Source organism: Vipera ursinii (genome assembly GCF_947247035.1).
Source record: "Vipera ursinii genome assembly, chromosome: 7".
Lineage (NCBI taxonomy): Eukaryota > Metazoa > Chordata > Lepidosauria > Squamata > Viperidae > Vipera > Vipera ursinii.
Window position 1 is genome coordinate 40,819,798 of NC_139521.1, and position 144,179 is coordinate 40,963,976.

At 38.6% G+C, this 144,179-nt stretch overlaps 1 protein-coding gene across 4 annotated transcripts; it reads right to left on the reverse strand.

The window, feature by feature from the left end:
- Window positions 1–36,225: 36,225 nt before the first annotated feature.
- Window positions 36,226–93,253, reverse strand: ANKRD50 (ankyrin repeat domain containing 50). 4 transcript variants are annotated; one of them, XM_083367040.1, is made up of 6 exons: window positions 92,561–93,253; window positions 90,897–91,126; window positions 89,169–90,357; window positions 66,317–66,546; window positions 41,270–44,820; window positions 36,226–40,623 (listed from the first exon to the last, which is right to left on the reverse strand). In XM_083367040.1, exons 3-5 carry the CDS (start codon window positions 89,645–89,647, stop codon window positions 41,273–41,275), a joined length of 4,257 nt encoding a protein of 1,418 aa, XP_083223166.1. In that variant the 5' UTR covers window positions 89,648–90,357; window positions 90,897–91,126; window positions 92,561–93,253; the 3' UTR covers window positions 36,226–40,623; window positions 41,270–41,272. The 4 variants fall into 4 exon arrangements, with proteins under 4 accessions (XP_083223166.1, XP_083223165.1, XP_083223167.1 ...); XM_083367039.1 differs by lacking the exon at window positions 90,897–91,126; XM_083367041.1 differs by lacking the exon at window positions 92,561–93,253 and having other exon boundaries at window positions 90,897–91,149.
- Window positions 93,254–144,179: the final 50,926 nt, after the last annotated feature.

Here is a 144,179-nt window from a genome sequence, read left to right on the forward strand (position 1 = left end):
ACTTTCCATCTCTTTTGTGGAACTTTTTTTTAAAGAATGGACTATATATTTTTGTCCTATTACTCAGTTGAAGTAGTCCATAAAATACATAAATTTCATAAATCATAGAATTGCAAAGCAATTGTGCACTCAAAACTAGCCACAACAGTTTAACTGTGCTGAAATTCTATAGACTCTTTGTTATTTATTACTGAAGAGTTTCTAGTCTTGAGAAGACATGCAATGATTTCTCCATCAAAGAATTTGTTTTGTTCCACATTAACAGATAAGAGCATAGAAAATCTGTTGTGAGTAGTAGCATTAATTTTATTGCCAGAAGAAAATGGAAGACATACTAAAAAGAACTAATGGTCAGTTGTTACAGTACAAAACAGATTCTGACAGGAAAATAGGAATAATTGGAAGGGAAAGTGAGAACTTGACTGGTAGAGTCAAGATAAGTATTAAGACAATGGTTCCACCCATCACTGGAATGTGGTTCCTTTAAAAGGCTTTCTATGAGGAAGTGCAGCTGTTAGGTTAAAAACAGTTTTCCATTCCTTTTCATTGTTTATATGTCCATTCAGTGAATGAACACAGGAAAGGAGATTGTATCTAGTGATTTTCATATGTCTAGGTTTACACATACTGCTAAGCCATGGTTTAATTGCAGTATCTTACTTAAGACATCAATCCTATAAACCATGGCTTACAGTGCAGAATGACTGGTTCACACAAACAAACAATAAAGGTAAGGTAAAGGTAAAGGTTCCCCTGCCCATGTGTGCTAGTCGTTTCCAACTCTAGGGGCCAGTGCTCATCTCTGTTTCAAAGCCGAAGAGCCAGCGCTTGTCCGAGGACGTCTCCGTGGTCATGTGGCCGGCATGACTAGACGCCAAAGGTGCACGGAACACTGTTAGCTTCCCACCGTATTGGTCCCTATTTTTCTACTTGCATTTTTACATTCTTTCGAACTGCTAGGTTGGCAGAAGCTGGGACGAGTAACAGGCGCTCACTCTGTTACGTGGCACTCGGGATTCGACCCACCAAATTGATGACCTTCTGATTGACAAGCTCAGCATCCTAACCCACTGAGCCATGTGTTAACTCAATACCATGCGTTAACTCAAAGGAGGGACCCAACAATCGAATGAATAGAATACTGAATTGTAAGTATAGCAAAATGCCTTATCTCTCATCTAGTCATTAAAAACTGATCAATGTGCCTGATATACCTTTGCAACCCACAGTTATTTTTAATGTATCAACGTGGTCATATCACCTCTACAAACTTTGCAGGTCTGGTTTAGATTTTACAAGGGAAAATAATGACTTTAAAAGAGAACTTGATACAGAAACTTGTTACAAGCTAAAAGATATGAAGCAGGCTTTATTGATGGTTGAGCATATCCAAGATGCCTGAACAGCCAGGTAGCTATGATTAAATGTGAACGTAGCTGAACAAAGTTTAAAAAAGAAGGCAAAGCATAATAACAGGAACTACCATACTTTATAGAGAACAGATTGGAAGAATGGGCTGAATTAAGAATAAAGGTAAAGGTAAAGGTAAAGGTTCCCCCGCACATGCGTGCTAGTCGTTCCGACTCTAGGGGCCGGTGCTCATCTCCGTTTCAAAGCCGAAGAGCCAGCGCTTGTCCGAGGACATCTCCGTGGTCATGTGGCCAGCATGACTAGACACCAAAGGCGCACGGAACGCTGTTACCTTCCCACCGTAGTGGTCCCTATTTTTCTACTTGCATTTTTACGTGCTTTCGAACTGCTAGGTTGGCAGAAGCTGGGACGAGTAACAGGCGCTCACTCTGTTATGCGGCACTCCGGATTCGACCTGCCAAACTGCCGACCTTCTGATCGACAAGATCAGCGTCCTAACCCACTGAGCCACCGCGTCCCAATTAAGAATATTGCATCATAAATGTTTAAAGGGACAGACAATTGGCTTTATCAGACAAATCATCTGTCCTGATTCCTGCTTTTCTTATAGCATCCCTCCCCATTTCATCCTGCCCCAGAAAGCCATATGAAGTACAACAAATTGTGAGAACATCAGAATGCAGAAAGACACTTCCTGTTAGAAAGATCTTTAGAACATTTTCCCGTGATATGCTTCCATTGTGCTCACAGTAAAAAAAAATGAGAATAAAGATTATCTATCTATCTATCTATCTATCTATCTATCTATCTATCTATCTATCTATCTATCTATCTATCTATCTATCATCTTTCCCTTTCCTTTAGATTAGGTTATCAATCATGGCAATTATTTACCAGCTAGATATCAAATTTTATAATCATTTATGCTTTAAGTAAAAACAATAGCAATAACCCATTAAAAAGCTAAACATATTTTGATTCTTAAACCCCTTCTATTGCTTGTTTGAAGGACTACTGTGTGTGTGAATCAACTGTGTGGCATGCTCATGCTAAGATGAAATGCAATGGATGAATGGATTAGCTATGCTAATTTAAATGTTATTAAATTAAATTAAATTAAATTAAATTAAATCTTGGACCCAAATTTATAGGAATAATATCTCAGTCATTATTTTAGACAAATTAGGGTATCATAAGTTCACATTTTCAGAAAACATTTCCACTGTGTTTGGGGACCAGCGTTTGGTTAAAATATCATTGATCTTCCTTGGATTTATTCTTGTAGAAAGATGCCTTAACAGTAGCTGACTTAAGAGCTCAGACTTAAACATGGGATATCCAGAGGGGGATTCCTGTGAATAAGGTGGGCAATTCTCAACATAGGACTCACAAAACATTGTGTGAATGAATGCATCCCTAAATCCAATAGTAAGGATTAAATAATTTGAAATTGGAAAGCAACTTCATTTTAGCACTTAAGCCATGTATTCCACCTCTTTCAGATCTTAGGCAAATATGGGACTTTCTCAAGTAAAAGGAGTTTAAATTAACTCAAATGTTCAAAAACAGCCATTAGGAACTAAAGAGTATGTCATTTATCTGATAATGTAGTAGGAGAATGCAGTCTTCTTTTTAATCCTATATTGTTCAGTTCAATATGCTATGGGAAAAGAGATAAAAAATATATTCAGAAAAAGATACAAGATATTATTCACATATTCTCCACTTTTGGTAGAGCTACCCAAATTAAACCATCGCTATCGAAAATATTTCATTCCAATTTCATAGTTGATTAGCTTGCCATTTCTCTCTTGGTATCAAATTCTGGCATTATGTTTGCATAGCTGATTAAAGGCATAATGGAACAAATGCAGTTCCTTTAAGCAGCATGAGTATGCAAGAAAATTCAATGGTCAAAGTCAAAAGCATTTTGTTTGGATCATCTTGTACTCTGAAATTACTATAAATCAATGCCATTTCTATTTTGCTCTTTTATAAGAGAAAACTCAGTAGGTATGTATGTATGTTGCTTCTGATAGGTCATTATTTCTAACACTTAAACATACAAAGGAGAGTCACCTCAGATTAAAATATGCTTCTATATAAAGATGAGCACTTATAGCTATCTGAGTTTGCATTTAGACTGCAATTTGTCAGCTTCATCTGTATCCCTAGCTACAATGAGTCATTTCACTTGGCTTAGATTTATATCCAGAGTGCTAGAGATTGTCTTATTTATTTATTTATCTAATTTCTGCATTGTCCATCTCATCTAAGTGACTCATATATTGAAGCAAGAGGATAATTACTAATATATATGGTCAAGTTTTAGAGCAAGATGAAAGAAAGGCAAGATTGTTTTATGGCATGGCACTTTATACTGTAAAAGCAGAAGGCAGACACAATGCTATTTGATGCAAACTATATTTATAATTCAGCTTCATCAGTTAGAAAGGATCAAAAATAAATGGCTGGAAAACATAAAATTATCAATGTTTTCAGTTGTGCATGAAGTAAACATAGAAAAGAACAATGTTTAAATATTTGAAATGGAATCCAAAATACTTTTAACTGCCAAGTATATTTTTTTATAAAACACTTTGTACAGAGTTTGCATATTTTTTACAGGGGACAATAATAATTAATTAATTATTAAATAATAATAATAATAATAATAATAATAATAATAATAATAATAATAATAATAATAATAATAATAATAATAATAATAATAATAAGAAGAAGAAGAAGAAGAAGAAGAAGAAGAAGTAGTAGTTGGAAGGGACCTTGGAGGTCATCTAGTCCAACCCCCTGCTCAGGCAGGAAACCCTATACCACTTCAGACAAGTGGCTGGCCAGTCTCTTCTTAAAAATTTCCATTGTTGGAGCATTCACCACTTCTGGAACCAGGTTGTTCCACTGGTTAATTGTTCTAACTGTCAGGAGGTTTCTCCTCAGTTCTAGGTTGCTTCTCTCCTTGACTAGTTTCCATCCATTGCTTCTTGTCCTGCTTTCAGGTGCTTTGGAGAATAGCTTGACTCCCTCTTCTTTGTGGCAACCCCTGAGATATTGGAACACTGCTATCATGTCACCCCTCACCCTTCTCTTCGTTAAACTACACATACCCAATTCCAGCAACCGTTCCCTATATGTTTTAGCCTCCAGTCCCCCAATCATCTTTGTTGCTCTTCTCTGTACTCTTTCTAGAGTCTCAACATCTTTTTTACATCGTGGTGACCAAAACTGGATGCATTATTCCAGGTGTGGCCTTAGCAAGGCACTGTAAAGTGGTATTAGTACTTCACGTGATCTTGATTCTATCCCTCTGTTAATGCAGCCTAGCACTGTGTTGGCTTTTTTGGCAGCTGCAGCACACTGCTAGCTCATATTTAAGTGATTGTCCACTAGGACTCCAAGATCTCTCTCACAGTTGCTACTATTGAACAAGGTACCACCTATACTATACCTGTGCATTTGATTTTTCCTGCCTAAATGTAGAACCTTACTTTTTTCACAATTGAATTTCATTTTGTTAGATAGTGCCCAGTGTTCGAGTCTGTCCAGATCCTCCTATATCTTAAGCCTATCATCTGGAGTATTGGCTATTCCTGCCAGCTTGGTGTCGTCTGCAGATTTGATGAGTTCCCCATCTATCCCCTCATCCAAATCGTTGATGAAGATGTTGAAGAGCACTGGGCCCAGAACAGAGCCCTGGGGCACCCCGCTACACACTTCCTTCCATGTAGATGCAGTTCCATTGAGGACCACACACTGAGTACGTTCTGTCAGCCAGCTACGAATCCATCTGGTGGTGATGCTATCTAACACACATTTTTCTATCTTATCAAGTAATAGGTTGTGATCTACTTTATCAAATGCCAAGTCCAAGTAAATTATATCTACAGCATTCCTCTGGTCCACTAGTTTTGTCACTTGGTCAAAGAATGCAATAAGATTTGTCTTTGATATATGCCCACATCCTATAAACTGATTTCCTCAGTGTGATTCCTGATGTTTTTGATTGCAAGGGCATTAACCTAAATTTCTGGTTGGGATTACCAGCATGAAGTTTTCTTCTTTTAGGTTGCTTTAAGATATCCATAAACTATTTACAAAATAAGCAAGGGAGTATATGCCACTGAAGCAAATCCAGGTATTTTAATATACTTGCATATTTATTTATTTAGTTGTTAAATTTCTTTGCTGCCAATCTCGCTATGGGGCTACTCTAGGTGGCTTACAACAATAAAAAGGAAGAAAGGAAAAGAGTGTAAATTGAACAGAAGTAAAACAATAGAACAATAAAATAAACAATAAAAAAGAAAATAAGAATTACATAAATGTGATAGCAAAAGGATGGATGGGTGGAGAGCAAAGAGCCGAATGGGGGAGGTGGAGTCTGCCATCAGCTGTAAGATACTTACTAAAGAAATCATAGATTGTTCCTAAACATGGATCTATACTAACTTGTGATGTCTTTACAATGTAAAACTTTAAATATTCTTGACAAGGCTTCAGATAAACAGTCATTTTTTTGGGGGGGGGGAAGAAAAGACTTCAAAAATTAAAGGATCCTGCGCCTTTGAAATGTTGGGGAGGAAGCTAATAGTGACAAGAGAAAATTCAATAGAAGACCTCTATGAGTAGTCAAAAAATCTGGCAGAGAAAGTGATGGGATTAGTCAATGCATCACAAAGAGGTCTTCAAAAATATGTTTTTTCTAAAGACTAAAGAGTTTGGCAGCTAGAGAAAATAAATGGGAAATTATGAATAGGCATGGGTTGCCTAGTTGGTCTCTAACAGTGAGTTAGTAGTGATTTTGGAAATTATAATTGTGCAATTATTGTAGCACTCTTGGAAATTAGCATAGTTGTAAAGTACTAATAACCTGTGCTTATTATATATTATTATTCAAAGTTTGCTATTTGCGCCAAAGATAGCTGAAGTGTAACAGAAAAGCTTTTAGGACTGCTTGGGCCACAGTAGTATTCCTAGCTAATATGCAGTCCATCAGCTTGGAATAACATGTCTAAAGAAATACATTGCGATAACAGCAAAATCAGCTTTGATGGATTTTTTTTCCTTGGGAAACTTTGTAGAAAGAAAATCCCAATAAATAAAAAACGAAGGTACAGCAGGGTATGCATTTTGTGATGACAAATTATTTTCCAACCAAGATACAATTTTTACCAATTTACTTTCCAATCATAATGCTCTGAGGAAGGAGACTGAGGTTACATTTCATATTTATACAAATTGTAAAACATGTATTGTATGCTGCATCAGATGCTGATAATTCCAATTAAAAACAATCTACAGAAACTGGATTCAGACAATTCTGATAAATTAAATGTTAAAAGAAATGACTAAGCAGTCATTTCTAACCCAAATATGTTATTTTCACATAATTCATTTCTTAGTTTTTCACACGGTTGCACAGAGACTCTGATGCCAACATAAGGAAAAGATATAAAAAATTCCCTTGGTCCTCAAGTTACAACAGTTTTTTTAGTGACTGTTCAAAGTTAAACATCACTGAAAAAAGTGACTTATGATTGTTTTTCACACTTATGATTGTTGCAGCACCCCACAGTCACATGATCAAAATTCAGACGCTTGGCAACTGACTCATAGTTATGACAGTTCAGTGTCCCAGGGTCATGTAACCACCTTTTGTGACCTTCTGACAAGCAAAGTCAATGGAGAAGCCAGATTCACTTAACAATCATGTTACTCAGTTAACAGCTACACAGATTCACCTAATAACTGTGGCAAGTTAGGTTGTAAAATGGGCCAAAACTCACTTAACAAATGTCTCACTTAGCAACAGAGATTTTGGACTCAATTGTCATTACGTCGAGGACTACCTGTATTTTTAGATCTATATAATATGTTCATTGCAGCTTAGCAGAATTATAAGTACCTAGCTATAAAACAGATTTGGTACAAACAGCTATATGCATACATAAGTATCTGCAAAGAGAAAAAATGTTATTAAGTTTTTCATAAAAATTAAAATACAAGTGAATTAGTATTCAGTCTTTCCATGATGTGAATGTACTATGTTGATAAAGTCTTTCTAATTTTACAATTATTCTTGTGTGCAAAATTGGTGGGATTCTCAAGTCTCCGATGTGCCTGAACTTCAGACATATGCTCAGTCATCAGGAATTATGGGAACTGTAACCTAACAATGTCTGAGCTTGCCATGATTGTCACCACTGATATATAATTTTAAACGCATCAAAAGAATAGCAATACACACATTTAAAACATCTGTTATTCTCTGAAAATATTAAGTGCAATTTCTGCCCACCAAATGCTGTCAGTCCTAATCTGAAAAGTTGAGCATTGAATGATAAATAGCAAAGATAAAAGAAAATAGCAGTAGATCAAGATAGATGTTTTCAAGAACAGAACAGTAAAAGACAGCCTGCATTTGCTTGATAACAGACTAGGAGCTGGTAGCTATAAGAGCTTTTGAAGGTTAAAGAATTAAGATTTTACCAGGCATTGGGGTAACTGTTTTTTTCTGAAGGGTGTTTTGTTGGTTATTTTTTCTACATGGAGAATTATGTAGAATAGCCACATGACAACTCAGCATGAAATGAAACAGTAAAACTATTTCGATGCTAAATTGCATTTTAGGGTGTAAAATGGGTGCGATTTTTTCAGTTAATCAAAACAATAATAATACATCAAATCTATATTGTTTTTATTATATTTAGCAAGGAAATAAACTATATGACTTTTTTTAGAAAGGACAAACTTCAAAAAAAATCAATTCAATTACAAGTAACAATTTATTATATGATTTCACATGTTTCTGAACATATACAAAATTTGAATAGTTACATTTGCCTGGAAAAAAATTCTGAGATTGGAGAAAACATGCTGGCAATATAATTTTTCTTGTAATTTTGCAAACCAAAGGAAATTGATTACAAAAAACCATGATGAGACAGAAGAATTCCTGATACAATGTATGGACTTTCTGTGCAGCCCATGAGTATGTAAAGGTCAAGTTATATTAATGACCTTAAACTGGAATTTAGCAAATATAAATGTGAGGCTTATGAAGGAACTTCTAGTTTTGTTCCTGAAAATAGACAGCTGCCATACTTGGTCCATAATATTGAATATTTTCATTTCCTATCTTACAGAAAGGTCAGATATTGGGACATGTTTTTAAATAAAATAAACATGTTTAAATTATCGTTATGCAGTAGTAATACTACAGGTAGTCCATGACTTACAACAGTTCATTTAGTGACTGTTCAAAGTTACAACAAAACTGAAAAAGTGACAATTTTTCACCCTTGCAACTGTTGTGGCATCCCTATGATCATGTGATCAAAATTTGGATGTTTGGCAACTAATTTATATTTATGATAGTTGCAGTGTACTGCATATGATTAGTTTTTGTGATCTTCTGATAAGAAAAGTGGTGGGAAAAGATCCACTTAATAACTGTGTTACTGTGTTACTAAATAGCAGCAATGATTGACTTAATTACTGTGGCAAGAAAGGTTGTAAAAAACCCACTTAGCAAATGTCTCAGCAACATTTTGTGCTCAATTGTGGTCATAAGTCGAGGTCTACCTGTACTTGGAAATTTTAATGCAAGGTTAGAGACTATTAAGTTAATTCTGGCAGCTCTGTGAATGGATGAAGAGGAATGTTTTCTATAGACAATCCAGAAGTTACAAGACATGCATATTAATACAAAACTAGAACATGAATGTACTGCTACACAAAACAAATTATTGCATGCTGAATGGGAAATGGCCTGGAGCTATTGATAAGAATGTTGTGTAAGTTTCAGGAAAAGGTGTAGTAGAATTGGAACAAAACATCTAGGAATTGTGGATTATGTTTGGATCCCCACATCCTCCTAGGAAATGGTTCAAGATTTTCAGATATCTCCTACAGAGTTAGTAGTCAGAATCAGATCTATAAGTGAGGGTGGAAAGAGCCAGGATTGGGTAGCCATATCCTCTCTCTGCTTTTTGCGTTCTGTGCTAAATAGTTGAACAAGGTTAATGCTACACCTTTTTGAGAAAGTACACTATAGACATGGAAAATTAGGCAGAATTTGTAACACTTTTCAACTAACAAATTTTATTAAAAAGGCAAAAGCTTTCACATTCATCAGATCATATATATCTATGTGAGCTGTAATTCACAAAAGCTTTTGCATTTAAATAAAATTTGTTAGTTGAAATTAGATGCTACCAGATTTCTTCTGATTTTTGCCTCAATAGATTAACACAGCTCCTTGTAAAATGTCTAGACATGTTGGTGTCTTTTTTCATGTTGCTGTGTTTTGGCAAATTTTGGTTGGAACAGCTAGCAGAGAGGAAAAGAAAAGAGTTTCAAAGGCTGCAAGCAGTGTTGTGACCTCAGGCTATTCACCCTTCGGTAGATGGTGTCATGGTTCCAATAAATGAGACAGTTTAAACAAAATGCAAGCATTGTTTACCTAAAAAGTCTTAATAATGAAATGAAACATTGGCACTCATGGAGGGATGCCAGAATCTGAAATCTCCTCCCCCCCAAACCCATCACAACACACACACAATCCCCGCCCTTATCTACACGTCATAAATCACATTATCCAATTAGTTTTACATATGAAGTTTCACTTCCCATTCTGTACGTGGGCTTTTCTAATCTTCTCACAACATCCAGGTAGATTTCCTCCCCTCCAAATGAAGCAATTAAAGTAACAGGCTGTCTCTTATATTGTCAGTGCAAAAACATGTCAATGTTTGCAGCATTGATAGATGGTTTGTTCAATTTTAACTTTAAAACTAAGCATTCAATGCCACAATGTGAAATAATACATTCAAAGAGTAAATTACCATTTATTTCTAATGTCAGTTATAAATTAACCTGCATCACAGAACTAGATATAGATAATAATCTTGAATAACCTATGTAAAGTATAGATATTGCCATATCTACATTCAAGCTCAAATTCAGAGGGCAAATTAAGTTAACAAGTAAAATTACTGTAGGGTACATACTCTTTCTAGTGTTTGTCAAGGTCTAAATATTCCATTATTTTTACTTTTGTTTTAAAAAGTTAGGAATATGCATTATATACATCCTAAACCCGAACTATAGATTTTTTAAAACCTGAGGTTTTACAAGCATGGCATATTTGTATATCAAATCAGGTAACTGCAATTTTTGGCAACTTCACTGTATTGTGTCATGTGCTAAGTCTTTCTATCAGTACCTGGCATGTCTAGTAAATTGCAGATCTTCAAGCCTGAAAGTGTATTGCATGTATTTACTTGCAGATCAGCAATGAACACAAAGTCACCTTGAATAATTTGGAAGTCTGCAAGATGATGGATGTGCAACCCATTTTTTGTGGTCTTGGCTTTTCATCAGTTTCAAATAAAGGAGCAATGTAAGCAAGCAATGTTCACTAAGCACTGCATTAATTCTCACACATTTGTTTATTTTATATATAAATACATTTGGATACTATCTAACCTGCTAGAGATTTAATCATCACCATCACCATCATCATCATCATCATCATCATCATCTCCCAGTGAGGCACTGCCTTGATGTGGTTATGGGGCTTGTGTACTCTGAGGAAGATGAGAGCTATGTCAGAGGTCCAACCATACTGGACAGGTCTCATCAGAGGAGACAGACAAAGAGTGTCTCTCCCATAAAAAATATGGTGAGACTTAAATTTCAGAATGCCATACCGGCTAATTGTCGCCCAGGTTAACAAGGTCAGCACTAGATATTGGAGTTCCTGGATATCTGGTGAAAAATGGGTTACAGGACTCAGGACTGTTGGCTGAGCAATCAGGGTCACCAGCTGCAGAACTACTGGAAGAAAAGGTGTTTACCCATTGCAGATATACAGTGATTGAAAACAAAGAAATAATGATCTGTTATTGCAAATCAAGTCCAAAAAGAAGAGGATATCTAAAATGAATGCACCAGTTCTGGAAAGAACAACATTCAGAATCAGAAATAACAGAACAGAGACTAGCAGATCAATGCCGATTTATAATATGAAATAAAGTATTCACAGAAACAGAATTGGACGAACTGCAAAGGTTTACCCAGGGCAAAGAAATCAAAGCCTTGCCAGAAGTAATTCAGAATGTAGAGGCAAGCCAGGGGGAGTTGGCAGTGAAGGAATCCAGCAGAGATATACAACTGTTCTCATTTGGTAACCAGTCACCTCTTCCTCAGGAAGAACAAAGCCCTCTAACTAAAGAAATAAAAGAATTGAAACAAAGAATAACTGAGCATCTAGAACAGCACAAAAACAACATAATAAGACTGCCTGCATTGAAGCTTGTTCCAAAGAAACAGCTAGCACAAGCATTAAAAGATGCAAATACTGCAATATCAAGTATAAGCACCAATTCACTGCAAGAAACAAACCAAGTAATGTACAGCACAGCTGTACTAAATACCTGGGATGCAAAATCAACAAAGAAGAAAAACAAACAAACAGTGCACCACAAAAATGGAAGGTTAGACTAGAAAATAAGATCAGCAAGTTAAGATCACATGCAAGCAAGCTAGAACAGATGAAAGAAAAGAAGCTGAAGAACAAGAAGACCAAAGAATACCGAATCAAGAAATACCACTTAGAAACAAGGAAGATCAAGGAAGCACTGGAAATAATAAAGCAGCAAATAACAGCTATAGCCAGGAAAATCAGTAGATACAAAGCTCAAATTGCAAATTATAGGCAGAACCTCCAATTTCAATCCAATCAGAAACGTTTCTACCAATCCATCAATGGAGAAACTGCAATGATTCAGTCAGTACCTGACAAGGAAGAAACAGTACAATTCTGGAAGCAGATATGGGATAACCCAAAGAAACACAACAAGGATGCGGCTTGGTTAAAAGAGGTGGATGCAAATAAAACAGAAGAACTTCTTCTTAAAGACTTCCAATGTTGGAGCATTCACAGCTGTCAGGAAATTTCTCCTTAGTTCTAAGGTTGCTTCTCTCTTTGGCTAGTTTCCATCTGTTGCTTCTTGTGCTGCTTTCAGGTGCTTTGAAGAATTGCTGGATTCTATCTTATCTGTGGCAGCCCCTGAGATATTGGAAGAGTGTTATCATGTCACTCCTCATCCTTCTCTTCATTAAACTAGACATACCCAATTCCAGCAACTGTTCCTTATATATTTTAGCCTCCAATCTCCTAATCATCATTGTTGCGCTTCTCTGTACTCTTTCTAGATTCTCAACATCTTCCCACTGAAATGATACCTATTTATCTACCCACATTTGCAACCTTTGAACTGTTAGGTGGGCAGGAGCTGGGGCAAGTAACAGGAGGTCACCCCATCACAAAATATATGAGTCTCAAACCTGGGCAATCAGTTTTTCAGCTGTCAAGCTCAGTGTCTCTAACTGCTGAGCCATTGCTCAGTATTACAGGGCTAATACTTTCTTTTTAAAAAAGAGCAGGCAAAGCAGATAAAAATAAGACCTGGCAATAGCTAAGAGCACAATAATTGAAGAAAGAAATAGGGGCTAATTCTGGCTGCATAAAATCAAGTCTTAAGAACAAAAGCATACAAAGCCAGAACTGAGAAGACAGCAAGAGACAGAAAATGCCATCTCTGCAAAGAAGCTGAAGCCTACCTGGTTAGCTGCTGCAAGAAGATTGCCCAACTGACTACAAACCATGGCATAAAGTAGCAACAAACTGACTACAAACCATAAAGTAGCAACAATGGTTCATTGGAATATCAGCAGGAAATACCTTTTTCCTGGAAGCAGGAACTGCTAGGACCACAAAATAGACAAAAAAATGAAGAAACTAAAATTGATTGATTGAAAAAGCTAAAGTGCTCTTGAACCTGAGAATTTAGACAAGCACCTGCCACCTAACACACCATGGATAGTATTAGAAAGAATGTTTAAATAGAAATAATTAAAAATCAAGTCTAATGAGAAGAGGATATCTGAAACAAATATACCAGTTCTGGAAAGAACAACATCCAGAATTAGAAATAATAGAACAGAAGCTAGAAAATCAATGTTGATTTATAAAACAAAACAAAACAAAACATTCACAGAAGTAGAACTGTAAGAACTTCAAAGTCTACATACACAAAGAAACCAAAACCTTGCTATAAATAGCTCAGACAATAGAGACAATACGGGGAGCTGGTAGTAGACTCATCAGTCATTTGCCAAAGGCAGCCTACTTGGAGCAGCTTAGAACTTGTGACAATACTTTTAATATTATTAAACAAAAACATCTACTTAGTTCAGGTCCTTGGGAAGGTCTCAATAAGTAAACAAAATATCTGGCTGACTGGGCAACCACAATCCATAATAATAATAGAATCTGCTATCTTTTGAGATAAAGTATTAAATGTTACTTTTTAAAAGAAAGAGTCATAATGCTGTCCAATGAGTTATAGAGTCAATAAATAAAATGAAAAATAATAAGATTATCTTTTGTTTTAAAACTGCACATGCTAATTAAAAGCTAAATAACCTATGTATCAGATATTCTGAATTTGAGTTCAAAACAGTAACATAACTACCGTATTAGAAGATTGTTAAGTGACTTGTATCTTCAGGAAAATATTATACACTTGGAACTTGGTAATTTTGCCACCAATCACAAATCTAGTTGATTAAGTCAAGTTGACCATTCAGCTGGGAATAAAATTGATTCTTTATTGTTCTGACCTTTCTGCTTCTCAAATGTGCTTTGTTGACCTATTTAGAGTTTGAGAGGCTTCACCAAAAGGCATGCATTGACATTTTGACACTATAAGTACAAGCATTCTTTTCTCAATATACATCATTTATTACACAAGCCAATTACTGGTAACTTCTATAGTTTGTAGAATCAAGGAGAGTCAAGTTATATTTAAAACTTTAGCACTGGATATTAGTTGTGTTTTCATTCTTTATAAGATTTGTCACAATTTTCCAGGTCGTGCATCTGTACTTGAAAGGCAATCGATTATTGCCAATACATTTGAACTGCATTGACTTATCCAAATGTCAGAGAAGAGGTTGGATGGTCTTTGCATCAAGAAGTTGTTTTTGATGTTGAACTACAGCCTTGTGTGATTTGCATCTACACAAATTACAACTACAAATGTAGGAATCTTATTTTCAAATCATATTCTATTCTATAATCTCAAATACATGCTTTAAAGCTCTAGCCATTTCTCATAGGTTCAGTTTCAAATTTAAAACTCTTCTAGAACGGATGACATTTCACTGAATTTATTGTTTTACAAAGCAAACATTGTGCAGTCTTTGACATTCCTTTCCTGAAAAGAATATGTGCTTCATTTAGTGCAAAACTTCTGCTATAACTTCTTCCTTCGATAAATCCTGAAGAGATATTCTTACAATCTGGAGGAATTTATGGAATGGTGAAATGTGGATGCCCAAATGCCTCCTGCCCTTGTCTTCATAGAAATTACCTAACATATAGAGAGGATGAAGTGCTCAAAGGATCAAAGTGCTTAGATTTGAATTTGGGAGGGGAAAGAGCTGTATAGTAATACAGGAGATAAGGTTTGAGTTGGCAAGACATGTTCTTGTAAAATAACTGAAAATTATTGGCTCAGTTGTCAAGCCATGTAATTGCAATTTCTGCAAAAAGCACTTTTTAGACCAGTCCCAACCACACTAGCTGTTGAATTGAGCTGAAGAGGAAGAAGTTCTCTTCTTCACAGCTTTTCTGAAGGAATATTTAAACTAAACAATGGGGACAGTGAGTTAATTGATACAGAACATCACTGTCCCCAGCAATCTAAGAAAATAGGGGAACTTAGGCATCACACAAGTTATATAGCAAGTAAACACAGGGTCAGTCATAAAGGACTCAAATGTCTGTACACCAATGTGCAGAGTATGAACAGTAAGCAGGGTGAACTAAAAATTCAGGTAAATGAGGGCGGATATGATATTGTTGCCATCACAGAAACATGGTGGGACGAAACCCAGAAATGGAACACACAGCTAGAGGGATTTAAATTATTTAAAAGAAATAGACTAAACAAAAGAGGAGGTAGAGTTGCTCTATATATAAGAAATAACTTTATCTCTACAGAAATAGAGCACAACAATGATGAAAACTGTAAACTTGAATGTATTTGGGTCAATATAAAAGGGGAAAAATGACATTGCCATAGGTGTATACTATAGGCCACCCAACCAAGCAGAGGAAATAGATGAACTTTTTGCTAGTCAGTTAACTAAAGTATGTAGGAAGCACATCACAATAGTAATGGGGGACTTTAATTACCCTGATATCAACTGGGAGACAAATTCTGCACCAAGTGGAAGATCTAACAGATTCCTGACAAACCTAGCAGACAACTTTCTCTCCCAAAAAGTAGAGAAGGGAACTAGGGTATTAGCCATATTGGATTTAATTCTCACTAACAGAATGAAATGACAGAAAGTGTCAAAGCCACAGGAACCTTGGGGGGAAGTGATCATGCAATATTGGAATTCAACATTATGGAAGCACAAGCAATAGAATACAGTCAAACTAGAGTCTTGGACTTTAAAAGAGCTAATTTCAATAAACTTAGAGAGACCTTGGGAAGAATTCCATGGATGAGAATCCTAAAGGGGAAAACAACTCAAGAAGCTTAGGAAATTTTGAAAAGTGAGATAATAAAAGCCCAGTCTAACACAATACCAACAAAGAAGAAAAATAACAGCTTTCAACAGAAACCAGCATGGCTGCATAAAGAACTCTCTGATAAACTGAAAGATAAAAAGGACAAGTACAAGAAGTGGAAAGAGGGGCACATAACTAAGGCAGAATATCAGCAAACAGCCCGTGCCTGCAAAGATGAAGTGAGGGAAGCTAAGGCTCAAAATAAACTAAGGCTTGTGACCAAAGTCAAAAATAACAAAAAAAGCTTCTTTTAACATATAAGAAACAAGAAAAAAGTTAAGGAAATGATTGGTCCATTAGTGGGGGAAAGTGGCAAGAAGGTGACAAGCAACAGGGAGAAAGCAGAACTATTTAACTCATTTTTTGCATCTGTCTTTACACAAAGGGAAAAAACCTACCAAAACCAGTGCCATAAAAAACAGAATAGAAACGCAAGTTAAGATAGGCAAGAAAATGGTAAGTGAGCTGTAGATATAATTTACTTTATTTTATTTATTTTTATTTATTATGGGACTTATATGCCGCCCTATCTCCCAGAGGACTCAGGGTGGCTAACAACAATAAAAAACCAGCAGTACAAAAGTTAAGAAAAAATTAAATAACAGCCCCAAATATTAATTACACAGTTAAAATTAAAACTTTTAAAAAACCATCATCAATCCAGGTCAGCCTTATGGAAAAAGAACGTCTTGAGGTCGCGGCGAAAGGACCGGAGGTCCGGGGCCATCCGAAGCTCAAGGGGGAGTTGATTCCAAAGGGCTGGCGCTCCCACAGAGAAGGCCCTCCCCCTGGGGGTCGCCAACCGACATTGTCTGGCCAACGGCACCCTGAGGAGGCCCTCTCTGTGTGAGCGCACTGGGCGATGGGAAGTTATCCCCAGCAGCAGACGGTCCTGCAGATATCCCGGGCCTAAGCCATGTAGGGCTTTAAAGGTAAGACCAGCACCTTAAATCTCGCCCGGAAGACAACTGGTAGCCAATGCAGCTCATGCAGGAGGGGTGTAATATGGGAGTATTGGGATGCTCCCATCACTACCCGCGCGGCTGCATTCTGCACCAGCTGGAGCCTCCGGGTGGTCTTCAAGGGCAGCCCCATGTAGAGAGCATTGCAGTAATCTATCCGAGAGGTAACGAGTGCATGAGTGACCATACGTAGGGCATCTCAGTCCAGATAGGGGCGCAACTGGCGCACCAGGCGAACCTGGGCAAATGCCCTCCTGGCCACGACTCCAATATGATCTTCAAAACTGAGTCGTGAATCCAGGAGGACACCTAAATTGCGCGCCCTATCAACGGGAGGCAACACCTCTCCCCCCATAACCAAAGATGGGATCTCTTGGACAAGACGAGATGCCGGTACGTAAAGCCACTCAGTCTTGGCCGGGTTGAGCTGGAGCCTGTTCTTCCCCATCCAAATCCGTACCGCTTCCAGGCAACGGGACATCACATCGAGGGCATCACTGGCTTGGTTCGGGGACTTGGACTTCAGTAAGGCATTTGATAAAGTAGATCACAACCTATTGGTTGATAAGATAGAAAAATGTGGGTTAGATAGCATCACCACCAGATGGATTCGTAGCTGGCTGACAGAACGTACTCAGCGTGTGGTCCTCAATGGAACTGCATCTACATGGAAGGAAGTGTGTAGTGGGGTGCCCCAGGGCTCTGTTCTGGGCCCAGTGCTCTTCAACATCTTCATCAACGATTTGGATGAGGGGATAGATGGGGAACTCAAATTTGCAGATGACACCAAGCTGGCAGGAATAGCCAATACTCCAAAAGATAGGCTTAAGATACAGGAGGATCTGGACAGACTCAAACCCTGGGCACTATCTAACAAAATGAAATTCAATTGTGAAAAAAGTAAGGTTCTACATTTAGGCAGGAAAAATCAAATGCACAGGTATAGTATAGGTGGTACCTTGCTCGATAGTAGTAACTGTGAGAGAGATCTTGGAGTCCTAGTGGACAGTCACTTAAATATGAGCCAGAAGTGTGCTGCAGCTGCCAAAAAAGCCAACACCATGCTAGGCTGCATTAACAGAGGGATAGAATCACGTGAAGTACTAATACCACTTTACAATGCCTTGGTAAGGCCACACCTGGAAAACTGCATCCAGTTTTGGTCACCACGATGTAAAAAAGATGTCGAGACTCTAGAAAGAGTACAGAGAAGAGCAACAAAGATGATTGGGGGACTGGAGGCTAAAACATATAGAGAACGGTTGCTGGAATTGGGTATGTATAGTTTAATGAAGAGAAGGGTGAGGGGTGACATGACAGCAGTGTTCCAATATCTCAGGGGTTGCCACAAAGAAGAGGGCGCCAAGCTATTTTCCAAAGCACCTGAAAGCAGGACAAGAAGCAATGGATGGAAACTAGTCAAGGAGAGAAGCAACCTAGAACTAAGGAGAAAGTTCCTGATAGTTAGAACAACTAACCAGTGGAACAACCTGCCTCCAGAAGTGGTGAATGCTCCAACACTGGAAGTTTTTAAGAAGAGACTGGATAGCCATTTGTCTGAAATGGTATAGGGTTTCCTGCCTTAGCAGGGGGTTGGACTAGATGACCTCCAAGGTCCCTTCCAACAACAACTTCTTCTTCTTCTTCTTCTTCTTCTTCTTCTTCTTCTTCTTCTTCTTCTTCTTCTTCTTCTTCTTCTTCTTCTTCTTCTTATTATTATTATTATTATTATTATTATTATTATTATTATTATTATTATTATTATTAAGTATAGACCATTTTCTGTTTCAGTGCAACTTTTTATTTAGCGATGATGACATCTGCACTGAAATGTTGTCATTTTGAACTGTAGCACTGACTGGATTGCCTCTCAAGCGCTGATTTCTGATTCTGATTCTTCTTTAGTCATCACTTGTTCCAAAATAGTTTTCCATGTAGCTCCAGTAGAACTAGAACTGGAACTATTTTGATAACATTCATAAATATACCTAGTGTTTGAGGCACCAGGCTAGAAACTAGTAGACTGGAAGTTCAAATTCCGTCTTAGTCAAGAAAATCAGCTGGGTGACTTTGGGTCAATCACTCTCTCTCAACCTAACTCACCTCTCAGGAGTTTTAATGTGGAGATAATAGGATGACGAATGAGTATTAGGTATGTTTGCCACCTTCAGTTACTTACAGAAATAAATGCATGCTAGTTTTGACTGCTATATATTTGTAATCCACGAAAGAGACCTAAAACAAGATGGATTGATAACATCAACAAATATTGCAGGCCCAATTGGCAAAAGAAAACTCAAGACCTTATAGGTTGAAACCATGTGGAAGAGGTCTTCATCCTGCAATGGATAGACAATGGCTAAAATGGACGATCACTTGACTATGAGCCAGCAGTGTGCAGCAACAGCCAAAAAAAACCTAACACAATCCTGGATTGTATAAACAGAGGCATAGAATCAAGATCACATGAAGTATTAGCAGCACTTTATATAACCCTAGTGAGACCACACCTGGAATACTGCAACCAATTTTGGTCACCATACAACAAAAAAGATTTTGAGACTTTGTAAAAACTACAGAGAAGAGCAACTAAGATGATCAAAGGTCTGGAGACTAAAACACATGAAGAACAGCTGCAGTCTTGGGTTTAGCTAGCCTAAAAAAGAAGAAGAAATAGGGGTGACATGATAGCAGTATTCCAGTATTTGAGGTGCTACCACAAAGAAGAGGGGGTCAAATTATTCTCCAAAGCACCAGAGGGCAGGACAAGAAACAATGGTTGGAAATTGATCAAAGAGAGAAGCAATCTGGAATTGAGAAACTTCCTAAGAATGAGGACAATTAACCAGTGGAACAACTTGCCTTCAGAAATCATGGGCGCTCCATCACTGGAGGTTTTTAAGAAGAGACTGAACAGTCACTTGTCTGAGATGATATAGGCTCTCCTGCTTGAGCAGGGGGCTGGAGTAGAAGATCTCCAAGGTCCCTTCCAGCTCTATTCTATTCTATTTTATTTGTACTACAACGATCTTTAATAATACATTTGAATTTCAGTTGTATTGGACTGTATTGGCATAATTCTATGTCCACATTGTTTTAGACCATATCTGGCTGAGAATTATGAGAATTTGAGAATTATGAGAATTTCCTTCCAATGTACAAGAATTGAACACATTTATGATACTCCAGGCTGTTGGTACATTTTTAATCATAAATATAAATCATAAAATTGATTGATTCATATAATGGTCATGTGAATTGTTTCTTCTTTTTTATGTGTTTTTTCTTGGCAGTTCAGTTTCATTTAGAAGAATTTTTCTTCCAAGGAAGAAATTATTTTCATTTTATCACTTGGATTATGACAGTGAACTAATACTGTAAAATATCTCTATTATTAATGCAGTGATGTGCCTCCAGGAAAAACAATCATAGGGGGAGGAATCTTTTGGTTCCATTTCCAATAAGGTCAGGCATGGGTTTATGGCTAGAATCCAGTCACAATGCAAATATAAATGCTGTTGTAAATTAATCTGAATCTTAACTATGAATCTTCACTAATTCTATAAGATTCATGATATATTAATGATTAATATTGACCTTATCTAAAACAGGAATACGTAATGTTATCTACTTTTTTGGCATTTATATTTGCATTTTTCCCATCTCACATAGTTTAACTTAATGAAATCATTATATAGTCCTCTCAAATCTATTAATAAATACCAGGTTGTTTTTTTTACTACACCTAATAAAATCTTTTCTTTTACTAGATTTATCTTCATTTATCCTTGGGCAGATTAATAGTTTTATTGCACTCAGTGAAAAATGAGTTTTGGCCCTGTATAGGGTACCATTCTGTAGCAGGACTGATGAACCCATTGGTAGCTCCTTTCCCATTGCTGACTCTTGTTTATATCAATGTTTATACCCTTTAGAAGCTGGAGTTTCACCGGAGGCTTGTATACTTAAATATTCTGACCATTGGTTCAGGCTATCAGTGTAAACTCTTCTCCTTGGTCTCTTGACTCAATTTCAGATGCCACCAACTACCACAACCAACAACAACGACCAACCACTTTACTGCTGCCAGTTGAATTCTTCCCTTCATCTCATTGTTTCCATGGCTTATTTTGATTCCACAAGTCATAAATCAGAAGAGTAATATATATTTCACTATAACATAAGTGGAAAGATTTCATTTTGTTTCGAGTTTTTCTAAGAATCATGAGAGACTTTGGTGAATTATTAAAAAGGTGAAATATGTATCAGATTAGCTTTATTAGCTGCACACAAACATATAGACAAGCAGGATCTAGACTTTAGTCTAAATTATAGCATGATTAGTTTACTGTGTTGTATATTCTAACTTTAAGGTCTAAAATATTAATTGTCACTGCAACCAATATGCTTCTATAGTATTATCATTTTGCAAATAGGCAGTGAAAGAAGTGGTAAAAATGAAATTTAACATTCTCTTGATTAGACCTGATTTTTTTCCAGTTATATAAGCAGATCGCTTGGGAGAGTTATAAAGGCACTCATATAGCTGTCCTCTGCATTAATGGCTGTTAGCTACCTCTGTAATCCCAGCAGGGATGCTAAATGGACAGCTACTAAATGGTGCCAATAAACTATGAAATACCTGCAGCATAGTCACTTCTAGAAATAGAAATAGTTCATGGATAGAAGAAAGTTCACTTAATGTGCTTTTTCATCTTCATCTACTTTTAAAGTATTGAAGATCAGACAATACCCAATTTTATGGATTTTAAGCATACGAATAATATCTGAAGAATATTTCTGAGCTTTTGTGGGATATGAAAATGGGAGAGGACTGTTGACCTTAATTTTAGACTCTAGGTTGTTAAATAACAATAATACTGTAATGGATTCAATCTAAACTGTGGCACGTATGCACAAGTCCATATTGAACAATCACTCATTTAGCAACTGTTCAAAGTTACAATAGTGCTGAATAAAGAGAACTTATAGTGGGTCCTTGTAGTTGCCACTTTCACAACATTCCCACAATCATATGATCATGATCTGGGGATCTGGCAAATAGCTCATAATTTACCACAATGTAGTATCCTCTGGTCATGCAATCACCACCAACAGCCATCACTGCTTCTAACAAGCAAAGTCAATAGGGAAGCTGCCAGGAAGTCACAAATGGCAATCATCTGACCACGGGCTTTCCTAACGCAACTGCTGTCATAAGTCAGCACAGTCAGGTGACATAGATATAACCGCAACATTCCAACTACCACCTCATTAAATGAGAACTAACAGATGATGTTTACCTTGTGCCTACTTATTTCTAGTCAGAGTTACTGAGATGAAGACTATTAGTCTTTGCACAATAAATCAAGAGAAATGTATAGGATCAAAATATAACTCAGTGTTCCTAGCATGAAGTTTATCTTACTTTATCATGGTTTACTGTAGCAGTCATTCTGTAGGCAAGTGATATATTGAACACGAGCCACTCAAATTGTATGTAGAGAGGTCACTCATATAGTATCCCAATACATATTTTGAGATAGGGATTGCAAACTGGTTTTCCCAAATTAAAATCATTGTGGTGAATATACCCTCAAATCAGGCTACACACACACACACACACTTCAAATTTTAATTTTGGTGAAATAAATGCAGGAAAGCTATTGCCGATATTTTAAATTTCCTAAGGGAATAATTTATTAATTATGGAAAATAACTCGTCACAGTGCTAACATACTCTTGTGAATGGATTTTAATTTGCTGATTATTCATTTTGAATAGGTAGAAAAATATTGCCCTTTTTATGTAATCCAGTATTTTGACAGCAATTTTGTGGGCAAGAATAATGAAACAAATTGCTGTAATTATTCAGCTATAAAAATAGGACAACAGTTTCCTTATCATCAAAGGTGTGCAACAATGCAATATAATTAATAAAGAACAAACTGTATTTTAATGGGGAATAGCATAAAAAGAAGTACAGCATAACTACGAAAAAATATGTAGAGCTAAAGCTTACAGTGTTTCCTTTCTACTATGATACTGAACAGCAATTATGTCACTTTTAGTAAATACTTTTAAATATTTTCTATTGTGATTCATCTTCAAATACATTAAAATATGGATAGTATAACAGTTGACTAATTGGGCGTCATGTCTATCCTCTTTATTTATTTAAAAGATTTATATAGCCACCCATCATAAGTAGCTCTCAGTACTCACATAATCATAAAACAAAAATACAAATAAAATAAATAAAATAAAACAATCATAAAACAGTAAAAACAGTGTAACAGTAAAAAAAAATCTTGCTCATTAATCATCCTCTTGGGATGCTCCACAACAGGCTTAGTTGCCATCCTTCCGTACTATCTACCTATAGAATGCTATCCCAGACTCTCAATAAAAAAGCAGTTTTTAACAGTTCTCTGAAAGGTTAGAAAGGTGTCTGCTAAATTGCCAGAGGGACAATGTTCCACAAGACAGGGGCAGCCACAGAGAAAGCACACTTCTGAAGTCCCACCAAATGGCAAGATTTCAGGAAGATAAGCCTCTCTGTCCAGGACCCTCTGAAGATATAGGCTGACTGCCCTCTCAATAATCTTCTTCTGGATGTTATAATTTTTGGACAAAAGTTATGTAACACTACCAGGTCCAAAGATGACCTCTTGAAAGAAAACACACAATTGCCTTCTTCAAGACAAATGGTGTCATCTCTTCCTGCAAAGAGGTATTAACTATCACTTGAACTCAGCCCGATGCCACATCCTGGGAGCCGTTAATCAAACTAAAGGGGCAGGGGTCCAAAACACAAGTGGCCAGTCCACTTCAAGATAAACTGGCTTTAACTCCTGTCAGATAACCAGATTCAGACAAATTTCAGTCACCTGCCCAGCCAGAAACTAACTCCAAGTGAAGCCACTTTATCGGCCAGATGCTGAGTATATTCCTCCGAGTGGTCCTTTATTTTATGAAGGCATTGCTCTTTTAAATATCTAGATATGAATTTGGTTTCAGATAACATATTTTAACATTATTTGATTAAATCACTATATAGTGCAGCTGGTTAGTAAGGTTTACATGAATTGCAAAACAAAGATTTTACATTGTAAAACAATCACCAAGGAATGTTAGCTATTCACTTTAATTTTGTCTCTACTAAGTAATGACTAGTCGTTGAATGGTTTAAAGCAGTATTCTGCAAACTGGCCAAATTCTTGATGCATGAACCATCTCCCAGAACAAATGAATGAACAAGTAAATTCCTTCTTGAGTGGGACCCCTGCTGAGTTTTCTGGGAGTTTCCACACATCTGGAAGGCATCGTTTGGAAAACATAGGTTTAAGTACACTATGTACTTAATTGGGTGGTACCAGTAGAACTGTAGAAATTGTTGGAGGAATAGATTTTACCTCTTTTCAGTCTGGATTCTAGTCTTTAGGACAGAATCAAACTTAACTTCACTGATAGATTACTTTCATTTAAGTATAAATGAAATTCTATTGATCTTGCTTAATCATTTTTCAGCTTTCTGTCTTTTTAACCAGTTTATCCCCCTGGATTGTGTTTGTTGTACAATGGATTAAATGTTCTGTTCCTAGACACAGGAAGAGTTTCAGAGATTAGTACCAGGTGATTTTGCTTCAGAAATTTGGCAGGTCAGTTGTGTTATGTCATAGACTACTGTTTTATTCCCCATACTGCTTAATACGAGGGCAATTCAGAAATAAACCTGTTTGGTTATCAATGACAGACACCTGCAGATACAGAACTTGTATTATACACATGATTAGAAAACTACGATGTTACATTACTTTTTGACATAATCGCCATTCAAATTGAGGCACTTGTCATAACATCTTACAAGGTTTGAAATTCCTTCTGCAAAAAAATCTCCTGCCCGGTAATGAAGCCACCAGCATCATGAAGCACATTGTCATTATTGAAGCAGTGTGATGCAAGCCATTGTCTCATTTAAAAAACTGGTTCATTTTCAATTGATCTAGCGGACAAGTCAACTGAAACACAACACAACCTTCTCCCTCTACTCCTTACTTCCTACTGAACTACTGCTTACAGCGCCAGTGTCACTATCCCTGCCTATTTCTCACACACGCTCAAACGGAGGTTTATTTCTGAATTGCACTGGTGTATGTGTATGTGTATGTGTGTATACACACACACACACACACACACACACACACACACAGAGAGAGAGAGAGAGAGAGAGAGAGAGAGAGAGAGAGAGAGAATGAATTCTGTATTTGGATAAAGTGATGGGATGGATGAATGGTACTCAACTAAACAGGCATCTTACAAGATAGATTCCACAGTGGGTGTGGGGATGGGATTCCTTGGTATATTCCTTGGTATAGAAATTAGAAATACTGCCTATACTGTACTATCATACTGTTAATGACAGAAACAAAGCAAGGAAGGAAGGAAGGAAGGAAGGAAGGAAGGAAGGAAGGAAGGAAGGAAGGAAGGAAGGAAGGAAGGAAGGAAGGCATATTACTTAAGGACATTGGTGCAGTCATCACTATCTTTGGAGGATCTTGTGGCTTATAATATCTATTATCAGCATTAGTCAATATATCATCTATATGCTTTCCTGTTAATTTAGTGTGTGTGTATGTATGTATGTATGTATGTATGTGAGTTAAAAGTTTGATATAATATGACCAGCTATATAAATGTTTTAAATAAAATAAATATATTACATTTTGTCCACGTATTGCTAACATCATGCTTAGACCACTTTAATCCAGTAAATTTGGCTCTATCCTTGTATTTGGTCCAGCAGCTGCAGCTGGTGCAGTCTGTAACACTTAGGTTGCTTAGCGGAATGTTGTTGCTCTATAGAAGCAGCTGTATAGGCTTTCAGTTAGCTAGAGACCTACATTAAAGGTTTTGCCTATGCAGTATAAAGCACTAAAGAATTTAAGATCAGGATGCCTGATGGACCACCTGTGCCATTAACAGACCAGATGGAAGTCTTAAATTGCTGCAGTAGTCCATTTCGAAGGTTACTAAGACATGAGTCACTGTGAGCAGAGCCTCTCAATCCTGGAACAGAACATCAGCTCTTTTAAGGATTTGTTTATAGATCAGAAATGGGAAATGGAAAGAAGAGATCATTTGTTGTAATTTAAGAAGAAATAAATTTCTAAAATTATTTATACTTGTCATGAAGGGCAAATCATTTCTCTGTGTATTGTATTCCCTTTTCTTATCATATTCTTTTTTCTTTCTGCACTTTTTGATTTTCATTCTTTTAGTTTGCATTTTATTGTTGTAATTACTATGTTTAATAAAATTACTATAAAAAGTAGCTGTTTTAGCTTTGTTCTAACAAAGACCATTTGACCTGGTACTGGGCAAATTTGTTCCAGTGTGATGATTGTTTGCTTTGTTAAATTTTGTTCTTTGCCTATAAAAATACATACCACAAGAGGCAATTATTCTAATCTGCCAATAATGTGAGATGCAAGCATACATCAACAAAGTAAAGTTCAATCAGCATGTGAACTTTCCCAATGTTATTAAAACATGTTACAAACTTGAATTCTTTATAGGTAAGAGAAGAAATTCAAAATGATTTTATAGATGATTTTGAAGTTACTAGTAAATAATTTTATGTAACTTCAATAATAAAGTATTACTATAGTTGAAAGTTAAAATTTGAATTATTTCAGAAATTCCAGGTAGTAATGACTTATGAGTTATAACACTAGGAAGTAGAGGTGCTAAGCCCCCCCTTATTATTAATGTTTGTTTTTACAGTGAAGGATATTGACATTATTCTGCTACAGATAATCATTTTCACTTCCTAAATCTAAGATCTTTCCCCAGGAGCATTTACTGATAACTTTTCCTAAGTCTGATGAAACATGCACATATATATTTAGAACAAACTTCAGCAGAACAAAAAAAAATACTATTTTTCTATTCTTTCGTGGTTGTTTATTGGCTTTCTTATAATGGGACTGTAGGGACGCGGTGGCTCAGTGTGTTAGGACGCTGAGCTTGTCGATCAGAAGGTTGGGAGTTTGGCGGGTCGAATCCCGAGTGCCGCGTAACAGAGTGAGCGCCTGTTACTCGTCCCAGCTTCTGCCAACCTAGCAGTTCTAAAGCATGTAAAAATGCAAGTAGAAAAATAGGGACCACTCCGGTGGGAAGGTAACAGCATTCCGTGCGCCTTTGGCATCTAGTCATGCCGGCCACGTGACCACAGAGACGTCCTTGTAGTATAAAATTTTATATCTATGTGATTGCATATGAGATATTTGTTCATAAAGTCAGAGTTGATGTCTGGAATATATGATCACATCTGTGTTGCCTTAAGACCTGAAAATAAGCTATGACTAGAGCAATGAAGAATCCTGACCTTTTATTAGTGAACAGGAGGTATTTTTTTCTCGAGTGATGTGTAACCATCCTTTTCCTTATTTCTGTGCTAACAAAGGCACAGAAAGGCTTCCTGAATACTTTGAAGTCTCTACATTGCAGTTTAATCTTTCTTCAACCTTTTATTAGTTTTGACCCTTACTTAACCCTCCCACCAATATATGAAGATATAAATTAGGACCAGCATTCTTCAGAAATAAGTTGAAATATGTACTGTATTTCAGAACTTTTGCAGTACCTCTGTTATTCATTAAAGCAGTTTTTCAAGTTTCCCAGTGACCATGAAATAAACAATATGGTTATGTTAAAAGTTGAATTATTAAATCCTTATATTGGATTGCAATTGTTTATGGTTTGTTTCACAATCTGCACCAGGAAATTTCTGGACCTCGCTACTTCATATTTTTTCCTATTATGTAGCCAATTTGACTGCAAGATTGTTCATCCAGTGTAGTCCAAGTATAAAACATTTATTTTGATGTTGTTTGATGTGATAAAGTTTTCTTTGCAAAATTATATTAACACAAATATTATTGTACTTACCTAATCCAATTCTTAGAGTGATCTCAGATTTCACCAACTTTTTGCCTTCCAAACAATCATTTAATAATCATGTTTTTTTCTGCTATTGAATTAGTGGGACATATACTTGTAATAACAGAGTTTACTGAATAGTCAATAATTCTAATATGTAAAGCTCTGATTTGATATGCAATATATATTCTATATTTTAGGTTGCATATAAGTACATGTGAAACTCTTTTTGAGGGACACTGACCCTCCATTTCTTTCTACAAGGTTTCATGAAGCATAAATCATTTATCCAAGATAAAAGTCAAAGGGCTGATAAATTCAGGATACAATAAATGGCATAAATACAATAAATAAATGTTGATAAAAGAGAATGCAGTGTAAAACTTAGGATACAACTCCAAGTCCCAAGGTAGAAATCATGAAGCTAATAACTTGAATTTCATTTCATTTCTGAAGCAGTAGCATCACATTGGGTCTAGACCAGAGGTTCCCAACCTTTTGAGCACCAGGTACCGGTTCTGTGGAGAGGTTTTTCTGCAGACTGAAGGGGGTGTGGTTTCTTGTAGTTATAGTTATAGTTATAGTTTATTTGATTTATATACCGCCCTTCTCCTTGGTAGGGACTCAGGGCGGTTCACAGGGCATATATAAAAGAAAGACAATACAAAAATTAAAAAAAGGATTAAACCCATGCCCAATTAAAAACAGTAATACAAATTTAAAAAACAATTAAAAACCCATAATCCCCCATCAGGCCAGACCAGCTAATTCGAACAGGTGGGTCTTCAGGCCCCGACGGAAAGTTTGGAGGTCTGGTGCCATCCGGAGCTCCACCGGCAGTTGATTCCATAATGCTGGAGCACCCACAGAGAAGGCCCTCCCCCTGGGGGCCACCAGTCGACATTCCCTGACTGGCGGCACCCTGAGGAGGCCCTCTCTGTGGGAACGCACAGGGCGGAGGGGAGTCGATGCCGGCAGCAGGTGGTCCCTGAGGTATCCCGGACCCATGCCATGTAGGGCCTTAAAGATCGTAACCAACACCTTGAACCTCACCCGAAAGACAACTGGTAACCAATGCAGCTCGCGGAGCAAAGGTGTAACATGGGAGTACCGGGAAACTCCCAAGACAACTGTCGCGGCCGCATTCTGTACCAGTTGGAGCCTCCGAGTGGTCTTCAAGGGAAGCCCCATGTAGAGAGCATTACAGTAGTCAAGGCGAGAGGTCACGAGCGCATGAGTGACCGTACACAGGGCATCCCGGTTCAGATAGGGCCGCAACTGGCGCACCAGGCGAACCTGGGCGAAAGCCCCCCTAGTCACGGCCACTATATGATCTTCCAGGGTAAGCCGTGAATCTAGGAGGACTCCCAAGTTGCGAGCCCTATCCATGGGGGGTAAGAGCTCACCCCCCATAGAAAGAGATGGAACATTTTGAATGTCCCGGGATGCCGGAATGCACAGCCACTCAGTCTTGTCAGGGTTGAGTTGAAGTCTGTTCCTCCCCATCCAGACCCGAACCACCTCCAGGCAACGGGACATCACGGCGAGGGCATCACTGGGGTGGTTTGGGGTCGAAAAGAAAAGTTGGGTATCATCGGCATACTGATGATACCCAACTCCAAAACCACGAATGATCTCACCCAGCGGTTTCATATAGATGTTGAACAGGAGAGGCGAGAGAACCGACCCCTGCGGAACTCCACAAACGAGAGACCTAGGGGTCGACCTCTGCCCCCCTACCAACACCGACTGGGAGCGTCCCAGGAGATAGGAGGAGAACCACTGAAGAACTGTGCCTCCCACTCCCAATCCCCTGAGACGCCGCAGCAAGATACCATGGTCGATGGTATCGAAAGCCGCTGAGAGGTCTAATAGGACTAGGACAGAGGAATATCCCCTATCCCGCGCCCTCCAGAGATCATTCACCAGAGCGACCAATGCCGTCTCCGTGCTGTACCCGGGCCTGAAACCCGATTGGTAGGGGTCCAGATAATCCGCTTCATCCAGGACCAGAGGGAGCTGATGCACCACCACACTCTCAACAACCTTCGCAAGAAAGCGAAGGTTGGAGACTGGACGAAAGTTGTTCAAAACGGCTGGGTCCAGGGCAGGCTTCTTGAGGAGAGGTCTCACCACCGCCTCCTTCAAGACGGTGGGGAAATAACCCTCACTCAGAGAAGCAGATATAACCGCCTGGAGCCAGCCTCGTGTCCTCTCCCTAGCTGCATAAACCAGCCAGGAAGGGCACGGGTCCAACAAACATGTGGAGGAGCTCAGCCTCCTCATAATCCTGTCCACTTCATCAGGGGTCACAGAATCAAACTCTTCCCAGATAACATTGACAAGACCGCCCGTGTCCTGATCGCCTGACTCTGCCCAGCTGGAGTCCAAACCGGTCCGAATCCGAGCGATTTTATCCGACAGATGTTGACTAAATTCCTCGGCACGACCTTGCAAGGGATCCTCCCTCACCTCCTGATTAAGAAGTGAACGAGTCACCCTAAACAAGGCGGCCGGGCGATTATCTGCGGACGCGATGAGGGTGGAGAAGTAATTACACCTCGCCACCCTCATCGCTGCGAGATAAGACCTAATATAGGTTCTTAACCGCAACCGGTCGGGTTCGGATCGGCTAGACCTCCAGCAGCTCTCTAGGCCCCGTTTCCGACGCTTCATCTCCCGGAGCTCCGCGGAAAACCATGGAGCTCGCTGGGATCTGCGCCGGGTCAGGGGCCGCAAGGGTACAACCCGGTCAAGTGCCTCAGCGGCTGCCCTTTCCCAGGCTTCCACTAAGGCATCAGCCGAGCTGTGAGCAGTGGAGGCAGGTGGGGACCCCAGCGCCGCTTGGAATCTATCAGGATCCATTAAGCGTCTGGGGCGGTACCATCTAATTGGCTCCGTACCCCCACGGCGGGGGGTGGCAAAGCGGAAGACCAGCCGCAGGAGATGATGATCGGTCCATGACAGGGGCATAATAAATGGAGAGCCCCCACCTAGATCATCCAACCACCGTCTAGATAAAAAAATCAGGTCAAGGGTGTGGCCTCCCTCATGAGTTGGCTCTGAAATTACTTGCGTCAGGTCCATGGCCGCCATGGAAGCCATGAACTCCCGAGCTAGCTCAGATGAACCTCCCAGGGATGGTAGATTGAAGTCTCCCAAAACTATAAGATTGGGAAACTCAACCACCAAACCCGAGAGGATATCGAGCAGCTCGGGCAGGGCTGCCGCTGTGCGACTAGGCGAAATGTACACCAGCAGCAAGCCCAACTGCGCCCCAGGACCAAATCTCATAAAGAGAGACTCACACCCGACTATCTGAGGAACGGTGGTCTCCCGCGGACATAAGGTCTCCCTAATGGTAACCGCCACTCCCCCACCCCTACCTTGAGCTCGTGGCCGGTGTAGCACCCGGAAGCCTGGTGGGCAGAGGTCAACCAAAGGGACCCCACCCTCTAGGCCCAACCAAGTCTCCGTGATGCAAGCCAGGTCCGCATGCTCACCCTCAACTAAATCCCTAACGAGGGGAGCTTTATTAACCACGGACCTGGCATTCAGGTACACCAGCCGGAGCTCAGGAGGCTGCACATCCCCGCTCCCGGGACCTCGGGGAAGAACCAGAGGGTCGGAGCGCCTCACCGCTTGTAGACAGCGGAGACGGCCCTCCCGGTAATGATATGGCCCCCTGTCTATCCGCCTGCTGCCTTTCCCCGTCGTGGGAATTGGTAATCCCACGACCCGCTCATGAGCCCCAGATGTAACCACAACCCGCTCCCCCCGAACGCCGTCAGACCCAGGCCTGGCCTGCAACAAAGTTGTTTGGCTACCCCCCACCGCCAGACAACCACTACCCCCCACCCCCCTCCCCAACCCCCTAAAAAATTTGACTAAAAAATTAACCAGGGGCCTCTTGTTAGATTTATATCGAGAACCCCTGGCCTTTCCCGGCCATCTCTCAGGGTCCCAATAATTGGGCCCCTCATCGAGACTAGGGATAGAAAAGAAGGCGGGACGCACCCAGGAGAGGGGGGCACCCCTGAGGGCGAGTAAGTCCGTATCGGAATATCGATGCATCCAGTCAGCAAGTCCAGAGAGGGCAGTCCAATAATTAAAACCAACAGGAGGATCGAAGGAAAGGAGTGGGACATTTGGGCCATCCACCAACCAACTGCCACTTGGTTGGATGCTCCCAGGGGCATACCACAACCCATCCTCTCACAACGGGGCGCGAGTCTGCCTCCGGGGATGGTCCAAAATGCCCACCCTGGGTGGGGCAGCACCCACAGAGCTCCCACCTCTATGGGGCTGCCGATGTAAAACAGGCCACTCTCCCACTGTGGCCTGTGCCCAGGTCCGTCCCAGTCCAAAGGGGAAAGAAGGAGGCAGATGGAAAGTTAATAAATAAGATAATAAATAAGTTAATGAATAAGTTGGCAGTCCGCTGTATCGCCATCGTTGCCACAGATATCGTTGCTGCCGGCAAAACAGGCCAATGGGCCACGGAGACGCCACCATCACCGTCGCCACCATCATCTCAAGCAGCCGGAAACCAACGAATCGCTGTCGCCATGGTCGTCCTCTCCACCGCCCAGAGCAGCCCGAGGACGCCGTCGCCATCGCCACCTCCATCGCCGGCAGTAACTCAGAACCCGCACAAAGGGCAGCCTTATCCATAAAGTAACAAGCGGCTGTCTTCTCCGCCGCCAAACGGCCCGAAGACGCCGCAGCCGCCAACAAAACGGCACAGGCAGGTCCAACAATAAAGTGTCTCCGCCGCCGCTGCCGCCATTGCCGCCGCTGCCGCTGCCGCCGCCGCCAGAATAGTCTGCAGGCATCTCACACAGGCTCTCCTCCCCTCTCACGGAAGCGCCGATCAGCTGGGGCTCTGAAGACGCCGAAAGCTCCAGGGACGCCGAGAACACCGCCGAAAACGGCCGAAAATCGTCCGAAACAGCAGCGCCGACCCGACAGCCCATGGCAGCCCAAGACAGATGGAAACACCCCCGCTGCCGACCGCAGCCTCCTAGGAGAGGTCCGGAGACACCAGGGCAGCAGAAACCGGCAGGCCGAAAAAGCCGAACCCAGCAACACCGCGGGAGACAAACAGGCGAGGGAAAGGCGACGCGCAGATGGAACAGGCAAGCAGCAAAACTGCCTCCTCATTTGCCTCGTAATTCAGCTTCGTGGATTAAAATCCACATCCCCTACCCAGCGGGCCCAAAAAGACCCCTGAGGGACTCCGAAAGGACGCCCCACAGCCGGAGCTCACGGAGCTCAGCCCGACACGTCCGCCATCTTCAAAAGACCTTTTGAAGGAAAGGACTGCCTGCATCCCACGGATGGGGCTTTGCTTGTTTGCGCAGACCAGTTTCTGGCATGCCACGGCCTGATGCCGGTTCACAGACTGGGGTTTGGGGATCCCTGGTCTAGACTGTTTAGCAAAACTTGATCTGCCCAAATTTTACAACAGAAGTAATGAAAGATTTAGTAATACCAAAGGTAGCAATGTAACTGCTAGGACTTGAATCACCAACTGCCAATATTTTTAAATAGCCCAAAGCTAAAAAAAGACACCAATCTTGAAATGCAACATGTAACTTGGGGATGTAATTGTTTGATGCATGTAGTTCATGTACACAATTTGCACTGTTTTTTATGATTAAAATTACTAGATAATGCAACATAACCAGGCTGCCATCAGTGGAGAAACTTGATTGATTTAACTATCTTCTGGGACATCTAAGTGATTATCATTCTATATTTCACTTGGCATTTCTTCTGTTTGTGTAATAGAAAATACATGTTCTCATGAAATCAGACTTTCATATTTTCTTTTCCACTGAGTCCCATGCATTTCACTAGAGTCATAGTATAAGAAATTTGGGATAATTGCTTTATAGAAAAAAGAAATGGATAATAACAGAGCCTTGGTCGAGCAGTGGGCTAATGCCTCCTTAAGTAACACCAGCTGCCTGCAATTAGTGCAGGTTCGCATCCCACCAGGCTCAAGTTTGACTCAGCCTTCCATCCTTCCGAGGTAGGTAAAATGAGGACCCAGATTGTTGGGGGCAATTAAGCTGACTTTGTAATAATGCCACTTGGGGTGTGTGTGAAAGCCCTAATAAGCAGGCATATACATAGAATGAAGGCTACTGCTAAGCTTGTAAGCCGCCCTGAGTCTTCGGAGAAGGGCGGGATATAAATGGAATTAAAATAAATAAAAATAAATAAACTTATCAGTAATGATTGATAACATTTTAGTTCTGTGACAAGTATCAGGATTCATTTATTCATTAATATATTTAGGATACTTATTGACTGCTATACAGCAACAAGTGTTTTGAAAGCTGTTCAGAATTTTAACACCCAAATTATTAGAATGACCAAAGCCAAGATTAAGGCCAAAATCCTAATCTTGTATTTGTAAACAGCTTTTTTGTAATAATAGTTACAAATTCCACTCCCCAAAAATCCAACAGGATAGCACTGGGCAGCTGCTTATCCTGTGGATAAATTATGGATGGAAAGAAGAAAATGGTTGTCATATATTATCTCTCCATGTAAGTATATTTTGTCTGTCTAGGTATGCACTCCCTCTTTCACACTTTAAATACCAATGAATAAACTATAACACAGTTATATAGAAAATGTTTAGTCACCTCTAGTCAAATTGTTTGTTTCAGTGAATTCCTAACTGAAGCTGGCATGACCTTGATATGGTCCAAAAATAAATGACATTTTCCTGCAAATTTGAATGCTAATTTATTAATGTTGTTCAAAAGTTTAGAAAATAATAAAAAAAACAGTGAACATTAAAAATGTTGAAGTTTGAATACTTCCAGTAAAATGGAACACACCCACTTTGGGACATACACCCTTTGGCAGAAATAAAGAGTTTTCAAAATTTTCTGTAGAATTTTTATATTGAAAATTCTTCCCAAGAGTCTTTCTGTTTCTGCTTATCCCTCCCCCTCTTGTAAAATTCTTCTACCTCAGAACTATTCTTGGGTCCTTTGTATATATTGCACATTTTAGATTTCTTCCAGGTTTTCAATATAATTCAAGTTTGAGGAATATTTTTTTCTATTAAGTATTTTAGTTAATTTGGATGTACGTTTCAGACTATTATCTTGGTGAAATCCCAATTTTTTGTCAGCTTCAACTGGAGTAAGACATTAACTTTTAAGGTACGTTAATATTTGAATCTATTATTCCTTAGACTCACACAACATTTTCTCTGCCGCTGGCTGTCTCAGTCCAAGCCTGACAACACCACTCTTGTATTTAATGGTTAGCCTTTTCTTCAATACTTTTATCCTTTTTTTCTTTAATTGAAACATGTGGTTGTTGCTAAATAGTTGCATTTTGTTTCATTAGTCTAAAGTACTTTGTTTTGTTCCCAAATGTTTCAGACTTATCAAGTTTCTTTGATGGAGGGCGGGGGATGAGACCAGGAAAGGGTTTTTTTTTCTGACATCTTTTCTGTGCAGATCACTGGGCAGAAGCAGCATTGTACATACTGTGGTCTGCATAAAACTTCAGTATCAGCTAAACTTTTCAGCAGGTCATTTGCAGTAATCAATGAGTTCAGTTTTAAAGATCTAAATAGATTTAAGGCATTCTAAGGTGTTTCTTCTAATTATTTTATAGAGCCTTGGTGGCGCAGTGGGCTAATGCCTCCTAAAGTAACACCAGCTGCCTGCAATTAGTGCAGGTTCGCATCCCACCAGGCTCAAGGTTGACTCAGCCTTCCATCCTTCCGAGGTAGGTAAAATGAGGACCCAGATTGTTGGGGGCAATTAAGCTGACTTTGTAATAATGCCGCTTGGAGGGGTGTGTGAAAGCCCTAATAAGCAGGCATATACATAGAATGAAGGCTACTGCTAAGCTTGTAAGCCGCCCTAAGTCTTCGGAGAAGGGCGGGATATAAATGCAATAAATAAAAAAAATAAAATAAATAAAAAAATATTTTTGATGTTAATTTTCCTATTTTTTTTATTATAGTTACTAGTGGTCAAGCATGCATAGTTTTAGCTACTTTACAACACTCAGAAACCTCCCAACCTAATGCTTTTATCACATATTATATTCCAAGCCATCATGCATATTAAAGTGAATCAGGCTTAGTACTGTATTACAAAATTGGGATAAAATAGAACAAGAAAAAAATGAAACATTTCATACAGTCACATCCAACATTCCATTAATATAGTTAGGCCTTGATTGTTTAGAGAAGGGACAATAGCAAACAAATGTAAAACAAATATCTGTTGAAAAGCAAATATATTTATTATGCACTTTCATATACATAAGGACTTTTGCTTAATATAATACAAGAAATAAAATAAAAATTTTACAATGTGAAATTCAATGTACATTTTAGGCTATTTACAAACAGTCCAGGAAAGAAAGTTTCAAGTGTGCACTATGTTATTTGAATAGTTCCAATGGAGGATATCAAGCATTAACAGACATTGGCATAGCAGCACAGGTGACAAGAGGAAAGGATGCTTTAAGTAAAAGCAAAGCCATTTCCCATACTGATCATAATAAGATCTATATGGCACTGCTATACCTCAACATGTCAACATTTTGAAAGATAAATTAACTAGCTGCTTCCCCTTAAGAATACCTGCTGGGGTCACTTGTGCTACAGATATTAAAAATCACTTTCTCAAACTGCAAAGGGTGATAATTTAGTTCATCTGGGAATGACTTTAGTCTGTGAATTGTAGGGAAAATAACAAAAAACTGTAAAATGAGATGAGAAACAGAACCTAGGAGTCCTGAATTATACTAAATTATAGCTGATCAGCTCTATCAAATCATGGCTTAACAGAACTGGACACACTCAAGAACTTAACAATGGTAAAAAAGCATAGAATTGTCAATCTTTCAGATAATCAATGTTTACCTTTCTTGGATAGAGGCCACAAAAGTCAATATATTAAAATCATATATTAAAGCAATGTGAAAGAGTGTCACACTCTTGTCAAGTGGATAGATTTATAATAATCAAGGCAGGCATGCTGTATTCCAAAAAGGTTCTGAAAATATGCAGGAACTTTTATGTCAATGTATTATCACAAAGCACTTTCCTTCTAATCTTTTTAGTTGGATTATTATGCTTAGGGGATATTCTTACCCCAGCTACTTCAAATGATAAAATTATTCTGCTGAAAATCTAAAGGCTTCGGCAACATGTAGCCTTGTTGTGAATATGGCCATAAATGTAATTATAAAGTCACAAATACATACTAGGATAAAACAAGTCCAATAAATACAAACTCAGCAATAGCTGAGATGAGAAAGACAACAATGTTTAGGAATATTTTTTTAGAGTAAAACTTTAATAAGAAATAAGGGCTGTAGTTTTGAAGTTGTTTTGCAAATACCCAGTACTAGAAGTTCAGAACAAATGTAAGCCAATGTTTTATATCCTAGATCACTTAGCAATATTACTACTCCTGTATTATTTTACAAGAATCCTAATGGCTTCAGAACTATAAGCAGTTAGCAAAATATTAGGTCTGTGGAAAAAGAGATTTTCAGAGTATGAATTCCTGTTTGCATTGCATGTATCTTTTATGCTTTCAATGCGCACAACCATGCATCTTTCTCATTGCCACATTCTCATCAGCCAGGGGAGACTTCCTACTGACAAGCCTTTGCCACAAATTTTGACGTTATTGCAGAAATCCCCATAGCTGAGCTATAATTTGTTCCATAAACAGCCATTTCTTCTTCTTAGGAAAAGTAAAGTAGTGACACTTGGTAACATCCCAGCAATGGGAAAAACACAAATGTCTGCCATTAGATACTCCTGTTCCAAGTTGTTTTTCATGACAAAAGAGATGCACAGAATATCAGGGACAGGATTTTATATCAATAAAGACTGCTACAAGGCAATTTCAAATATTTTTCTTTGATATTTAGAGCTATAGAACTCTAATATGGTTTTAAAAATATATTTGAAAGAATGACTCAAGTGGTACAATCCAGCTGTTTATCATTATTTTCAGCTAGAAAGATATTATTACAGTTTACCATTTGAATCTAATCCATTAATAATATCAATAGGTGCCAAAATTAAAAACCTGAAAAGAGAACTTTATATTGGACCTACACAGAGAACAAAAAAAGCAAAATAAGCCATTTTTCCTGCTTTAATATATGCAGGCAGGTATCTGGGGTTAGGCTTGTCCCTTCTAATCATTTCATTTTTCAGTAAATTGCTTTATGTGGGCTAACATTTCATGTCTACTTAACACCACAATAGGCACCAGAGATCTTCTACCCATTAGCTTCAAACAGGGGGACAACTGGGGATCACTAAACTGTCAGTACAATATAGTTCAGTGCAATAGAGATATCTTGTTTATCTCAAATAATTTAACTGGTGTTTGAAGGATTGAACAACAGCCTTCATATAACACTAGATGTACTTCATGTACCACTAGACTTGTGTCTCTTCCACAGAAAAATCTGAAACGAGTCAGGGTTATGCACCTCTGTTAGCCTTTCAGAGGAAAGAGGCAACACAGATATAACTTGACTTAAGTCAACTAAAGGAGACATGGTTTCAAATACATTCCTTCACCAATGCTCTTCAAAATGAGTAACAAGAACAAGCTTAATGACTTGTAGCTGGAATGACAATTTAGCTACCATTGTCAAAAGACTGACATTCCTGGTGAGAATCATCTGATATATAGGGCAATAACCAAATGGAAATACAATTTAAGATGAACAGAAGAGTACCTCATATTGGTTTGGTATCATGTTTGAGATGACCTTTACTACGTATGTACTCATGATTTTTTTGAGAACATAAAATGACTGGACATTGACATTTGGAATTGCAGTGTTTTTTTGCTGGGCAAATCATAAAATATTACCAATTATTATTATGGCTGTGATATTGTGAAGAAGCGAAGCTGGGATTGTTGTCTGTGTTTGGGAAAAGCAGCTGCAATCAGGCAGAAATTCTTCTCACCCCATTTCTCTGTATTCTCTCAGAAGGTTGTAAAAGTTTACAGACCCCAGAAACCTGGGAGCATGTATTCATTCACTCACAAATTTGTTCACAAGCATCCACACCAGTGTTTCATCTTCCTGGCTAATAAAACTGCACCCAGGCATTTTCAAGGACATGCCAGAGACAGCCTTACACCATCCAGAATCTTAGCTTACAAAAGCAAATGCTAAAACAGAATGGAGAGGTATACTTGGGAGAAAAGGTAATATAAAGATAGAAAAATGGAGGTGATATTTGGAGATTGGTAGCTATTACAGGCAGGCAAGAGTACTATCACTCAACTGCCAGGACCACAAGCTATAGTGAGCAGCATTGTGATAGTATAAGTCCAGCTTGGAGCTTTGCTAGACGCATGGTAGCAACCAGAAAAAGAACTGCATTGAGGCAGCACTTCATCCCAACGAATATAAAAAATGTTTGGAAGAAAGCTAAGATTGTGTGCCACTTTAAAGACTTGGGCTGTTAGGCTTTTGAACGAGAAATAATTTTTATAAACTTTATGCAGAATTGACTTGTGAGGCCGGTGTGTGGTGCAATTAGTTCACATGGTATAATAAGATGGAGGGTTTGTTGTCACTGTGAGCTGGGGGGTGGGAGCACGAAGGGAGGCTCAGCTAATCTCAATGTATACATGGTTGTACTTTGACAATAAAGGTTCATTCATTCATTCCTGGAGACTTTGCCTGAATTGAATATTAAAACACTGGGGGGGGGGGGGAGAGAAAGGATTGAATATTAAACATGGCAACAACAATTTCCAAATCAGAGAGGGATGGAGCTGACCCAGAGCAATAGACTGTTGTTGGGGAAGGTGTGTGCTGCAATAAAGCATTGTGCACAGATTTACTATGCTGTGGTGTGTCCAGTCCTTGGAAAGCAAAGAACCTTCAAAGGCAATTAGTACTATGGCTGTGGCAGTTCATATAATTCTCTTCCACATGCAAATTGCACCCTTTGAAATAGCTACAACCTTTTGTATGAGTATATGTGAACCTGCAGTAAAAAAAAATGTAAGTAGTCTTATGACATCTTAAAGTCTAACTAGGAATCACATGCTGCAAAGTTGCTGGTGCAAGCATAAACTAGAAAAATGATATCCAACTGGTGTTTAAAAGGCTTATTAAAAGAAATAACCAGATGTATGTATATTTGTGAAGTGAGGTTGTTCCATTCTTTTATGTAGTCAAAGATACTGCTTATCTTTTTGGCTGAAAGATTTTTTTGCCGTATTAAAATAAAATAAATACATAAGGCAATGCCTTTCAGCACAAGCCACATTGGCCCCTTTACCCTGATGATGCTTTTTGAAAAGAAGCTTACATTTCTAATTCTTAAAACTTTTCAGTTGCATGAGGAATATATGGTATTATCTTGTTCTGTTATTAAGGAAGAAAGTGCTTATTCTATGTATTAAGTATAAAGTACACAAAATACAATTTCTGAAGCACAGAAGGTTACATTAAGAAGGCAGCCTTAACTTTTAGGCACATTGCAGTAAATCAAGGTAACTGTGCTGCAGTGTTAACATTCAGAATTTTCAATGTAGTTTAATGAGTAAGAAATGCTTTTATCCCAGTCTAGCTGACAAACCATTTTTGGCAACCTCTTCTTTTTGTTCATGGTGTTTTGAAAACTGCCTAAAACAAAAACAAAAACAAAATGAAATGAAAATTTACATTCTACCTCAAAAATCTCAATTCTATCAATAACTGATTTATAACGTCTTCAATGATATATAAATAGCAATGCTAAAAATCTTACAGTTTATCATAGATTTCTGAGGATCTTTAAAATGGATTGTCTGCAATCAAACCCATAGTTTGATCAACAATCTACCATGAAGTCTACTGTATCCAAGTAACATTGTTTTGTCAAACTTGCTCTTAGCACTTTACCATATCTCAGTGACATGGGGTTTTGAATTTCCCCTGCCCCCCTTCTTGCAAACTGAGTGCTACTCGTAGGAATTAAGGAACAGAATATGGTGATACTGCAACATGTTACAGATATTATGGGACTGGTGATAATATAACAATATGGCAATTATATTTTGACAAGATCATATTAATATTTAACATGTAATTTGTAACTTTGTGAGTCTATTAATATCCACATGGATGTGGTTTAAGGCAATGTACATAAAATGCCTCTGACCATTTAACAGTTATATGGTTTATAATCTATTGTTCAATAGAAAATCACCAATTCTCATTCTTGATTGCCAATCAGCAACAATGCCTAACTAAGAACTCTTTGAATAGGACAACTCTAAAAGTTGCTCACCTTTTACAATGGTGTTTCTTTCTTGTAACTGAAGCTTGGGTCATTTCCCTCAATTTGAAGCTTTAAGGCTTGTTTAAGGTTAAATTCTGTTTCTGAAGATGGATAGCCTTCCAAAACCTCCTGATGTCCTCGATCCTGGACTGTTCGTGGTACAGACACTCTACCAAGAAAAACCTGATTGCTCTGAAGATGGTACTTTGGATTTGTCATTATTCCATTTCTCTTTTTCTGCTCTCCACTTTGTTGATGGATCAGGAACTGCTGTTGGGACCGACAAACGTCTTGCTGGGCTGAAGGGACTAAAATTTTGCACTGTGTATCAGCAGGCATATTTTTAAGAGGCACGGTAGTGCCACATTTGGCAACAGATATCTGTTTATCAAACTGAGTCATTTCATATTCTAAAACTTTTGGTTGTGAGGGAGCGCTTTGTTTTACTTTTTTCCCAGCAGACCCAGATTTGTTGGGGTTCTCAGTTTTCCCTGTTTTGTTTGGTTTTATTGATTTTAGGCTGGGTTTCACTTGGCTCCATTCAAATTCACTATTTGGTGAACTATGATTCTGGCTTAAAGAATGAGTAGTGGAAGAAGGTGAAACAATGGACTGTCTACTTCTACTGCGAGGCAGTGAATGCTGCTGAATTTGTTCTGTAAAGGACATATTATGGAAACTATCAATAGGTACTGTTTGGGCAGTTGCTGTAGATGACGTTGTACGAAGTGAAGAGTTTTTTGAACTTTTCAGTGAATTATTAGATAAAGAGGACTTCTGTCGGTCAACTGTTGAATCTGGGGATTCAGAGGGAGAACTAAAAGCATGAGATGGCCCATTTGACAAACCACGCAAAGCAGCTTGCACATCACCCCCACCAGTGCTCCCCGAACTGTTTGATTTTATGGTTAAGGATTGCATTTTTGAAGGTGCTGATTGCAAAGGTTTTTGCTCCATTGTATGGATTGGGGAAGGAGTGCATCCATTTAAACTAGAAGCACCATATTTTTCCAGTAGTTTAATTATTGGCGTGTGCCCGTTCTTTGCAGCAACACGCATCGCTGTGCGCCCAAACTGATCTGCATGATTTGGATCAGCACTATTTTCCAGTAATATCCGCACAACATCAATATGTCCTTCTTGGGCTGCAATGCAGAGTGCAGTAGCACCTTGATTGCATGTATGATCAACTAAGGAGCCTTGCTCAATCAAAAGCTGAACTACTTTGACGTGACCCTGCCATGCTGCTGACTGTAAAGCTGACCGTTTCTCATTGTCTGATGCATTTACATCAGCATGGTACGTTATCAGCATCTGTACCATCTCCACATGGCCCTGCCAGCAGGAAACATGGAGTGCTGTCCTTCCTTCAGCATCACTTGCTTCTACATTGGCACCATTTTCTAGGAAATACTCAGCCATTGATAGTTGGTTCTCTAAGGCCAGGATGTAAAGTGTTGGCCGGCCATCAGCATCTTTATAGTTCACATCAGCTCCATGGCTGAAAAGTAGTTCAACTATATCTCTGTGTCCTTCTAAAGCAGCAACACGGAGTGCATTTCTCCCATCATAGCCTCTATGATCAATATTAGATTTATTTTCCAGTAAAGTCTGCACACAGTCATAGTGGCCCTCCTGGGCTGCCAATATGAATGGTATACGTCCATCATTATCAATTTCACTAGTCCGAGCACCTTGTTCTATAAGTGCTTCACATATTAATCTGTGACCTTCAAAAGCAGCCATATGCAAAGGCGTCCATCCTGCATCATCCCTATGGTTTTCATCTAATCCTCTATCTAGCAGAGTCCGTACTACTTCAACATTACCTTGAGCAGATGCTATGCTAAGAACTGTCCGTCCTTCACTATCAATGCTATCCACAGCTGCTCCCCAAAATAATAAAGTATTTACAACTGAAGCATGGCCCATTGACGCTGCAGCAAGAAGAGGAGTGCGGCCATTGTTGTCAGTATGATCTACATCTGCTCCACCTTCTAGAAGCAAATCAACAACATCTACATGCCCTTCATAAGCTGCTACTAGCAGTGGAGTCATTCCATCTTTGTCACAATGATCCACCTCAGCTCCCCTGTCTATTAAAAGGCTCACAACTGAAGCATGTCCCTTGCTAGCAGGAACACAAAGAGCAGCAACAGAGAGAGCAGTCCTTCCATCCACATCCTCATGATTTACTTCTGCACCATGGTCTAGAAGATGCTCTACAATTTCTTTATGCCCCATGTATGCCGCAGCAATTAAAGCAGTTCTCCCTTCATTATCTGCTTTGTTCACCTCAGCCCCATGTTGCAACAAATTCAGTACAATATCTTCATGTCCTCCCCAGGCTGCTGCTCTCAAAGCTGTTCGACTGTCAGCATCTGCACAGTCCACTTTTACGCCAGCATACAGAAGTGCAGAAACAACCTCAGTATGTCCACCCCAAGCTGCAGATCGCAATGCTGTCCATCCATCATGGTCAGTATGATTTATGTTAGCGCCACATCCAATCAAACAATTTACAACTTTGGTGTGCCCTTGCCGTGCAGATAAGGTAAGTGCTGTCTGCCCAAGGGTATCTTCAATTTCAAAATCTGCTCCTCTAGAAACTAACAAATTCACTACATCAAGATTGCCACTGTAGGCAGCATTGGCCAGCAATGTTCTTCCATTTGAATCACATTGATTTATTGAAGCACCATTATCCAACAAAGTTCGAATAGAATCTTCTCTTTCTAATGCTTGTCGCACAATGCAAGATGTCCGATCGTCTTCACTATTAACATGAGCACCAGCTTTTACTAGCAATTGTAAAACCTCCTGCTCTTTGGGGATCAACGTCAACAAAGAATCTTTAACAGGAGTACCATTCCAGATCATCCATAAAGCTAACTCAGATGTTTCCAATTGTAAATTTGAATCTATTAAATGCAAAGCAAATTCTTGTGCTTCCAATGGTGCTAAATCCTTGGCTCGACATGTATAACTCATTGCTAGCATTCGGTGTCCCTCTGCTGCATTGCATAAATATTTTTGTGTACAATGTTTTACATCCAACAACCATTCTGCAAAACTGTAATGAAAAAGGATCTTTGTGTTTCCTAGACCATCAACAAGAACTTTTGATAGAACATCTAATTTGCGCTGGAAATCCTCCAAAGACAATGCCATATTTTTGGTCCACACTGCATGGAACAATTCAGTTGTTGTGACTGGTCTGCAAGCAGCAAGGATTACATTCAGGATAGGTTGGACTTTTGCAAACTGTTTTCTCACAAAAAGTCTCTGACAAAGCCAAAGATAGAGTCCATTTAACGTTCCAGGGATATCACGAATTTCTCTTAGCATAATGAAATTTTCTACTACTCCATCTAGGACACGCTCAAGGTACAAAAAGCAACCACTGCTTTTAATGTGAAGCTGATTCAACATTTCTGCAGTTTCTTTTGTTAGATGTTGTCTCAGGGCTTCTTCTTGATCCAGGCGATGAAGAATATACTGTTGAACATCTTTCACAATATAGGCCTTCCTGAGGTCATCAAGACTTATTTTTCGAAAGCCTAGACAAGAATAAGGGAAACAAAAAGGTAAGCACTTCATAAGTTTCATTTCAAACAATTTGCTTAATCTGATAGAAATGTTGGATTTAGTTATATAGACATTAATTTAGATGTAGTATGTAATTGTTGATAATATTTCATGAATTACTTAAACAATGAAGGGTCTCATTTAACACAGAATGTTTCCCACTTAAGCCTCCAAATTTTAATATTTTATATAGCAATACTGCATGCTCACAATCTCTAAACTTGCAATATGATAATTCAAAAACTGAGTTTTGAGATTTGCTGTATCACAAAGAGATGATTCCATTTGCAAGATTATTAACCATGATTTGCCACTTGTACGTCTCTATATTATGGCTTTTTCAAGTCAGAAGTTTACAAAACTGATTTTGTAATAATCAACAAACAAATGTAATTTAAATTCTCTTTTCTTAAGAGAATGGACAATTCCATTTCATTAGGAATATGAAAAGAAGGGGGGAAATTCAGATGAAAATGTCATTAGCTCTACCTAGTCACAAGTATGCAACAGAAATAGAAGAAATGGTAATAAGGATTTTGAGAATGCAAACTGAGCATTCTGTTTCCCCTTGGAAATATTTATTAATACATGAATTTATTAATTGGAAAATATCAAACATAGGAATAAGACTAATACAAAGTAAAATAGGGCAAAAAAGAGAAGAGAAAAAAGATAAAATGGAAAATAACTAAAGATGTATAAAAAATAGTAAAAAATGGAAAAGAAAGAAAATTATATAAAGCAGGGGTGTCAAAATCGCTACATCATGTGACATGTCGCAATTTATCGTGGCTTTTCCCCCATTGCTGGACCTGGTGTGGGCACGGTTTCGGCATGACGCATCCAGTCCATGGACCGGCAGTTTGATATAAAGAAATAGTTTTCAATCTTGCTTCTAGTACAATTCTAAGTACAATTGTAACTTGACCCCTCTATCTAAAGTTACGTCATAACTCTTTTCTTTCTATAATCTATGCTAGCTAATAATCAAAATCATACATTCATTTTTACATATTGAATCTATAAGGATTTCCAGTCACAAATAAACATAGATATTGTAATCCAACAAAGCAGTTTGGCCATTTTATCAAGTTGGATCATCTACACTGGGGGTAGGGAACCTTGGCACGTTTAAGATTTGTGGACTTCAACTCTCAGAATTCCTGAGTCAGCATGGCTGGTTCAGGAATTCTGGGTATTGAAGTCCACAAATCATAAAAGAGCCAAGGTTCCCTACCCCTAATCTACACCAATCATTCCTCTATAAGTATTGCCAAATCTTTCCATCTTTGTGCATAAAATAATAATAATAATAAACATTTATTGTCAAAGTACAACATGTGTACATTGAGATTAGCTGAGCCTCCCCCTGTGCTCTCTCCCCCCAACACACAGTGACAACAAAACACACAGTGACAACAATAATCTCACTGCAATTATATATAAACACAATTTATATTGTGTATACATTTTAACAATTACATGTTCATCATTTGTACACGCTTGTTTTTCAAATAAGTCTAATAATGTTCAATACCACAAATTTCGTTACCTGTCTTTTACATTTTTCAGATAACTGTAAATAATAAAACCATTCATAATTATGTCATCTGTCACTTGTTCTCTTGATTTTATATTTATTTGTTCATTTATTAAACCAATTTATATAGCCACCCATTTCACAAATGAGTGAGTCTGGGTTTGTTCCCTTTGACAAAATTCTAGTATCTAACAATTATGCTAATTGTTTGTGTTTGCCTATTATTTATCAACTATACTATATAGAATGCTTTTTTTGCTGATGGCCACAAAGGTCTTTTCAGGCAAAGCCTGACTTTATATCTATTCCATATTCTCAGAATGGTACTTCTAACAATGATTTCTGGAATCTACAGTCATGTGAAAAAGGAAGTACACCCTCTTTGTGTTCTGTGGTTTTACGTTTCAGGACATTATAAAAATCATCCGGTCTTTAGCAGTTCTTAAAAATAGGTATGTGTAGTTGTGTTGTTGCTCATGTGTTGTTGTTCATCTCAACCTGAGATGAACAACAATACATGATATATTACATGTATATTACATGTCATCATTTATTTTACAAAAAGAAAGCCAAAATGGAGAAGCCATGTGTGAAAAACTAGGTACACCCTTACTGCTTCCACAGGGATGAAGAAGCTAAGTAACAGCCAGGTGCTACTAATCAAGTGCCCTTGCTCAACTGATCATTAGCAAGTGTGACAACCTCTGTAGAAACCAAAGTTTTAGAAGTCTGCTGATCTCTAGCACTGAGATGTGTGTTAACACAATGCTAAAGAGGAAAGACATCAGCAATGTTCATAGAGAAGCAATTGTTGCTACACATCAGTCTGGGAGGGTTATAACAATTTAAAGTCCATCATTCAAGAGTGAGGAAGATAATTCATAACTGGAAAACATTCAGGACAGCTACCAATCTTCCCAGGAGCAGATGGCCCAACAAATTCACCCCAAAGTCAGATGAAGAGTTACATCTCAGAATTTACAGGCCTCAGTTAGCATGTTAAATATTGAGATTCATGACAGTGTAATTGGAAAAAGACTGAACAATTATGGTTACGTTGGAAAGATTGCCAGGAGAAATCCTCTTCTCTCTAAAAAGAACATGGCAGCACAGCTTTGGTTTGCAAAGTTACATCTGAAGAAATTACAAGACTTCTGGAACACTGCCCTTGGGATTGACGTGTCCAAAGCAGAAATGTTTGGCCATAATGCATAGTGCCATGTTTGGCAAAAAACAAATACAGCATATCATCACAAACATTTCATATAAACCATCAAGCATGGTGGTGAAGGGATGATAGTTTGGGCTTATTTTGCAGCCACAGGATCTGGGCACTTTGCAGTCATTGAGCCGACCATGAACTCACCCGTCTACCAGAACTCCTCTGTATTCTTGAGTCACGCTGTGAGGCCATCTGTCTGATAGCTAAAGCTTGGTTGACATTGGGTCGTACAACAAGACAATGTTCCCAAGACACAAGCAAATCTACAACAGAATGGCTGAAAAAGGAAATCAATGTGTTGCAATGGCCCACATCCAGACTTCAGTCCAATTGAAATGTTGTGGTGGGACCTCAAGAGAGCTGTGCATAAACAAATGCCCATAAACCTCAGAGAACTGAAGAACCGTCATAAAGAAAAGTAGGCCCAAATTCCTCCACAACAATGTTAGAGACTGATAAAATCATATAGAAAACTCTTACTTCAAGCTTTTGCTGCTAAAGGTGGTTCTACAAGCTATAAGGCATACTTAGTTTTTCACACATGGCTTCTCCATTTTGGCTTTCTTTGTAAAATAAATAAGGACACAGTGTAATGTTGCTGTTCATCTGAGGTTGTATTTACCTACTTTTAAGAACTACTAAGGACCAGAAGATTTTTTTTATATCCTGATATGTATTATCAGAGAACTCAATCTCCTCTATTCATTGAATTTAAAAAATATATACATTTCAATTAATCAACTCAAAGGAAGCTGCTGAGACAGAACTACTAATATATTTATATTAACTGCCAAATAACCACCTAATTGCCATCCAACTAAAAAACTATATATATTTTTTAGAAATGAACAACTTATGAATACTAAAAATAAAGCCTGTAAATCTGGAAATGAAAGTTTGATTTAAATTATTCCCAACTTTAATGATGAATTGTTCAACCTTTGCCATCTGTATATTTTTATTTTAATCAGGCTAAAATCTGTTTTATTTTCCATTATTTTGCATTAAAAAATTCATTTGAACAGACTAGTTAAAATTCTGTTGAATAACCCCCCCCCAAAATTGCTTGTAGCATTCTTAATCCTGATCATTCAGCAGAAGTTATAGATGTGGGAAGTAATTAAAATCGTATTTACAGATATATATGCAAAAACAATAGCCCTTTAATATAACATAATGATGCTAAAATAATTAAGACCAGGTGCTGATAAAGCAGCTGTTTGGTGATTTATTATTTTACATAAAGCTTCAAAATTTATTTGGAATATAATGTTGAAGAAGAAAAGAGTAAGTGGAATAATAATCCATGGATCATCTATCTACATGCTAATTTGTTAAACTGCTTTGGTTTGTGCTCACTGATAAATCCTTAAGAATGTATGAACAAAATCTAAATTAGATTTAGATCAGATCATAAGAGTGTGACTACCACATACAACTCACATTGAAAGAGAATGGGTATGCATTCTTTTCAGTTCATAAAATGTCCCTCAATTCCGTCTTCCAAATAGACATTGTAGTTGTGAAACAGTAAGAATTGTTCAACACAGCACTCTTGTTTTAACTTTAGCTAAGCCTGACCAGCCTGTATTCAGAAAATGGTTTGCAAAGCCACAATATAATCATATGCTTAATTTAAATTTGCCAATAGGTAGTTGGATGTAACTAAAAGGAGAACAGAAAAATAATAGAAGTTAGTGAACAACAGGGAACTGCTTTTGAATCTAAATTCACAAGCTTTATCAATGCAGATGGCTCCTAGTTGGTTAGTAGTCAGCATGCAAGATATTCCAGGCTACCTCTGCTTGCCTGCTTGTTCACTTTGGTTGCAAGTCAGTTCTAGCATACAAGTTAAGATTCAGAATATGAAGACTAAAATTTACCTTCATAGGAAAGCTTACTGTAGGACTTTGGATCAGTAACTGTCTTTCCATTCAACTTCCTTTATGGACAATTATTGTGTGGAAAATTAAATAATATTAAATAATATCACCCTGAATACCTAGATAAAAATCTAACACATAAACAAATGGCTTACTGCTATTAGAACTCGACTAGACTCCAGTACTTTTTTTGCTGTGTAAAATGCAGCCTTTGTAATTTCTAATATAGGCTTGATTATGATGCCATTATGGTATTATTTGTATAAGAACCTTCTCAATTTTAACATTCTCAGTATTGTGCATATTTCCAAATGTGCACAATTATAATGCAGATAGTCCTCATTTAATGACCACTCATTCAGTTACTGTAAAAACTAGTAATGGTGCTGAATGAGTAGAACAAGTGTTCTTCACAATTACAATATTGCAGCATCTTGCAGTCATATGACTTCCATTTGTGATCTTCATTGCTGGCTTCCTACTAGCGAATTCACTGGTGTAGGTGGCAAAAGATTGCAAATGTGAACATATGATGTCACACTTAATGACGTTGTGGAATTTAGTTAACAATAGTAACTGAAAACCACAAAGTGGCATGGCCACATTACATTGTGCTTTATGACCACATTGTTTAGTGATGGACATTTCAGTACCAAGTAGCACTATTAACTGAGAACTATCTACAGTGTTTTAATTTTTTTTGCTGATATGTAGTTCTATATTTTTATTTTATTTTTGTAAATTTTTCTGTACATTTACTATAATTATTACTGCCATTCAAATAATACTTTTGATTTTGGATTTGACACTATGCTTAATAAGTCTCATCAACTGGTACAATATAGGGATTCTTATTCAGCACAGATGACCTTAAAAAGATATCAGTCTGAAACCTCGTTAAAATAAAGTTTATTTATATTACTAGAAAATTGTTTTAGCAGCCCAGTCTCATAATTTTCTATTAATGATGGCTTTGAATTTGGTATTACTTTTAGAAGTGTTAAAATTTTCTGGTAATTTCTATTGAATATACCGGTATCTCCTTATTAACTACATTCACATACACGAGATAAATAACATTATTTTGTAACAATAATAATCAAAATAACAGGAAAAAGACATTCTATTGCAAGACTTATCTCATTAATGCTTGACCAAAAAAAAGTTTTACAATTTCACAATGCAAATTTTGCATTGTTTCAGATTTTTCTTATACCATAGTACATCATCATCTTCCAAATAGAAGTTCCAAAACTGATTTCTTTGATTTATTAAATATTCATCCCATTATAGCAATAGAAATAGTTATATACTATTATATAGTTACAGTAATGGCCGAAATTGTTGGCACCCCAGAAATTTTTCCAGAAAATCAAGTATTTCTCACAGAAAAGTATTGCATGAACACATGTTTTGCTATACACATGTTTACTCCCTTTGTGTGTATTGGAACACAACAAAAAGGGGAGGAAAAAAAGCAAATTGGACATAATGTCAAACAAAACTCCAAAAATGGGCCAGACAAAATTATTGGCACCCTTAACTTAATATTTGGTTGCACACCCTTTGGAAAAAATAACTGAAATCAGTCGCTTCCTATAACCATCAATAAGCTTCTTACACCTCTCACCCGGAATTTTGGACCACTCTTCCTTTGCAAACTGCTCCAGGTCTCTCTTATTGGAAGGGCGCCTTTTCCAAACAGCAATTTTAAGATCTCTCCACAGGTGTTCAATGGGATTCAGATCTGGACTTATTGCTGGCCACTTCAGAACTCTCCAGCGCTTTCTTGCCATCCATTTCTGGGTGCTTTTTGACGTATGTTTGGGGTCATTGTCCTGCTGGAAGACCCAAGATCTCGGACGCAAACCCAGCTTTCTGACACTGGGCTCTACAGTGTAACCCAAAATCCTTTGGTAATCCTCAGATTTCATGATGCCTTGCACACATTCAAGGCATCCAGTGCCAGAGGCAGCAAAACAACCCCAAAACATCATTGAACCTCCACCATATTTCACTGTAGGTACTATGTTCTTTTCTTTGTAGGCCTCATTTCGTTTTCGGTAAACAGTAGAATGATGTGCTTTACCAAAAAGCTCTATCTTGGTCTCATCTGTCCACAAGACATTTTCCCAGAAGGACTTTGGCTTACTCAAGTACATTTTGGCAAACTAATCTTGCTTTTTTATGTCTCTGTGTCAGCAGTGGGGTCCTCCTGGGTCTCCTGCCATAGCGTTTCATTTCATTTAAATGTCGACGGATAGTTCGCACTGACACTGATGCTCCCTGAGCCTGCAGGACAGCTTGCATTCCTTTGGAACTTGTTTGGGGTTGCTTATCCACCGTCCGGACTATCCTGCGTTGCAACCTTTCATCAATTTTTCTCTTCTGTCCATGACCAGGGAGATTCGCTACAGTGCCATGGGTTGCAAACTTCTTGATAATGTTGCACACTGTGGACAAAGGCAAATCTAGATCTCTGGAGATGGACTTGTAACCTTGAGATTGTTGATATTTGTCCACAATTTTGGTTCTCAAGTCCTCAGACAGTTCTCTTCTCCTCTTTCTGTTGTCCATGCCTCGCGTGGCACACACAGACACACAATGCAAAGACTAAGTGAACTTCTCTCCTTTTTATCTGCTTTCAGGTGTGATTTTTATATTGCCCACACCTGTTACTTGCCCCAGGTGAGTTTAAAGGAGCATCACATGCTTGAAACAATCTTGTTTACCCACAATTTTGAAAGGGTGCCAATAATTTTGTCCGGCCCATTTTGGGAGTTTTGTTTGACATTATGTCCAATTTGCTTTTTTTCCTCCCTTTTTTGTTGTGTTCCAATACACACAAAGGGAATAAACATGTGTATAGCAAAACATGTGTTCCTGCAATACTTTTCTGTGAGAAATGCTTGATTTTCTGGAAAAATTTCTGGGGTGCCAACAATTTCGGCCATGACTGTATATACTGTCCCCATAGCACTGGGCAGTTTACAATGTAGAAGCATTATTTGCATATTGCCCCCCAAAATTTGGCTCATTTTATACATCTTGAAAGGATAGAAGGCTGAATTAACCTTGAGCCCCATCAGGATCGAACTTCAGGCTGTGGGCAGAATTTGCCTGCAGTACCGCATTTGAACCATTGCAACACCAGGGCTCATTATTTATTTGTTGATTATATCAACAAATCTATGCCAAACGTAGATTTTGATATCTCATGGTACTTTGAATATTGAAAGTAACATTTGTTCTTTGGTATTTTTGTCTTTAATGTGACAGAAATGTTAGTATCAAACATTGGTACCTTGGACAATTCACTGTGTCATAAAGCTTTTAGAAGTATAACAGAACTGCTCTTTTAATTATACCACACGCACACATACACACCCCCACACAAAAACACAGCTGTTCCTATTAAATTAGCAAGACTATGCTATAACAGTGCATTTTATTATCTTCAATATGTTTGCCTTTTTCATCATTAACATACTTCATATTTGTCCTTCACTCAGTGCATCTTTTACATTTGTAATCTAAATGATGAACAATGTTCATCACCAATGAACTTGCATCACCAATCTAAGTTGATTTTAATAGTAGCATTTTGTGCATATCTTTTCAAAAGGAATTAATAATCACTAACTAAACATTAACTGGAGAATCAAATCCTTTAACAATATCATTTTAACAAAAGTCAAACTACAGACTACCTCCAGTTGTACAGCTTACCTGTAAATAACAAATCTGTTATTTGTTAAAGCTGGTTTAATTGTCCATTTCAAGTCTGTGTATATATTTAACTCCCTTTCTCATATATACATGCACAAACTTGCATGTAAGTATATGGAAGAGACTTAAATAAAAATGCAATACAATCCCAATCTAATCAGAGCCCAAACTGAAGAGTATCTGTATACACTGTAATTGAAGAATTTATTATTTTTGTATTTAGTCTCTTTTAACATACATGTAATTGTCAGCACTTAAACAACAACAGGATAAAAGCCCATTCTAAAATTTCCTTGAGATCTGGAAACTGAATTTATATAGATTGATATTCAATTTAGTTAAAAAAATTAAATGAATTTGTGTGAAGTGCTTCACAAAATATATTGGCATTAATGAATCACCTGTCCTTGAAGTGCTAAAGAAGGGATCCCCAACCCCCGGGCCGCAGCTGGCTGGCACATGCATGCACACCTTGACTTGCACACTTGCATGCCCCTCCATTTCTGTGGGCCAGTTCCCTCTCCCCCCGCCCCCACTGGATCACCAAGTTGTAAAGCATCATCCAGAAGGCTTAATAAGACTGCTTCAAAGTCTTTTCCTGTCAGTGTGTGTAGCATAGCCCTAGGTCACATATAAACATGTTATGGCACATTATGTATTATTGCACAATTATACTGTATGTATGGTATTTTTTTCTTCTACATATATATTCAGTGTAACTTAAGGGTGGACAGATTTTGCTAACAGCGTATGCTCTAAGAAAAGTTAAGACAAATAAGCAAATATAGGGGAACATACAAGATGCAGATTTCTTTTGGAATGTATATCACATTTGTTTGTGAAAGGAGTTGTAATTCAATCAAGTACATTGCATTTGCCTTACTTGCACAAAGCCCTAAGAATCAGTCTCTCAGATCATCTAGGATATCTGAAAAAAAAGGCCTGTTAACTTATGGCTGGTCAGAGGAGTTCTAGGCATATATAATAAGAGTTAGGATAAACTACTATATTGTTTGTGCATTCTTGTTTTCCAAAAAATAAATAATTCATGTTAAAAATAAGATACTCTACTTGATACTAATAATAGAACTCTTGGGTCAGATATTGTTAAGTAATATTTCCAGTGGAAGCAGAAAGGGAAGGTAACATTCAGTTTTTAAAAACCTGCAATTGCCCATCAGACTTTGGATAGGAGCAAATATCTGATACAGCCTCTCTGCAGACTTTATAATCCTGAATGCTGAAGTCTATAACAACATCAGATAAATTATGAAAAGTTCTCGGGAGATTTGCTTCCTTTTTGTATATATTAACTCTGCACCACAGCTTTGCTATAATCTGGTAATAAAGCACAACTTTCCCCAAATAGTAATTATGTGAAGCAAGATGCGATGGAACCCATTAGTTTCTTCTGTATAACTTGAATGCATGTATTTAAGCAACATTCCTTACTCTTCTGGCAAACATATCTGCTGATAACATATTCTAGTCTAATTCAGTCTAATTTAAACCTGGGATGCAGTCACTGATCTGAAATAATAAAAGTTCAAAGGCGAGATCAAGAAGAAAAAAAAATCAAAGGATCTCAATTGACTTTGGTCCTTACTCCAAGATAAGAGAGTATGCAGAAACCAGACAGATTTTTGGTAGATAGAATTTGCATTTCCACAGGAATGTTTGAGGATCTGTAAGTAATTTCAGTAACTATCTTTTCTGCAGAATAAGTCTGTACTCTATGCCACACTTGCTCTTGAGACTTCTGGGTTCACAATTTTATATAACTAAAGACTGTAGCTTCAGACCCTTTTCCCTCAAGCAGTTTAGAATGAAATACATATTGGTTTTCCTCAAAACATTCTGACAAGGACATCACAAGACACATCCATCATCCTTTTTACTTAATAATATAAAGTAAAACGGGGTCTTCCAGTTTTCTGCTCTCTAGTTTTAAAAATACATTTATGTCTTATTTTTCCCAAGGCACACAATATTTCTGAGATTCTACTGCTTCTGGTTGTGGGCTTTTGTGAGCCCTGTGTAAATTTCAATACTATCCTTTTGAATAATTCTTTCATTTCCCTGCCACTTCATCTGATTTCAAGTTAAGATCGATGCCCTCTCAATAAAACTAAATACAATGCTACTCAGGTATTTCAGTAATAGACATGTAGATTTGAGGCACAGGTGGCATTTTAATGGTACTTGAAATATAGCAATTGTTATAAAATCAAACACTTTAATAATTAAACATGCACGTCTGTAAATAAATGTTTTAGGTGTAACTTTTATTTATATATACTATGTACATACACATACATATACAAATTGCATACAAATTCAGTTTGAACTTAAATGAAACTATTTTAAAATATTACAAGTGATATATATCACAAAGCCCAAAATTCTGTGTAGATCTACTTTGACAACAATGCAGGCCAAATCTTCCCAAACCTCAACCTCTTCTTTTGACGTTAATATAATGTATTGCTTCTTTTTCAACCTTAAAAGAATTTATACGTTTCTTTTTATTCAATCCTATTACTTTACAATAAAAATAACAAAATCTATCAATAATGGGTTAAAGCAATACAATGTAAGTATCTTAATTTATAAGGTAGCTGGCAAATTTGACAGATAACAATTGAGGCAAATATTTTACCCTTGTTTTATCTCTATCAGGAAATCAATCCACAATGTGGACATAAAGAAGAATGTAGATCCTTGATGGTCTCTGAGTTTGGGTAATGAAACATCTGCAAGCAGTCAACCAAGTAGGCAATATCATGATAATGAAAAACGCTTTCTCATTCCTAAGGCAAGTTAGACTGAGAAGCCATGGACTGATTTTGCCACCTACAACTTTGCTTCCATAACTTTACCATAATTGCAAAATTGTTTTTGATAATAGATTTTCCTTCTATAATCGTAAAAACACTAATATAATTAACAATTCTATCAATCAAAATTATGCAATTATTACTAAGTTAGCTATATTCTCTTTATGTGTGTTTGGAAAGTTTTAATTTCCCTTTTTCTTTTCAAGGTCTGCCTACCTTTTGCTGCTTAGGAATAGTGAAACATTCCTCAGAGATGAATCTGTTTATATATTGGCAAAACAATTCTAATAAATAAACTTGCTGTGAAGATGCCTGGATAAGTATTGTAAATGTTGGTGCTGGTCAAATATTGTATAAAAAAGGCTTTTTAAGGCTGGATAGAGGCCCTACTCCTATTTTTTTTTAAAGACATGCCTGATTTTTCCAGAATGACAATCTACAGTTTAGATTTGGGAAAACAAGAATCTATGGTCAGTTTTGTCTAATTTTGTATTATCTTTAGGGTAGAATACTTAAACATTGGAAATATTTTATATAATGATCACAAAAACCAAACTTCTTTTTTTAAAAAAACCAAAATGTTGACATTTCTAGGGCCTGTGTAGTGAACTGAAGATGGCTCTGATTGTGACAAAGACCAAGGAACTGGTGAGTAGATCATTTCCTTGGAACTATTATGGATAAGGAGAGGGTGGAAAGATAAGAAGACAGGAGATTGCCTAAATGTGATGTGGACAACAGGTTTCCATGGGTTTGAGCGATGGGAAACAATGGAATTAACTATAGAAACATATAAAACTGATGGCAAACAAAGACCTGGTGATCCAGACTGCTCTTTGATTTTTTTAGTTTTTAAAATTTTTTGTCAGATAATGGACATGCATTTATCCCAAGCATGTTTATCCCACTACCTCTGTTGGAAATTGGGTCCAGGTTTCCGCTATTCTTTCTGTGAACTAATACTGTCTAACATTAGTTTTGAATTTTCCTCCTGACAGCTTGCGGCTAAGCCCCCATGTTCTTGATTTTTGTTTAGTATTGAAAATACTGCCTTCTAGAAAATTATTTATACTCTTAATATATTGAAAGGTTTCAATCATGTTCCCCTCTTTCCCTTCTAACCTTCAGGCTGTACATATTCAGTTCCTCCAATCTCTGATATGTTTTGTCCCTGAGATTTTCACCATTCTTGTTGCCCATGTCTGGGCTCACTCAACCTAATCACTATTTTTTTTAAGTGAGGTCTCCATTCCAAATGGTTCTAACTAAAGCTCTATATGACAGGACTAGGACCTCTGTTTTTCCTGCTAGTGATCCCTCTGGTGATGCATCCCAGAATTTTGTTTGCAACCATAATGGAGACTTTTAAAGGATACAACTCTCACTTTCTATTCACTTTCATAAATAACTCATTAACTATTAGAGACCTTGTGCATGACAACACCTGGTGAGTCTGTCTTCATTCCTGAATGAAAAAAAGACTAATTATGAGCTTAATAACTTAAAGTCTGATATAAACAGAAAAAAAACTAAATAAAATTTTGATCTTAAAAAGTTATAAGATGACTAAGGGCTCAGATAAGATTGAAATATTGAAATTTATAGTAATATTTTGGAATTAATTATAAAGTACAAACAACTTCTCATGGGAAATAAATTCTGTTTTGGTTTTTATAAGACACAACATAAATAATTTTATGATTTCAAGAATTGTACACTAGGCAGGATTAAAGGTTTTTGGTAGAGAATTGTCACAAGATCCTTATGACAATAAAAATAGTGAAGGAGACTTTTAAAAAATGGAATCAGAAAATGGTAGCCACAATATCAACCATTTCAATAATAATGTCAATTTCTATGAACAGACTATGTCCAAAAAATGTTATTAAAGAAATGTCAGTTGTAAAACAAATTTAAGCTGACAAGATACAGATGGTTTTGAACTTAGAATTTAGAATACAAGACTAAGTTAAGGAAAGTGACTTGGAATTTTCTAATGCAAAGTTGGACCATATGGTTGTCTACAAATATTTATTACCACAAAATTGTGGTTTTCATTTAATAAAGTTTAAATATGGGATGCTACTTGATATCCAAGCTACAGTAAATGGATGCTGTTCCACAAGAAAGAATGTTCCAAAGCATAGTTTTTTTAAAGGTGAATGTGAATGTAAGGATTTCAAAAGTGAAAATCTGTTTCTAAAGATTGGTTCTTTAATAAAAAGTCTATTATCACTTATCTTCCAGGGAAAGCAAGTCACATCTTTTTCACAGCTTGTTCTATTTTTTCTCTCAAAATCAGCTATTTTTTTTGTCTTTTAATTTCAATTTGGTGATCTTTGTTGTTTCAGTACTTTAGACTGTTTATTAGCCTCATCTCATTCTGAGATTTGAATTTTCTGGCTCCTTTACTATAACAATAAGCTGACAATTTTTATTCTTCCTTTTGTATCAAATATTGAGTCAATTTATTTATTTTATTTTATTTTTTGTTTATCAACTTATCTATGATCTACTTATCTATCTCACACATACCTGAACTATTGCCTGTAGTTTTCTTCACAGGATTTCAGAAATGCTTTACTGTTGCCTCCTTCCTAGGGCTGAATATATGGGTTTGGCCCAAGATCACTGCTGGCTGGACAGGATCAGGACTTAAGTTTTATGTCACTTCATCACTGCACTAAACTGGATCTAATTATAACATGTACTCTACGATTCATCTATTGAAGCCCTTAAAAGCTTTTTTTCATGTTTTCTTCTAATAAGGAATATGTTTGTACATATGTTCTTAGTTTTAGAAGTTCATTTACCAACTTATTTCTTCTTCCAGATTTCAAACCATTCTATGCTGCATTGATATTGTTGTGCTCTCACAAGGTGCTAAATACCTTCCATCTATTCAGTGACTATCTTCTGCTCATTAGCATTAAATCTAAGATAACTGGCACCATAATTTCTTCTTCCATCTTTTGAAAAAAAAAAGAAATTGGCAGCAAGAGGAAAAAGAATTAAAGCTGGACTTTCTTAAGGCTTGTTAAGATATCAGAATCATTTGAGTTTATCATTTACTACTATTGCCTAAATCAACTTGTTGAATGAATGTCCTCTTCCTATGCTTTGGTAATTGGCCAACAGCAAATGTCTACAACAGTGTCAGATTTATTTATTTTTCTTTTTAATTTGATGCAGATGCTTTCAACAAGATTTCCAGTTTTGGAGCATACATTTGTTCACAAGCCTATTGCTATTATACATACAGAGCTGTTTTGCCTCCTGCTTTATAAAGTATATATCTTTTGAACCTCCTTCATGGATTACTGCCTTGTCGTGGCGAAGGAGCTTGCGTAATTCAATGGAGGTATGAGCTATGCTGCGCAGGGCCACCCAAGACGGACAGGTCATAGCAGAGAGTTCTGACAAAACGTGATCCACTGGAGAAGGAAATGGCAACCCACTCCAGTATCTTTGCCATGAAAACCCCATGGATAGTACCAAAAGGCAAAAAGATATGATGCTGGAAGATGAGCCCCTCAGGTCGGAAGGTGTCCAATATGCTACTGGGGAAGAGCAGAGGGCTAGTACTAGTAGCACCAGAAAGAATGAAGCGACTGGGCCAAAGCCAAAAGGATGCTCAGCTGTGGATGTGTCTGGTGGTGAAAGGAAAGTCTAATGCTGTAAAGCATTTTTCTCCATAGGCACCTGGAATGTAAGATCCATGAATCAAGGCAAGCTGGATGTGGTCAAACAAGAGATGACAAGACTGAACATCAACATCTTAGGAATCAGTGAACTAAAATGAACAGGAATGGGTGAATTTAATTCAGATGACCATCAGGTATACTATTGCGGGCAAGAATCCCTCAGAAGAAATGGAGTAGCCTTCATAGTTAATAAAAGAGTAGGAAAAGCAATACTGGGATACAATCCCCAAAATGACAGAATGATCTCAGTTCCAATCCAAGGCAAACCATTCAATATCACAGTAGTCCAAGTCTATGCCCCAACCACCAGTGCTGAAGCGGATGAAATTGACCGGTTCTATGAAGCCCTACAGCACCTTATAGAACTAACACCAAAAAATGATGTCCTTATTATCACGGGGGATGGGAATGCTAAAGTAGGAAGCCAAAAGATAACCGGAATAACAAGCATTTTGCCTTGGAGTACAAAATGAAGCAGGGCACAGACTGATAGAATTTTGTCAAGAAAATATGATGGTCATAGCAAACACTCTTTTCCAACAACCCAAGAGACGGCTCTACACATGGACATCACCAGACGGTCAACACAGAAATCAGACTGACTATGTGCTCTGCAGCCAAAGATGGAGAAGCTCTATACAAGACCAGGAGCTGACTGTGGCTCAGACCATGAGCTTCTTGTTGCAAAATTTAGGCATAAACTGAAGAAAGTAGGGAAAAGCACTAGGCCACTGAGGTATGAACTAAATCATATCCCTGATGAATATAACAGTAGAGGTGACAAATAGATTTAAGGAATTAGATCTGATAGACAGAGTGCCTGAAGAATTATGGATGGAGGTTCGCAATATTGTGCAAGAGGTAGCAACTAAAACCATCCCAAAGAAAAAGAAATGCAAGAAAGCAAAATGGCTGTCTGAGGAAGCCTTGCAAATAGCTGAGGAAAGAACGGAAGTGAAAGGCAGAGGAGAAAGAGAAAGATACACCCAATTGAATGCAGAATTCCAGAGAATAACTAGAAGAGATAATAATACCTTCTTAAATGAACAGTGCAAAGAAATTGAAGAAAACAATAGAATAGGGAGGACCAGAGATCTCTTCAAGAAAATTGGAGAGATGAAGGGAACGTTTAATGCAAAAATGGGCATGATAAAGGTCCAAAATGGCAGGGACCTAACAGAGGCAGAAGAGATTCAGAAGAGGTGGCAAAACTACACAGAAGAACTATACATGAACCAGCTTAACGTCCCAGATAACCACAATGGGGTGGTCACCGACCCTGAGCCAGACTTCCTAGAATGTGAAGTGAAGTGGGCCTTAGGAAATCTGAGTAACAACAAAGCTAGTGGAGGTGACGGTATTCCAAATGAGCTATTCAAAATCTTAAGATGATGCAGTAAAAGTGCTACACTCAATTTGCCAGCAAATTTGGAAAACTCCACAGTGGCCACAGGATTAGAAAAGGTCAGTTTACATTCCAATTCCAAAGAAAGGCAATGCCAAAGATTGTTCAAACTATCGTACCATTGCACTCCTTTCACATGCTAGTAAAGTTATGCTTAAAATCCTACGCTAGACTCCAGAAGTATGTGGATCGAGAACTACTGGAAGTACAGGCAGGATTTCGAAGAGGCAGAGGAACTAGAGATCAAATTGCCAACATACGCTGTTGGCTCATGGAGAAAGCTAGGGAGCTCCAGAAAAACATCTACTTCTCCTTCATTGACTATGCTAAAGCCTTTGATTGTGTGGATGACAACAAAGTGTGGCAAGTTCTTAAAGAGATGGGAGTACCAGACCATCTTATTTGTCTCTTGAGAAACCTATATTCAGGTCAAGAAGCAACAGTGAGAACTGGACACGGATCCACCGATTGGTTCAAAATTGGGAAAGGAGTCCAGCAAGGCTGTATACTGTCGTCCTGCCTGTTTAACTTATATGCAGAGCACATCATGAGAAAGGCAGGGCTAGAGGAATCAAAAGTTGGAATTAAGACTAACTAGTCCATTCCATCTTTAATGATGGCGTGTGTGTTACCCCCAGTCGATAGGGCTCGCAACTTGGGCGTCCTCCTGGATTCGCGGCTCAGTTTTGAAGATCATATAGGAGCCGTGACCAGGGGGGCCTTTGCCCAGGTTCGCCTGGTACGCCAGTTGTGGCCCTACCTGGACCGAGATGCCCTGCGCACAGTCACTCATGCGCTTGTGACCTCCCGATTGGACTACTGCAACACTCTCTACATGGGGCTGCCCTTGAGGACCACTTGGAGGCTTCAGCTGGTGCAGAATGCAGCCGCGCGGGTTGTGATGGGGGTTTCCCGATACTCGCATGTAACACCTCTACTCCGTGAGCTGCATTGGCTTCCGGTTGCCCTCCGGGTGAGATTCAAGGTGCTGGTGATGACCTATAAAGCCCTAAATGGCTTGGGTCCGGGATATCTGAGGGAACACCTGCTGCCGGCATCAAGCTCCCTTCGTCCTGTGCACTCCCACAGGGTGGGTCTTCTCAGGGTACCGCCGGTAAAAGACTGCCGGTGGACAATACCCAGGGGGAGGGCCTTCTCTGTGGGTGCGCCTGCCCTTTGGAACCAGCTGCCTGTAGAGCTTAGACTGCCCCTGACGTTCGCTCATTCCGCGGGGACCTGAAGACCTGGCTCTTTGAGCTTTCTGGCCTAGACTGAGAGTATTAACTGGGGTTTTAATTGTACTTTTAATTGTAATTGGGTTTTTATTTCAAGGTTAGTGTAATCATTTTAATTGTTTTTAATTTTTGTAATTTGTTGCATTGTTTTTAAAAAACCTTGTGAACTGCCCTGAGTCCTACGGGAGAAGGGCGGTATATAAGTTTAATAAAATAAATAAATAAATAAATAAAGATTGCTGGGAGAAATATCAATAACCTAAGATATGCAGATGATACCACTCTAATGGCAGAAAGTGAAGAGGAACTAAAGAGCCTCTTGTTGCGGGTGAAGACATTAAGACTGAACATTAAGAAAACCAAGATCATGGCATCTGGCCCTCTCAATTCCTGGCAAATAGATGGGGAATAAATGGAGGTAGTGACAGATTTTATTTTCCTGGGCTCCAAGATCACCACAGATGTGGACTACAGCCAAGAATTTAAAAGATGCTTGCTCCTGGGGAGGAAAGCCATGGGAAATCTAGACAGCACACTAAAAAGCAGAGACATCAGCCTGCCAACAAAAGTGCGTATAGTCAAGGCTATGCTTTTCCCAGTTGCAATGTATGGCTGTGAAAGTTGGACCATAACAAAGGTTGAGCACCAAAGAATTGAGGCCTTTGAACTATGGTGCTGGAGAAGAGTCCTGCAAGTCCCTTGGACTGCAAGGCGATCAAACCAGTCAGTCCTAGAGGAGATCAACCCTGACTGCTCTTTAGAAGACCAGATCCTGAAGTTGAAACTCAAATACTCTGGCCACCTAATGAGAAGGAAGGACTCACTGGAGAAGAGCCTAATGCTGGGAAAGATTGAGGGCAATAGAAGAAGGGGACGACAGAGAATGAGGTGACTGGATGGAGTCACTGAAGCAGTAGGCGTGAGCCTAAATGGACTCCAGAAGATGGTAGAAGACAGGAAGGCCTGGAGGAACGTTCTCCATGGGGTCGCGATGGGTCAGACACGACTTTTCAACTAACAACAACATCTTTTGAACAAGCCGTATCTTTTCACTAATGTTATCTAATCTTGATTTTCATCCCACAAGATTTCTTTTAACCAAGCAATATTTGATTTCTCAGGTTAGTATTTACTTCTGTCTTCTTGTTATGTATTCTCTGGGCAATAGTGTACGCTGAAGACTAGAAAGATTGTTGTTTACAAATCTATCTAGTTAGCACTGATGTGTTGGATTTTAAGTACTGCTTTCTGACTAGTGGCTCCACCATTATGGTATACCGCCATTTTCTCAATGCCCAGCACTCTCCACTGAGTCGTTGCATATCTCTCCCCACTTTAATTTAAATCTTCCATTAATGTTTGCATGACTATTGACAAGTACAGTTTTTCTTATCCTTCTGAAGGGCAGCCCACCCCATCTCCTCTTGGACAGCTTTCAGTGTCCTTTTCTCATTGGTGCTCTTACATTGCTGGCCTTCAGAGAGACAGACCTCTCTCTGTGCTTAGCATACACATATTATTTGGTCAGAAAACACATGACCAGAAAGCGTTTCCCAAACTCAGTGAATCTGTTCCACAATTCATCAGGTCATTTGCAAAACTCATTAATTCTTAATTCCGTCCAACAATTAACACTATTTCCCCACTGTCCTAGTTCTTCCCCAACATAAGATTGTTCTATTAAACATACAAATGATATTCAGCAGCCTCCTACAGCCTCCAGTATTTCGATAGATAATCATAGATCTCCTGATATTTCATGGCTTATCCCAAAACCTTGGTTGACATAGTTCACTTATATTAAGATTTGCATAGAGACATAATTTTGGAAGATACTCTTGAAAGCTTTGATTGTACATCTCTACAACAGAAAAGATTCAGGCAGAGTCATTAAGCCACTGGACTTTCTTATCTTATCTTCTGCAAATAAATTGACTTATTCTAGATTGCTAGAAAATTAAGGATCTTGTATCTTGTATATGTGTGTGTAAGTATTTTTCTCTGTAATAGTGAAGTAGAATAAGGTAAGAAAGTTATGCAATAGAGACAAATAGCAAAGGTAAAACAAAAAGCATCAGGAAGCATGAATGAGCATGTTGCATAGCTTTGTATGTTCACTCTTACACTTCATCATTGAGGCAAAGCTAAAATAGCTGCAGGTAATTTTAAGGAAAATCTTGTTTAACCATATGTATATATATATATACACACCCCAAGACATGATTATGCAATGTTTGTTTAGATTCCATGAGTTCCACTACATAATTGTAAAACAATTCAAGTAAAGTTATAGGAGCAGATACTGTCTTTCTTCTTTTATTAGCTAAATCAACCTATCTGATATTTGGACCCATACATTTTATTGTTTTAGAAATTGAATTATGATTCATTCATTTCAACTTGTGAACTTTTCCTCTGAGGATAGAAAAATAATTCCTTAAAAATGCAAGAAAGAAAGAAATGCAACACAACAAAATGAATTCCTGTGTGCTTTCTTCAAATGTTAATTATTATCTCTGTCTTAGGGAGTTATTTCAATCTTTTCTTTCCCAGTACCCCAACCCACACCTTTTTTTTCTTTACCAGAACATTTTTTTACCAGAACATTTTTTTACCAGAGCATTGGTGCCAATTAGATATTAGATGTGTCATTAACTTAGAAAAATAAACATATTGCTTGTCTTACTAATTTGCCTCTTTTTTTTTTAAAAAAAGAGGTTTTTCTGAAGTCCTTTTTCTTAAAACAAGGAACTTGGTAGGCAAGCTAGAAATCCACTGCTTACACATCTTTGCATTTAAGAAAAGTCTCAGGAACAATAGCAGCAGAGTGACAAAATAAGCTTACAAGTCAGTCAAGACTGGAACAACAAGTTGTAGAAGACTCCCAACAGCTTTTGCCAACAGCACTCCCATAATCAAATGCAGCTACACCCATTCAATACACTTGCAAAATGCAGTTTCCATTCCTAGAATGTAAAGTAATAAATCTAGAATTTTTACAGGGGTGGGGGAAGAGAAAGACAAACAAATGTATGCACCACCATTTTTAAACCCAGTACCTTTCAAATGTAGGTTGTCCTTGATTTATGACTTGTAAATTATGGTTAGTTAGGCCCATAATTTTGGTTCCTAAGGATTGCAGTTGTTAAGAAAGTAATCATGTGACTAGACCTAAATTTATGACCATTTTTACTGTGGGCATTAAATGAATCACTGAGATCATTAAGCAAGTAACATGGTTTTTAAGTTTAACATTGATTTTGCTTGTCAGAAGCTGCCTGGGAAGGTTGCAAATCACGATCAAGTAACAAGATGTTTCAACCATGGTAAATTTGAGCTGGTTGCAAAGTGCCCCAATAGCAATCACATGACTGGCTGGGGAGGTATGATAGTTGTAACCTTGAGGACAGGTTTTTATTTTTTTCCAACCTTGAAACATTGTTAAACATATGGTCATAAGTTGTGGAATACCTGCATTTATATTTAGACTAAACAGAACATTGGCTTAGTTCACGTTTGACTCTGGTGTCTAAATGGGAGAATCTTGGTATGAAAGTCAGTTGCCATTGCCTTTTTCCAGGGTGCTCTTTGGTTAGAACAAGACTATAACCCTAAGATTTCCTGGTGATTTCACATTTAATTACAAACCAACTCTGATCCCATTTAAGTTCTTTTTGTCAAATAACAATAAGGTCAGTCAGGTGTGCTACCTGTTGTAAAATCTGGAGTATATAAATCCTAAACAAAATGTACATGTCCCAAGAATATAGATTGTTCATATAAGCTAATAGTTATGTATGTTTTAATATACAGCATTCTTCATACTACTTTCTGTATATTGCTTCTTATATAATCCTCTTAAAACACTGCACAAATGAGAAATAACTGTTATATCACTAAAATATGTACTTACCTGTAAACAACTTTGTGACAGCTTTATTTTGTTTTCGAGCAGAACAGAGGAGCAGCAACCATGGGGGAAAAAATTCATGGTGAGTAGCTAGAAGTTCAGCTATAGTTCCAGATAAGCTTGTAGATGTCTGGTCACCTTCAGCAATATTGCACCCCTCATCTACTGAATCCACCAAGAGAAAGTAACTTTGTTGGGGGCTCTTGGTTCCCAGAAGTGGGAGCAAAATGCACCTGAAACAAAAGAAGAAGAAATATAAAAATCATGTGTGCACACATAATACCAGGGCTAAGCAATGGCTTAAAAAAACATGCACAAATATGTGAGAAGCATCTATTTTCAAATAATTAAAGTATCTGCAAATTTTCCAGGCTTTTATAGCTGCTTCAGAAGCTCTTCTTTCTCAGCTAACTCTGCATTTTTACACCAATTCTGCTCCAATATATGATATTCAAACACTTCAAAAGAGTTTCTAAAGTAGTAAAAAAAAAGAAGCTATTTTAAACTTTGAAAAGAAGTTCAACATGTAAACATAGCACACAAAGAGCCTCTTTGGAATTTGTCCAATAAATACATTCTGTCACATTATTAGAAATTATGTGAGTGGAACTTGCATCTATGTGGACAAGTATTATCCTTACTATACATACAGGTGAAACTAGAAAAATTAGAATATCGTGCAAAAGTTCATTTATTTCAGTAATGTACCTTAAAAGGGAAAGCGATAAGGACGGCGAAGTCTAACTACTTTGCTGCCCTTATTGCGTCCGCAGATAATCTCCCGGCCGCCCTGTTTAGGGTAACTCGCTCCCTCCTTAACCAGGAGGTGAGAGAGGATCCCTTGCGGGGACGAGCCGAGGAGTTTAGTCATCATCTGGCGGACAAAATCGCTCAGATCCGGACCGGTCTGGACTCTGACTGGGCAGAGTCTGATGTGGAGGAATTGGGCGGTCTTGAGCATGTTATCTGGACTGAGTTCGACCCTGTTTCCCCTGACGATGTGGACAGGATCATGGGGAGACTGAGCACCACCACCTGTTTGTTGGATCCGTGCCCCTCCTGGCTAGCTTATGCGGCCCGGGAGGGGACACGAGGCTGGTTCCATGCAGTAATAACTGCTTCTTTGAAGGAGGGTGTCTTCCCTGCCGCCTTGAAGGAGGCGGTGGTGAGACCCCTCCTCAAGAAGCCTGCTTTGAACCCGGCTGTTTTAAATAACTATCGTCCAGTCTCCAACCTTCGCTTTTTGGCGAAGGTTGTTGAGAGTGTGGTGGCGCATCAGCTTCCTCTGTTCCTGGAGGAAACTGATTATCTGGACCTGTACCAATCGGGTTTCAGACCCGGACACAGCACGGAGACGGCATTGGTCGCGCTGGTGAATGATCTCTGGAGGGCTAGGGACAGGGGTTGCTCCTCTGTCCTGGTCCTATTAGATCTCTCAGCAGCTTTCGATACCATCGACCATGGTATCCTGCTGCGGCGTCTCAGGGGATTGGGAGTGGGAGGCACCGTTTTACGGTGGTTCTCCTCCTATCTCCTGGGCCGCTCGCAGTCGGTGTTGGCGGGAGGGCAGAGATCCGCCCCAAGGCCTCTCATTTGTGGAGTTCCTCAGGGGTCGGTTCTCTCGCCCCTCCTGTTCAACATCTATATGAAGCCACTGGGCGAGATCATTCGTGGTTTCGGGGTGGGGTATCATCAGTACGCTGATGATACCCAACTTTTTCCACCCAGAACCAACCCAGTGATGCCCTCGCCGTGATGTCCCTGGAGGAGGCCTGGAGGAGGTCCAGGTCTGGATGGGGAGAAACAGGCTTCGTCTCAATCCCGCCAAGACTGAGTGGCTGTGCATATCGGCATCTCGGGTCAACCAGACTATTCCATCTCTAACGATGGGGGGTGAGGTGTTACCCCCGTTGATAGGGCTCGCAACTTGGGCGTCCTCCTGGATTCACGACTCAATTTTGAAGACCACATAGGAGCCGTGACCAGGGGGGCTTTTGCCCAGGTTCGCCTGGTGCGCCAGTTGCGTCCCTATCTGGACCGAGATGCCCTACGCACAGTTACTCATGTGCTCGTGACCTCCCGTTTGGACTACTGCAATGCTCTCTACATGGGGCTGCCCTTGAGGACAACTCGGAGGCTTCAACTGGTGCAGAATGCGGCCGTGCGAGTTGTAATGGGGGTCTCCCGATACTCCCATGTAACACCTCTACTCCGCGAGCTGCATTGGCTTCCGGTTGCCCTCCGGGTGAAATTCAAGGTGCTGGTCATTACCTATAAAGCCCTACATGGCTTGGGTCCGGGGTATTTGAGGGAACACCTGCTGCCAGCATCAAGTGCCCTTCGTCCAGTGCGCTCCCACAGGGAGGGTCTGCTCAGGGTCCCACCGGTAAGAGATTGCCAGCGGGTAACGCCCAGGGATAGGGCCTTCTCAGTGGGGGCGCCTGCCCTCTGGAACCAGCTGCCAGTGGAGCTGAGGACTGCCCCCGACCTCCGTTCATTCCGCCGGGGCCTGAAGACCTGGCTCTTTGAGCTCTCTGGCCCAGGCTGAGGATTAATTTATTTTAACTGGGGTTTTATTTGCACAGGGTTAAGTTTAATCTTTTTTAAACTGGTTTTAACTTTTGTATTGTTGGTTTTTAATTCCCTGTAAACTGCCCTGAGTCCTCAGGGAAAGGGCGGTATACAAATGTAATAAAATAAATAAATAAAAATATGAGATAGACTCATTACATGCAAAGCAAGATAGTTCAAGCCGTGATTTGTCATAATTGTGATGATTATGGAGTGCAGCTCATGAAAACCCCAAATCCACAATCTCAGAAAATTATAATATTGTGAAAAGGTGCAATATTCTAGGCTCAAAGTGTCCCACTCTAATCAGCTAATTAAGCCATAACACCTGCAAAGGGTTCCTGAGCCTTTAAATGGTCTCTCAGTCTGGTTCAGTAGGAATCACAATCATGGGGAAGACTGCTGACCTGGCAGTTGTGCAGAAAACCATCATTGACACCCTCCATAAGGAGGGAAAGCCTCAAAAGGTAATTGCAAAAGAAGTTGGATGTTCCCAAAGTGCTGTATCTAAGCACATTAATAGAAAGTTACATGGAAGGGGAAAGTGTGGAAGAAAAAGGTGCACAAGCAGCAGGGATGATCGCAGCCTGGAGAGGATTGTCAGGAAAAGGCCATTCAAAAGTGTTGGGGACTTTCACAAGGAGTGGACTGAGGCTGGAGTCAGTGCATCAAGAGCCACCACACACAGACAGATCCTGGACATGGGCTTCAAATGTCGTATTCCTCTTGTCAAGCCGCTCCTTTACAACAAACGTCAGAAGCATTTTACCTGGGCTAAAGAAAAACAGACCTGCTCTTTTGCTTGTGATCTAAAGTCCTCTTTTCTGATGAGAGCAACTTTTGCATCTCATTTGGAAACCAAGGACCCAGAGTCTGGAGGAAGAATGGAGAGGCACACACTGCAAGATGCTTGAAGTCCAGTGTGAAGTTTCCACAGTCTGTGTTGATTTGGAGAGCCATGTCATCTGCTGGTGTTGGTCCACTGTGCTTCATTAAGTCCAGGGTCAACGCAGCCGTCTACCAGGAGATTTTGGAGCACTTCATGCTTCCTTCCACAGACGAGCTTTATGGGGATGCTGACTTCATTTTCCAGCAGGACTTGGCACCTGCCCACACTGCCAAAAGCACCAAAATCTGATTCAATGACTGTGGGATTACTGTGCTTGATTGGCCAGCAAACTTGCCTGACCTGAATCCCATAGAGAATCTATGGGGCATTGCCAAGAGAAAGATGAGAGACATGAGACCAAACAATGCAGAAGAGCTGAAGACCGCTATTGAAGCATCCTGGTCTTCCATAACACCTCAGCAGTGCCACAGGCTGATAGCTTCCATGCCATGCTGCATTGAGGCAGTAATTGCTGCAAAAGGGGCCCAAACCAAGTACTGCATGCATGCTTATACTTTTCAGAAGTCCGATATTGTTCTATGTACACTCCTTGTTTTATTGATTGCATGTAATATTCTAATTTTCTGAGATTGTGGATTTGGGGTTTTCATGAGCTGTACGCCATAATCATCACAATTATGACAAATCACAGCTTGAACTATCTTGCTTTGCATGTAATGAGTCTATCTTATATATTAGTTTCCCCTTTTAAGTTGCATTACTGAAATAAACGAACTTTTGCACGATATTCTAATTTTTCGAGTTTCACCTGTATTAAAATATTTTCTTGATATTGCTAAGGACTCCTAATCTTTTACAATTTGTTTATTATGCAAGTGTTATAGATTGGCAGTAGCATTCTTCATAACTTGAAGCAGGTATTAGTCATACTAATTTAGACTTCTGGAAATTGTATTCCTAATATAGCCAGAGACCAGCTGATTGAAAAAACTAATCAAACACTGAACTCTTCAAGGCAATCAAGTGTACAGTTTGTGTGTAATAAATTCCAGTTATGAGAACTGAATTACAGTCTTTCAGAAAATAAAAGTTCCAGCTTCCTTTCTAACAAGATATAATAATAACAGCAACAGTGACCTTAATTGATTTTGGCCAGCTTCAACTGCCCTGCCACATAACTATGACCATTCTTAGGCAGAAATAATTGGCTGCTAGTAATGATCTACATTAGGTTGTCCTCAGTGTTTTTTTTTTAAAGGTGCTGGAACTCAAGAGGTGCTGTCACTGGGAGCAATGCCGGTGTCTTGCTACGGCGTCACCGCCCATCCTTTGCACCCCTGCCCCTGCGGCTTGGAGCCACATGCCACGGGGATTCCCCTCCCCACAGCCGCCATGGGGATTCCCCTCCCCGCAGTTGCCACACTGTGGCCTGTGCTGAGCCCCCACCCGGAGCTGCTCCGAACCGCGACCCAGAGCTGTGTTCCTCGTGGCAGTGGTCTCTGGTGCCAAACAGCCTCTTTCCAACCACATCCAGAAAAATTTGTAACAAACATTGGAATTCTCAAGGCCATGTTTGGTATTTCCTAGCAATCTGTTACTGGAAGGAAAAAGCAATCCCTGCTGCGTTACTGATCCCAGAGAAGCATTTGCATGTATGCAGGTATCCTTAGGGTGCCATAGTTATGGATAAGAAATATTGGTTGCAAAGTTGGCATTTCTGGACTTATTTTTGTTTCTTTGCATGTTTGATATTTTTAAAAAGGCATATGCTACTGACTACACTTATGCACATATCTAACATCTTTTGAAAGATTGTGACTAAACAATTTTTTTTTATTGAAAAGTTTTAACATACAATTTTTTCTTTAAAAATCCCCCCTCCCCCTCCCTTCTCCCTCCCCCCTACCTCTCCCCCCTCCCCCCCGACTTCCCAGAGCTAAATACAAGGTATATATAAAAAAAACAATCATAAACAACCATATACTGTACTAACAACCATAAACTCTAAAATCCATCACTCTCTAGCTTATATAGGATAAAACAAACCTTAGTAATATTAAATATATATAGAAAAACTATAATAGAAAAAGAAAAAAAGAAAGAAGACTTATTCAAATGCTACATAAAACTTCTTAACCCTATACTTGTTCTGGATAAACTCAATCCATTTTCTCCATTCCATAATATAGCGTTCTTGCGAGTGATCTTTCAAATAGGCCGAAATCTTTGCCATCTCAGCCAGGTCGGAAACCTTTAAAGTCCACTCTTCTATGGTCGGCAGTTCCTCTTTCTTCCAGTACTGACCTATCAAAAGTCTTGCTGCCGTAATTAAATTCAACATCAACTTAGTGTCCACAACTGTAGCATCTGTAATTATTCCCAACAAAAAAAGTTGCGGACAAAACTTTATCCTCTGTTTAAAAATCTTCTGCATGTTCCACCAGACTTTTATCCAAAAGGCCTTAACCTTTTTACAAGTCCACCATATGTGAAAATATGTTGCGTCTTCATCACCGCACCTCCAACATTTAGGCTGATAATTCGGATACATACTTGCAAGCTTTTTAGGATCTAAATGCCATCTATAAAACATTTTGTAAAAATTCTCTCTTAGATTTTGAGCTTGTGTAAATTTTACATTCCTCACCCAAATCTTTTTCCACGTGTCCATTGTAATAACTTCCTGAATGTTTTGGGCCCATTTTATCATACAATCCTTAACAAGTTCTGTTTCTGAATCAATCTCTATCAACGCAAGATATATCCGTTTTATATGTGCTGGTCCCTGATTTCTGATTTGCTTTATCAAATTTTCATCAGTCATTGTAAAACCATTTTTCTGATCTTCTTTCCACCTGGCCCGTAACTGAGTATATTGACAAAATTAAACAAAATTTTAATGTACAGATAATACCACCAGAAATTTTTTTATCCTTTTTAATAAATGTTGTTATTGATGTTAAGTTCACCATGGAAAACATCATATATTGTTATGTATATACTAGGTTAATTATTTAAAGACTGAAATGCAACATAACTAGATTCTAAATAATCTATTTTTCAAAACACACAACAGTCCAAACAGTAAAAGTAAAGTCCAAATTAAGAATATTTCATTCTTAAGAATTGTTTAATTTAAAGTGGTTTAGTTGTAATAGATGGTTATAAATTCAAAATAGTTTTCAAGAGTGTACAAAAGATACTATTTTTTCTAGCATCAGCTAAATTAGACATATTATATTGAGAAAAATGTCTCTTATTTCTTTCTTGTTACCTTTATTGATTTCATTGCAGAGATGTTAACATAGGAAATAGATTATTTTGTTATCTAATTTTACCTTCCAAAAGACAGAAGTAGATGAAAAATGTGAGGTTCTTTCCTGTTGGCTTTTTTGAATTAGCTGTTTTAGATTCTAAAAGTTTAGTTCCTAAAGAGGTAACCTTGTAAATAATTTTAATGTCCTCCTCTAGTGCAGGGTAGGCAACCTTGGCTCTTTTATGACTCAAGGACTTCAACTCCCAGAATTCCTGAGCCACCATGGCTCAGCTTGGAAACCTCTCTTTCCCCTCAGTGTGGCTGGCTCAGGACTTCTGGGAGTTGAAGTCCATGAGTCAAAAAAGAGCCAAGATTGCTTACTCCTAAAGCCAATAGAGGAGCTTTTTTTGCAAAAAAAGAAGGTACCGGAACGCCGTTCTGAGCGTTGTATGAGAAAAAAAGCCCTGCTTGTCCTCAAATCAGTACAGAAAAGGCAGTCAGTGCACAATTTGGCAAATGCAGTTGTCAGTATGCAGAATTAATAATACCTGTTGTAAGATAACTGTGTGCTCTGACAATACCTTCAATCAAGGGAAAATGAAATCATTAAAAGCTATAAGCAGTTTGGAAACATGATAAACTATCAAGTTTCAGTAGCAGGAATAGTAGTCTTTATTTAAAACATTTATACACCCACCCATCTTATATCAAAATCTCAGCAATATGAATACATGACTAGAAGCCCAGTTAAAAACAGGATTAAAAACAAGGTTAAAATGTACAGGTTAAAGGTGAAAAACTAAAGTTAAAAAATTCAGAACACTACAAAAGTTAACTAGGTGGAGGGAATGCTTTCAAAATAATATAATACCATGTTAGAACCCACTGAGAAGCTCTTTTCTGCTTCACGTTATTGGAAACATGGGAAAAATCTTTGTGTTTGTGTATGTGTTTGAATCAATTTTTAACTCCTGGCAACTGCCTGAGCTAGTTCCTACAGTTTTCTTGGCAAGTTTTTTCAGAAGTGGTTTGTCATTGCCTTCTTCCTAGGGCTGAGAGTCTGCAACTGGCCCAAGATAACTTGGGTTGTGCCCAAGGTGTAACTAGAACTCACTGTCTTCTGTCTTCTAGTCTGATGCTTTAACTATTACACCAAACTGGCTCTGAATAAATTACTAGATCACCATCCATTATGGCAGATTACAGAAGAAAAACATACCATTCCAGACAATATTTAAGTGCTTCATTCTATGACTATATTTCAATATCTGATTATCATCAATGTTCACTGTATTCTGTATGTCCTGATTCCTGAACTGCTTTCTGACATTGGATTGTTATATTTGTGTAGAATTGCCTGCTGTTGTATTCTGAAAATTACTTAAAATGGCATTGTTGTATTATACTGTCTAATCCCACTTCTTGATCATAGAAGGAATCAGGAAATACTCTGTAGTCTACAGATTCATTTTAAATGAAATTAAATTTGCCATCTTAGCAAAGAACCAAGGAAAATCGATTCAACATAATAAGCCAGAAGGCAAGATGTTTCAAGCCCCTCTAATGATAAATTGATTAGGAAATTACCACCTTTAGCAAGGAAACTATACTCAACTATAGTTGAATATAATTAACTGAATAAAGCAAAGAGGTTCCATGCTGGGGAGTAATTTTACTCAGATATCAACATTGGCATCATCATTTTGCTTCTGCAACTTATCAACAAAAAGATGACCAGACTATATAACTGATTCTTTTAATAGCACATTGTTACATATAATTAACTAATTTTGATGTTTGTTAAGCACTCATCAACATTAGATCTGAGTAGAAATACTTATGGTTGTGAAAGCTGGACCATAAGAAAGGCTGAGCGCCAAAGAATTGAGGCCTTTGAACTATGGTTCTGGAGAAGACTCCTGTGAGTCCCTTGGACTGCAAGGCGATCAAACCAGTCAGTCCTAGAGGAGGTCAACTCTGACTGCTCTTTAGAAGGCCAGATCCTGAAGTTGCAACTCAAATACTTTGGCCACCTAATGAGAAGAAAGGACTCATTGGAGAAGAGCCTAATGGTGGGAAAGATTGAGGGCAATAGAAGAAGGGGACGACAGAGAATGAGGTGGCTGGATGGAGTCACTGAAGCAGTAGGTGTGAGCTTAAATGGACTCCAGAAGATGGTAGAGGACAGGAAGGCCTGGAGGAACATTGCCCATGGGGTCGCGATTGGTTGGACACGACTTCGCAACTAACAACAACAGAAATACTGACAATTGTGACCTGTCTCCCCTCAGTTCCACACAGAAATAATTACTATTTTTGCTTAAGTGATTAAAAAAGCAACATATATATTATGCAGGATAAAAAAGGTATTGATGCTTGTAAATTTTGATGGTGTAGAAAATTCTTGAGAATAATATAGTCAGATAAACAAATAAAATAATCATAGCACAAATTATCACATTTTGAACACATTATGTCAGTGCTCCCGTGAGAATAATGGAAAGAAAAAGAAAAGGAAAAACCAGCAACAAGGAGGATGAACTTGATTATACTGTAGAGGCAATGGGTACACCACTGGGTGACATGAAGCGCCAGATTGAAGACATTCTATTCTGCAGAAGATCAGTCTAAACGTTGACAACAACTTGGTGCTTCATAATCAAAAAATCAATTAAAGATTGTGGTTCCCAGCAGCTCCCCCAAACCAGAGATCCTACTACAAGAGTTATGTTTCAGCACGTTTAGAAAGTTATTTTTGTAGTTTCTAACTGCAATGTAATTTGAATTCTATTTCACAAGTTATTCAATAGGACAACTATTCCTGCTATAAATTCATAGGAAGTCAGTTTCAAATCAAAATGAATTACTTTTTACACCATTTTTCCAAGATAGTTGTTTATTACTCTTACCAACAACTGAACTTTTAGAACATTGAGATTGGAAAAAAATTATATGTAATAAATTTTAGTGTGTCTGTCAAAAATGCATAAAAATCTAAGCAATCCTTTCCAAGACACATCTTGTCAGGAGTTGCTATTTCTATAGATGAGTCCTTTATTCCCAAGCACGACTCACTGTATATCAGTAGATACTTATTTGGTTTAACAATTTGTTGGAATCATGATGTCCCTAAGACACAATGAAACATACACATAAAGCAGAATAAAAGTGTAAAGAAAAAGAAAAAAATCCCTTCTAATTGCTGTTACTGCAGCTTTTTAATCTTCAAAGAATTTTTTTTCAGGAATAAACCATGCAATGATGGCTTTACCTAGTGGAGAAGGTATAGTTTGTGTCCCAAAAAACAGTTTTCATCCAAACAAACAAACAAACAAATAGTTCTAATAATGTGATAGGCACAAACTGCCTTAGTTTACTAAATTCCATCTGTGACTTAAACTTCTCAGAGGCATTTTTTAAAAAAAAGCTGAACATGATTAGAAAGTTTTGGTGTAGTTGTTGCAACTCTATATTCCCTGAACTGTTGGAAAACAATCTGAACATTAGGGAGGAAGATATTGCAAATGGTAAGAGGTGCATTAATCAACATCCGTTACACTATAAAGGTAAAGGTAAAGGTTCCCCTGCACATGCGTGCTAGTCGTTTCCAACTCTAGGGGCCGGTGTTCATCTCCATTTCAAAGCCAAAGAGCCAGTGCTTGTTCGAGGACGTCTCCGTGGTCATGTGGCCGGCATGACTAGACGCCAAAGGCGCACGGAAGGCTGTTACCTGGTAGGGGATAAATAAGCTCTGCCCACTTCCACTCCATTTTCTGTTTTCTATTAATTTAAAATTTTCCTTTCAACTGACTAAAGTGAGACGAAAACCTATAGATATTATCTTCCAAACTGTATTATGGTTCCCCGCTATTCTAGGGGAAGGAGATATTGGCAGAACTGAACAGATCAATATCAACACAGGGTCTATTTCTGGGAAAGGCTAGAAATTTCTTCAGTAGGTCAAATTTTCTTTTTTATATCTTCCAAGTGGGAGATCTAAATTTTCTCTCCTTTGCTCCATGCCCGTTCTCCCAGGAACCCAAATCATCTTTAGTTTACTCTCTCCTTTCATATATATCACCCACTACTTTAACAATGCCAATTTTACAAATGTAGAATTTTTAAAAGTCACATATTAACATGTCACAGATAAAAAGAAAATAGAATAGTTACATTCAAGCATACATGTAATAGATGAATAAATATGCTTTAAGCACCTTCCTCAACTATAAAAAGAAAGGAACATATCAGAAACTTTTTTCTCCACTCACAAAAGATTTCAATGTAGGAAAAAAGAAGCAGAATTTACTGTTGATTTTATACACATCTAAAGGGGAACAGTAAAAGGTGACTTGATAACAACCAGAGAGTGGGGGATGGACTTTGTTCTGGTGATAGCTTGTGTGTAAGCTGTACACAGTTTATTCATCAAAGCCAGCAGCTTCACTTGGTTTGCAAAGGCAATGAGCAATCAGGATAGCTGTTTCACATGGAAATGGCATGACACTTCTGAAAGTAAAAACTCATGAAGCATGCCTCCACATTCTGAGTCCTCTTCATTAACAGGCTATCTTCCAAGAGCTACTTTGGATTTGCAATATTTCAACCTCAAATTATGGAAACCCCTTTTATATAATTTAACAGGCAAAAACTATTTATATCTATATTCCACAGAATTAGGCACAACTTTTTTGACAACAGCAAATGTCCTGCTAAGATATAAAAATAGTCTACTTTGTTGAATTGAAGATGCAGAGAATACAAGTAGAAGGAGGAGGAGGTATTTCTTAGAATACCTCCCTATCCCTACTGAGTTTTGGTTTTTTTCTGAATACTCACAGCTAACATAGTCAAGGTAATAAGATCATAAGAAGTATCAAAACTATACTTCTGAAAACTAATATAGCAACAATAGCTAATTCAGTGTTCCATAAGTCTACTAGCAATATAGCCTTATATACATTTGCTTTAGCTGTAGTCTATTTTAAATATACCTCTTTATCACATCACAAATCATTAAGATGTTAAACACAAGTCATCTAAAGTCCTGAAATTTATACTAAAACAGTCAGTAACAATAGAGAAATACAAGTTTATTATGACATGCTTTTAAAATGGAACATTATAGCAGATACAACATCTTTCCATTTATGGTAACATGCAATTCAAAATCTCTTATTTGACCTCTTCCAGTCACAAGTACTTCTCTAGATAATAATATATGCTAAAGCAAGCCAAATTCTTTGTCTATACCATTTTGATTTATATCAACAGCAGTATTTAACACTACCATGTATGGTAATTAGACACTTCTCTCTTAAAGGATATGTGAACCAGGAGATCTAGCAGAGAAATCCATTAAATCAAATTTCTCATGCACATCAGAGTCTGAAACAAAAACTTAATACAGCAACTATAGTTTACAGCAGAGTTACCCAACCTTTTGGGCACCAGGCACTGGTTCTGTGGAGAAAGGTTTTTCCACAGACCAGAGAGTGTGTGGTTTTGTGTACTGCCTACATTCCACGAATGGGGCTTTGCTTGTTTGTGCGGACCTGTTGCTGGCATGCCACGGCCTGGTACCAGTCCATGGATCACGGGTTGGTGACCGCTGGTTCACAGCAATCATAAACTATAAAATGTTTTTCAATAGATGAAATATTTGTAATTACAAAATTTCTACATTCACACCCCTAACACCACCTTAGATAACATTATGATTGCATCATTTCTACTCTTTCAACTTGTCTTTAGATGGAAAGATTTTAATCAGCCTAAGTTTTCATTTAGTAAATTTGGGTAGAAACCATGTCATCATCATTAATCAGAAGGACTTGGCTCCATACTAAATCAAATTATTTCTGTGCAGAAGATGCTAGTTCAATTGATGATATCCCAGAGCTGAAGGCTACTGCTCTTTTCCAGAATATTAGATTAGAATAATATTATCAATTATTATTTCTACCTTAACTTATACCATCCTCTTTTTTACACCATTTTAATTAGACATTTTTTCATTCTGCTACTTTGTCCAGACTCTCTAATGTAATACTGTCTAATCATAAAATTAATACAAATAAACTATTTTGTCAATGTTGTAAAATAGTCCGTTTTACTATGGTTACAATTATGCCTATGGTTATGCATTAAATTAACACCTAAATAATTATTTGTCTTGCCTTTTAATAACATTAAAGTGGTGAAGAGAATTGTTGTCATTCTGTGACACCTACCTCTGAATATTTAGGTTTCAAGGGCATTTGAATGTGCAGAAATAGAAAATGAAATTTTTTGTGTGATATACATCTATTTTTAATCTCCATAACTATATATGTTTTAATATTGTGCATTGTTTATGTTCACGTATATGGACATGGAAAAGGAAAAAAAGTGCTATAGCCAAATTTGTATATAATAAATCAGAATCCTTGATTTCCTAAATTGCACTATGAATGAGTCATGTACTCCATTTATTTTCTGTCACTTCTGTATTTGCAAACAAGAGGAAACCCTAGCCTTATATTACACAAATCCAAACAAAATAAAATTTTATAAACCTCAGTTGTGACTTATTTAGATGTTGTTGTTAACTGCGAAGTCGTGTCTGACCCATCGCGACCCTATGGACAACATTCCTCCAGGCCTTCCTGTCCTCTACCATCTTCTGGAGTCCATTTAAGCTCACGCCTACTGCTTCAGTGACTCCATCCAGCCACCTCATTCTCTGTCGTCCCCTTCTTCTATTGCCCTCAATCTTTCCCAGCATCAGGCTCTTCTCCAGTGAGTCCTTCCTTCTCATTAGGTGGCCAAAGTATTTGAGTTTTAGCTTCAGGATCTGGCCTTCTAAAGAGCAGTCAGGGTTGATCTCCTCTAGGACTGACCGGTTTGATCGCCTTGCAGTCCAAGGGACTTGCAGGAGTCTTCTCCAGCACCATAGTTCAAAGGCCTCAATTCTTTGGCGCTCAGCCTTTCTTATGGTCCAACTTTATTAACTCTAATGTGAACATAACACAGTTAACCTAGGTTTGTTTACACCATCATATGAAGAAATAAACCAACTCTAGGCATTAAACTGGTTCACTAAGACCAACTTCTGTTTTAATGTTGTATGTGAATATAATCTAAATTTTTACTGATAGTTTGCAGTGATTTTCTTCACTATTGTTTATAATAACTTCTAATTCTAAACTTTAAAATTTTAGGTTTTCTACAGATTATTCAAATTATACACAAGTATGAATTAGCTTTTCACTTTTGCTCCTAGTTATTCACTCTTCCTCTAATAATTTATTTATAAATAATTTAAGAAATTGCTGCAGATCAAGTGTAGCATAAATTGCAATAACACTGATAATTAAATTCTACAACATATATGATTTCAACTCTTAAATAAAACACATTTATAAAAGGGAAAAATGATTTTAAAATAGCAAAATCATCATAATGTTAAAATCAAGGCCATCGCAATACTGGTGTGCATAAGAAGCCTGCCTACATAAAAGCAGTAGAATATACAAGGACCCGTAGTGTAATAATATCTGAAATTCCACAATTACAACTGATCAGTGATATAGGGCTGCCATAAGCAATATGGTCATCTGGCTATAATTGTTCGATACTGATGGTCAGAGTCCATTCTGAATAGCCATCAATCGCAATTTTTGGGATAAATCACTAATGAGATACAATACAATGCTTAAGGTGTTAATTTAGCAAACAAGTAATATGTCCCTCAAATAGAAAACTGTAGATCAACCTTCAACACTGCAATTATACATGGATATATGGCTCAGTCTGGATAATTCCTAAGTAATGGTGCAGTTAAAAGTTTTAAAGTTTAAAGTTAAATTTTAGATTTTTACATAATAAGTTAATCTATTGCATGCTATTTCTTCACATGTGTTAAAACAGGCCTCAAAATGTCTACTCAATGTAAATGGTAACAAAATTGCTTTGGTGTTAAAGGTATTACAATGTCTCTAATGTACCATTCCATACAATTTAGGGTGCAATTCTTATTCATTTTTGTCAAACTGTGGTTCACACTAGCATAAAATAAAAGCAGAGAACACAAAGTAAGATGGCTTATTCCTAATTGTCCAAGTTCTTCTTCATGCCAAATATTGTTGCAAGAATGACATTTTATTTTATTTATTTATTTATTTATTGCATTTATATACCGCCCTTTCCCTGAGGACTCAGGGCGGTTTACAGGGAATTAAAATCAACCATACAAAAGTTAAAACCCAATTTAAAAAAAATTAAATCGACCCTGTACTAATTAAAACCCCAATTAAAATGAATGTCTCCTCAGCCTGGGCCCGAGAGCTCAAAGAGCCAGGTCTTCAGGCCCCGGCGGAATGATCGGAGGTCGGGAGCAGTCCTCAGCTCCACCGGCAGCTGGTTCCAGAGGGCAGGCGCCCCCACTGAGAAGGCCCTATCCCTGGGTGTCACCCGCTGGCAATCTCTTACCGGCGGGACCCTGAGCAGACCCTCCCTGTGGGAGCGCACTGGGCGAAGGGCGTTTGATGCCGGCAGCAGGTATTCCCTCAAATACCCCGGACCCAGGCCATTTTTGAAAAATTGGTTAACTAAAAAGATGAAGGAAGAATGCTCTGGGATACCTTTCAAGATAATGATGAAGAAAAAAGAAAAGAGTGGGTTGCTTATACATTTTTTTCAAAAGACAAAACGAATTGATGATCTGACGACTAAGATTAGAATAAACCTCTTTTCCTGCAAACCTGAAGCCAAGGAGTGGCTTTCGGGTTTTTGTTTTTGCAATTGCAGCTTGAAAGTGCAACATAACATTTCTTTAATGTATCTGCATTATATACTCTCACATCTAGAATCTTCCTGAAAATGAAATATAACACACAGGGAACATAAATTTAAATAGGATTCTCTATTCTCTTCATTCCTTCAACCAGCTCCAGGTAACAACCAGAAAGAAAAAAGATTTGCTACTTTGTTTTCTAGTGTACATCCCTAAATTAAAAACAAAAATAAAACAAGCCAAGGATGTCAAAACATGAAATACTGTGGAACGCAAATAGCTGGTTTCTGCTTAGAGCACTTTGCTTACAATTACTCAAGAGACCTTTTAACCCAGAAATCCACATCTGCATGATTCAATGTTAATTCAAAAATGTCGTCCCACACTTTGGCAGTCCCAGAGCAACACACAGAATCCAGACGTTTACAGCTGTTCCTTTACTGGCCAATGATTATGTGAAGCTGTAACTTTCTGTTGATACAGTTTGACTTACAGTTATCCTGTGTTGCATGTGCAGACAAATGCAAGCAAAAAAAAAAAAACAAATAAAAAGACAACAGGGTAAAAGGTATCTCGTATGAATTTCTGCTTGTTACAATTAGTAAATTTATGTTTCATTGGGACTTTGGGAATTTCCAAAGGGGCAACTAAGAATCAAAGGATTCAAAATCTTTCCCGCTTAAAACAGGGGTCACTGGACTGGCACCGGTCCTCAGCATGCCAGAAACTGAGCCACGGGATGCAGGCAGCCTACGAAACCATTCCCTCTCTGGTCTGCAGAAAAACCTCTCTCCAAGGAACTGGTCCCTGGTGCCCAAAAGTTTAGGGGCCAGTGCTTTAAGTCGTCACTGACATAGCTACACTGATTCAAAACTGCAATGGTACAATAACATTAGAATGACATTGCAACTGCAGACTATTAGAACTTAAATTATACTGCTGTAAGGTATTTTATTGCAATTCTCACCTTATCTAGTTGGTGTAAAATGTAGTTTTTCTGAACCAATTATTTAAATGTTACTAATGTAGACAAAACAGTGAGTGACTTTTGTGAAATCAAAGTAGAAGTTACTCACTAATCTTCAAAAAGCTATTATTTTCAAAAAGCACACTTTTGCAGCAAGATTTTATCCAAAACTTTGTCCCAAACCCTGCAGCCAGAAGGTAATACAGTCATTTTGAGGTTACAAGATTTAATAATATTGTGTGAATGTATGTATGTATGACTGTGTGGTTTCCGCAAAGATATGTGAAACTGCAAAATCAGTACACAAAAAACACTTGCTTTAAAAAAAAGATCTGAACCAAAATGTCTTATCAATCTGAGGCATATCACTGCTCCAATTATTTTATTTAAATGTCACTTAAGTGAAACATATTTTAATTGTTTCTCACTAACATGGCACTATTTCAAATCTGTCATTTATAGCAAGGTCTGACCCAACAGGTCCCTCCTGAAATAGTAGAAAGAACCAACCTAAAATACTATGAAAAATATATATATTAGGAACGACTGCCAGCAATTCGATCCTGATCAGCTCAAGATTGACTCAGCCTTCCATCTTTCCGAGGTTGGTAAAATGAGGTCCCAGATTGTTGGGGGCAATATGCTGATATTTGTAAACTGCTCAGAGAGGGCTGTAAAACACTATGAAGTGGTATATAAGTCTAAGTGTTATTGCTATTGCTAACACATAGGAAATACACACATGCACATTTGAAGGAATTCGATTCTGCATAAAACAATGGTTTTCACACCTAATCAATGCAACATATTTATTCTCTATCAAACCAAGCCTTATCACTGTACTTGCCTCCAGGTGCATACATCAGATTGCAACCAAAATATACTAGTTTCAGTGTATGCAGCCCACATATAGACTGAGACTTGAGCCTTACCAGTTCAATATTTACAGACCTTAAGAAATCACGGTATCAAACTCCTCTATAATATGATTTGTTTGATAGCAGCATATTGTGCACACCCAGCAAATTGTAGTTTAGTCAGGAAACTACCCTTCAGAAAACCACATAATATATGAACTGCTTTGGTACAGACATGTCTTTAAAATACATTACTTGCTATTTATAGATTTTCTTTTCAAGCTACAACCTAGATCATGCCAATGAATCTTATAATGCAACAACAACACGTACATACATATATAGAATCATTTTAGGAAACTGGATCTTACATGTCCTGTAGTAATAATATATTTTATACAACCTCTTTCATCTGACAGCAATCAGAACTTGACAGAGCCATTCTGGTCTAGTGTTTAAGGGACCCGGCTAGAAATCAGGAGACTGTGAGTTCAGGTCTTGCCTTAGACATGAAAGCTGTGCGGGTGATTTTGACCCAGTCACTCACTCTCACGGCTTACTCTGGAAGATCATATAGTGGCCGTGACTAGGGGGGCTTTTGCCCAGGTTCGCCTGGTGCACCATGCGGCCCTATCTGGACCGGGATGCCCTGTGTACGGTCACTCATGCGCTCGTGACCTCTCGCCTTGACTACTGTAATGCTCTCTACATGGGGCTTCCCTTGAAGACCACTCGGAGGCTCCAACTGGTACAGAATGCGGCCGCGAGAGTTGTCTTGGGAGTTTCCCGGTACTCCCATGTTACACCTTTGCTCCGCGAGCTGCATTGGTTACCAGTTGTCTTCCGGGTGAGGTTCAAGGTCTTGGTCATGATCTTTAAGTCCTTACATGCCATGGGTCCGGGTTACCTCGGGGACCATCTGCTGCCGGCGTCAACTTCCCTCCGCCCAGCACGTGCCCACAGACAGGGCCTCCTCAGGGTGCCTCCGGTCAGGGAATGTCGACTGGTGGCCCCCAGGGGGAGGGCCTTCTCTGTGGGTGCTCCGGCATTATGGAACCAACTGCCGGTTGAGCTCCGGATGGCATCAGACCTCCGATCCTTCCGTCGCGGGCTGAAGACCCACTTATTTGAATTAGCTGGTCTGGCCTGATGGGGGAATATGGGTTTTTAAATTGGTGTTTTTTAGTAGTTTATTATTGTTGTTTTTTAACTGGGCACTGGTTTAATTTCCTTTTAACTTTTGTATCGTTATTTATATATGCCCTGTGAACCGCCCTGAGTCCCTAGGGAGAAGGGCGGTATAGAAATCAAATAAAACTAAACTAAACTAAACTCTCAACCCAAGTCACTTCACAGGGTTGTTGTTGAAGGGAAAATAGGAAGAGGAAAGAGTATTAGGTTCACCATCTTGAGTTAAAAATGAATAAAATGAATAAAAGTAAAATTTAATAATTATAGAAGTTATACATGGCACATTTATATATTTTCTTTCTAGGTAACTTTATTATTATGAATTCCACCATATTCAAGTAGCTGAACAGAAATATAATCCTGCCTTTTGAATGTACTTAGAAATGCTGCTCATGATCCAGTATAGTTGTCCAGTTCGAAGAACATCCACTACTAGCAGCTCTAAAGAGACCTGTAGTTGGCTAACAATATTTTCTCAGCAAGTTGAAGGGATTTTCCTAAATGTCATCGGAGCACTTAAGGCATGTAAATGCATTTTATTATCTCTGTTGGAAAGTTATTAAGACTTGTTCTCAGAATATAAACACTATGTGAAGATTCCCATCATACAGGTACAAGTCTTACTATGTTTGGACTAGCCTAAACAAATTGAACATATCTGCACTAATACCACACATTTGGAAATTCCCACGTGAGCAAACTAAGACATAAAGAAATTTCTCCCAACATTATGCTCTCATATGACCTAGGACTTCAACTCCAGGATTTTTAGCCAATACTGAAGGTTGGGAATTATATAACAAATGTACATATAAAAGATAAATTGGAGAATGATAACTGCTCAAATTATTTTCTGGTTATATATAATGGTACTTTATAACGTGTGTTGGTATTATGTGTTTTAAAGCATTAAATGAAATCACTGGGACTTTCAGATTAACATGTTCCATATAAGACTATGAAAATTAGCGAGTATGAATATTACTTTCTCAGCCCCATTAATGGGCGAGCCTTTGTTATCTCCCCTTTTATAAAGTTAATCTTAAAATATATTTCTAGGAAACCTTATTTACATGTTAAAGCACACAAATTTCACATTTCTAACATGTCTGTGCAAAAAAAGAAACTACTCTCATTTTTGTTGTGCCACCATTGAAGATTCAAACTCCATTCCTAGCTTGTGATTTTATTAAAGAGAGGATTGACTGACTTTATAGGCATTTCAAAAGCAGAGCTTCAAGCTGCAGCTTTGTTTACGGGTTTTAAAGCTGCAATAACCTGAAACCAAGATTTTAGCATGGAGCAGAAATAATAAAACAATTCTTAGGTTTTGACGAAACAGTCAGTTTCTGAAATACAGTGTGAGATATTCTCCTGAGTTTGTCTATTATCAATGTTGCTAGCCATAGTATCTGTTGCTGCTTTTCAGGTTGTAAGTTGTATTTCTATCAAAGAGATAAAGAGAATCTCTTCTTGAGATTCTGACTGCAAAAGGCAGAAAAATGGCAATAACCTTGGGGTATCTAATTCACTTAGGGATGAAGAACCTACTGTATGGCTTGACTAGCAATTTTCAATATCTCCTCATCACTCACCACCATACTTCTACTGGAACTTCAGGTGAAAAACCATAGTTTCCTACATTTTTTTAATCCACAGTATTACCTAAACAGGATTATATCAGAAAAAAAACAAATAGCTATTATTCAGTCCTTCCTTAGCATTATTGTGCTAAGTATTGTAGAATCACAAAAGTAGTACAGCCTTTCCAAGAGGATTTTTATCAAGTTGATGTCGCAATGGTTCTGAAAAGAAGTAACAGATAACAACAGTAAATAATTTAGCCTATAAATAATAAGAGATTGCTTCTATGCACAGGAGGTGTTAGGAGTAATTGAGCAGATAGAAAAATACAACCATTAAGGCAATCTATTAAACAGAAATTTTATAGACAATTTTACAAATATCCCTATGATGTTCATCACCACTTGGGATAGTTCTTTACCTGGCATTTACCTAATTCCATATACAATTTTCTAGAAGACTGTTGTACAAGCATTCCATATAGACCAGTATTTCTCAATCTTGGCAGCTTGAAGATGCATGGAATTCTAGGAGTTGATGCCACCCATATATGAAAATTGTAGACATCCCAAAAGACTACATATGTGAAACTTATATAGGCTACAAGGAAAGACCTGTGTAACTCAACTGAAATCAACTGTAAAGGAACAAGTAAGTGAGGAGAGGAAAAGCTCTCATCAATTTCTACATGAATGGAATTAACTAAAAGTAGGGGGGAAACACTATTCCTCATCAACAATGAAAGTATTAGGGTTCTTCTATTTTTCTTTTACATTCTGATTTGGAGGGGAAAATTCTCCTCATTGGGAACTGCACAATGATTTCTCATATACTGTGAAAGCACTATATAAGGATTTATTTTATTTATTTTAATCCCATTTATATCCCGCCCTTCTCCAAAGACTCAGGGCGGCTTTACAATCTAAGCACAAATCAATGTGCTTAGCAATAGCCTTCATTCTATGTATATGCCTGCTTATTAGGGCTTTGGGGGGGGCAAGTGCCATTTTTACAAAGTCAGCTTATTGCCCCCAGCAGTCTAGATCCTCATTTTACCTACCTCGGAAGGATGGCTGAGTCAACCTTGAGCCTGGTGGGATGCGAACCTGCACTAATTGCAGGCAGCTGGTGTTACTTAAGGAGGCATTAGCTCACTGCTCCACCAAGGCTCCACCAAGGATGCAGGTTTCTATCACTAATATTTGTATTACAGTAAGGTCTATGATACCTCCTAAGTGCTTTGGATTACAAATTCCCAATTCCTCACCAGTGAATATACAGGGGAGTGCTAATAGGATCTATAACATAAAACATCTGAGATGAGCTTTAATCTAGAACAGAGGTCCCTAACCTTTTGGGCACCAGGGAACGGTTACATGGAGGTTGTTTTTTTTTTCTGCAGACCAGAGTAGGCATGGTTTTGTGTGCTGCCTGCATCCCACAGAAGGGGCTTTGTTTGTGTGGCCCAGTTGCTGGCATGTCGTGGCCCGGTACCAGTTCACAGACCGGGGTTGGGAACCCTTGATCTAGAACATTAAATAATTATAAATCATAGCTATCAATGAAAGTTTTCCTCCCCTGGTTACAACTTAAATTTCACAAAAGATAAAATGCCATCATGGCTTATATCCTTTATAGTCCTCCTTAGCAAATTATAGTAAGCTTTTAATATCCACTGTTGCTTCTTATAAAATCAGTAGTTACACTGCAAATATTGTGATGCTTTTAATTTTCATGAAATTTATATCTAGTGCATGATTTAACAATAAGACTTACACAGTCAGACTACCAAGTGTTTCAATATGCATCATTGTCAATAAGTGATCCTGCATTCACTCACACTGTTGTCATAAAAAAGGTATTCCTGCAGGCCTTCAAATCAAGAATGCACTGAAAGTTACTTACATATTTATACAGCCTAATATATTAAAAATTGTTAATGATGCGCTTTGTTTAAATGCAAATTCTTTATAGATATACACATTGCCCAGGGTTCAGCAAATCCAACTCCAATGAAATAGCCTCAAAAATCTACTTCATAAATTGTTTATTTTACAGACAATAAAATAGACTAAGTCTTCAAATGTTGTAAAGTTTCAGAGCAGCACTTATTGAACGGAATGTGCTCAAGATACTACTTCATTTTTCCCCACAACCTTTGCTAGTTTTTCCATTTCCATAATCTGAAGGAAGAATTTCAGCTTTTTGGGTAGAAGCACCTTTACTCAGAAATAAAATGCTCCCAAAAGCTTTTCATCCTTCAATACTATAGCTGAAAAAAGGTATTTCAGATTTTTTGGCAGCAACATCAAAATTCTTTAACACTTTCCCATCTTGAATAAACTTCAATTATACTTGATCATAAACCTTAATTGAAAATGAACTATCAACAAGATAGCACCAGAGCGCATGCTTTGATCAACATGACCTCGGCCAAATTTGTTTGGTTTTTCTCTACTGTTGTAGAGTTCCCAGAAAGCCACTGAGAAAACTTTGAACAGATATTTATCTTTAAAAGCAAGGGCTTCTATCAATATAACCATGGAGACATTCTAATCTTTAACTACCTTTCATGTTTCTTCTTCCCTCCCAACTCCCAGAGTTATCAGAAGATGCCAATCTAGAATGTGTTTCACACCAACTTCTCAGGATACCATGCCCAATATTTATCTTTCCATGTGGACTTTTTTCCACAGGCTTATTTGAGCAATACCACCCACGTGAAAAGCAATTTCTGTTTTTATGAAAGTACCTTATTTGATCAAGCAGTATGAAAGAAACATACTCAAGTGTCATTTATTACCTTTTAAAAGCTTCAGCAGGGTTTCTCTCACATTCCCCAGGTTGCAGGAGACTTTGAACAGCAGGATCTCTCACTTTGTCCTCATAACCCTGAATCAGTCCACTCTGACAGATCTGGGCAACTAAGCCTCTAATAAACCTCCCCACACAGAGAGTATCAGAGTCCTGTGCCCTACAAAAATGGAAGGCTAACGCTTGGTGATGTAAACCTCTTTGTAAGTTTGCAGGTGAGCTTGGCCATAATAATTCAGTGCAAACTGCTGTCTTGCCACTACCAGGACCTCCTACTAACAATACACCCCAGGATGCTCCTTTGCCAGGGACAACACAAGCATTAGAGCCAGAATTCAGCACAATGGATGGTTTGTTGGCAGAGCTATTGCTGAAGCTTGTCTTTTCCTGGAGGCAGTGCTGTAGTTTGTGAAAAACCCACTCTCTGCAATAAAACTGTTTCCCCTGCAGCAAGCTGGTCTGGGCCATTTTACAGACTACCTTCTGAGACAGGTCCAAATCAAGGGCACATCTTAGGTTTCACTGAAGACAACAGATTCTTAAATCCAAGCCAAAGTGCCCGTTGCATGGAATTATGCCACAGGACAGAGTGCAATCCATAAATCTGTTCATGCCTTCACATAATAGTCAGTGGCATCTTTGGGCAAGAAGCACCTTTCAATCCAAATATGTCTGATCTTGTTTTGCTGGAAATCCTCTTTAGAGATATAGCTATGTTTGTAGCAAAGCTCAATGATGCATCGTTTAAAAGGTTGCACAATGCCATGACTATAGTTGCTACTTATAACGCTGCATGCTATTATATGAGATTAATGCATCTAAAGTAGAGATAACGTGAAGAATTCCCAAGTTTCTTCTCTAAATTCCAGTAATTCCTAAATATATGCATGTGGCTGTTAGATTTCCCCAGAATAGCATCTTCTAAAAACAGATCCGTTTTTTCAATCAGCAAATGCAGCATATATTGCAAACATACGGCTATGTCTCATTTAATATGTAGACTTCCGAAGTTCAGACAAGCTCTGTAGTCCAAATCCGTCCTTCAAATCATGGGGCTTCATGAACCCAGTACAGTAGAAACAGAAGAACTTTTCTTTCCAGGGCTTTCTTTGTCATCCCGTGTTTCAGTAAACCTCTTTTCAATTGCAACCGTTAAACCACAGGATTTCTGTCCTGGCCTGAGAATAAAAGTAACAAACATTTGTTAGCTTATACATAACAGTGAACTTCATTTTGCATAACAGAGCCAGCCACTCGTCTGTATAATGTATAAACAGGATGACCCCCCCCCCAAATCTATTTCCTGTATAAAGGCTAGCAACACAGAGACACTGGAATGATAGATAGTATATTATTCTGTGGTTAAGATAGCCAGCAAAAATATATATATATAAAGAAACAAACATTCAGTCTCTCTCTCTCTCTCTCTCCCAAACAAGAAGCATTAAAGCTTTGCTGATACCTAGAATTACATTCCTGTCTTCTCTCTGGAAAGCAAGTGACCTTGAAACCATGAAAAGCCCCCACTCATTCTGAAGAGAGACTTCCAGCTTCGGATCGCCCATGAGACTCCGCCATCTGAACCCCCTCTGTACCTGCTTGTCTCCCTTTATACCTCAGGACTTCTTCCCCTGCAGTTTTTTTCTTAGCCTTCTTTGTTCAAAGGCTGGAAGCCTTAGGAAACACCGGAGCTTTCCAAAGCCACGTTTGAACTTACCGTCCGGCTCCCCCTCCCGCTCCCGCTCCCTTCGCATTGTCGCTCTGCAGCGTGCCGTTTCTGTCATCTGGTTCGGCTGCTCCCTACGGCAACGCTTTCTTTTCATTCGTCCCCAGGCTTTTGTCTCCCAGCCTCCACACGACCAGGCTTCGCGTTTCGGCTGATAAAATTGGCAGGACGCAACAAGCCCCTTTCATCCTGCTCTCGACGTTAAAACGCTTTTTTGGCCACTGGATAACAACAAGGAGCAAGGGCGGGGGAGGAGGCCGAGGGAAAAAAAAAAAAGTGGACTCACTCGAGCGGTCAAAGAAGCGGCCCGTCCGCTTCTCCGACCCACCACTCGACACAGACACACACCCTGTCCCCATCCCCCCACCCACCCACCGCCTCCTCCTCCTCCTCCTCCTCCTCCCCCAGCGCCAGCACAACGGAGACCATACAGAGGGGACACGCATACAGGGGGCTCGACGGCAGAAAGAGCCGGACGGGCGAAGAGAAGCCACCGCTCTGTTCCGCCTCGCCTCCGATCGATCCACTTGGCTCTGGATCTTCGGCTGAGGAGGGGAAGGGAAGGAGGTAGAAGAGGAGCCCAGAGCCCAGCTCCTTCCTTCCTTCTCCTCCTCCTCCTCCTCCTCTACCCCCTCCCCAACTTCCATCACCCGCTTTTTCTCTTCTTTCTAGTTCGCGAGATTCCCGATCGCAAACACGCCCCACAACTGACTCGGATCTCCCTTCCGGGTCCCGATGCTCGTTTCTTCACCCTCCCTCTTTCTTCTAAACCCCCCCTCCCCTCCCCAACGCCCTTCCCTCCCCCCCCCTGTTTTAACACCGGGGCTTAAACCGAGACGAAGCGAGGGAGCCTGGCCAACAAATAAGAGGAAGCGACGTCCACGCTCCGATTCGCTCACGCCTGGCGCTGAAGGCGCTACGGAGCGAGCGAGCGAACGGGCAAAGGCTGCGGGGACAAGCAGGCAACCCTCGCGCTACACCAGGGGTCGGCAACCTCGGCTCTTTTATGACTCGTGGACTTCAACTCCCAGAATTCCTGAGCCAGCTATGCTGGCTCAGGAATTCTGGGAGTTGAAGTCCACGAGTCATAAAAGAGCCGAGGTTGCCGACCCCTGCGCTAGACAAAGCAGGGAAGAGCTCAGGCGCACGCAGGCTCCGCGCAGAAGCCAAAAAAATAAATGTGCCGGACGCAGAAGGGGCGAGCTGACGAGGACAAGGCAGAGTACACGGCGGTGCCTTTCGGCGCTCTGCAAGGCTCTGGCATCCGGGCAGGAAAAATGACAGGAAGGGCCGGCCGGAGAGTTTTGGAAAATAGCAAGCAAGCAAGCAAAAGCCTTACTCTGGGCAAAGACAGCCCGAGGTAAATCTCCGGCGCCGCTTCAGTCCTCTTCCTTCCTGACGCTGCCTTTGCAGCGAGATAAAAGGAACGTATTTGTAGCTCAGGCTTGAAAAAAATGTCTTTTCGCAGAACCGAAGGCGCAGCGCTATCTTCAGCCCTGTCCCCGATCCCGACCGCAAGGGCGGAACAGCTGGTTGACTGGCTCGACGGGGGTCCCTTCCCTGGCGCTCCCTCCACACCCAGCCTGACCAACTGAGGTTGGCAAAGGAGCTTTTTTTTTTTTTTCCTTGGCAGCGGCGGCCCGCCGTTCAATTACCTCCCCCGCTTCCTCTTCTTTGGACAAGGCGGCACTAGCGGCGGCAGCTGCTGGCTCTTCCCCTCCCTCGCTCAAGCCGCTCCTCCAAGGCGGGCGAAGGCTTAGACAGGCGTGGCCGCCGCCGCTCTTCCCTTGCCGAAAGCCTAGCGATGCCCCGCAGCGCCGGCCCTCCCGAGCGCAACGGTTCCAACGCCAAACACCCTCCGCCCCCTTTTCTCTCCCGTCCCTCTTTTAACCTTGCTTCATTAGCCCGCCTCCTGCTCGGCTCCGAAGCCACGCCTTCCGCTGTTGGCCACACCTCTTTCGTTCCGGGTGGAAGCTGTTTTGTGTTTGTCCTGGGGCTGGGAAGGGGTGTGGTTAGGCCGCGAAGATGCTGCTTTACATCACCTGAAGGAAGAAAAGAAAAAAAAAAAAAAGCCCCGCGACCAGGTCCGAAAGCTACCGGCTGGCATATTGCCTTTGCTCGTTTGGGTTCGCTAGGCTTCAGCCACCTTTTTCATTCTCTTTGCTATTTTTTTTACTTCTTTGTGCATTTGTAGCAGGACTTTTTTTTTTAAAACTACCCGACTCGCTCTGAAGCAAGCAGCAGCAACGCACTCTACATCATTGCACAGAGATGGGTTTTTATATTGGAACATTTTTTTAAAAAAAAAAAAATATCCCAGAAGAGAGGGAGAAAGAGGGAGGGAAAATGTGAAAAAATAAGATTCAGGCTTACAATCCTAAATTAATTTTCCTAGAAGCTCTTTTTGACATAGCAGTAATGTTGCACTCTTAATAGGAAAATGATGGAAAGGCATGGTCTAGTACTGGTTAAGAGGGACGCGGTGGCTCAGTGGGTTAGGATGCTGAGCTTGTCGATCAGAAGGTTGGGAGTTTGGCGGGTCGAATCCCGAGTGCCGCGTAACAGAGTGAGCGCCTGTTACTCGTCCCAGCTTCTGCCAACCTAGCAGTTCGAAAGCACGTCAAAATGCAAGTAGAAAAATAGGGACCACTACGGTGGGAAGGTAACAGCGTTCCGTGTGCCTTTGGCGTCTAGTCATGCCGACCACATGACCACGGAGACGTCCTCGGACAAGCGCTGGCTTTGAAACAGAGATGAGCACTGGCCCCTAGAGTCGGAAACGACTAGCACGCATGTGCGGGGGAACCTTTACCTTTACCTTTAGTACTGGTTAAGGGACCAGACTAAAAACCAAGAAACTGGGACTTTTAATTCTACTTTAGACATGAAAGCCAGCCGGGTCACTTTGGGACAGTCACTCTCACTCAACCCAATTCACCACACGGGATTCTTGTGTGTAGAATTCCTATCCATATTCAAAAGAAAAAGGGAGGTGAGCATGCTTAGTTGTTCAGTCGTTTTGGTGACAACTAGGAGTGAATTGACAATTTATTTTGGACTTTGTGGGAAGAATCCAGAGAAAGAAATATTTTGAGAAATATTAAAAAAGACAGAATATATTTCTCCAAAGGAATTATGGAGAAGATCTTTAAAAAGGCAGAAACTTCTCCCTCCCCCCCAGCCAGAAAACTCAGCAGAAACCAACTTTTAGAAATGCAGATGTGATAATCCTTTCAGAATGGTTTAGCCAAGAAGCTAGAAGCTGATGAGATTAGAAAGACAAAGATCCCTAAAGCTATATTCCCCACCCAAACTCTTTAAGGACAGGAAACATAATAGGATTAACCCACACCAAAAGGGCACATTCAGACTCAGGTCAAAGTACATGACACAGGAAATACAAAGCCTCAAACAGGAATAGGAAACAACCTCAAAAGCCCCAGAAGGTATAAAAACCCACCACTCCCAGCTACGTGCAGTCAGCTTTCCCAGAACCATGATTCTATCTGGTTTTGCTCTTCAATAAATCACAACCTTCTTACTAAAGCAGTCTCCATTTTGTTTATTCCCCGCTCGGACTGGACCCTGATGAAGATTTTTCTTTCAACAACTTCTTGAGATGCAAGGAGAATCGAAAATATTTTACAAGTTCTTAGCATGTTTTACTATTTCACAAAAAAGGTGCAGAGAATGGGAATAGATCAAAGGTTCAAAATGCATTTTGCTAAATAAAAAAAATCTGAACTACACAAAATCGTTTTGCTGAGGGAGAAAGGTACAAGTCTGTGTTGTTATTGTTAAACCAAATTCAAATTTGTCATTTGTCAAAGATTTAAGTTTTCTGTGGATCTATATAGCATTCCCATAATAAATCTATAATTCCTAAATTTTATGTATTAGAAAGGAAGCAAATACCTGTGTATGTTTATAAGTTCCAGAGTTACTTATGTTGTATCATTTGTGTCATATGTGTTAGTAATGAATATACACTATGTATGATTTGATTTGCTCTGTTATCCTCAGTGAAACTTTGTATAACAGAGTTGAGATAAAATGAAAGTTTGCCTTCTTTGATCATTATAACCAGTTTGCATTAAAAAGGCACATTGGAAGTTATCTAGTTTCAGCCGTCATTCCTTCTGAAACAATCAAGACACATGGAGTAGGGATTTTCCCTGATTTTGTATATGGTAAGTGGATGAATCATTACATTTTTATAAGGTAATAAAAATACTGATTATATTTGAGGTGAAAAGTATTTGTGGTGAATGCCAAAGTCAATATGGTTGGCCTTAACAATGAAGTGGTGGCTTCAGGTTGCAAATTTTATAGCACTGTTTTCTATAGCATATGTTTTCAACAACATATGAAATTTAAACAATGAACTATCACAAGAGTCATTAGTTGCTTTGCATGTCCAAATGCCTTAGCTTATATTGACAAGTGAATATTACTCAGGAAATAGCAGCCCCCTTAGTGGATGCTATAATCAAGTTATACTTAAAAGAGAACAGTCAGGATTATTATGTATTCCTTGCACAGCAACTGCTTTGTCAGTAACTGTGCTATTTTCAAATTTGCCCTTCGGGAAGTGAGTAAACTCTTACTCAGCCATAGCAGGCATTCCTGGGAATCAAAGCTTGCCTTTCTAGAATTTATAATTCTAGAGATGTTAAGGTGTCCTGATAAAAAGAAGCTCTAAAATTTGGTTTATGAAAAAATATACTTAATCTTATTGTTATCTTTTCGCTCCCAGCCTGGAAATTTATAAATTGCTACACTGATTGTAATCATGAATATACTAGTAGAAAGAAAAAGGTAAGTCCAGAACTAGCTTCAAATTTGGTATGTTAAAAATTTGGAATAACATCCAAGATATTTTTTTCAAGATGATGAAGCAATGTAAAATAGTTTTTATAGAGATTATTTTTAGAAATTACCTCCGTTATCATAAGGCTTACAATAAAAGAAATCACATAAGGGTGGGGTTCCACGTCAGTGATAAAACTTGAAATGCAAGAAAGACACTTCACTGAACAAATATTTTGAAAACAATTTTAATTATACTATGATACCTTCTGATATTACATCACACAAGAATCCTATCTCTTTTAACTACTAAGCTCTTGTGCCTGTTTGATACTTTGTAACTTTCAGTTGGGTAAAATGCTGCATCACTTTGTCAACAAACATACCTCCAGCAAGGCTTAATGTGTGGTATCATTCTAAGTAATTATAATGCTAATAAATACTATTACAATTCCCAAAATTGTTATTGTTTAGTAGGCTGAATTAATGATTGTAGGACATTTCAGGAAAACATGCATACAGTTTTCCAGTAAAATAGACATTGTACTCCTAAACCCATTTATTAAGCAGTAAGTTCCATTTTGAAAGTTGGACCATAAGAAAGGCTGAGCGCCAAAGAATTGAGGCTTTTGACTTATGGTGCTGGAGAAGACTCCTGCAAGTCTCTTAGACTGCAAGGCATTGAAACTGGTCAGTCCTAGAGGAGATCAACCCTGACTGTTCTTTAGAAGGCCAGATCCTGAAGTTGAAACTCAAATACTTTGGCCACCTAATGAGAAGGAAGAACTCACTGGAGAAGAGCCTAATGGTGGGAAAGATTGAGGGCAATAGAAGAAGGGGACAACAGAGAATGAGGTGGCTGAATGGAGTCACTGAAGCAGTAGGCATGAGCTTAAATGGACTCCAGAAGATGGTAGAGGACAGGAAGGCCTGGAGGAACATTGTCCATAGGGTCCCAATGGGTCGGACATGACTTTGCAACTAACAATAACAAAGTTCCATTTAGATGTATCAGGACATATTTCCAAGTGAATTTGCTTATGAACATATTTAAGCTTGATTATTTTTTCTTAAATATGTAATATTTTAAATATTAACAAAAGTATTACCGTTTGAATATTTTTGGATCAAAAGTTATGCATGAAAGTTTATGTCAAATATGTATTTTAGTCCTTAAGTGCTTTAGTCCTTACTTATAACAGCACTAATGTGGTATTTCAAATAATTATTGTTTGTTATTAGTAATAATTGATCATTATTATTATCAATAATCATTATTCAATAAGCAATATTGTCAGAATGCCTTGTTTGCAAAGAAGGATTTCATGGCTGATCCTTCCAGTTTGAAGAAGACCATAAAAAAGCAAAAGGTCCCTGTGTGTCGTTTTTTGTTTCCTTTTTCAGCTTCCAATCTGTAAATTTGGCCAAATTGTTAATTATATTTTAACTTCTCTCAGCTGATCATGGGAGCCTGTCTCACTTGTCCTCTTCTTTGCATCAACAAATTTTAACTCTTGTTGTAATGTTGATGTCTTAATATATTTTTTCTTCTATTTGTGTCATTCAAAACCAGTGCATGTTGAATGAGAAACATAAGATGTGTGTAAAAAATCCTCAAAAAATGAATGCATCTCTTGATACATTCCTTGTATCCTTGCTGTGTTTGTGGACATATTTATGCAGTGTCCTTTGAAAACAATATGAAAATCCCTTTTTTTTATTCCCACGTCTAGCCTATAACCTTAGAAGTCTTCCATCTAAATGCATTGCTTAATATTAGCTACTAAGCCCAATTCTAAGCTCTCAAGTCCAGGCAAGATCAGACAAGCACTGTTATCTGCTGAGACAAGGAGACATGTAAAAGGCAGTGATGCTTTACCACCTACTGTATAGTACAGCAATTGCAAAGTCTTAATTGCTGGATTCAGTGCAGATTGTTGCTTTCTCCAGCTTTGTTAATTTGGTGTCTGCATAGGAATATTGTCCATAGATGAGTCTTGAAAGAATTGCCTTTAAAAATATTGATATCCTGTTGCAAGTCCCCTCTTTCCAAAATAGCTTACTGTACAGTTTAATACTTGGGTCTCTAGCAACTCTTCTTTCATAAATTAATCCTTTTTTGGCTCTGATCCAGTTAGGTGAAGACACATGATCTTTCTCTTTCAGCAGCAGCACACTCTCTCATAATATTCAAAGAAAATCCAGCTGTTTGAGATGCATTTTCAAGCAGGTGGGTCTGTCCCTCTGCCAAACATTAACTCTTCAGAACTCTAATATGTGCCAGATAGAGTGATAATGCCATAGGATTAAGGATATTTCTACATGGGACTTTGGTATTGTTTCTTCACCAGCCCCATGCCCCTCTGATCACAGTTATTCACAGCAACTGTGAAACATGTTGTAAAACTGCCATTAAGGAATTAGAATATTGACATACAGGGATTTGACATCACTTCAGTATTGGCACTTCATGCATCCACTCACATGAGTTGTCTTCCTTGGGAGCCAAACTCATTTTTTCTGGCCCAGCTACAAACCAATTTAAGCAATTGCATGTGCTGTGTAGGGCTTCACTTGAAGCATTGTCCAGTGGTAAGAATTTTTGGCTGACTATGCAGCCTGAGCTTGGAGCAAACAGTACTGGAGAACCTTAATCCTTCTAATCATCTTCACTATTCCAAGTAATAATATTCCCTTCCCCAAATTTGTCTTGATTTTTCCTTCTCATATAAACAGCAAACACTGAAACATGGCCTTCCTGGTGGTTCAAGCAAGCTATTACTTGTTCTTCCTCTCAACTCTACCTACATAGAGTGTCTATGCTATAACCCACCACCACAGTTGCAGATATTGGAAAAAATACTTTGCTGCAAAACTGTGGTAGTATGTGATACTCATTTTCCGTGGGGATCTAGATATACAAAGGATGATACCATTTTCTTATAGTTCAGAGCTTTAGGAAGTTGCACAGGCAACATATGAAAACAACACATCAGGGAAAAGTAGCAATTGCTCTTGATTGGGTTTATATATGAAACTACATTTTTCCCCTTATTGAGGGGTACAATAACTCAAGAGGTAGGAGACTGCATTTTCTATTGGCCAAGAGCATATGAAGAGCATATTGATTCTGAACCACTGGTTTCCTTGTCTATCCTCAGCTTTCAAAAGTCAGCAAGAGGATGATCTTATGGCCAACTTTAAAATTCTTTGAAAAGACTGGAGAATAGAAAGTGAACTACTGTAAATAAGGAACAATTTCCTGACACTGAGAATTATTAAATTATTGAAACAGCTTGCATCCCACAGTGGTGGATGTTCCATTGATAGAGGTTTTCAAGAACAGATTGGACAACCATTCTCCAAGATGGCATGAAGACTCTTTGTGACATGAGAACTAAAGCTGTGTCCTTTCATACTTGCAGGGCAACAGCCCATGCAAATGCTAAGGGCAAAGTTCATACTATGATGTATATATTTCACTTGTGTCACCTTCCCCATTTCCAACAATAATGGGTTTAGATTTTGCAGATGATATTGCGTTGCTTGGTGAAACAAAGGGGTGCTTTCAAGAAATTACCTCCAATTTAGTTACTGAAGCCAAAAAAATTGGCTTATGTATAAATTTTGAAAAGACAAAGTTTATGCAAGTTGGAAGTGCTCAGGATAATATAACAGTCCATAGCCAGGCTATAGAACAAGTCCAACAATGTGCTTAACATAGTATAATTATGTCTATTGATGGAGGTACAGATAAGGATACTAACAAACTGGAATAGCAGTGACTGTATTTCAATGTTTGCTTCCAGTTTGGTCTATGATAAGTATAGGTATTGCCACAAAGATAAAACTTTTCAAGAGTGTTGCTATACCAACTGCAACATATGCTTGTGAAACATTGAAGTGTACAGCCAAGATGATTAAATGGTTAAATGTTTTTCAACAATGCTGCTTGAGAAGAATATTCTATGTGTCATATTGTGACCACATCACTAATGAAGAGGTACTACAAAGATCAGATTTAGAACACATATCGAGAACTGTGAATAAACATCAAATGCAGCTTGTTGGCCATATCTTATGTATGCTTAAAGACCAACATCCAGAAATTGTACTGAAGGAAAGAGAAGGCGGCCTTGGAAAACTTGGCGCAAAATGAATGAACCTTTATTGTCAAAGTACAACCATGCATACATTGAGATTGGCTGAGCCTCCCTTTGTGCCCCCCCACAACTTACAGTGACAACAAACCCACCATCTTGTTACATCATGTGAGCTAATTGCACAACACACCGGCCTCACAAGTCAATCATACTTAGAGTTATTTCCCATTCAGGAGCCTGACAGCCCATGGATAGAAGCTGTTCTTCAGCCTGTTGGTACAGCTGGCTATAGTCCTGTAACTCCTGCCTGATGGTAGGAGAGTAAAGAGGTACCGACTAGAGTGTGAGTTGTCCCTGAGAATTTTCCTCACTCTTCCAAGGCAGTGAGCCCTGGCAATGTCATCCAGTGGTGTCAGGGGACAGTCCATGATGATTTGTGCTGTGGTCACCACCCTCTGTAATATCTTCCTATCTGCGGCTGTCAGGCCAGCATACGAAACCACAATACAGTGCGAGAGGGCGCTCTTTATAGTAGACCGGTAAAAGACCGGTAAAAGACTGGCCACCTGGGCTGTATTGACTTTCCAGGTAAAATCTTCACAGAGGTAGACTCCCAGGAATTTAAAGGAGGAAACTCTCCACACAGCCCCCCCCCAATGTAAAGTGGGGCAGGTTCCTCTCTTTTCCTCCAGAAAGTCTAGCACCATCTCCTTTGTCTTGCCGATGTTTAGGTACAAGTTGTTCTCTAAACACCATAGGGATAGTTTTTGTACCTCCCCCCTGTACGCTGTTTCATCTCCACCTATAATAAGACCCACTATGGTGGTATCATCTGAGAACTTAATGATCGCAGTGGATGGGTCGGACGATACACAATCGTATGTGTACAGTGAGTACAGGTAGGAGCTAAGCATGCAGCCCTGTGGCAAGCACGTGCAAAGCTTTGGGGGTGGATGAAACAGACCTGACCCTCACTGTTTGTAGCTGGTCCCTTAGAAAGTCTTTAATCCAATCACAGATGGAGGGGGGGAAATTCAACTCAGTCAACTTTTCAATAAGGAGGCTCAGCAGAATGGTGTTGAACGCCGAGCTATAATCAATGAAAATCATCCTGACATAGCTTCCAGGTTTCTCCAGATGGCTTGCTACAGAATGTAGAGCAGTAGCTATGGCATGGTCTGTCGACCTGTTCCCCCTGTAGGCAAACTGATGTTTGTCGAAATCCGGTGGGAGGCATATCCTAAGATGTTGGAGAACCAGTCTTTCAAAGCATTTCATCACTACAGACGTTAATGCAACAGGTCTGTAGTCATTCAGGCACTCAATTGCTGTTTTCTTTGGGACTGGGACAATGGTAGCTGCTTTCAAGCATGATGGTACACAGGCCGTTTGCAAGGAGATGTTAAAGATCCTTGTCAGGATCCCTGCTAATTGATCAGCACAGTTCTTAACCATTATCCCCAGCACCCCATCTGGGCCTGCAGCTTTGCTGGGATTCACATTCACACTTAAGGAAGATTATTAAGATTATTAAAGATGCTGAGAATGATAGAAACTGCTGCAATACACTTGCTGCCCAATGTGCTCTGCCCAGGATCTAATGATGATGATTTTGGGAAGAACATGGTATAGGAATTTGAATGTGTCTAATATAATAGCTTGAAAATGAACTGCCCATGTAAATTGGTTTGGTAACATTTTTGCTACTCCTAAAAGCATTGTTGTCAAACACTGGCATGAGCAGTCAAATATGGCTTTTTTCTAAATTTATTTATTAATCTAATGCAAAATATATTTTTTTGTCTTTACTCAGTTCAATGACTATTGTACTGGAGATGTTTTATGCACTAAATTTAATATTATTGCACTTTGCGAAAGTATGTTTGTAAGCTGCCCAGAGTCTGCTGGAATGGGCAGATATAATAAATTTAAAGATAAAAGTTTCCCCTATCCAGTCATGTCCAGCTCCAGGGAGCAGTGCTCATTCCCATTTCTTAGCTGAGGGAGCCAGCATTGTGGCCAGGATGACTATACACCAAAGTGCATGGAATGCTGTTACCTTCCCATTGAAGTGATACCTATTTATCTACTCATATTTTGCATGCTTTTGAACTGCTAGTTGGGCAGGAGCTGGGACAAGTAATGTGAGCTTGTCCCATCACACAGTCTTGAACTGGGACTGTCAGCTTTCCAGCTGACAAGCTCAGCATCAGTAACCACTGAACCACTATACCCCCTTATAATAAAGTTAATGAAATAAATGAATATGAAATATGCCTGCATGGAGGCTGTCATCAAATTGTGAGATGAGGGGCACATAAATTTAATAAATATCTTTTCCCCTCTTTTTGGCATTGAAAATATGTTTTTCAACTTTTTTGTAAATACAAATGCAATTAAATGTGAAGGGATTGGGGCTGATTCCACTTTTTCCTCTGATTATATTTGTTTTCTCTAGCTGTATGATGGCAACAGCCCTTGGACCCTATTGGATGTTGCTTCAGATCTGCTCTCTAAACTAACTGAGGTCTTCACTTCAATCCTTGGTGGAACAGTGGGCTAATGCCTCCTTAAGTAACACCAGCTGCCTGCAATTAGTGCAGGTTCGCATCCCACCAGGCTCAAGGTTGACTCAGCCTTCCATCCTTCCGAGGTAGGTAAAATGAGGACCCAGATTGTTGGGGGCAATTAAGCTGACTTTGTAATAATGCCGCTTGGGGTGTGTGTGAAAGCCCTAATAAGCAGGCATATACATAGAATGAAGGCTACTGCTAAGCTTGTAAGCCGCCCTGAGTCTTCAGAGAAGGGCAGGATATAAATGGAATAAAAATAAAAATAAAATAAAATAAATAAATCCCAAGATCAGCCAATTCTGTCACTATATTACTATACATTTGTGTCAAAAGCACCAAATCACTTCCATGATCAGCTGGTGACAACATTGTTCCCAGGGGACACCCAGTTGGGGGCTCCCTTCATATCCCTGTTAAATTGCCACCAAAGTGGTACCCATCTATGTAGTGGTTGTATGCTTTCAAACTGTTGGGTTGGCAGGAGCTGGAGCAAGTGATGGGAGCTCATACTGCCATGTGGCAGCAAATGCTGTCACTGAAAATTTCTTATATTTGGTCTTATTTAGTTATATTTAGTTCAAGGTTAGTGTAATCATTTTAATTGTTTTTAATTTTTGTAATTTGTTGTATTGTTTTTAAAAAACCTTGTGAACCACCCTGAGTTTTACGGGAGAAGGGCGGTATATAAGTCTAATCAAATCAAATCAAATCAAATCTTGATTTCCTTCTACTGCAGATGTGATATTTAAAGGAAAGAAATTTGCAGTATTATTTTGATAGAGTCGCCTGATAGGGTGAATAGCTGACTCATTTCTGCCTACCAATTTTGTTGTCCATTTATAGGAGAAAGTTCACATATGTCAAGTGGTTTTAATACATAGCCATGTCATGGGAAATATCACTATAGCAGATTGATAACACACTTGAAATTTATTATCTTTCACTTTGGGGTGGGATGGGGAGATAAGGAAGGCCCTGTCCCCTTCTGGGCTAGCTGATGAAAACTGATGATTTGCTAGAGATCCTTCTGTTTATTGGTGAGGAAGAGCGTGATATGATTGGTTGCTGGTTTGAGAACTAGATATATACAAAGCTTTTAAATTTCACTTCAAATTGATAAAGGTTTGTCTGAATCTACACTGGGGTAGCTATGAATTGAAGCAGCCACCTGCTATGATGGACACGTGAATTGAAATGGAGAGTTCCTTTGAGGTAAATAGCTTTGCAGATTCAGTAAATTTTCTGCTGTTTCTGGAATTAATACAGATAATATACCATGTTGCAAGCATCTTTTAAAACTGAAAATACTGACGTTAGCAAGTGCTGAATATTTATGAATATTTATGATGTGCTTTCTGACACTGATACGAATAATCAGTCAATGAATTCTTTACCCCATTGTATTGTCTGCCTATCAGAACTCTATGGGATGATAAAGTTAATGTTGCTTTGGGCTTCCTTGCTGTCTCAGATCCCAGCTTCTTTAATGTGGCCAGCTGCAAATCTTAGCTTTGTTCTCCCATGGTAATGGAAAGTGATACTTTCTATCAGCATGTCATAGCTCTGAGCACTGAACAAGGCTCATGGCTAATATTATGGAAGCGTTGTCTGTAACATGATACAACAGTCAACACTATGCTTTGTTTCATCTCTCTCCATTGCATTTAGGCTTCTCAAATTCACATGTTCATAGCAGATTTGTTTTCATATCATAATTACCTAAGCAAGGTTTCTGACAAAAAATTACAGTGTGAAGTGCTTTAGTTCAGAATTCCGAAAACAATTTCTTCAAGGTGTCTGTTACTCAGTCAGGAATAGAATTATCCATGATGGGGCAGTAGTGTTTAAAAGATCAAATATCAAAGTGGGGTCTTTGAGTGTGCAATATGACGCACATAAAAAAACTTTACTCATAGCTGCCATCTTGATTTTTTGATCCCTTGCCTGGACATCCCCTGGTCAGAAATATTTTTGTACTATAATAACATCAGGCACTAAATGTGAAGATATTAACTCCACTAAATCCATTTGTCAGCCTATTAATAGACATGAGACAATATGTTCTCAGCTACAAGAAAATTCAAGAAGACACACCTTTGGAAAATTTTCAGTTGTTTTTCCTACACTTGTTGAGGCAGCGTTGTCTTCTTTTGTGCACATGTTGTTGGCTTTAGATCCTAGTACTTTGACTAGAGTCAATTCTTTTTGTTGTTGTTGAAATGACAAAGAATATAATTACAGTTTCATGTAATCTCAGCTGGCATTATAGAGGTAAATCAGAGTTGATAATAAAGGCTAGTTCTCTGGAAAACAGTTGTCAGGGCTTGATAAGTTATTTGGCAATACAAAAAAAGTACTAAGAAATAGCATTAATTCACATGGCATTAAATATATCAGGAAAAATAAGAGGCTGGAAAAATCAATCACCAAATAATCTTCATATAGATTGATTCAGAAAGTGACCATTTGCAGTTTGGTAAATAAATGTTATAACTGTCTGGCTGCAAGAACATAGCTATGTGGAAGCGTTTGAAACAAAATCCATTTTTATTAATGCAACTGACAATCTGAAAAGATCTTTTCTTGTTTTGGATGATATTGGGAGGCAGAAATATTCTTGCTGAATTATTCTCATGTCTGATTTTTCTCTCTATTTGAAAAGGTATTTCATAACATAATGGCCAAATGCACCTGTAATAGCCAATTGCACCTTTCCCTGTGTCTAACACTTTAGTACTTTTATTTGATAATAGAATTGGTTTTGATTCAGTAATTTGATTTCTATAACTCAGTAGAAACCAGTCTCAACTCCATACAATAATCTGGAGCCAAAATTCATGAATTGCAGAGCAGTTTTTAAAATGCTGGTATTGCCTTTTACAATAATATGTTCAGGGATTTGCAGCTTCTCACTGCCAAAAACCAATGACATTTTCATTAAAAAGAGTGACAGAAATCACTTCATCTTGCTGCAGGAATTTTAAACATAGGAACTGATAGTAAATTGGAGAAGAATTAAACAACTGTTGCAGCCAAATATATGCAAGAGTGCAAATTCAACAGGATTTATGATATCAGAAATTAGCAACATGTTCCATTAACTAACTTCCATTATATAGAAGCAGAAAGATAGGCTTCATTGACACAGATACCTAATATATGCTTGAAAAATTCAGTGTTGATAATCAGCAATTAAGACATATTCACATAGCTAGAATTGGGGAAAATTTCAAAAGCTTACACAAAATAATGTGTGATTAGCTCTAATTTTGCCCTTTTAAGTGTCCACGAAAAATAAAAAGAAAAAAAATAACCATTATCTTAAAGGAGATGGACTTAATACCTCAGCCTTTTCTCTAAACAAGATTATTATATATTGGTAAATATATAATAATGGAAATATGAAAAGGGTTGAAACTCAGGAATAAAGATGAAGACTCGTTGGCTGCTCATAGTTGTGGATGATCCTGTCAAAACGGAAACTGAGTGAAATGTTTGAATAGACTAATATTTCCTATGCTTTCTTATTTGTATATACAATCTAAAGTGTTTAAGAAATGGTAAGGAAGGCCAGAAAACAAAGGGAAGGGATTTAATTGCTGAACAGTGTAGTAATCAGTTACCTGATTGGTGGGATGTGGAACTAAATATCAGATGCTCAGAGTGCTAGCATTTACATTATGTTTTACCAGATCCTATTAAGATTGTATCTATTATTCAGATTTATTTAGAAGAAGAAAAAATGAAATATTGATTTCTTCATGTTTGAAACACAAAATTTCCCAATTATTCCATTCCTTTTCCATCTATGTAGATTTCGTAGAACAGTGGAAAAATAAAAGTAGAAAGAAAGTAAACTTTAAAAAAAGTATTCACAATCCAACATCTATTACCAACCTCATCAAATATTTTATTTCTGTATCGCTCTTTCGAAACTCATAAAACAATCTTTTTTTAAACAAGTTTTATTGGTTTTTCAGTTAAAATCTACATATTTAGAAAGCATCATGATGAGTGGGTAATCAGAGATTCAGTAACAGAGTTTTCAGTACATAATTCAGGTTACATTATCAAAACATCCTTCTCAATTTCCCTTAATATTTCATACAACCAGTTTAAACTAGTAAATTTCTAGAAATAGCATGGTCAGTTGAAAAAATTGTCAATTCAATTTCATTGACATATATCTATGTCCTGTTATTAAAGTTTACCTAATTTTAATTTTAATTATATTATTCAAATTTAGCCTTTATCATCCCAAATAATATTCAAAACCCAATTTTTCTTATTTCATTACAGCAAAAACTATAGCATCTAACATGTACGCAGTGGCTGAGTAGCTATGTTCTATGTAATAAACATCATCTGTTTCACATCCTAATACATCACACGTTACTGACAGGACCACAGCCTATGTTTATCAATCTACAACTATTTATGCACAACCAGATTCTGTTTTAAATTTTAGCTAATTCTTAATTCTTAAATAGAATAATCAAATGTCTTTTAACATCAAAAGTGGGATCTATAAACCAAATTTCCATTATGTCAGTGCACAAATTATAATATCTAAAATAAGCCTAATAGATACATAAACACATTCTAGTTCTATCTCATAAACATTTTCTATTTTAGATTCTGATAGATCACTGATTACTAAAAGGATAACCTTTAACGGTTCTCTAAGAACTCACTTTTTAAATCTAACTCTGGGTTTCTTTTTTTGCCAATAAGGTTTCCAAACCAAGACCTTTGAATTGCCTGATAGGTCTCCCTTCGCTCCAATACATATTATTTGAATCGAAGGAGGCCATCTAGCCATCAGTGATCCACAAAAACTCATAAAACAATCTTAAAGGGGAGTGGGAATGATAATCTGGCAATCTAAAAAACAGCCTGATTCTAGAACAGATTGTTACTCTCTATAAAAATCTGGATTAAATACACAAACCTCTGTTATGAAAAATATTAGTTGAATGGCCATTGTTCCCAATATTTGATTGTACTGTTTAAATTCAGTGCAAAAATGCCAGTATTTGGAGATGTGATTTTGTGAAAACAGGGATGAAATTAGGTAGCTCAGCTTCTCATAGATTTAATGTACTTAGTTTTCAATCAAGTTCCTGAATTTTTTTCTGTTATATAATTGACAATGTCATCTGCAGCATTATTATCACACCACTGCTACTCTAAGCAAACAGTAGAGCAATAACAGTAATAATGATATAATCTTGGTAACACAAAAGATTCCCATTACATGGGAATAAATATAGGTTATTAATATATTAATAAATGAAGATATAGTAAGACATTCTCTCTTGTTGTCAAACATCACCATCCTTTACCTGAGACACAGAGACAGAGAAAATATATTGACATGGTATTCAGGTTCTGAATCATAAAAAGGATTAGCATACATAAAAGGTAAAGGTTCCCCCGCACATGCGTGCTAGTCGTTTCCGACTCTAGGGGCCGGTGCTCATCTCCGTTTCAAAGCCGAAGAGCCAGCGCTTGTCCGAGGACGTCTCCGTGGTCATGTGGCCGGCATGACTAGATGCCAAAGGCACACGGAACGCTGTTACCTTCCCACCGTAGTGGTCCCTATTTTTCTACTTGCATTTTTACATGCTTTTGAACTGCTAGGTATCACAGTATTAATATGCATATTGTAGAATTATGATTAAAATCACATTTTTAAAAGTTTGATCACATTATCTTTTAATCTTGAGATTGTTTGATTCATTCTGTGGAAAGTCAGTCTCCCCAGAGAAGGAAATATTAAAAGGGCAGAAGGATCTTAAAGAGGCAGAAAAGCATGCCCAGTTTTTCTTAATAGGCCCAAATCTCCCTCCCCCAAGCAGAAACCAGCTCTGTAGAAATGCAGATTAATAATCCATTCAGGAAGGTTGAAAGCCTCCAGATAGAAGATTAAGAAGACAAAGATACTTAAGATCTGCGTAACCGACCCAAACTCTAAGACAGGACATAATAGGATTAACCCACAGATGCCAAAGGGGCACACTCAGACTCAGGTACATGACACAGGAAATATAAAGCCTCAAACAGGAACAGAAAACAAACTCAAGAGCCCTAGAGGGTATAAAACCCACTCTCTACATGTGTTCCCTCTCTTTTCTTCCAGAGCCATCTTTCTGTTTGGCTCTCCTCTTCAATAAACTGCAACCTTCTTTCTAAAGCAGTTGCCATGTTGTTTATTCCTGGCTTGGACTGAACCCTGATGAAGACTTTTACTTCAACAATCCATTATAACTTCTCAGCAGTTTTATTTTTATGATGTACACATACATATGATGATTGCAATTAATTAAACATGTTACAATATTGTCACTTAAAAACTCTGGAATTACAATAAAATTTTCATGTATACCTTCCTGACACAGGTTTATAACAGAGTTCTTGAATAATTAATATGAATTTGTTTTTCTACTTTGTGGTTAGCCAGATATGCCTCAAAATTCTAACATATGATCTAAACATAAATAACCCAGAAACTTTGACTGAAACTGCTAATCCAAACTCATTTAATTGGAACAACTATATTATGTAAACTTAATGGGGAAAAGAGTCCCTCTTTCATTGAGATGGGCATGTGTGTCCAGAAACATAATTAAATAAATGAGTAAATAAATGGATGACTGAATAAATACATGTGCTGGAGTCTGTGACTGATGGAACTGTTCTTGGTAATAGCATACTTGTACTAAGACATTGACATTGTGAAGATAGTAAGGTTAGAGCTTTGTTCCATGTAGTATCTGTGCTTCACCAATCTTTTCTTTTAAATTGTTGTGCATCATTTTAATGCATTAATTAGTTAAATTGGTATAACTGCTTTATTTCATGAAAGTCATAAAATAATTTATGATCATTCATCCTTTCTGTTTCAAGCCAATCAATAAACACCATATCCAAAGCATTGCTCATTTCAACAACTATAACAAATTAACCTACCGTTTTAAAATTTGATATGGGTTTTAGTTCCATAAAGGTTACTGGTGCTGACAATTTCATACAGTGATGTTCTAACCCTAAATAATGAATTTAAAGGAGTGTAAAACTCTTGTATTCCTTTTTGTAAAATTTCAGTACAATTCATTCTCATGTAATGTGCAAATTTCTCTGTAAATTGCAATTGTAATAAAAAATTAGATAGGCCATCATATTTGTCCTGTATTAAAGCTACTTAAAAGCCTACATTAATTAGAACAAATGAAAAATAAAATAAAATGCTAGTTAGTGGCAAAGAAAATTGTTCAGTGGGGCCAAACAAAAGTTTGCTATCCTAAAATATGAGATAATGTGTCATTTAGATGTTGATAACATGGAGTCTCAGGATGATAAGAGTCTGGAGTTTCCTCCAACTTCATTTTCCTTAGAAATATGCAGTGCTTTTTTTCTAAAAAAAAAAAAAGGTGCCGGAACTCTCATCTTGGCAGGCACAGGAGGTGGGGGGGCAGTGCTGCTGCAGTCACACGTGCGAAGGGTGTTGGCGGCGGGCTCCCCTCCCTGGGGCCTGAGCTGGTGTGGCTGGTGCTGTGGGAGCAGCAGAGCCCACTCTATATGGCAGGGCTGCACAATGTGGGCAGCGGAGGCGGTGTGGGCCAGGCGATGTTTTAATTTTATGATTTTAAAAATATATTTTTTCTATTGTAAGTTTCCCCAAACCTCGCCATGTGGATTGCATACATATATTATATAATTGGTAAATAAAGCTAGAACATATGTTAAATATACCGTATATACTTGAGTATAAGCCGAATTTTTCAGCCCACTTTTCGGGCTGAAAAACTCCACTTCGGCTTATACTCCAGTGAACAAAAAAAAAGAACTGTCCCTTCGTTCGGAACAGGCTGCTGAGAGAAGGGAGCGGCAGAGCCTTGCCGAGCTGGCGGCAGTCCAGCGTTGTTTCTCCCCATCGTGCGTGCGTGTGTGTGTCAGACCCACGGGAATGGCTGGTAGGGAAGCGGCATTCCGGCATTCCCCCCCTTCCTGTGTGTCGAGCCCATGGGGCTTGACACACAGAGAAACGCAACTAGTCATTCCTGTGGGTCTGACACACACACACACACACACACACACACGCCACCGGGCTCGGCTCCTCGGCAGGAGGGGCAGCCCCCGCCGTGCCCCCCTCCCCTCCCAGCCCGCAGCGCCGCACCGCCGCCGCTTCCTCTGGGCAAGTCGGGGGGGGCTTGCGGGGCGAAGGCACCGGCCAGGGGGCAGGCAGGGTGGGAGGGCAGCCGTGCAGCTCAGCGCCGCCCCGAAGCCACAGCCAGCCGCCGCTCCCTCCCCGCTCGCTCGCTCGCCCGCTGCCTCGCCCGCTGCGCCCCGAACACACCGCCGCCGCTGCTTTCCCCCCCATCGCTCGCCCGCTGCCTCGCCCGCTGCACCCTGAACACACCGCCGCCGCTGCTTTCCCCCCATCGCTCGCCCGCTGCCTCGCCCGCTGCGCCCCGAACACACCGCTGCCGCCGCTTTCTCCCCATCACTCGCCCGCTGCCTCGCCCGCTGTGCCCCGAACACACCGCCGCCGCCGCTTTCCCCCCCATTGCTCGCCCGCTGCCTCGCCCGCTGCACCCCGAACATACCGCCGCCGCCGCTTTCCCCCCCATCGCTTGCCCGCTGCCTCACCCGCTGCACCCCGAACACACCGTTGCCGCCGCATTCCCCCCCATCGCTCGCCCGCTGCCTCGCCCGCTGCGCCCCGAACACACCGCCGCCGCCGCTTTCCCCCCATCACTCGCTCGCCCGCTGCCTCGCCCGGGACCAGCGGTGGTGCAGCAGCCCAGCCAGCCACGTGGAAACAATGCTTTACTGACACACACACACACACACGCACGAGGAGGGAAACAAGCTTGACTGAGGAGGAAAACAACGCTTGACTGCCACACACACACACACACACACACGCACGCACGAGGAGGGAAACAAGCTTGACTGAGGAGGGAAACAAGCCCCCCACACACACGCACGCACGAGGAGGGAAACAAGCTTGACTGAGGAGGGAAACAACGCTTGACTGCCCCCTCCCCCATACACACACACACCCACGAGGAGGGAAACAACGCTTGACAGCCGCCTCCCTAGCAGACCTCCCCATTCCTGTTAGAAATGGAGCCCAGTACTTCTAATCCTGCACCAAAACAAAGACGCAGGTCATACGAAGCTGCTTTCAAACTAAAGGTTGTGTCAAGAGCAGAAAAAAGCAATAAGAGTATTGCAAGTAGGGAATTTGGTGTTGATGAAAAACAAGTGAGGGAGTGGCGGAAAATGAAAGCTGAGTTGGAAAAGATTCCAAAGGCAAAAAAAGCTCGACGTGGTTTAACAACTCCATATGTGGCTCTAGAGACTGAATTGCATAAATGGGTTATGGAGTGTCGTCAAAATGGTTACTGCGTAACACGCATGGGAATTCGCTTACGTGCCCTTCAAATGGCTAAAGATGACAAATTAAAAGTACCAGCCATTGAAAATTTTGTTGCGTCAGCAGGATGGTGTACTGGCTTCATGAATAGGTATGGCCTATGTTTGCGGCAAAGAACAAAGATTTCACAGAAGTTGCCAAAAGACCTTGATGAAAAAGTGATGTCATTCCATTCATTCATCATAAAACAAAGAAAGATCCATAACTATGACCTGGGAGATATTGGGAATATGGATGAAACACCTATGACCTTTGATCTTCCAAGCAACAGAACCGTGGCAAGTTTGGGAGACAAAACTGTTTTACTCAGAACCACAGGTAATGAGAAAAACCATTTTACAGTTGTTCTGTCATGTTTGGCTAATGGAACTAAGCTGTGGCCTGTCATTATTTTTAAAAGAAAGACCTTGCCTAAAAAGGTCAAATTCCCACCACGAATTACAGTGCGCCCACATGTTAAAGGCTGGATGGATGAAGATGGAACAAAAAAGTGGCTGGAAGAAGTTTGGAATGGACGACCAGGAGCAGCCTTAAAGAAAAAACCATCATTGCTAGTTTGGGATATGTTCAGAGCCCACACATCTGATGACATAAAAACATTGGCAAAGTCTTCTCAAGTTACTTTAGCCGTTATTCCAGGTGGGCTTACATCTGTATTACAGCCCTTAGATGTGTGTTTAAATAAACCTTTCAAAGACCGTGTGCGAAAGATGTGGTGCGAATGGATGTCATCTGGTCAAGCCCGACTAACAAAAGGTGGAAATATGATGAAGCCGGACATAGAACTGATAGCAAAGTGGGTTCGTGATGCACGGGAAGAGATTCCAGAGGACATGGTGAAGCACGCCTTCAGGAAATGTGGCATAAGTAATGCTATGGATGGCAGTGAAGACACTGCTTTGCATGAGGACGACAACTGTGATAGTGATGACAGCGAACTCTGTGACAATGTATATGATGATAACCTCACACCAGCTACAGCTGAAGCTCTGTTTGCAGATACAGATGAGGAGGAGGAATCCAGTTTTGAAGGATTTTGATGCTTGTGTTTTAGCTTGGTTGCTTATTGAGTTAAGGTTTTTGTACATTTAAAGTTATTGTTAATACTTTAATGTTATATATTGTTTTTGTTGAATATACTGATAATATATTGTTTTTGTTGAATATACTGATAATATATTGTTTTTGTTGAATATACTGATAATATATTGTTTTTGTTGAATATACTGATAATATATTGTTTTTGTTGACCCTCTTTTCCACATGCCTCAATTAAAGCAATTTTATTGTTATCTACCTGTATTTTTATTTTTGAAATTTACCATGAGCTGCTGCATTTCCCAGCCTCGGCTTATACTCGAGTCAATAACTTTTCCAGTTTTTTGGGGGTAAAATTAGGGGTTTCGGCTTATACTCGAGTCGGCTTATACTCAAGTATATACGGTACATCAAATGATAATATGCTTCCCTACAAAGTCAATTCTTGCTCAATGACAGACCAAGGAGTTAACTCGGAAAGGCAAGAGGGAAATCTAGAATAGGTCTGTGCAGCTCTTCAACATCTTCATCAATGATTTGAATGAGGGGATAGATGGGGAACTCATCAAATTTGCAGACAACACCAAGCTGGCAGGAATAGCCAATACTCCAGAAGATAGGCTTAAGATACAGGAGGATCTGGACAGACTCGAACAGCACTAGCTAACAAAATGAAATTCAATTGTGAAAAAAGTAAGGTTCTACATTTAGGCAGAAAAAATCAAATACACAGGTATAGTATAGGTGGTACCTTGCTCAATAGTAGCAACTGTGAGAGACATCTCGGAGTCCTAGTGGACAATCACTTAAATATGAGCCAGCAGTGTGCTGCAGCTGCCAAAAAAGCCAAGACAGTGCTAGGCTGTATTAACAGAGGGATAGAATCAAGATCACATGAAGTACTAATACCACTTTACAGTGCCTTGGTAAGGCCATACTTGGAATACTGCATCCAGTTTTGGTCACCATGATGTAAAAAAGATGTTGAGACTCTAGAAAGAGTAGAGAGAAGAGCAACAAAGATGATTGGGGGACTGGAGGCTAAAACATAGGGAACGGTTGCTGGAATTGGGTATGTGTAGTTTAATGAAGAGAAGGGTGAGGGGTGACATGACAGCAGTGTTCCAATATCTCAGGGGCTGCCACAAAGAAGAGGGAGTCAAGCTATTCTCCAAAGCACCTGAAAGCAGGACAAGAAGCAACGGATGGAAACTAGTCAAGGAGAGAAGCAACCTAGAACTAAGGAGAAATTTCCTGACAGTTAGAACAACTAACCAGTGGAACAACCTGCCTCCAGAAGTGGTGAATGCTCCAACACTGGAAGTTTTTAAGAAGAGACTGGCCAGCCATTTGTCTGAAATGGTATAGGGTTTCCTGCCTGAGCAGGGGGTTGGACTAGATGACCTCCAAGGTCCCTTCCAACTACTACTTCTTCTTCTTCTTCTTCTTCTTCTTCTTCTTCTTCTTCTTCTTCTTCTTCTTCTTATTATTATTATTATTATTATTATTATTATTATTATTATTATTATTATTATTATCATCATCATCATCATCATCATCATCATCATCATTATTATTATTATTATTATTATTATTATTATTATTATTATTATTATTATTATTATTATTATTTTGTAGAAAGGAAAGGCCCACACTGATAAATTAAAAATCTTTGTGGTCTGCAAAGGAATGCTGGTGGGCTAATCAATGATTTGTGACTAGAGGAGCATCTACAGTGTTGGAGCTTGTGGTCATGGTAAGCCATGGAGTCACTAGGCAACATGACTTTGAGGCAGTGGTGGTGATTTTTTAAATTTTATTTCATTGATTGATTGATTGGGACTTATATGCTGCCCTATCTCCCGAAGGACTCAGGGCGGCTAAAAACAGTAAAATACAAGTAAAAATACAAATATTAAAATTAAATTATATCTATAGCCCCAACTACAACCAATAAAACCTTAAAACCATATTAAACCATTTTATTACTTAAAAAAAAGTCTGTGCTCTGTCCAAGGGTGCTTGGTAGGCTGCATGTACAGGCCTGGTCTAGAATTTATTTTGGTGCATTCAACTATCTAGAGCAGGCATGTCAAACTCATTTTGTTTGAGGCAACTTTTTATAAAAGAATTGCCATTAATTTGTTTTAATAAAATAATTTAAAACAATTTTTCACTTGATTTCAAATTAAATGAATGAGATTTTTTTTACTACAATTGCCAAATGCAATAAACTGGTTTTAGGTATATGTTACTGGAAGGAAAAAGCAATCCCTGTTGCATTACTGATCCGAGAGAAACATTTGCATGTATGCAGGTATCCTTAGGGTGCCATAGTTATGGATGAGAAATATTGGTTGCAAAGTTGGCATTTCTGGATGTAATACAGATATTTTGGACTTATTTTTGTTTCCTTGCATGTTTGATATTTTTAAAAAGGCATATGCTACTGACTACGCTTATGCACATATGTAACATGATCACTGCTTGTCCAAAATTTTACTATACAGATAATACCCCCAGAAATTATTTTAGCCTTTTTAATAAATGTTGTTATTGATGTTAAGCTCACCAGGGAAACCATCATATATTGTTATGTATATACTAAGTTAATTATTTAAAGACTGAAGTGCAACATAACTAGATTCTAAATAATCTATTTTTCAAAACACATAACAGTCCAAACAGTAAAAGTAAAGTCCAAATTAAGAATATTTCATTCTTAAGAATTGTTTAGATTCAAAATAGTTTTCAATGTGTACAAAAGATACTATTTTTTTCTAGAATCAGCTAAATTAGACATATTACATTGACAAAAATGTTTCTCATTTATTTCCTGTTACCTTTGAGTTCATTGCAGAGATGTTAACATAAGAAATAGATTATTTTGTTATCTAATTTTACCTTCCAAAAGACAGAAGCAGATGAAAAATGTGAGGTTCTTTCCTGTTGGCTTTTCTGAATTAGCTGTTTTAGATTCTAAAAGTTTAGTTCCTAAAGAAGTAATCCTGTAAATAATTTTAATGTCCTCCTCTAGTGCAGGCTCTTTTATGACTCAAGGACTTCAACTCCCAGAATTCCTGAGCCAGCATGGCTCAGCTTGAAAACCTCTCCCTTTCCCCTCAGCATGGCTGGCTCAGGATTTCTGGGAGTTGAAGTCCATGAGTCATAAAAAATAGCCAAGATTGTTAGCCCTGCAATAAGCTTAGGAAAACCAATAAGGGAGCTGGGTTGTTTTTGTTTTTGTTTTGTTTTTTTGCAAAAAAAAAAAAAGGTTCCGGAACGCTGTTCTGAGCGTTCTATGAGAAAAAAAGCTCTGGAAATATGCCATGCTGAGCTCCCATTTGATGAGATGGCATAAAGGTTTCAGCTTGCATCCCATAAGATTTCAATGTTCAATATACAAAACAATAACAAATGACATGGATGATTTAAAACCAAAGTATGAGAGCATGTTAATTAATTGTGAGCAAGTCTGACAAACTAATAGATGAAGTAATGCATAACAATGAATACCGTCCTGTGCTTACTATCTTCGAAATCTAGCAGGCATAATCACAGAAAGCAAGAAAGAGCTCAAAAATGCATGAGGAAAAGAATATGAAGATCTTACTCAGGAACAAGGCTGTGTATTAAAGTGATTATAGTTGCTAAAGATGGGATGAAAAGGCCTCTGTTTTTACTTATTAAGATTTTCAGGATCTTACCTAGGAAAAAGGCATGCATTGAAGGTTGGGTACATTGGTGGATGTATGACATTATATATACAATATATACTGCATATCCATTTCTTATAATACTTTTCAGATACTTATTATGTTCACTGCACTGATTTATTTCTTCAAATCAGTTTTCAAATGGGTTTTTTTGTATGATACTTTTTATTGTTAGCCACTGAGAGCCTTCAAAAGAGGGATGCATAGAAATATTTTAAATTTTATAAAATGTTGTCAGTATTTTTCCACAGAAGGCATACATGGCTATATCTCACACTTGGTTTTATGATTACTTTTGTAATAGCTTCTTCTCTCTGCTTGAAATCACACACACATTCCACTAATTTCAAAGTGAAATTATACTTAATTGTACAATTAAGTATAATGATAGACATCTTAGACTACTATAAACTAGATGTATTCAGCAGACTCTCTGGGGCTAAGAGACTTGAAACCACAGAAATTGCATTTGATGCTGCAAGCAGTATCCAAATAGGAGAAGAGAATGCCAAGTAAGTAAACAAAGAGTAATTTAATTAGGTTGGTGAGAAAGTCATATAAAATAAGCATAAGCTTATAAGAAAATGAAAACATTATATTATTTCAAGGGATTCTTGGCAAAATAATTAATTAAATTTGCAAATCTGATAACTCTCTTAAAGTGAGTACAAGTTAATTCTAAATGTTGATTTTATTGAAAAAGGCTTTAAATATTTTAAAAGAATAACATTAGCATTCTTAATGCTACTAATACTAATACTGAATTAGTATTTTGTATGTTGTAATTGCTTTTTATAAGTTTAATAATGTTACAGAGATTTCTATTTTAAATTAATTAGATTTTTTCTGGTTCTGCTTTCATTTTCAGTTAACTTGATTCTTAATAGTTTTTGTTCTTTATATTATTTTTATCTTTTAATAATTCCAAGTTATTGTACTTATAAGTGCTGTATAGAAGATTGAAAGCTATTTTTTCCTTTCCATTTTCCTTTTACTTTTTTACTTTATTGCACTTTTAGCTTTTTCTAGCTTGCTTCTTTTCTTTTTCTTACTTTCTATTAGTTCTTATTTTCCTTTTTAAAATTCTTCAATACAATTACAAAGACACATTTTTCACAGAAATGAATTCCAATGGTAACTTTGTTTAGTAGTATTGATTACTAACCCAAGGTTATTTCCTTCTTCCTTAAGAAGAACCATATGATTTTGTTTTTCAGCTGGCACTGAAATCCTTTCATCTGGAAGGATTGAATGGATTTGTGCCAGACTATTGCAACTGGAAATTAATCATATCCATTTTCATTTGGCATAACATTCAAGAAGTCCAGAGGAATACATTTAATCTTCTATCATTTTATTTTTTACAATTATATGAATTACTGTTCATTTAGAAGCTTAAGCAAATAAAAGCTTAACTTGAGGCTTAAATATAGCAGCAAACATAAGGTATCTGGTGGATTTTTTTAGAAAAAAAAATATCCATAAGCAAGATAATACTACGAAACAACTCATTTTGCTAGTCACATTTTCTTTACATCTTATTATGAAAATATTACTGCCTACATAGATTTGTTTGGAAATATGAAGTCTCAGTTTGTAAAACATTAATTTTCCAATATAAATTTATCATAATTCTGTAAAACATCAATTTTCCAATATAAATTTATCATAAATTACATGTCTCTGAAATCAGAAAAACACATAGGTAAAGGTAAAGGTTCCCCCACACATGCGTGCTAATCGTTTCTGACTCTAAGGGCCGGTGCTCATCTCCGTTTCAAAGCCAAAGAGCCAGCATTTGTCCAAGGACATCTCCGTGGTCATGTGGCTGGCATGACTAGACGCCAAAGGCGCACGGAACACATATTTCTAACCTTTAATAGATTCTTTCAGTAAATGATTACCAGGATAGATTAAGTTAAAGAAAAGAAGCAGAATTTTAGTAGGCTTTAATTCACACATTGTGGGTCTATCAGTCATAAATTATGTGAAAGTAGTATCTTGAATTTAGAGATTTCCACTATTACCTTCAACCCATAACAGAAAACTAAGGCTGTTGAGGAGAAACCGTGGACACAGAATTGCTGTTAATGAAGCATTGTGCTCTTGATTTGCACACAACCAACAGATATAATAGTGATAATACATGTTATGTTCGGACAGACGAGCATTGACAGTGAGGTTTACACAAGAGAACGTTTATTGAATGCACAATGGTCAACTTACTAGCAGCCGTTAAACGCCGTATTATATACCAGGTTAACTTAAACAATAACCAATCCCCGGCCCGGAATCTCCCGCCTTGAATACAACAGCCAATTACTGCACCAGGTTTTCCCGCCTGAGAAAACCCACGCCCCTTTAACTGCTGACACAACACCCCTTCCCCCCCCGGATAAAATGTTATTATTTGACATAATCCTTCAAGTAACTAGGAGGCTTATGGATTCTGGCTGGGTATCTGACAGATGTACTGACAGCAGGTGTGTTATCGGCTTCGCTATTTGTTTCTTCCTCTGGCCCTGTTGTTTGTACAGGTGAATCATGTGATGCAGCACTTGTGGGTTGTTGTGTTACTATGATTGGCCCAGACAATGCTGTAGAGCTACACTGAGAGAATAGTTCCGTCTCTGTTGAGTTACTCTGGGGAAATAATTCTGCCCCACTGGTTTGTCTTACAACCCCCTCCCCACCTGGTGCTGCGCTAAACTGGTCATGTCTGATCAAATTGTCCTGTGTGGTGACGTTCCTGTCATTATTGGCTTGCACACTTTCAGGGAACCTTTTCCTTAACTGATCGATGTGTCTCCTGAACAGCCGATTCCCTTCCCCCTCTATAATGTATGATAACGGTCCAGTTTTGTCAATGACTACCCCTTGCGACCATTTGTCCCCCTGTCCGTAGTTCCTTGCCCAAACTAAGTTTCCAATATTGAGAGACCGGGATGCACTGTCCAGTTCGGGTTCCACCGGTAGTCTGTCAGGGTGTAGTCTGTCCAATTTAGTGATTAAGCGTCTGCCCCACCTCATTTCAGCTGGGCTTTTCCCCGTGGCTGTGCAAGGTGTTGTATGTTGAGCCAACAGGAACTGAGCCAGTCTCTGGTGCCAATTGCCATGGATGATTCTTTTCAAAGCGTCTTTGGTTGTTCTGACGTTTCGTTCAGCCAATCCGTTGGAGGAGGGGTGGAAGGGTGCCGACGTCGCATGCCTAATCCAATTGGCCTTAAGGAAATCCTGAAATTCATTAGATGTGAATTGGGGCCCGTTGTCAGAGACAATCACGTCAGGTAACCCATGGGTGGCAAAGAGTCCCCTCAAGACCTGTATGGTTTTGGCAGAAGTCACGGACCTTACAGGCACGACCTCCAACCACCGGGAGTAGCTATCCACAACGACCAAGAATGTGAGGCCCTGGAATGGGCCTGCGAAATCAATATGAATGCGGGACCATGGGTTCCTAGCCACTTCCCACTTGTGTACAGGTGTGTGTGATTGTTCCGGCCTAGAGCACTGACACTGATAACACCCAGCTACTTTTCCCTCGATTGCCGTGTCTAATCCGGGCCACCATAAATGACTCCTTGCCAAGGCTTTCATACGAACAATCCCAGGATGTCCCTCATGCAGCTCCCCAATCACTGCGTTCCTATGACCCTCTGGAATGACAACCCTGTTGCCCCACAATATGCAACCCAGATGTGATGACAATTCATCCTTCCTTCTGAAGTAAGGCGTGAATTTGGGGTCAGGATTCTTATTAGGCCAACCCCCTTGTACCCATGCTGCAATTCTGCTAAGAATGTGGTCTTTCTTCGTAGCAGCTGCAATGTCCTTAGCTGTCAATGGGCATTCTGAGAGTTCCTGTAGAGACAGGATTTGCCCCACAGGTGCTGGGTCAGTCCCAATATCAGCTAGGGGTAGTCTGCTAAGGGCATCAGCATGGCCCATCTCCTTCCCCGGTCTATGTTTAATAGAGAATGTGTAAGCTGAAAGGAAAATGGACCATCTAAGCATCCTAGGGGACGTGATTAGGGGTGTCTGTTTGTCTGTGGTGAATAATCCAAGTAGGGGTTTATGGTCTGTGTATATTGTGAAGTTCCTACCGTAAAGGTAATCATGGAACTTTTTGACACCCGCCACTATGGCTAATGCTTCTCTGTCTATTTGTGCATAATTCCGTTCAGCTTTGGTTAGAGTCCTGGAATAGTATGCAATTGGCCTCTGATGCCCCTGGTCATCCATGTGGCTTATGACTGCCCCTACTCCATAAGGTGAGGCGTCACACGCTAGATAAATTGGTTTATTTTCAATGAAGTGTGTAACTGTGGACTGGCTAGACAAAATGTCCTTCAATGTTTGGAAACTGATTTTGTGCTTTTCCTGCCACAGCCAAGGGGTTTTCCTGTCTAACAGCTTGTGTAAAGGTTCAGCAATAGCTGCTTTATGAGGCAAGAAGGTATGATAAAAGTTAATTAATCCTAAGAAAGCTTGTAGTTCCACCTTATTTTTGGGTTCTGGTGCTAATTTAATTGCTTTAATTTTTCCTTCAGTAGGGTGTATGCCCTGAGCATCAATTCTGAATCCTAAAAATTCAGTTGATTTTACACCTATACAACATTTTTCCCTTTTAAGCTTAAGCCTAGCATCTCTAAATTTTTTCAGTACCTGTTCCAGCCTGTCAGCTAAGATTTCTTCAGTTTTCCCAGCGATTAGGACATCATCGAAGTAAGGGCATACACCTGGTATGCCCTTTAAGGTCCTCTCCATCACCTCCTGAAAGATGCCTGGAGCTGCAGCAATGCCAAATTGAAGTCTGTGAACGCGGAACGCCCCCTTGTGGGTAACTATCGTTTGAGCCTCGGCGGCTTCCTTAGACACAGTAAGTTGCAAGTATGCCTGCACCAAGTCAAGCTTGGCAAAGATGGCACCGTCCTGGATCGTCGCGAGGACCTGCTTCACCGTCGGAACCGGGTAAGCATGTTTTTTCATTGCTAAATTTAGAGTAGCCTTATAATCGGCACAAATCCTCACATCCCCGTTCGGTTTAAGGGGTGTGACGATTGGTGTCTCCCAAAGGCCTCCCTCTACAGGTTCCAGGATGCCCTGGCCTACTAGCTTATCTAGTTCGGCCTCGATTTTTTGTTTAAGGGCAAAAGGCACCCTCCGGGCCTTAAGCCGGATGGCCTTAACTGCAGGGTCTAAATTAAAATTAATGGGGGGCCTTTTGTATCTACCTAATGACCCATCAAAGACGTCTGCGAAATCATCGCAGACAGACTTGAGGGTCTTACTATGAATTGTATTAATTCCCCCAACCCAAATTCTGAGGGCCGAGAACCAATTGAGGCCTACCAAGCTGGTTCTCTGGCCTTCGGTGACTAAAAGGTCTAAAAATCCACTGAAGCCTTTGTACTTTACACTGACTGTGGCCTTGCCTTTTATTTCTATGGGTTTTTTTTGGAAGTCCGCTAACTGAATTCTAGTTGGTTTTAGGGGAATTCTACGGCCGCTTTTGTTTTCGATGTACCTTAGGGTGTCACTGGAAATTATGGATACTGAGGCCCCCGAATCTACTTCCATCTTGCAGGGGATACCCTGCAGTTGGACTCCTATTTTTAATTTAGGCCTCAGTATATGGTTAATTCTAGGGGTTCCCATGTGGTTGACCCCCACTCCCTCCCCGCAGTTGGAAATGCGTGCCTTAGGTCTAGGGGTCTCTCTGCCACTGTAATTGGGGGTTACCTTACCTTCGGGCCATGCATCGATTTTGTGGAGGCGGTTGTCGCGCGGTCGGCTTCGGCAAATGGCCTGGATGTGGCCTGTTTTTCCGCACAGCCTGCATTTAGTGGTACGGAATCGGCAGGTCGCTCGGGGGTGGTTGCCACCACAGCTACCGCATCTTGCTTCTGGGTCGCGTGGTCTGGTCTGGCTGTCCCTCTGGGATCTTTGTTGTACCGGAAGCTGCTGTCTTCTCCCTTGGTCGGGTCCGTCTGTGCGTGCTGGTCTCGCCGCCATCTTTCTGAATCTTCTGGCAATTTCGGCAACGTCAGCTTCCCACTGGTAATCCACCTCCCCACCGTCCACATGGCTCTCCAGATTGATTTCTGTTGAGGTGCCCACGCTGTTGTGGGGGGTGTCTCGTCTTCCTGTAGACTCGTACGTGAGTAGTTCGTCTAAGACTTCTTGGAGGCTTCCAGTGGGCTTTGCAATTATTCGGTTTTGTAAATGTTCATCTCGCAGCCCCAAAACTACTCTGTCCTGGATTCGAATCTCGAGATTGTCATATTTGCAGCGCAGTGCCGCTTCTCTGACAGCCGCCACGAACTGGGTGATTGACTCGCCGGGTCTTTGGTTCCGCTTCTCGAATATTCACCTCCAAAATAATTCGGACCTCTTCGGGGTAAAGTGGACCTTTAACTTGGCCAACAGGTCGGCGTACGACACACTAGAGACTGGCAACGGTTGGCACAGGCCGACGGCGACCCGGTAAACCGGTGTGCTGCTGATGGTGAGAAGGGCCGCCGCTTTCTTCTGGTCGTCCGTTATGCCGTTGACCAGCATAAACCCCTCGACTTGGCCGGGTCAAACTCCTTCAGGGAACCGACTTGCACCATTCTGTAGTTGTGGCCGCGGCAACAGTTTTGGTTGACTGTGATTCGAATTACCCGCTTCGCGCGCAGCTGGCTTCCCGCCGCTCCTTCACTGTTCCGTCGTCGATCCCACCTTCGTCGCCACTTGTTATGTTCGGATAGACGAGCATTGACAGTGAGGTTTACACAAGAGAACGTTTATTGAATGCACAATGGTCAACTGACTAGCAGCCGTTAAACTCCGTATTATATACCAGGTTAACTTAAACAATAACCAATCCCCGGCCTGGAATCTCCCGCCTTGAATACAACATCCAATTACTGCACCAGGTTTTCCTGCCTGAGAAAACCCACGCCCCTTTAACTGCTGACACAACAATACATGTTCTCAATGCTTTCTAAAAAAAACAATTAGGATTGAGTTTATCCAGAACAAGTATAGGGTCAAGAAGTTTCATGTAGCATTTGAATAAGTCTTCTTTCTTTTTTTTTTCTATTTTAGCTTTTCTATATATATTTAATATTACTAAGGTTTGTTTTATCCTATATAAGCTAGAGAGTGATGGATTTTAGAGTATATGGTTTTTAGTATATGGTTGTTTATGATTGTTTTTTTTATATATATACCTTGTATTAGCTCTGGGAAGTCGGGGGGGAGGGGGGAGGGGGGAGAGGGAGGGGGGAGGGAGAGGGGAGGGGGAGGGGGGATTGTTAAAGATAAACTGTATGTTAAAACTTTTCAATAAAAAAAAACAATTAGGAAAAAATACAACTTTTTGATGACCTTTAGATTTAAAATGTTTGAATTCAGTGCAAACATTTTAACAATTTTCCTGAAGCATATGATTGTAGTATTATCTGTCTGCAGATGTTTGTCTTCAGAATTGTCTCCATTAACTGTTGTCAATTTGAATCACACTATAAATTAGATAACCTATGTACATTGTCAAAACCTTTATAATAGATTTAATTTTAATTTCATTATAAGGCTATGCTGACATGAGGCTATGTAGAATATAATGATATGAAAACATTATAAATATATAATGACAAAAATGGGAAAATACTAAATTATTTAGCTTTATGTTCTGATCTGGAATTAATTTAGAATAAAGTACATTTATTTTGCACAAGTTAAGATGAGCATGTGTGAACTTATATTGTCATGAACAGTTATTATAGAGAATGTTACTTTTAAAAATAGCATCATGATCTATCTGTCATAGTTTTTTCCTAGGGAATCTTTCATAGTTCTTGCCTGGGAAAATAATCCTGTATTTATAGAAGCAAGGTCAATCCACAGGTTGAAATTACATCATATTATAGTTCAATTTGCTATTAGAAAGGGGTGAAAACTTCATCTGATTCTTTTTATAAAATGAGAATTTATTAATATTTCAAATATGTTAAGTGAAATGGAAATTATTTGAGTTTCAAATCAACAATAATATGAAAGAAAGCAAAACTGGCAGATTTACTATTTTAGGCAGAGTTTTGATCTTTTTGTGTTCATGTCATTGGATGTTACAGAAATTTCATGATATAGTGGAAATGTTTTTGCAAGCCAGGGAACATGATGCTAAAGTACTTATTTATCTGCTGATCTATTTCTATAATCACATTTCATGGTTAAAATTATCTCCCTTTTTTGTGCTGTAGACTGCAATACCAGTTTAGATATGTCTTTTGCTACTTACTTTTATAGTTACAAAAAATCTTTCCTTTTATCTCTAGATTGGGCACATCCTTAAAATAAAGCTAGCTTCTCTTTATCCTTTCCTGCATATCCTTTCCCATATGCAGTGTTTTTTTTCTTAAAAAAAGGTGCAGGAACTCTCATCTTGTTAATCTTTTATTTATATAATTTTATTTATATATTTATTTATATAATTAAAAATTATATATTCAGTTCTTAACATAAATTTAATTTATTGTATTTAAGGCAAATGTTCATAGTAAATTTCAAAGTTTTGTCCAATTCTTGTCCGCCAAATCTTTGAGATTTGAGCCAAGTTTAATTCATAATTGCCTTTAGTTTTTTTATCTGTTTTTGGCTTAGATGAATTAATGCATCTTTCAGGCATTCACCAAATAAACTAGAATTTGTTGTGAGCATCTCCTTAAATACAAACAGCTCATAAGCCAGACCTACCTATATTAGCAACCACATTATTGATAGCTTGTACATACCATTTTAAAGATACGATCACATTGGTTCTAGTGAATGAGATGCGCTTATAACCCCAAATGCATGCTATTAATTCATCTCTGCCAAAATAGTTATTTTCGTCAGACTTAGTTCATGATGAACTTAAAACACTAAGTATGATGTACGATTCTGTCTTTCACTTCAGCCCCAAAATGTATTAGGCAAATAAATGCTATATTAATAGGATCAATAGGTACCATAATTCTGACATGATAAGCCATTGGACATTTGACTCAGGATGATAACTGTCTATGGGTTGCCAAAGGTTTTTTTTTTGTCCCTTGCTAGACAAAAGTCTAGTCATGCCGGCCACATGACCACGGAGACGTCCTCGAACAAGCGCTGGCTCTTCGGCTATGAAACGGAGATGAGCACCGGCCCCTAGAGTCGGAAACGACTAGCACGCATGTGCGGGGGAACCTTTACCTTTACCTTTAGACAAAAGTGATACAACAAACAGGAGTCATCACGTGGGAAGAAATCCAAAGCCATGGTATTAATTAGGTCATTATTGGAATATTGTGTACTAAATAAGTTGTATGATCTTGTGCAGATTTGTTTCATCACTTTATACCATTTGGATTATCCCTAAATTCTTGAGATAATTCTATCCAATAATTTAGAAAAATACATTTAAATGAATGGTAGCATTCAGAAAGACTCTTTCAGACCATTATTAATTAATTTTGTATCAGAGGACTCCTTTCTCTCCTGGACTAATTGCATGAGGTCAGCATGAAACAGAAGGCTAATGTGTTCTGGATTCTACCCAAAATTTATCCAGTTTCCTGCTAGAGGTGTAATGGGAAAAGGGGAAGGGGGCAGAGAGAGGAAGGAAAACAGACAGACTAAAATGATTTTGAAACTGCAGGTTTTGATCTCATTAAGATGAAAATAATTAGAAATCATTCTAGATAGACAATCAAATAGAAAAATAGTTCATATCTGAAATTTATTTAAATGACATTGATATTCTAAAAATGAAATCAATCTGTTCATTGTTATTATGAGTATAGTTAGATATATAAAAATTCAGATGAATACAAGGGATCTTTTGCTGAATTAATTTGCGCTATTAATTTTTGTGGAAAGTAAGCTTTATATGTCTTTGATCTTACATGAAATGTACACCAGCAGCAGCATGTATTAGAGATGTTAATGAGAAACATTCCTACTGATCACATAGAATCATTTATACAGTGGAAGTACCGTATATGCCATTTGAAAAGGAAGATTACAGATTTAGTATGAAAGGAGGAAAAATAAGAGCAGCCATGGATAATCATATCACAGTGGTATAAGCTATGAATAGCCAACAATCTATATAGTCAAACCAAGGGGTACAGAAGATTTAACCAATTGTAGTGGGAGACTATGTGATGAAAAAGCAATAAGTGAGGTGAGTGATGTGGAATCCATCACTTGATGAATTCCTGATGGCTCAGAATAGTAACAATAAGAGTGGAGAAAATATTTAACTATTAAATATTTTTATATTTAAATATTTTATGTTTAATAGTGGGGGAGAAAGACACTCTACCATCTCCACTTAAGGATCTTACTTTTAGGCCACTCCAGAAATAAAGAAGCATTGGGTTCAACAAATTTTTTAAAAAACTGTTTTTGTTTCAGAGATTTCAGTCAGCAGAAGGATGGCTAGTCCCCACAGAGAACTTTCTATGGATACAACTGTGACATCTTGAAATTAATGTGCACAGCTATGGGTGAAAGCCATCTTTATCTCAATCTTTCTTAATCTTCCTGGCAGTTGCTAAAGAGATTTGGATTACTTTGCTAGCTGTCTTCTCTAACTCAGAACCACTGAACTAAATCTTTCAAAGCTCCTGCAGCAACAGAGAAGGGTCTAGGACAACTCACTGCAACCAACTCGCTTAGGACATCTCACCACAGCCAATTCGATAAGGCCAACATGCCATGGCCATCTCACAATGGCCATCTTGCCATGATCAACTCGCTATTAGACAGCTCACTGCAGCTAACTCTCTGTGGTACAACTCACCATTGGATAATCCATGCAGGATAATTTAATGCAATAAATGTTCCATTGACATTTTTGTCAATGGAAATAATGTCAAAGAAACAGTAGCAGATTTATTGCATTTATTTATTGCACTGAGTTATCCTGTGTTGAATTTTCCCATGGCAAGTTGGTTGCCACAAATTGTCCTGTGGTGAGTTGGCTGCAGTGAGATGGCCATGATGAGTTGTCCCATTCCAACAGGGAACTATCAGATGATTGGAAAGAGCTGATGTAGTTCCAATCTTCAAAAAAAGAGAAAATAATGGATCCAGGAAACTACAGGCCAATCAGCCTGACATCAGTACCTGAGAAAATTCTAGAAAAGATAATCAAGTAAACATGCAAATATCAAGAAACAAGCAAAGCTATTACTAAAAGCCAACATAAAAGCAGATCATGCCACAAAAACTTAATTGCATTCTTTGATGAAGTGACTAAATTAGTGGCTCTTGGAAATATGTGGACATAGTTAACCTAGACTTTAGTAAGGCATTTGACAAAGTAGACCACAACTTACATCTTGATAAGATAGAACAATATGAGTTAGACTGTACCACCACCAGACAGATTCGCAGTTGGCTGATCACAGTCAACAAATTGTCCTCAATGGAACTGCATCTACATGGAAGGAAGCATTCAGTGGCGTACATCAAAGTTCTGTCTTAGGCCCAGTTCTCTTCCATATCTTCATCAGTAATTTAGATGAGGGGATAGAAGGGGAAATCATCAAATTTTCAGATGTCACTAAGGTGATGGAAATAGCCAATGCCTTAATATCAAGAAGGATGTTGACAGACTTGTACACTGGGGCCTATCCAAATAAAATGCAATTAGTGGTGACAAAAGTAAGCTATTACACTTAGGGAAGAAAGACCAAATGCCCAGGTAGAGAATAGGTAGTATCTGGCTATACCAGTAAGTGTGAGAGACTCTAGATGTCCTAGTGGACAACCACTTACGTATAAGCAGTAGTGTGCTGCAGCTTGCAGAAAAGCCTATGCAGTAATAGGCTGCATCAATAAAGACATAGTATCAACATCACATGAAACGATAGTACTTCTTTATCCTGCACTGATGAGGCTACACGTGGAATACTGCATCCAGCTCTGGTCATCATAAGAGAAAAAAAGTGCAGAGAAGAACAACAAAGATGATTAGGGGTCGCTAAACTGTTTTATGAATAGTTGCAGGAACTTGGTATGCTAATCTAGCCAAGAGAAGGAATAATGGTGACATGATAGCATTCTTTCAGTACTTGAAGGCCTATCATAGAGGAGGTCTATCTAGTCTGTAAAGTATCTGAGTGCAGGAAAAGAAATAATGGATGGAACAAGAGATCCAATCCAGAATTAAGGAGAAATTTCCTGACAATGAAAACAATTAATCAGTAGAACATCTTACTGCCAGAATTTGTAGGTGCTTCATCACTGGAGTTTTCAAGAAGAGATTAGACAACTATTTGTCTGGAATGGTATAAGGTCTCCTGTTTGAGCAGGGGATTGGACAAGAAGAAATTTTAAGTACTTTCCAACTCTGTTACTCTATGTTTCTAAGTAAGAGATGTGTGCAGTGTTAAATGAAACTTCATTCAAATATTAACACATACTATTGTTGCTACTGTTATTGTTAATAAAACTAAATAAAATAATTATATAGTTTTCCCCTTTATGCCAGAATTTTTACAGAAGTAAATTATTTAGTCCTGGTGCTGATTCAGGGGGGAAAAATATCAATTTACCACTTTTTAATAAACTGGGAAATGTAAACTAATTGAAACTGCAGAAAATCTGTTTCATGTTGGTGAATTTATGAGCTGTAAAATGAAAAGATAAATCCCTATTTATATCACTGTACTTAACTTCTTACTTTTAAAGCCCTCGTGCTGGATTATATATAATTTATATATGTTTTTGTTCTAAAAACTTTGCTAAGGGCCAGGATTTAGCATCATGAAAATGGCCATAATTTATCAGGTGATCTCATCACTTTCAGCAATTGCCTTTTTGAAGTCTATCCTATCCTATCCTATCCATCCTATCCTATCCTATCCTATCCTATCCTATCCTATCCTATCCTATCCTATCCTATCCTATCCTATCCTATCCATCCATCCATCCCTCTCTCTCTCTCTCTCTCTCTCTCATCTATCTATCTATCTATCATCTATCTATCTATCTATCTATCTATCTATCTATCTATCTATCTATCATCTTAGTCCACGCAGTCACGAGGAGTTAACACTGACTCAAAGTAGTATGCATATTTGTGTGTGTGTGTGTATTTAACTTTAATTCAAATTCATTCAAGTTTAATTCTGGAATAAAAGATAATAAATCTAATTTCACTTGAGTTTTCTCTGTATACAAACAAATATTAACTGCCAGATTTCCTTTATTTTGTTTTAAACCTATTATACCAATTAGAAATCTAATCCTATCAGAACTCTGACGATCCTTTTATATACATAAAAGCTACTATAGAAGTTGAGTTCATACAGGTATATCCATGATACATGATTTGTGTCGATGAGAAAGGGCTCTTTAGTATGACATTTTAGGTGACACAATACAACCAGTGCTGAAATATTGAATGTTGAGGAGATGGGGTTGGAGGGAGAGGAATGAGGAGGCAATAGTGAAATATGGAAAAAGAGAAAATCACTTATATCAGAAATACATGATATATGGCATTATGGCCAATCTGCTAAGGATGTAAGAATGAGAAATGCTAAAGATACCATTTCCTAATGGTATCTTAGGTATCTTAGGAGTCATATAACCAGATTGCTCAAGAATCTGGTTTAAAGCTGATGATACTGAATTTCTAGTGTACTTTTAATAAGAACTTTGCACAACTCACAGTTTAAGATTGGATGACAAGCAGATGCACTTCTGAAACATGAATGGGAAGCAAATGTCTTTGAATAAGATGTATGAAACATAAGCTCCAAAGTATTACATTAGCCTAAATCCCAACATAGTGCTGGGTTAGTGGATATGTGTATTTGGGCCAAAGAGACAAGCTATGGATGCTTTTGTTGTATTGGCCTTCCTTTTCAGCAGTAGCCCTGTCCAAGATGGTAGATCTCACCTGGGCTTCTGATACTGGGTCATTTCACTCTTCCACACATGCAGGAAGGGTCTGAGTAGTTCAGAATTTCACGGCTACAATACCAACAATGAACTCATTGCAAATCTTAATGGGGAAATTACAGATATTTGACAATATGTATTCTACAGTCCCTGTGTATTAAAATGCATCTACAATAAGTGGATAAATAATACTGTCTAATCATACAGAGCAATCCTGTGTATGTAGTTTCTGATCACAATAAATCCCATGGAAGGCAGGCCCAATTATATTCACTGTTTTCAAAAGTCTACAAATATATATGTCTGTGTTTGTAGAAACAGTTGTGTGAACTTTAGGAAAATTGCAACTGCTTTAATAGTTTGAAGAAAGTTAATTTGCTTTCATCCCCCTACATTGCAAAGCAGCTCTTTCAAATTCTATGCACAGTTCTTTATATAAACACCACTGGATCATTAACAAGTTTTATTTTTATCTGCTTTTCTCAAAGATAACAAATGTAGTTTCCAAAAGAGTGCATTCCAGACTGAAGTAATGCAGGAAAAACCCCTACTGAGTGGTGGGATTCAGCCAGTTCGCACCAGTTCGGTAGAACTGGTAGCTAATTTTTTGTTACCTAGGCCCAGAATGGACTTCCGGAAGTGGCATCCGCAAAGAGAACCAGTTTTTCACATATTTGAATTCCACTACTGCCCCTACTACATCTCTGGCACATGATTTCCTCAAAACAGTGCCTATCTTTCAAATGACTTACTCTGCATACTGTATATTACTCAAACAAATCCATAATTTCATGTTTAGCCACAGAGCTTAATTAAACATATCTTATTCTGGACACTGAAAAGAAATTCTAGACCTTCTCTTTATGTTTTGTTTGTTTCAAGACAGAATTAGAGATAAATTTATACTTAATTAGCTAAGAAAGTTTTTCAGAAATCATAATACTGAGCTAAATAAAACAAGCAGATCACAACCTAAAATAACAAGACATAATCAGATCTGAAATAATACTAAGGTTCATTAGCATCAAACTGATTCTTCCTTTATTTATGGGATAACTAGAGAAAATATCAGGCTGTTATACATATTTAAGAAATAAGTTAATGAGTTTTTTGGCATATCTATGGAGCACAAGGATATACAGTAATATCACACTGTACCTCATATAGTGTACTTCAGGATTAAAATTAAAAAGTAAAGAGGAAAAGGAATATATATCAGGTAATAACTATTCAGAGATCCATACTTTTTTTGTAGTATGACATTTCTTTCCATCTAAACAATATGTAACCTAGATGCCAGAATAATTTCAGATGTCTTTCCAAAGAAGCAATTTTTATGTGAAATACACTGCATTTAATGGTCTAAATGATTCCTTCTTAGTCTATCATTCTATGATTTTTATCACAGTGGAAACATATTCAAAATAACCTTTGAATATATATCTTTTGGGTGATCAGTAATTTATTAGAAAGATAAGGAAAATGGTTGATTATTTAGTTTCAGTGCAATTATTTTTCCTAAAACAGCCTTTTATAGATATTATAACAAGGTTATATCATTGAATACCGTAAGTTTCTTATGAAAATAAACATTTAGTGAAAATATTTAAATTGAAATTGTATGAGTTTAACTTTGTAAAGGATTATCTGGGCTTTGAAATAAGGCTTCACTCATAGTCTTAGCGACAATTAGTCTGTAAAGTATTTTCAAATGATCAGTAGGAATTAAGTTCAAGGCTTTTGAGATAACTATTATATTATTTGACAAACCATATGATTATATATTTACACTTAACAATTTTTCTTTAAATAATAGCTATTAAGTAATTTGTGAAGAAATGTCCCTTTGAATTTATTCTTCTGAAATAAAACATTTTGAAAAGAACCAATTTTCTAAAATGTTTTCTTTTTAAAAATGTACAGTTTGCTTTAATGACAGCTGCCACTATTATGGCCAATGACAGCTGCCACTATTATGGCCGTGCAATTAGTATTTGCAGCGAATGGATTGGTTTTGTTTACAGAAATAGTGTTATGTCATTCCCTATAAGCAGTTTGTGCCAGAAAATTGCACAGACTGTTTATAGACAATGACATAATATAAATGCCAAAATGATTCACTGGAACCTCTGAAAAAAGTATTATGTTTGTAATGTGTCTGTAATGAAACATTGGTGGGAACGTATAATTGAAAAAGTAGTCTAAAATAAGTAAAAATGTTTTAGGGTATCTGAATGCAGATTTATAAAATCTTGGAAATTATACTTCAGATATAATATGGTTGAAAAGAAGAAAGTGTGGGTAATTAATGTGGTGATACCTGGAGATAGTGGAATAGAAGATAAAGAAAGTTGAAGTTGAAAGATAATGGTAGAAACTAGCCATGGTCGTCGCAGTGGTTAGTAGAATACTGTTGTGCCATACCCAAAAATGTTGGACAGCACTTAGACAAAATTTCCATATATCAATTATAAAATGCCACATAGCTTGGATCTACATATATATTACTCCAATACATTATGACATCCTAATTCTTGGAAAGGACTCATGTGCTTGAAAGCCAATTGGCAGCTATGAGTTCACATTGCTGTGACCAGATAATAATAATAAACTCCACTGTTTTGTTTATCTTAACATTTTCTTTAACATTACCATGACATCTTTGCATACTGTACTCTATTGTTACTTGAAAGTCATTGGAAATTTTTTAATTGATTTGATAAGATTTATATAATGCTTTTGATCTTTCAGAGGAGCATTATATATACTGCTCAAAAAAATAAAGGGAACACTTAAACAACACAATGTACCATAGTTTCCGGCGTATAAGATGATTTTTTAACCCATGAAAATCTTCTCAAAAGTCAGGGGTCGTCTTATACGCCGGGTGCTGAAACTTTAGGGACAGGGCTGGCTGGAAAACCTGGAGTGGATCTCCCATTTAGTCTGCGCAGGGAAAGCGGGACCAATTGGAGAAGAAGCTGCAGTCTGTGATTTTTTACAGGCTGGGGTCTGGGCGTCTTTTCTTCTAAAGTTGAAGAGCAGCTGTAATTTATCCCAACTTGAAAGGCAGGTGGGGAATGCTGCAGCCAGAGCAGCTGCTTAGCTCTAAGGACACATTTGACTCAGGAACTGGGTGGGCTGGCTGGAAAACCTGGAGCGGATCTCCCATTTGGTCTTTTTTTAAAATCCCATTTATATCCCGCCCTTCTCCGAAGACTCAGGGCAGCTTACAATTTAAAGCACAAATCAATGTGCTTAGCAATAGCCTTCATTCTATGTATATGCCTGCTTATTAGAGCTTTCACCCCCCCCCCACAAGCAGCATTATTACAAAGTCAGCTTATTGCTCTCAACAATCTGAGTCCTCATTATACCTACCTCGGAAGGATGGAAGGCTGAGTCAACCTTGAGCCTGGTGGGATGCGAACCTGCACTAATTGCAGGCAGCTGGTGTTACTTAAGGCTCTGCGCAGGGAAAGCTTTAGAGTGAATTAGGAAAAGTGAAAAAGTGAATTAGGAAAATAGGAAATGGTTGCTGGAATTGGGTATGTGTAGTTTAACGAAGAGAAGGGTGAGGGGTGACATGATAGCAGTGATCCAATATCTCAGGGGGTGCCACAAAGAAGAGGGAGCCAAACTATTCTCCAAAGCACCTGAAAGCAGGACAAGAAGCAATGGATGGAAACTAGTCAAGGAGAGAAGCAACCTAGAACTAAGGAGAAACTTCCTGACAGTTAGAACAATTAACCAGAAGCAGTGAATGCTCCAACACTGGAAGTTTTTAAGAAGAGACTGGATAGCCATTTGTCTGAAATGGTATAGGGTTTCCTGCCTTAGCAGGGGGTTGGACTAGATGACCTCCAAGGTCCCTTCCATTATTATTATTATTATTATTATTATTATTATTATTATTATTATTATTATTATTATTATTATTATTATTATTAAGTTTAATCCACTTGCACTGTTTTATGTTTACATGTTTGATGACAAACAGCCTTATATTTATAAGTGAGAGTTTTCCTACTAAGTACCTGCATGTCATAAGCATTTGAATTAAAATTACCATATTAAAATCAAATCTGATGTTTTTTAATTTTTATTTTTTTTTATTGAAAAGTTTTAAAATACAGTTTTCCTTTAAAAAGCCCCCCTTCCCCCTCCCCCTCCCCCCCTACCTCTCCCCCTCCCCCCCTCCCCCCTACCTCTCCCCCTCCCCCCCTCCCTCCTGCCCCCCCTCCCTCCCCCCTCCCCCCTCCCCCCCCGACTTCCCAGAGCTAAATACAAGGTATATATATATAAAAAAAAGCAATCATAAACAACCATATACTAACAACTATAAATTCTAAAATCCATCACTCTCTAACTTATATAGGATAAAACAAACCTTAGCAATATTAAATATATATAAAAAACTAAAATAGAAAAAGAAAAAAGAAAACGAAAGAAGACTTATTCGAATGCTACATAAAACTTCTTAACCCTATACTTATTCTGGATAAACTCAATCCATTTTCTCCATTCCATAATGTAACGTTCTTGCGAATGATCTTTCAAATAGGCCGAAATCTTCGCCATCTCTGCCAGGTCAGAAACCTTTAAAGTCCACTCTTCTATGGTCGGCAGTTCCTCTTTCTTCCGATATTGGCCTATCAAAAGTCTTGCTGCCGTAATTAAGTTCAACATCAACTTGGTGTCCACAACTGTAGCGTCGGCAATTATTCCCAACAAAAAAAGTTGCGGACAAAACTTTATCCTCTGTTTAAAAATCTTCTGCATATTCCACCAGACTTTTATCCAAAAAGCCTTAACCTTCTTACATGTCCACCATATGTGAAAATATGTTGCATCTTCATCACCGCACCTCCAACATTTAGGCTGATAATTCAGATACATACTTGCAAGCTTTTTAGGATCTAAATGCCATCTATAAAACATTTTGTAAAAGTTCTCTCTTAGATTTTGAGCTTGAGTAAATTTTACGTTCCTCACCCAAATCTTTTCCCACGTGTCCATTGTGATAACTTCCTGGATGTTTTGGGCCCATTTTATCATACAATCCTTAACAAGCTCTGTTTCTGAATCAATCTCTATCAATGCAAGATATATCCGTTTAATATGTGCTGGTCCCTGATTTCTAATTTGCTTTATCAAGTTTTCATCTGTCATTGCAAATCCATTTTTCTGGTCTTCTTTCCACCTGGCCCGTAACTGAATATATTGAAACCAAGTTTGAACAACCTTCTCTTCTCGCAAGAGGCTATATGATTTCAAACACCAAACATTCCTTTCCAAGCTTAAAATTTCCTTGTATGTAGTCACATCATGTTTGAAACCAGCATGTATATTTTCTATTGCGTGTTTTGGAATTGCCCACAATGGTATCTTGCAGCTTAACTTATGTCTATACTTCTTCCAAACTCTCAGCAATGCCTGTCTTAAAATATGCATCCTAAACACAGTATCTACCTTCTTATCATACAACAAATATGCATGCCAGCCAAACAACAAATCATGGCCCTCAAGATTTAATAACCTCGGTTGCGTCAAATTAATCCAATCACTTATTCCTACTAATGCAGCAGCTTCATAATATAATTTAAAATTAGGCAATTTAAGGCCACCTCTCTCACGAGTATCCTGCATAATCTTAAGTTTAACTCGTGGCTTTTTCCCTGCCCACACAAATTTATTGATACCACGCTGCCATTCCTCCAAGTTAGAATCTTTCTTAAAAATCGGTATCATTTGAAATAAAAATAAAAATTTGGGCAGGACATTCATTTTCACTGCTGCAATCCGTCCCAACAAAGACAATTGCAATTTTTCCCAACTCTCCAATTCTTTTCGAATTTTCCCCCATAATTTTTCATAATTATTTTTATATAACTTTGTATTAGAGGGTGATAAAATCACCCCCAAATATTTAACCCTTTTAACAATCTCAAATCCAGTTAATCCTTCTAAAAGAACCTTCTGTGAAACTGTCATATTTCTAGCCAAAATTTTGGTTTTCTGTATATTTACTTTAAATCCAGAAACCTTCCCATATTGTGTTATTATCTCCATCAGGTCCACAACAGAGTTCTCTGGCTGGGTCACTGTAACGACCAGATCATCTGCAAATGCTCTCAATCTATAGTCCTGATCTCCAACTTGTATCCCCTTAATTTTTTCCGAGTTCCGAATTTTAACCAATAATATCTCTAAAGTTAACACAAATAACAAGGGCGATAACGGACACCCTTGCCTTGTGCCCTTCTCAATATTACATGCTGCTGTCAGGCTATTATTAACTATAATTCGGGCAGTTTGTTTTTGATATAATGCCCTAATCGGTTGTAAAAAAATTTCCCCAAAATCCATTTTGTCTAAAACTTTCAACAAAAATTGCCAATTCAATTGATCAAAGGCCTTTTCAGCATCTAAAAAGATTAGCGCCGCAGGGATCTGGTTGTTCCTTTCCAAAAACTCTAACACATCAACTATATGTCTCACATTATTTTTCATTTGCCTACCACTAATAAACCCCGTTTGATCCCCATGAATCACCTGTTGCAGAACCCTCATCAGTCTATTAGCCAAAACCTTAGCAAATATCTTATAATCTGTATTTAAAAGCGATATCGGTCTATAATTTTTAACTTGAGTAGCATCCTGGTCTTCCTTCGGAATCAAAGAGATAAAAGCTGTTCTCCAAGACGGTGGCACCTTTCCCCCCCTCTGAATTGTCTGGAACAGTTCCTTTAACGGTTTTATCATCTTTAATTGTAAATTTTTATAATAGGCCGCAGTCAAGCCATCCGTGCCTGGTGCTTTATCCACCTTCAGTTCCTTAATTGCTGTAAAAATTTCTTCTTCTGTAATCAGTTGATTAATCCCCTCTTTTTGTACTTGCGTAAGAACCGGGATGCTAGCATTCTCCAAGTATATATCAATATCTTTTGCACTAATTTCCTCTTTGGTATATAATTTCGAATAAAAATCCACAAAAGCATCCTTAATAAGATTCTGTTGAAACACAACCCTTCCTTTATACTCAATCTTATCTATATTAGAGGCCCTTTATTTTTTCCTCAGTCTATAAGCTAACCATCTGCCTGGTTTATTAGCGTTGCAAAAAGTATTATGCCTAGCAAACCGCAGATTGGTCGCCACTTGATCAGCCATTAATTTATCAAATTGTCCTCTTAGCAGTCTAATAGCCTCCTTGATCTTCACATCCTCTGGGTTCAAAATCAAAACCTTTTCTTTTTCCTTTATTTCATTCTCCAGTTCTTTCCTTCTAGTTTCCACTGCACGTCTATGTCTATTATTCATATATATCAACATCCCTCTCATATAGGCCTTGCTAGCATCCCAAACCATATCCATAGAGGTACCCTTATTCATATTAATCTCAAAAAAATCCTTCATCCACTGTTTGCATTCTTCCACATTTCTCTGATTTCTAAACAAGTTCTCATTTACGCGCCACGAGCGCCTATCTCCTTTCTCCTTATCAATCTCCAACCAAACTGGACTGTGGTCAGAGATAGTTCTTGCACAAATCTTCACCTTTTTAGTTCTCAAAAAAAATCATTAGTCAACAAAATAAAATCAATCCTTGAAAAAGATTGGTGTCTGTCAGAAAAAAAAGTATAATCCAAATTTTTATTTGGTGTGCGTTGGAAGAGGGGTAGTCTTATACAGCGAGTATAGCCCAAACCCTATAATTTAACAGGAAATGTAGGGGGTCATCTTATATGCCCAGTCATCTTATACGCCGGAAAATACGGTACTGTATTTAATAGTAGGATGTCTTATCTTGTGTTCCCTTTATTTTTTTGAGCAGTATATTTACAATGGAATCTAATTTTTTCCTATCTATGTTCTAATGTTAGGTCAAACATGTGATTTCACTATGTTCATGTCATGTTTATAATATTCCAGATAGCATGAAATCAGTTCTGAACATACTAGTAAAGTAACAGCTATAGTTTCATCTGTCAAAAAACATTTCTATTTTCTTTACTTTTTCATCTTCAAGGAGCTTGGTAAGGTTCCCCTCCCCCTGGTTTAATTTACTTTGGGAAATAGTGCTATTACACATGTTGATACCCTTTCTTACATATATTTCCATCTTTCTAAAACTTTTTCCTTCGAGCAACTCCTAATCTGAATAGATAATTATAGGAATTATTCTCTTACAATGAGCATTTCCATGCCAATATTTTGTGGTACTTTGGGTGATATGTGGATCTATCTCATTTCATTCCTTGATGATTTAAAGCAGACATGTCAAACTCACGACATCACTGCCGGCAATGGGGTGGGCATGGTTTCCAGATGATGCATCCGGCCCACAGGCTGGCAGTTTGACACCCCTGCTTTAAAGAGTCAACTTAAAATCACTGCAGAACTAGTAGTTTTCTTTAAACTGTTGCAACTCTTCAGATTTTGGGGGATGTTTGCTGGCTTTGTCATTGCACTGAACCCTGTTGCTGGCTGTTGAATTCAAACTAGCTATTATGTCTATGGTGATTCTCAGTCATCCAGGTCATAGTTGTCCCAAAGATGCTTTTTCGTGAGGAAAGTGGAGTTTCTTGTTTTTCTTTGGAGATATTTTGCTTCTCATCCAAAAAGCTTCTTCAGAGCTAAAGAAGCTTCTTGGATGAGAAGCGAAACATCTTCAAAGAAAAACAAGAAAGTCCAGTTGCCTTGTGAAAAAGCATCTTTGGGTCAAACCAGCTATTAGTCTTCCCTGCCCCATGGAGGTCCTGCCCTAAAGTTTCTCTCTTCCTATATGTATTGCTTTAAACTTACTTTTCTTTATGTCAATTAATTGCCATAGCAAAATGTATTGGGAATGTGTGTGGCTATAAAATTGCTAATTTGCTATTGCTTCATTTTCAGACAGTTTTAAAACACAATAGAATAATAGCCAGGTGGCCCGGAAATCTTTGGACAATTTTATTGTTTGTATTTATGGCAATTAATAGTGCTGTGCATAAATTCTCATAATACTAACTTAGGTCTTCACAGCTTGTGGAGCGGGAAGGGCCTCATTTATAAATAAAAGCAGTGGGTCACAAAGGAATACCTGGCATAACCATGAGCTGTTTTGCAGCTCGCAGCATGATGGCAGCAATCAATCTGGCAATGTTAGTGAGGCCTGGAGGTATTGGAGATGCTCAGCTGCCTATCTTATGGGACTGCATCAGGAATCCTTCCTGGTGGCAGTTTTGTTTAGATGTAGTGATTATAATGAGTTTTCAAAAATTGCCCACAGGCTGCATAAGGCAATTGATGGGACACATGTTAGACAGACCTGTATTAACTTCTGAGATATATGTATGGGGTGAATGGATGTTAGCAATATACAGTGCATTCAGAAAGTATTCAGACCACCTTCACTTTTGTAGCTTTTGTTATGCAGCAGACTGATTCTACAGTTGTTGGAATTCATTTTTTCCCCTCATTAATCTACACTTGATACCCCATAATGGCAAAGTGAAAACAGAAGTTTAGAAATGTCTGTAAATTTATTAAAAAGAAAAAAAACTGAAATGTTACATTGGCATAAGTATTCAGACCCTTCACTCAGTATTTCATTGAAGCACCTTTGGCAACAATTACAGCTTCAAGTCTTTTTGAGTATGACGTGACAAGCTTTGCATACCTGGATTGGGGGATTTTCTGCCATTCTTCCTTGCAAATCCTCTTAAGCTTAGTCAGGTTGGATGACAACCATTGGTGGATAGCCATTTTCAAATCCCTCCAGAGATGTTCAATAGGGTTCAAGTCAGGGCTCTGGCTGGGCCATTCTAAGACATTCAGAGTTGTCCCTAAGTCACTTCTGTGTTATCTTGGTTGTGTGCTTATGATCGTTGTCATATTGGAAAGTGAACCTTGGCCCAGTCTGAGGTTCTGTGCACTGTGGAATGGCCTTTCATTGAGTATTTGCCTGTACTTTTCTCCATTAAGCTTTCCTTCAACCCTGACCAGTCTCCCAGTCCCTGTTGCTGCAAAATTTCCTCAGAGCATGATGCTGTCACCACCATGCTTCACTATTGGGATGATATTGGGCAGATGATTAGTGGTGCCTGGTTTCCTCCAGACATAACATTTAGAATTGAGGCCAAACAGTTCAATCTTGGTTTCAACAGACCAGAGAATCTTGTTCCCATAGTCGTTCAGGTTCTTTGTTGCAAACTCCAAGTGTGCATTCATGTGTTTTGCACTGAGGAGAGGCTTCCATCTAGCGACTCCACCATAAAGTCCAAATTGGTGGAGGGCTGCAGTGATGGTTGTCCTTCTGGAACTCTGTTCCATCTCCACAATGGATCTCTGGAGCTCAGTCAGAGTGACCATTGGGTTCTTCATCACCTCTCCTTCTAAGGTCTTTCTTCCCCAATTGCTCAGTTTAACTCAGACATGTCAAACACAAGGCCCGGGGGCCAGATCTGGCCCGCGAAGTGGTTTCATGCGGCCCGTGAAGCCATCCTGGAAACAGTGAGAGAACGGTCCCCACTGCCTTGGCCCTGGCCCAGAGACCATCCTTCTGCCAGAGACCCTCAGATCTGTCCCACTCCTGTCCAGGCCCCCATAGGCACCCTTGATGTGAACGATGTAGAGCTGGCCATGCCCACCCAGTAGGCCATATGCACTCTAGCCACGCCCACCCAGTAGGCCATGCCAACCCAGGCCATATCCACCCAGCCCCCTGAGGGCAACTGCAATGCTGATGCAGCCCTCAATGAAATTGAGTTTGACACACCTGGTTTAACTGTAATTGAGGAAAGATGGAGTTATTCAAGTATTTTGGTTCAGAAGAACCAATTAGGAAATACATGTACATGTACTGACATTAAAAAGAGTTAAAGCACAAATGTTTAAGTTTGAGGTTGATTTATTTTTTATGAGTAAAAAATCTCAGTGACCATGTCATGATCCACCTTTCTTTTCTTTTCTTTTCTTTTCTTTTCTTTTCTTTTCTTTTCTTTTCTTTTCTTTTCTTTTCTTTTCTTTCTTTTCTTTTCTTTTCTTTTCTTTTCTTTTCTTTTCTTTTCTTTTCTTTTCTTTCTTTCTTTTCTTTTCTTTTCTTTTCTTTTCTTTTCTTTTCTTTTCTTTGGTCTTGCATACGGCTGCAGCTGTAGCAATTGCCTGTTTCAGTAGAAAATTTTATTGGTTTATCAAAATATAAAATCCAAAACATATGAAGAAAGTAAAGATAATAGAAAGATAAAGAGGGAAAAGGGGAAGAGGCAAAAAAATAAGACACTGACTTCTGACTCCTTTTGGTCCAGTAGAATAAGATAGTAACATAAAACCTTAATTTTTTACTTTTAAATAATAATATTAATATATACTTTTCTACTAAAACTCAAATTCTTTGGCCACCTAATGAGAAGGAAGGACTCACTGGAGAAGAGCCTAATGCTGGGAAAGATTGAGGGCAATAGAAGAAGGGGACGACAGAGAATGAGGTGGCTGGATGGAGTTACTGAAGCAATAGGTGTGAGCCTAAATGGACTCCAGAAGATGGTAGAGGACAGGAAAGCCTGGACGAACGTTGTCCATAGGGTCGCGATGGGTCGGACATGACTTCGCAACTAACAACAACAACATACTTTTCTAAGCAAGAAACAGTTTAGATTGATTCCAAGAAGTCAAGCCTATATCAGAAAACCAAGTTCCTCTGCCTGTTTACTAAACCTCATAGGATGAATGGTCTGTTCTAAAGTTGGTCATTACTTCTCAGTAGCCCTAATATTGAATCCAGTTCTGATTAGCTCCAGTTGTATTTGGATGGAAAATAGGAGAGAATGCTCATAGCAAAATGTAAATAGCATGAAAATCTTATCTGTATATGCTTATTTTTATATAGGTTCCTCAAAAGAACTCTGCTGTTAATATTTAATTGTTTTAAATTAATACATATACATTTTATTTTATTAAATGCACATAGTTTCATTTTAAACTGCTTTGATTGCATTAATCAAAATTAATTTGAGTTTCATAAGTTCTGTGTTCTGCCTTCCCTAATAAATGTGATCAAAGGAACCACGACAGTATCTCTTTCTTTGAATTGTAGTCATGAAATATGAACCTCTGTCTGGAAAGTGTGACTTGAGCCAAATTGTATAAAAAAATAGATGTGTGGTTACATGCACATTTGACTGAACATCAAAGAAATGCAAGCAAGAAACTGCCAAAAGATTTCGAATATTTAATTGCTGCAATATGCTAACAAAATATTCTGTAATATATCATTGGTCCCAAGCAGTAGGGTTTAATTTCTAAAATAAAACAACTTTGTAAATTATGCCTTCTGATTTATACCCACCTTTCCAGTTTTGGCCATGTAGCAATTACTTATCATTCTTCATTTAATATTGCTTATGCAGTTCACATATTCTTTATATTAATTATTTTTATGACTTAGCTGTAATGGAGATATATAATTAAACATAAAGTTCTAATATAAATTTGTTATCTTTTGAAGAATATAGATCAGCGATGGCAAACCTTTTAGAGACCGAGTGCTCAAATGACAACCCAAAACCCACTTATGTATCATCAGGTGCCGGGTGGGCATGGCCCATTGGGTGGGTGTGGCCAATTCGGTGGGCTTGGCCCATTGGGTGGGCATGGCTTCGGTGGTAATGACAGACTGGGTGGGACTAAAAAGTTCAATCAATCAATTCCAACTTTGAGAGATCTTTTTTTTCCTGTGAGAAGTTGAAATTGATTGATTGATTGAGCCTTTTTTGTTTTTTGTTTTGCACACGGCGGCGGAGGCCTAAAGCGAAAAGGTTTTATAAAACCCAGTTGAAGGCCTAGGACTGGGGTGACGGTGCGCGTGCCCACAGAAAGGGCTCTGCATGCCACCTGTGGCACACATGCCATAGGTTCGCCACCACGGGTACATATGATGCCTTTAAAAAATGTAAAATAATAATTATTCAAACAGAAAGTAAATGACATTTAGATTCAAATTATATTTCCCTACTATAGTTTAGCTTCTCTAGGTCAAATTATATATATCAATGAATCACATGTGAACAGAAGCTGACACAATCTACCTGGTATGGAAAATATTTTGATATGTCTGAAAATCTGAATGCAAAGTTATTATTTCTATACAGTTGTTTATAGACTGAAAATAATAAAACAGTGAATATGGTAGCTGGAGAAATTTCAATTTCAAGGTATTAGAATCAGTAATACCTTTTTGGATAGAAATTACTGCTTCCTTTGTTGTTGTTAGTTGCGAAGTCATGTCCAACACATTATAATCCCATGGACAATGTTCCTCCAGGCCTTCCTGTCCTCTATAGTCTTCTGGAGTCCATTTAAGCTCAAACTTACTGCTTCAGTGACTCCATCCAACCAATATTTGAGTTTCAACTTCAGGATACAGCCTTCTAAAGAGCAGTCAGGATTGATCTCCTCTAGGACTGACCGGTTTCAATGCCTTGCAGTCCAAGGGACTCTCAGGAGTCTTCTCCAGTACCATAGTTCAAAGGCCTCAATTCTTTGGTGCTCAGCCTTTCTTATGGTCCACCTTTCACAGCCATACATTGTAACTAGGAAGAACATAGTCTTGAGTATACACACTTTTGTTGACAGTGTGCTGTCTCTGCTTTTTAGTGTGCTGTCTAGATTTGCCT

What these genes read in the sequence shown, in the direction of transcription:
- ANKRD50 (XM_083367039.1), bottom strand. Translation starts at nt 89,647, where the DNA reads ATGGCCCAGACCAGCTTGCTGCAGGGGAAACAGTTTTATTGCAGAGAG. An exon ending in CCTGCTGAAGCTTTTAAAAG is followed by an intron (nt 66,547 to 89,168) that starts GTAATAAATGAC and finishes CTTTTGTTTCAG; the next exon opens with GTGCATTTTGCTCCCACTTC. An exon ending in TGTCACAAAGTTGTTTACAG is followed by an intron (nt 44,821 to 66,316) that starts GTAAGTACATAT and finishes ATTCTTGTCTAG; the next exon opens with GCTTTCGAAAAATAAGTCTT.